Raw genomic sequence first — 144179 nt, 5'->3', positions numbered from 1 at the left:
CGTTTAAAACTTTCAGTCTACACTCACGAAGGGTCAACATGAGTACTATCTTCTGTCCAAGTAAGAAGTACTTCAGTGTGCTAATGTTGAGAAGTTAATCAAGAAGAATCAATCACCAAATGAACCTAAACTCTACTTCGTCACAATAGAAGATACCTTCGACATTATTAAAATCGTGAACATTGACACTGCACATGGTGGTCGCAACAGAATGATACATGATCTGCAAAGCAAATATGCCAACATCTTGAGACACTGTAGAACTGCTCAAATCTTTATTGCACAGCTCCAAAGCATGCGAAAACGACCCATGACGTAGTGAAGCCTATCTTGACTGGTGAGTTCATTTCTCGGGGACAAGTCGATCTCATTTCCATGCAGTCCATCTTCAGACAGAACAGACCTCCAGTGAGTTTTGGCCCATAATGAGGTAAGGTGAAATGGGGTTTAACGTCGCGTCCAAGATTATTGCACTTATATAGCGACGTGCATGCGCGCGCGCGTGCGCGCGTGTGTGTGTGGCTGCTTGTACTAGTCGGACTGATGCCGATTTATAGTGCTAGCTCACTGAGATACCATGCCGCAGTTTAACATGAATACCCCACTCAGACACAGTATACTGACTCCGAGCCGACCAGTCCTTGTTTTAGCCCCTTAATGCCGAGCGACAGACAGGGTAACAACAAGTACCATCTTTTAACGTCTTTTGGTATGACGCAGCCGGGGATCGAACCCCGGGACTTCGGCTCTCCGGGCGGACGCTCTACCACTAGACCACGGAGGCGGTCGACCCATAATGAAACACCAGAGCAAGCACCTTCATCTGAAACAACTGATTCATCTGTTTCTGTGACAACTGAGCTTGACCAGAGACAAAAAGTGTGTGCTCCGGTGCCAGAGCTTCTAAGGTGTTGCAAGCAGAACGCATAGTGATGAGAAGTCGCATTATATAATTGCAGGTGAAACAGGGGACATTGTTGCTGTACATATACAAGAGGTCGATCGTGGCAGAGGGTAACCTAGAAATACCCTTGGTGTTAGGAAAGTAAATGATCACTACACTGTTGCAACAAAAAGCGGTATCCTGAATGGCACCTACTCAAGAAATCAATTTGACATTTGTCCTCAGAAGCTCCTCACTGACACTGACATCAACAGAACAACACTTGTCTCACTCAGAGAAGCAGTGCGACATATTCATCCATTTGTGGTGGAGAAGGCTCTGTCAAGTGTGTAACTGCAGTTGGCCTCAGAAGTGTCGAACAAGCAGATGCAAGTGTTACAAAGCAAACCTGAAATGCAACAGCCGCTGTCACCATAACTAATTGATAACTCTGTGATCACCATTGCTTGAATTGCTCCAATAAAAGATGTGGAACTTACTTATCTTCGTATTTTTTCACATATTAGATCTAGATAACAGTTTCATCATTTCGTCAAATGTCTGCTTTTAATTTTCAGTCATTTCATGAAACGACTGAAAGGTTCACAATCTGGCTGAAACATGTACATAGATAATATATTTTATGAATGCTTCACTTGTTATCATGATTGTTTACAGAACGGGGAAGGAAGCAAGGGAAGCAGGAGGGAAGCAGTTAGTTGCTTCCATTTCAACTGATCCTGTTGTTTTTGTTTGTAACATTTTGTAACAACTTATCTATACTCTTCAAACAAAATAAACGCAATACGGATATTTTTGGCTATAAAAGCAAAATTAGCGGACCAAGAGGTGAAAAATGAAGAGGTTTAATGTGTTGTAGTGTCAGTGACACATTGTCCGGATCAAAATTATCACAAGGACATGCAAACCATTAGTCGGGAATCACGAGTGATCCTGGGACAGTCAGGCTGGTTAGGTCTCATCCTCAGCTCAGGGCCCTTGCCCCCTCTACACGCAGCCCAGACAGCGAATGGGACTTCTCCCAGGAAGCGCTGCCTAGCCAAACCCACCCAGAACTTTTCGGAGAATGTGAAGACTCATCAACGCTGCAGCCTTCTGCATTACCCAGATTGTCAGAAGGGCAGTATTCCCGGCAGCAAACCCGGGTACTCCCCCGATGGCAGTCAACAGATTGGGAGGTACCAAACCTAAGGCACCGAGAACAATGGGGAGTCGGACAGCTTGGTACCTGGGATGCAAGTGTGACATTCTGAAAGCGAGGTCTGCATATTTGCCATGTTTTTTTTTCTCAATCTTGTCAATCACACTACTCTAAAAATTGACAGAAAATTCAATGATATAAATGATTTCATTGGATTTATCAAAAAGGACAAGATCAGGTTCGTTGGCCTGGATATGTCTGAGGCTGTATTCGGGCCTATTTCAAAGGATTTTGTATTTATCATTTTCCATGACGCCCTATACATATTCCGGGTCGAACCATAGGTGGACCTTTGTGTCAAAATCACAAGCATGGCGAAGACGGTAATAAAATGATCGAGCTACACCATCATGTCGCTTAAGATACTGTGTTTGTGCCTAAGCTGGGCATCCACTGACAATGTGTTGGACAGTCTCATTACATTCATTACATAATCTCTATTTCATATTTACATTTTGATGCAAAATCTTACATTGACGGTTTCGAGTGGGAAGTGACTGGTCCTGAGCAGCAAACAGAAAGCCTTCAGTTTCACTTTTCAGGCCAGACAACTTCATCCAAGCGAAGGACTCTGCAGGATTGCTGATCTTCTCAACGCACTGCACATGAACTGAATATAATGATAAAGTTCCCACATTTACAGCATCTGTACCCGCTTTGTTGGCTACTGGGTTCAGATGGCTATAACAAGCTGTGATATTGTGAATGGATATTTTATTAGATACAGCGATCGCAATGGCAAATATACAAATCACCATAAAATATGTTATTTAAAGTTATTGAATAAATATCGTAATTGTTTTTAAGAACGATATTCACAGAACATTGTCTAAGATTAATCATAATGTCTTAAAATGATAATTCTGCAATGAAGAAAAACTCGGTGATTGACGGAAAAGACTAAATGAAGTGCCTGAAAATACCCCCTCTTTCGTGTAAAAAAATGTTCTCGACTGACTGAAATACCTGTGAATCAAGTATAGAGTTCTAAAATATTAAGCTTGAATCAACATCACTATTCGCTCTTTACTCCAGTAAATAATGCGATTTTAGTGTTAAAGAACGCATGACTTTTGTCAGCATGTTCATTATTCGTTTCGTTGCATGGAAATCATGTAGCAATGTTCCGCTTCCGGAGTTCCTTGAACTAGATAACCTAAGGAGCCCGGCAAAGTAAAGTATAGACTGAAAACCCCCCGTCAAGAAATGGTTATTGGATGGTGATGTTTTTTGTTTGTTGTTTAAGGCCGCACTCAGCAATATTCCAGCTATAGTATATGTTTTGGACCTCGAGTTTGAAGTTAGTTCAGCCAGGAAACGTTTTGATAACGTTTGTGATACTTTGCTTTGATTCAAAGTTTCAAGTGTGTACTTTCATATGCCCGACAGTTTATTTTTTTCTGAATACAGTCCACCGTAAAAAGAACATTGGGGCTTGTAACGCACTTATTAGCAGCTACAAACTGTGTGGTCACTATCTGTGTCATAGTCTTTCTTTAATGCAGTATGGTGACACTCGTAGTGTCAATACATCTTATGGTCCTTCGCTTGGATTTAGTCGTCTGGTTTGAAGAGCGAAACAGAAGGCGTTCCGTGTGCTGCTCAGGACCAGTCCCTTTACACTCGAAACCGTCAATGTGTTATTTGCATCAGGATCACCCAAACCCTCTTTGCTGCATTTTTATAAATTTAAATCTGTATATGCTACCACTACTACTACTACTACTACTACTACTACTATTACTACTACTACTACTACTACTACTACTACTACTACTACTACTACTACTACTACTACTGAGCAATTAGAATTAGAGTTAGAGGAAGGGAGTAATTGTGTTTCTTCCTTTTGATTTTGTACATGTACAGTAAAGTGTTGGAAAAAAATCCATAAACTATGTAATTAAAACTTCAGATGATCAATATTCAAGTAAGTGTATCTCTTCCATTAAATTCTGCGCATTGCTCTAAACTCCAATTACATAAGAAGAGACAGCAAATTAAGTTCATTTTGTTATGATATGTCGACAGGTAGGTATATCAATAGTTAACGCACATACACATAAATCATCAAAAATAAATTTGCTAATGTCAGAAACAGAAAACGCCCCCGTGTTAACAGGCAGAACACTCTTCTTCAGAAAACATAAAAACACTTCTGGATACATTTGTTGGTCTGTCGGGAACATGGATTACCTCCTCTTGAAGTAGTTGAACAGGGGCATCTCATTGAATAAGAGTGTATCACCGTCAAGAAGGGAAACGCTTAATGAGAGACACTTCCAGGTGTAAATAGGTACTGCCATGCATACACTTCAGAATGGTCAGATATCAAAAGTAATAATAACCCGTGAATACTGAACAAATTATAAAAAAAACAAACATGAAACCTGACGAAAGGAAATGCATCCAGCTGTGTCAATATCATATATAGCAGCACCTGTAGCCTACGTAACTGAACGTCAACTCACCCTCTGAACCGGGGACGTGATACCTGACAAGACAGTGGGAACAGTACATGAAAACACCAAAGTCGTTCAAAGTAGGTAACTACAATTACTCCTGAATGATATACATGTTCCGATATTTCATGCTCATCTATATTTGATAACCTAAGACGATAAGATTCTAGTGTAGACAATAGGTATTACTGTATTTATATCATAGTATTATACTTTCACGTAACTATCAACATAAAATAATATACTCTATTATTTATACTATAAGGCAATCAATCTTAGAATAAGTACCCAGCACACCATCGTCATGCGAAGAAGAGGCTGAATGGGATCGAATGGACGAGCTCTGTGCCTCTTCCGACTGCCTGTCCTCGTGCCCCATTGTCATGATGCTCTGTCACTTGTTTGAATAGGCCAAATTCGATAATTCGTGAACGGGATATTGCTGGAATAGTACTGACGTTACACAACATGCTCTCATGCACACACCACTACACATCATATGACCTTAACAGTAAAGTAGTGAAATATCAATGATACATTCACCAGAGGTGAACATAAAGAAGCAAATGAATCTAGCCATCAATGTCAGACCTTGAGCTATGCATGGAAAAGCAAGCGAGTGGACCAAAGGGGTAAGGATTTATGGCAATACGAGATGACCGTTTCTTTATTCAATTCTTTATTTTCATCATAACGTTACATTATCGAGGTACTTGAGAACAAGTTCGTGTTGTGCTGACGTAAGCAAACGTCACTTGGTACTGGTAAGAAAGTATGTGATCAAGACTGCAGCATTATGAGACTAATAAAAAGGTTCCATTTTTATATGGTGATCACTTTAAGGCAATTGCAATCTGTATTATGAAACATGTGATGGTGTGCGTCATAACCTACTTCGACCACTGGAAGAAGCATTCTCTTTTGAAATATATTAGTATTGCTCGTCTTGGGGACATTCTAAGGAATATTATAGGAACATGTGGGGTTGTCTACTTTTCAATCTCAGGTTGCACTCATTCGTACCTGAATGATTCGAAAGAAAGTTGGTCGTTCTCAGCACTGCCACCTGACAGTTTACACGTATTGAAATTACCGCCATCGTGATATCAGTTGAGATAATATAATCTTTTCTAATCCATGGGTGAAATGGATCGTGGCCTTTACCTTCACTCACGTTAGCTGCTATCGGTAGGGCAAGGCATTCTAACCTGTTTTGCGATCACCCAGTGTTTGGAGTATAGGTTCTTGCAATGGGGCTTTAGGAATGTCCTTCGTTAAGGAATGACTGTTGGTATACATGTATAATTTAATGCACAATGTAAGACAAGATCCAATTCGAAGAACGTTATGTAAGATGTGAAAAACGGTAGAATAAACTATCTTAATCAGCTGAGGTTTTTCTCTTATATCATAATGTGTTTAGTTAACAGACCTATTAGATACAGGTATCTCCCCATTTGTAATGTAAAATATACTTTTCCTCTCTAAAGGCGACTTTGTTTGAAGATTCTTAGGCCTCACATGTATTTTCCAGACTGCGTATGCTTTTTCAGCCAAGTGCACATGAAACCGTCAGAGATGGCACACAGTTATTATGCTTGCATTGTTTTCTCGAATCGTCGCATTCAAATGGACAAAACGTTAGAATGAACATTGATTGAACATTATAAGTTTTATGTATATATGTTAGTGTGACTGAGTTGGGTTTGACGCCGCTTTGAACATTATTCCAGTTTAATGACGGCGTGTCAGGTTAATTGGGAGGAACACACCACTTTGGTGAAGCCCACGCGGAGGTGTGTGGTGCAGATAAACCTAGAAACGTAATCGGGGCGAACCGGGATTCGAATCCACAAACATAGCGTTCAGGCGGGTCCAAGGTTAAGCAACTCTGCAGTTGTGTGGGTCCGTGCGTGCGTGCGTGCGTGCGTGCGTGCGTGCGTGTGTATGTGCATGAGGGCGTATGTGTGCAATAAAGTTATTCTCAACATGGCTGAAAGTAAGCGGGTTAATAACATTCATACAATGCACATACAAATCACTTCTTGTACATGACAGCATTTTTTACATAATTTAGACAAGGGGTAATTTTGGTCATCGGTTTCTGCGTACTTTAGGGTAAATAATTTTTCTCAAAACATTTCCTGGCGTCACCCTACCCTCCACCCATAATTCCAAACTTTCGACCCCTTATTGACACCACACTATATTATTGTTGTTGAAGTCATGATCGAAAAGAATAAAATATATCTATAAAATGTTTTTAAAAAAATCAAAATAAAACATAACAGCATTAGAACTACATCGAGCCTTCATCAGCTTCTTTGGTTTCCTGGGAAATTTCAAGACGAAAATAACTTTGGTGTCAGTTGGTTTCCATGCGTGAAACCAGACAACTTGTTTCGTGTAGGGTTAGGGATACATATGGTCTAATTGGTTTCTGGTGTAACTGAGACATGAATGACATATGGAAGCTTCCATCACTGAATACAGACAGGAAGTCTATATAATAAAATTACCAATGGGTTTCTGACAAGCTAGGAACCAATCCTTATCATCTGTGGAACATTTTTGTGACAGCCTTTGGTGTTTACATTTCACAACTTTTGAGATACAATCGAGCATGCTCTTTCTACCAAGATTTCAAAGAGCGCCATACGAGAAGTTGTTTGATGAAGGTTACAACATTCAAGGCCTCAGTAAAGCTTCCAAAGGGTTTTATGGCAGACATGTGGAGGGCATTTCACAATTTGTCGCATCAGTGACAAGAATGATGTCTGGTGCAATTCCCTATTTTGACTTGTACCATATGTTTACGTGAACAATTGATTTTAGAACAGTTGACTTGCCTTTGCATGTGGTTGTAACGGTTGCCACCGGTAGGGAAGAATACGCGCACCTTTTCGCGAACACCTGGTATCATCACTATTTGATAGGGATTCATATAACACATGCTCATGATACAGTCGGAATCGCACAATCGACTCTGCTTAGTGCGGAGATTACTATTGGATATGGAAAGGGTTTTGTCGCTTTATATACAGCATTGAAAACATTCCAACGCATTCCCATCATCATGAATGCGACTCTGAACAAATAATTTCAAGAATAAGTACTTTTCCAGCACTAATTAAATTTTCAATGTGTATAAAACCAATATCACTTGTCATTTGTTTAAAATATCTGAAATAATGCTTAGTTGAAGATACACTGATATACATACAATGATTTAGAGAATTCCCACTTTACAAACGAACAAACACTCACACATGTTATCTATGATGTGTTTGTACAACCGCCGAAGAAGCTTCATGTTAATCTAGCTATCTTGACAGCAAATAACTTTTTATCCGCACGTTTTATCCAAAAGTTGTGTTGACATGGATAACTGTAATCGTATGCAAACTGTTAATGCCTTAAAAAAAACATCATCATGGATACACGTCATCCACCGTGTAGGGTTAAAATAATGTAATAACGCCACAGAGATGCTCATCATTTTAGTCAAAGATGTTTCATAACGTATTTTGTGTGTGCATGTTTGCAGCATGAATAAGATAGCGCTTCATCAATGTCCAGTTAAAACTGAAAGGTTTGGCATCACTGTTAAGACATTCATTTAATATCATGGTAGGAGGCTCATTCGCCTTTATGAATGTCGTAATTTAAACCATTTCTACTCGGAAATACGCGTAATGTTCGTGCAAGTTAGTGCCACATTCCGCACCTAATTTACGTACGCACACAAATAATACATTACTCCAACGTTATCGTTGCCAATCATTATTGTAATATTTTGGCCACTTTTAGTAGCCGATTAAATGTGTTAAAATGGACGTATGCCTTCAACCTTTATCTCTGCAAGAGAAGGCATGGGGGCATTAGACAAAAACGAAAATGTCGAAAATAGTACATTTAGGTATTAATTTGAAGATATGTTTGATACATATGCCAACAATGCAATTGAATTATGTGTAATTGTCTTTGCGGGGAGTACCTGTCACAAATAATAATGAACAATCACAATAGTTTTCATCACCATTACACATTGTGATATAGTATGTTTACATATTGCTCTTGTGTACTGACTATTTAGAATTACAGGAATGACTGCTTTTTGTTATGAGTTACTGATCACGACAGCTGGTCCTCTCTGACATGTACTTCGGATAACGAGTTTCAGCCAAGAATGACTTTCCAATTCCTTTGCAAAAACATTTATTTGCTTTCCAAGGAATATGAACACCTACCTAAATAATATTATAATTTCAAGCACCAAGATTAACAGCCACATTACGCAATCTCTGTGTGTAATGTACTGAAAGGCATTTGTCAGTTTGTTTTTGTGTATTCGAAACGTATATATCTTTATTTATCTTATTTTAGATTGAATAATACACCTCTAATCAAAATGCCGTGTTGCAAAACTTGAAAGTGAGATATCTTTTCCTCAGTAATTACAACCAAAAAGTGATGACTGGTTTGTTTTTAAAAGAACCAACACATTCTGTGTGGGTTAATGCACAACGTGACTTGTGTGGGCGTGAGTAAGCCCGCAAAGCCATATATCATAGAATAAACATGGTTTAGAAGAGGAAGAGAGAGGTGCTTTGATATGTTACACAGTGACAATCTGACCCAGGTTGGTGTTCATTGTAGCCACACTGTTCATGTCATGAACATATCAGAGGGGGATGTGCTTATTCAAAAATAGAAATCTGAACGGAACGAAAGGAGGATTTCACGTCATAGGCATACACGTGTAGATTGAACATAACATCTAAAAATGTTTAATTCCTAAACCTGTAAAACTTTGAGATACAATTGTAATAAATCAAAGTTTACTTTTATCCTTTGATTAGAATAACAGGTTTTGGTGTTTTCGCATACTTTGATTGCTGTAACAGGTGTCGCAGTGATGTCTTTATTGGGCTAAATAACACAATGCATCTGTGTATACTGATTGCAACAAAATACTTTATGCTTAACCACACTGGGATTAGTATGGATATCCAAGAAGATGGAAATGGCCAGCATTGATATGATTTTGTTATCATACGACTATGCAATTAATATTACAAAAGGAAGACGTTAATACAATGATATTCATTATTTGAATGCACCTAAGCCATATCATGCATATACAACACAATGACTTGCAGGTGCCATGGAGAAATGGATCTGTGTTGGAAACTTACAGGTGTCGTTTAATTAAATGTCATGTAATCTTTCATTACTATAACCACTAGGCTACCCGACCGCCCCTTGTCATACCATGAACATGTGGCTGAAATGTATAGGCTCCCTGATTATATGCATTGTGTAGATACTGCGGAACATAGGAAAGATTGGGCTTGAACACAGCGTTTTATGACAGTAGTGCAACAGATGAATCCATTCCATTGAACAGAGGACAATGGTGGAGTGTAGATACTGCAAATTCATTATTTAATAACCTCATCTTTAATTCCTTGATCTAAACCTGCTAGATACGCCTGGTTTGTGTACAAGATTTAGCGAAATTAGTTCCCCGATACTTGTTGTAAGAGGCGACGCATGGGACCGGGTGGTCAGGCTTCCCGACGCGGATGATGCATCGAAGTTCGATGCATCAAAGTTCATGATGTCAATCACAGAACTGTGTGGTCAATACTCGATTGTGTTTACAAACCGCCGTCAAATAACTACACTCTTGCTGGGTGCGGCGTTAAACAACAAACAAGCATTATGAACAGATTCTCATCGTCATTCGCAATACAAAACGTATGATATGCTACCCGAACTGCGGTTGATAACTGTTTAACACTATGTTCAACAAACAATCACGTGTTCAGTCTTTAATCAGAGGATAAGAAAAACTACAATGAATTCTCAATTTTGTTTGAGGTTGAAATGAATAAGACACCTACATAGCATTTAAATAACACAACACATGACATCTTTATCTCTATAACATAACTAATGCAAACTTGGACAAGCATGAGAAGCATTAAGCAAATTTTAAGGTATTGTGAATTCAAAGAAACAAAACGTAAATTGACTCTTCCAGTAATGATATTTTGAATTAACAAAATGTGTTACATTTAGAAGAGATCACGATCAATAAACTCAAAACTATATGTGTGCGCATTGAATGTGATAATTTTAGGTTCTCGGAGATTTTTTGTTAAAATAAATACCGTCTCGAAAGAAAAATGACGTCTTCAAAACGCGAAGAACAATGTATGCGACACTAACCCTGGGAGGAACACCACCGTGGTAATGCAAATTGTTTTCGTTGCTAGGCCTCTGCTGTTCTACAATGAACATAACCAAGGCACCAAGTCCTTTGCTTGCCGCAGACCAACACAACATCTACCCTCCCCGGACGGGACACAACCCCCAAAAGCACGAAAATTTGTGCTTTACTAAGAAAGTGTTTTCCAAATATAACATGAGTCATAATCATATTTAGTCCTTGAGAACCACATTTTTTGTCTTTTAATTTTACTTGTGTCGAATTAATTTATAAAAAATCGTCAATTAGATTAATAGGGGAAGAGTTTATTGGTGTTTCTAAAATTTCCTTTTGATTTTGTATAGTAACGTTTTGGACGAAAAACCCATAAACCATGTATTTAAAAAGTTCTAACGTTCAATATTTAAGCGAGTGTATCTCTTCCTCTAAATTCTGTGCACTGCTCTGAACTCCACTTACACAAGAGATAACACTTAAGTTCATTTTGCTTTGGTATGTCGACAGGTAGGTGAATGATTGGTTAACGCACATACACATAAACAATAAAATATATTTTCCTTATGACAGAAACGGAATACGTCTACATGTTACCAGTCTGATAACTCTTCTTCAGAAAGGATAAAAACTTCTTGATACATTTGTTGCTCTGTCGGGAACATGGATTACCTCCCCTTCACGTAGTTGAAAAGCGGCATCTTGTTATGATAATTGAATAAGATCGTATGACCTTTGAGGTACAAGCAGGGAGACACTTAACCATAACTTCAAAAGTGAAAATAAATACTGCCATGAATACATGTCATGTCGGTCAAATATTAACTTCGATGCTTATTAATCCGTGTTTATTGAACAAATAATAACAAATATGGAAGGAAATGCATCTAGCTGTGTGAATATGATATATATTAGCACCTTTAGACTTCGTAATTGAATATCAACTCGGGAAAAAAACACACGGGCACATATTGTCACATATGGAACATATTTAACACAGTACTCAGTCACTGGTTTGCCTGGTCGTGATTCGATTATTTACGAAGGTAATATTGCTTGAATATTACTGACGTTAAACAACATTACTCATGCACACGCTACTAAATATCACATATCGACATAGATGACGTTAACAGTAAAGCAGCGAAATAGCAATGATACATTTACCAGAAGTGGACATAAAGACACAAATGAACCTAGCTCGTCGTCGATGTCAGACCTTGATCTATGCATGGAAAAGAAGAAAGTGAACAATAGGGATAAAGATTTATGAGAATACAAGATGACTGTCTCTTTCAATTAGTTATTTTCATCTTGACGTCAAGCATACTCTGTGTCCTAGCATTTATTGTGCATTACATTATCGAGGTACTTGAGAACAAATTCGGTTAATGCTGACGAAAGGAAACGTCTCATGGTGCTGGTTAAATCAGTAGTTTATCAATACTTCAACATTATGGGACTAATAAAAAGGTTCCAAATCCTTTATGGTGAACACTTTAAGACAATTGCAATCTGCACATCCAACTATGAAAAATGTGATGGTGTGCGTCATAACCTGCTTCTACCTTTCGAAGAAGCAGCTCTTTCAAATAGAGTGACATTAAAGGAATATTTATTGAAACATGTGGGTTTATCTACAATTACGTCCCATGCTCATTCGTACCTAAAGCATTCCAAAGTAAGTTGGTGGTTCTGAGCACAGACACCTTACAGTTTACACTTACTGACATTGCCGCCATCGTGATATCAACTGAGATAATATAATCTTTGGGTGAAGTGTATCGTGGCCTTTACCTTCACCTTCACGTCAGGTGCTATCAGTAGGGGAAGGCACTCTAACCGGATTCGGGATCACCCAGTGTTTTTGACAACACTTTGCGAGCGTACGTTCTTGCAATGGGATTTTAGGAATGACCCCGCTTAAGAATGATTGTTAGTATACATATGTAAAATAGTAGGCCTGCAGAGCAAATCAATTCTTTCGAATCATTTTCCGGCATCTCTCAATCCCGTCAGCCAGAATTCCAAACCTTCAGCCTCTTGATAGTGACACCACAGTATATCATTGTTGTTGACGACATGAGGATACTAAGAGTCTCTCATTACTGTGCTAGTTTTATTTGCTGAAGAGACTGTTTCTTCTCTCGAACTATCGCCCGCTCGGCACCCGTTTCGTAAAATCAGTTTGAGACGAACACTGCAAAATAGGTTAGTTTTGATTTCTTCATGAGGTACTTTCTGATGGGTGAAGTCAGTGTTAAAAATACAACGTCGGAAAGGATAAAATAAAACTATAAAATGTTCAAAATGTGATCAAAATAAAACATAACAACGTTAGAACTACATCAAATCTTAATCAGCTTCTTTGGTTCCCTGCAAGATTTCACGAAAGACAAAATGTTGGTTTCAGTTGGTTTCCATGCTTGACACAAGACTAGTAGTTTCGTGTAAGTTTAGGAATACATACTGTATAATCTTTATCATCAAATCGCCATTAGGTTTCAGACAAAGTGGGAACCAATCCTTTTCCTCTGTGGATCATGCACCTTGCTGTGAGATACAAGAATACCAACATCCCGACACATTCTCAACATTATCAATGGCATCTGAACAAATAATTGCATAAACACGAGCTTTTCAAGTAATAATTAATTGTTTATAAAACCAATACAATTTGTCATTTGCTTGAATACACACTGGTATACCCACATTGACTTCAAGATTCCCACTTTTCAAACGTACACACACTCGCAGACATCTTGGAAATGTTATCCATAATGTGTTTGCACAGCAGTTGGAAAGGCTTCATTTTAAGTTAGCTATCTTGACAGGCAATAAATATATCGCACGTTTTATCAAAAGGTTTTGTTGACTTTGGTAGCTGTATTCGTATGCAAACCGTTGATGCCTGCAAAAACCCTGATCATGCATGATCGTCATCATCCACGGTGTAGGGTTAAAATAACGCCACAGAGATGTTCCATTATTTTATTTAGTGTTTGTTTGTTTGTGTGTGTGTGTGTGTGTGTGTGTGTGTGTGCGCGCGTGCGGCATGATATATATAGCGTTTATCAATACCGAGTTAAAACTGTAAGGTTTGGCATCGCTGTTAAGACATTCATTTTATAACATGGTAGGAGGCTCAGTCGTAATATCGTAATCCAAACCATTTCGTACTCGGAAATCTGCGTAATTTTCGTGCAAGTTAGTGCCACTTTTCGCACCTAATTTACGTACGCACACAAATAATACATTAATCAAACGTTATCGTTGCCAATCATTGTAATCATACTTGGGCTACTTTTAGAAGACCGATTCAATCAGTAAATATAGACGTATGCCTTCAGTGTTTATCTCTACAATGTTTATCTCTTATCATTATACAAAAACGATAATGTCGAAATTTGTGCATTTAGTTATTAACATATGCCAACTATGTAACTGAATTATGTGTGATTTTCTTTCCGTGGAGTACCTGTCACAAAGAATAAATGAATATCAGTCTCATAGTTAACAATAGTTTCGTATCATATATTTTCATGATCATTACTCTTTTAAATGATGCAGAGATATACTATATTTACATCTTGCTGTTGTATGCTGACTACTTAGAATTACAGGAATAACCGCCTTTTGTTGTGAGCTACTGATCAGGAAAGCCCGTCTTCGCTGATATAAATATCGTTTTATCAATTTCCACCAAGAATGACTTTCCAATGTCCTTGCAAAATACATTTATTGCTTTCTAAAGAATATAAACACCTACGTAAATAACATTATAATTTCAAGCACTTCGGTTAGCAGCCAATGTACACATTCTGTATTCTGTATTGTACGAGATTATATTTGCCAGTCTTCCAATAAGATTTAAATAGTGACAATACGACCTAGATTGGTGTTCATTGTAGAATGGACACACTCGTCTTGTCAAGAACATATCAGAGAGGATATGAAGTCAACTATAGAAATATTAGTCTGATTTGAAGACGTATGTAATGGTATAAAAGATATTCAAGACATGTTTGGCCTTGTCTAAATACTAAACGGAACAAAACTTTAGCGTGGGGGTATGACATCACTTCATAACCATCTCCAAAATGTGTTGATTCTTAACATGTTTCGATTATGAATACCTTTTTGTGTTTTGTACCTTTTTGTGTTTTGTACAGTATGCTATTACTTTGTAATTGTATCTTGACACGTTTAATCCTGTCAGTAGACAGAATGATATGTTGGCGTATAAGTTTGCTGGTGCGAGAAGTTATATTTAATTATTGTGTTTTGTGAAAGGTTTGAAATATGCGAAAATTCAGCAATATGACAACGGTTTGTTAATAATCGAATCTGAATAAGACAATTCAGTGACATCATGACAATCGACCTACACAATCAAGTCAGTTAGTCTCACCACTTGATCCCGCTTGTCGCCTCTTAAGACAAACATTTGTTGCTGAAGACAAATGTTAATCCTTATCTTCACGTGGTACTTGGAATGGTGCCGTGACTGCAGAAAGAATATTGTGTGAACTTGAGGCGGAGACAAAAAAAAATTCAATAATTCAATTTTGTTTATACTGAGTGCAACAAAATACGTTATATTTAACCACACCAGAATAAGTCTGCATACCCATAAAGACACACATCATCAGCAATGATATGACTCTGTCATCATAAGTGAGGCATAAGAACATATGAGAGTCGAGTCTCTCGTCATACCCGCAATACCACCAAAATGATCTAAATCTAAACACGTTTAGTTCTTTAACTTCAATTGGCCCTCTTTATATGGTCTTTATATTGTCAATATATGCGTGTTCGGATCAGAGATCAGTAACAAATATGTTTGTGTGCATACAATGTCTAGTGTCTAGGATTTGATGTATACCGTGTAGTTATAATACTATGAGTGATTGAGTGAGTGAGTGAGTGAGTTTGATTTTACGACGCTTTTAGCAATATTCCAGCAATATCATGGCGGGGGACACCAGAAATAGGCTTCACACGTTGTACCCATGTCGGTATTCGAACCCGGGTCTTCGGCGTGACGAGCGAACGCTTTAACCACTAGGCTACCCGACCGCCCCTATAATACTTTGAACATATGGCTGCAGTGTAGAGCTCCCGGATTTCATGCACAATGCAGATACCTCAGATCATAAGATTGGACACAGCGTTGTATGACAGTAGCGAAACAGAAGAATCCATTCCCTTGAACAGGGGACAACGGTGGAGTGTTACATCATTGCTGCTCCACGTGTATTGAAGAACGTCGATCCACCGATGAAGATCCACGGTTGTATTTGTTCTGGTCGTCAAGTTTCTTTTGTTTTTTAGCAGTAGATTAGGGATATTTATACCCGTATCTCTGTTACGTATATGGAATAAGCTATACATTCAAAGCAACTCAATTATAAACTATTTTCAACAAACAATGACGTGTTCAGTCTTCTCAAAGAATAAGAAAAGCTACATAAAAGTTTTCAATGATGTCAATCACCTGCTTGTTTGGCCTAGCTTCGATTATTTACAGACCGTCGCCAAATAGCCAGACTATTGCTGAGTGTGATGTTTAACAACAAACAAACCAACACAAACAAGCAATATCTTCATGTTGGTGTTATTGTAAGTCGACAGTGTTGAAAAGAACACATTCTAATTCTTATGCATATGGACATGTATGAATACTTACGTAATGATTTCTGATACTGTGCACAACAAAATGATTCATGATCATATTTACAACATTTTTTTTATCTTTTGTTTACTTGTGTCGTATGTAACTTAATTCCGTTGTAAAACATTTATGAACTAGAGTAACAGGGGAAGGGAGTTATTGGTGTTTCTAAAATTTCTTTTTGGCTTATTACAGTAATGTTTTGGAAGAAAAATCCATAAAGTATGTATTTAAAAAATTCTAACGTTAAATATTGAGAGTGTATACTTTGCAGATCAAAATCGGTCTTGATCATACTTCGTCCTTTTGAATAACTTGTTTTGTCTTTTAATTTTGCTTGTGTCGAATGTAACTTAATTCCGTTGTAAATAGATTAATAGGGGAAGGGAGTTTAATGGTGTTTCTAATATGTCCTTTTGATTTTGTACAGTTACGTTTTGGAAGAAAATCCATAAACTATGTAATTAAGAAGTTCTAACGTTCAATGTTCACATGAGTGTATTTCTTCCTCTCAATTCTGCTCACTGCTCTAAACTCCACTAACACTAGAGACAACACTTGAGTTCATTTTGTGTGGTATGTCGACATGTAGGTAAATCAATGGTTAACGTACATACACACAAAACGTAAAATACATTTGCTAATGACAGAAACGGAAAACGCATCAATGTTACCACGTAGAACACTCTTCTTCAGAAAGGATAAAAAACTTCTGGATACATTTGTTGCTCTGACGGGAACATGGATTACCTCCTCTACAAGTAATTGAACAGCGGCATCTTGTTATGATAATTGAATAAGATTGTAGGACCCTTGAGGTACAAGCAGGGAGACACTTAACCATAACTTCGAAAGTGAAAATAAATACTGGCATGAATTCATGTCATGTCGGTCAAATATTTGTTGTGAAGCTTATTAACCCGTGTCTTTTTAACAAATAATAAGAAGTATGAGAGGAAATGCACCCAGCCTTGTAAATGTTATATATAGTAGCAGACTACGTAACTGAATATATACTCCACAATGGAACCTGGAACGTGATACCTGACAAGACAGTAGGAACATGACATAACGTTACGAACATAACTTCAAAGTCGTTCAAAGTGGGAAACTACAATTACTCCTGAATGACACACAGATCGTTATGTTGCGGTGTTTCACATACACATATAGTTGATAACTGAGATGATAGAATGAATGTGTTGATAATAGGTATCACTATATTTATATAGAAAATCTCAAGAATCTCACTCGTTGATATATTTGAAGGAAACACTCGGCAAGCCTCGGAGTTTTTCCACTGTTTTCCACAACTCGTGTTCATATATTTGATATCAAAATACACGAGGGTGAGATTTTATGTATCATTCTTCCAACCTTTTCAGTTTGTAGACAGAAATAAGCAGTGTCTGAAGTGTAAAACGTACTGCTAACAGTGATGTCATTTCATTGTGACGTCATGGTAACAATGTCGTCACAATGGTTTGCAAAGCATTGTGATGCAATTTCATTGCAGCGATATCTACAATGTAGATATCGCTTGATCTCACCCACGTGATATCTCCTGAGGGAGCGCCAGTTTTGGATGATAAATAGAGGTTATCACGCGAGTGTGTTTGGGGATGGTAAATGTCCTGCATTAGGGGTGAACATTGTATTTAGCGAGCCTTGGCGAGCTAAATACATAGTGTTTATTCCTAATAATGAAAAGCGTATCCTGCCCCACCCGTTGTTGAAAGTCGGCCTGTCCTGTCATAACGTTACGAAGTGCAGTCAGATGTACACACCGCGACAAAACGAAACAAGGTAACAATTCAAACATATTTCGGCCAAATACAACTATTTTAATTTGTGGAAAAGGTTCCACGCGGCAGAGGTCCACAAACACAGATGTGGCTACTGATTCCGCTTGGCTAGGACTAGTGCCCTCGCAAAATTGTTTCGCATTTTATGTCTCCAGAGTTGCCCAAACTTGAAAAATGTCTTAGCTACGTCACAGTTAGACACTGGTTTTCAGTATTTTAAACTATTCTTTTAATAATGATATCAATTATCCCAGTAGTTTCTCCAGACTCCCGATGGTTAATTCTGACTCTATCGCCGAATGACAAGGGCGACGCCATGTTTGTTTGTAAACACTGAAAGTAGTCCTTACTTGACCTTTGATATTTGCATCTCTATCCGCATATGACCCCAAAGGATATCGTTTTCATCCGTTGGTTTTATTCTGCAGAGAAACCTACCTATTATATGATAAATCATAATATTATTCTTTAATGGTATCGTCAACATATAAACATATACTCTATTATCAATACTATAAGGCAATCAATCTTAGAAGAGGTCCAGTCTTAGAATAGCGCACAATTGTCAGACGATTAGGAGGCTGATAGGGTGGAAGGTACAAGCTCTGTGCCCTTTCCCACTGCCTGTCATTGTCGGGAGTTGTTGGCAATGCTCTGTCACTGGTTTACCTGGTCCAGATTCGATTATTGTTTTGGATTGGTTGTCAATAAATAAGAGCGACATTACCGTTTCCATATCCATAAGAAATATCTGTCAATAAACAGAGTGGAGTGTACGATTCCGAGTATACAATGAGCATGCGCTTATGAATCTTGATCAAATAGTGGTCATAACAGATGCTCGCGAAAAGGTGAGCGTATCCTGCCCCACCTGTGACAAACACATGCAGTCAAGTGTTAATCTGAAAAGAAACACGGGAATATATGTCACGTATGGAACATATGGAATGCATTGCTAAATGTCACATATAATCATAGTTAACAGTAAAGCAGAGACATATCAATGATACATTCTCCAGAACACAAAGAAACCAAAGATTCTTGCTAATTAGATCAGTATTTGGTTAGATCAGTATTTGATCAAGACTGCAACATTGTGGGACTAATAAAAAGGTTCCAAATCTTTTACGGTGAACACTTTAAGACAATTGCAATCTGCACATGTGGGACTGACCCGTGAAGATCCGGGGTAGAATAAGTCTTCAGCAACCCATGCTTGCTGTAAAAAGCGACTTTGCTTGTTGTAAGAGGCGACCTACGGGTTCGGGTGGTCAGGCTCGCTGACTTTGTTGATGCATGTCTTCGTAGTATCCCAATTTCGTGGACCGATGCTTATGACGTCAATCCCTGGATCGTCTTGTCAAGAGTCGATTATTTACTGACCGCCGTCATATAGCTGGAATATTGCTATATATTGTTAAACAAGAAACAAACATTGTGGGACTAATAAATAACTTCCAAATCATTTATAGTGAACACAATTACAGTCTGCACATTCAACAATGGAAAACGTGATATTGTGCGTCATAATCTACTTATACATTTCGAAGAAGACTTCTTTTCAAATATATTAGTATGAGCGACATTTCAAATGAATATTAATGGAAACATATGGGTTTATCTACATTTAAATCACATGCTGAACTCATTCGTACCTAAAGTATTCCTAAGAAAGTTGGAGGTTCTGAGCACTGACACATTTGCAGTTTACACTTATTGACATTGCCGCCATCGTGATAGTAATTGACCCACTACGATCCATGGGTGAAGTGTATCGTGATGTTTACATTCACTCACGTTTGGTGCTGTCACCTACGTCTACCCCTAAGAAGCGTTCTCTTTCAGTTGCGATAATATTCTCTTTTCGAATCCATGGGTGAAGTGTATCGTGGCCTTTACCTTCACTCACGTTAGGTGCTATCAGTTGGGCAAGGCATTCTAACCAGTTTCCCGATCACCTTGTGTTTTTGACAGCACGCATCCCAAACAATGGGACTTTATGAATGTCCTCCGTTTAGGAATCATTGTAAGTATACACGTAAAAAATAATATGAACTGCACAATTTAAGACACGATTCAATTAAAAGAAGGTTATGTAGGATGAAAAACCGTAGAATAGGTAGAGTTAGATTCAACACCGCTCTGAACAGTATTCCAGTTATATGACGGCCTGTCGGCCTTATGTGGGAAGAAAGCACGAAGTTGTGCAGGACTCAGGCGTTTACCACTTTGGTGAGACCAATGAGAACCCACCGTTTCCCGTTTATACTACATGTAGAGGAAAATCAATTTTCTCAAAACATTTCCCGGCATCCCTCAATCCCGTCACCCAGAATTCAAAACGGTCGCACTCATTGTTGTTGACGACATGAGGATACTAAGAGTCTCTCATTACTGTGCTAGTGTTTTTCTGAAGAGACTGTTTCTCCCTCGAACTATCGGCCGCTCGAGAAATACTCGACACCCGTTTCGTAAAATCAGTTTGAGACGTACACTGAAATAGACCGATCCAGTCTGTCAATCAAACCAAGCGCATGCGTGAGTTTGATCCAATCAGAAGGTCGGGCGCGCTTTGCGGATTTGTCAGGCTTACTTCCGGGGTCAAACGATGCCCGAGAAGGGACGTGCCTCCGGTTTGTGCTATTTTCACTCGCGATATCCATAACGTATCGCTGGGATTAGATGCATACCTTACCCAAACCCACAGGGTCGGTAGAAAAATCTTTGAGGCTGATCAACGTGTGCGGTTGGCCTCACCATCAGTTAAATGTCGCCACCATTTTCCACGGGACCTACGTCTGTTCGAAGGTGAGAATTTCCACGAAGTTCCGCACTTTTGCACATATGCATACTCAGCAACACGTAGCAAGTTAAGATTTTACGCATGTTAGAAACACGGATACTGCTTGTAACTACAAAATTAATTTTGAATGATGTATTTTGGCAACATCGGTCATTGAGTCAGCAGGTCGTATTGCTGAAATGAGACACGCGAAACGGCCGTGACACACTGTAAACAAATATGACAGTGGTCTGATTTCGGTTACTGCAGACCGAAATCTACCATTATTTACATTGAAGTACAATCTGGTGGAAATTCTTGTCCTCTCTCTTAGATATTATTTATTTTGTTACAGATTTTTAGATATAATTTTAGTTAAATCACAAAAATCGCAATAAGTCAATATCCATTAATATTGCTAAATACTCGAGTATAATAATTCCTCTTTAGTAATAATTCTTTAAACATAGAACTATCATCATTGTCAGTGGTTTTCGTTCCCGCAAAATCTTGCAATTCAATTCCCATTAAATCATGCTTAGAATATTTCAGCACTTCTATGAAGAGACAGGACCCATGCAGTAATGAATTACCTGATCCTATTCTTGTGAAATGGAATCATCCCTTCAAGGTTAGAAAGAAGAGGAAAATTTCGTGAGAAGGAAGTGAAATACTGAAATATTTTGAATAAATTGATTGAAAAAATCTCAGTTAATATAAGAAACTTATTGGTTTAGAATTGTTTACAACATAAGTTATTCATTGATAGTGGAAGCTTATTGGCATATATTTTAGTGAAATATTACAACTGTTAAAAACGATTATAAGTCATTTAAATTAATTTACTGGAAATGATAGCATGGTCAAGTAACGATACAAATTACAATCTTATCAAGTAATTCATAAATATTCCAATCAATTATTTAATTTATGCCTTATCAAAGTCAGATTAATATGATTTAATTGCATAACTAACAAACTGTAAATCATTCGTGGTACAACATGCACCTAGTATAAATTTAGCTTCTTGGCTCTTTCAAAATGTTATTATATATATTTATTCCTAAATGATATATATTTTAAAGAGAGAGTGTTGAAGGTGATTGCCAATATCATAATGCATAAAACTTATTTCAAGATACAAGGAATTTGTAAAAACAAAGGCAGTATCTCTTTGTCACACCCTGATAAGGCGTTATCCAGAATGCCTGATCAAATCAGCTACAGAATGAATTATATAATTCTTGATACATTTTATATATAACTGTGATGAATATTAAAATGTATTTAATCCATAAAGTAATTCATCACCATGATTTGAGGAGATTGTCAACATTTGATAAATGTTCAAGAGTTTGTGTTTATTGATCATTTACATATTGTTCAAGATCTGGTTATAATTATGTTGAAAATGAGCTTCATATTTCCTTTACAGTGATTTTGTTGGCTTCAGGACATTTTCATCTGTTTTAAAAAAAAATTCGATAGGACTTTCCAAATTTTAGAACAACTTTATGACATTATGGATGACAATCTGTGAGTATCCGAGAAAAGGAACTGGCCTGAATCACTGTTTGAGTGTATTTTTATTATTTAAAGAAAAGTCACTAGTATTTGTGAAGCATACTTGGGATGTTTGTTTAAATATCTAATGAATTCAAGTGTCCAGCTACCTGATACTTGCATTTAAATGGAAGTTGTGTCATACAAATGTGATACTTATCACTTCACATGTGATTTGTAAAATGAAATGTATATTATTTAGTGTTATGTCCTATAGGCATGTGGTTTCTGGTGCAATGAATGTTGTTTTCTTCTTTATCAGTAAGAGTCATGATGTCAACAGGTACTTTTGTTGATTAAAGATTTGATGAGATATTAAATTTTAAGTCTTTGATTGGTACATGAATGGAGTGATACGCATAAGGAAGAGAATAGATTGATATCAACGTCTTTATTATGAGGAACACAATTAGTTAACATCCATAAATTCTCTTCCTTGTAAGATAATTGTTTTACTTAATTTACATGTTCAGTTGTAAACAGTAATAATTCTTGGATTCATGACAATTCTTTTGAATAAAAGATCATATATTAATTTTAATTTGTGTTGGATATTTTATCAATGCAAGTTAATTGATGGGAAGTACTGCAGACCCTCTCTTCAGATAATTCTGCCACTACAGGTTATGGAATAAGGATCCGATTGATTAGCTATAACCATGGCAATTACAGGTGCTCATTTCATCTTGGATCCTCTCAATGTTTTCCACTGTTGTCACATACATGTACCTGAATACTGGCAGTTCATTAAGTCCAATATTCTGGAAAACTGACAAGGGATATGTATCTAAATTTAGAATTCCAAATTAAATGACCTTGGAAAATAGATTGAGAAAAAAATATATCTTGTAATTTCCATAAATTCTGCGTTATTTTAGGCATAGCTATGTCAAAACTATTGAAGAGGGGTAGTTTACTGACGTCTGATGCAGATTTGGGGCTGAATATCAGCCTCTGAGCAGGTCTAGATTCTCCCTGGTGACATGCCCAACCCAAGGTTCCAGATGCCCAAATAAAATATATGTTATGATTTATTTATTATATAATATAAAACAATGTAGCTATGAGGGGAAATAATGTACTGCTTTGATTTTATCAACTATTTTTTTTATTCATTAAAATGACCCACTAACTACATGCCTTTCAAGTTATATTTGTTTTACTTGGAGCACCAGATATGAAACGGGCAATGTAACTGTTGACAATCTATTTATAGATGTCCACATGATTTGCAACTTGTGCTTATGTTTACGGTTTCCAATACCTTCCATACAATCACGATGGAGAGTAAAAACAAAATTTATTTACCCTGCCCTTAGATGGATAATATATTCTTGGCATGCTGTGTATTGACAATATAATATACTCTGCCTGATATGAGTGCTTCCGAAGTAGTGCACGCTTCTAACTTTGAGCCATGGTGACTTCCTCATTGACCGATATATCAGTATATCGGACATATGATTCATTTTCACTCCCCATATAAAATTTTACAACTAAGATATAACCCCAAACAGTTTATATATAACCCTCCTCTTTAGATATTTTTGACACGACTGGTAGCAAAATATTCTGATCCAAATTCATCGCCCGCGCATTCAAGTTTCGCCGGCTGTGACGCTATAGGGAATAGCCAGTGGTTGCCCCCCCCTAACGCCTAAAACGAGGACGGCAGATTGTAGGCAGGGCTTATCGATCGGGACTAAATCGGCGTATTTATTCATACAGTACTTTCAGATGAGTGAAGTCAGTGTTAGAAAAAATAAAATATAACTGTAAAATGTTCAAAAAGTGATAAAAATAAAACACAACAACGTTAGAACTACATCTTTATGAATGTCGTAATCCAAACCGTTTCGTACTCCGAAATCTGCGTAATTAAGTATGTAAGCACACAAATGATATATTAATCAAAAGTTGTTGTTGCCAGTCATTGTAATCATACTTGGGCTACTTTTAGTAGACCGTTTATTCAGCAAATATCGACGTATGCCTTCAACGTTTATCTCTACAACAGAAGGCATTGGGCATATACAAAAACGATAATGTCAAAATATAGTACATATGGTTAATAACTGGAAGACTGTTTGATACATATGCCAATTGTGCAATTGAATTATGTGTAATTGTCTTTGCGGGGAGTACCTGTCACAAATAACACTGAATTTCAGTCTCAAATTGACCCCAATCACAATAGTTTTCAATCCCATTAACCGTTGAGATATACTGTGTTTACATATTCTGACTATATAGAATTACAGGAACGACTGCTTTTGTTGTGAGTTACTGATCAGGACAGCTAATCTTCGCTGGCATGTACATCGTATGATGAGTTTCAGCTAAAAATAACTTTCCAATCCCCTTGCAAAATACATTTATTTGCTTTCCAAATAATATGAACACCAACGTAAATAATATTATAATTTCAAGCACCAAGGTTAACAGCCACTCTACGCATTCTGTATTTTGTACCTAATAGCATTTGCCAGTTTGTTTTTGCGTATTCGAAAAGTAACATAGCCAAATCTTGAAATGGAGATCACGTATCCCCAGTAATCACAAGCAAAAAGTGATGACTGGTTTGTTATTAAAAAAACCAACACATTCTGCGTGGGAGAATGCAAAACGAGGTCTGTGTGGGCGTGAGTAAGCTCGCGGCAGTCACTTATCATGGAATAAGGTGTTTTGATATGTTACACAGTGATAATGTGACATAGATTGGTGTTCATTGTTGCCACACTGTTCATGCCATTAACATTTCCGAGAAGGTGTGCTTATTCAAACGTAGTAATATGGGTGAATCTGAACTGAGCAAATGTTAAGCGTGGGGGGAGGATCTCATGTCATTTATCATTTCCATAATTTGTTGGCTCTAAACACGTCGAGATTATGAACATAACATCTAATAATGTTTCATTCCTAAACCTGTAACATTTCGACGAAGCGCTTTTCATATTGATAAGAAATCTCTTCCAAAACAGAGACAAGTGTACGATCACGTTTTGTAAGATGTGTTATGATTGCATGTATTTGTGACGAGTGCCTCCTGTTGGGGAGAATATGCTTCACGTCACACATTACTCCAGCCTACTGAAGGCGGTCTGCAAATACTCGAATCAGGACCAGACAATTCAGTGACATCATGAGCATCGATCTACGCAACCAACTCAGCGAACCTGACCACTCGATCCTGTCGTGATTGTAGATACAATATTGTTTGAACTTGAGGCGGAGACAAATCATTTTGAATAATTCAAACCCTGCTTGAACAGCTGTTTAGAATTCAGTTGTAGAACATTCAGTCCAAGCCTTAGAAGTATTCGTGCATGAGTTTCTTCCAAACTAAATGAGACGAAATTTAATTAAAGCGACAAACGCTTTGAAACCTTCAATCGTGATCATGTAAATTTACCATTTTGGTACAAGGTGAGCACGAAATAGGCGTGTGTATGTATGTGTGTTTGTGAGCGTGTTTGTATGTGTGTTTGTGAGTGTGTTTGTGTTTGTATGTGTGTGTGTTTGTGAGTGTGTTTGTATGTGTGTTTGTGTTGTGTTTGTAAGTGTGTTTGTGTTTGTATTCGGTGGGTAAATATAGCCATGTAGAGTGCACAAATACGCAGGACCACACGTACACTGTATTGACTCCGTGATCATGTAACAATGTAACTGTTCCTATCCCCCATGTCGACAGAGGAAGAGGTGATCCACGTAACATAATTGGTGTAGTTATTGAGTGTAGTGACAATGACATGTTCACAATTGCAGTCAAGGGTGGTGTGCTAAATGGGAAATATTCCCGTAACCAGTTTGATGTATGTGTCACCAAACTGTATAATGCTGACGATTTCAATACCGATCGAACTCTTTGCGTCAAGCGGTTCAACTTGACCCAGTCTGTGGTGGTCAAGGCTTTGTAAGGTGTAATTGTGTTGGAACTAAACGGTGTTAGACCAATCGCTGCAAATGTTTTAAGGCCCAAGATGCAATGTAATTCTAGATGTCATTCAAGTCTTTCATGTGCAAACAAACATTCCTGAATGTCCATCTGACTGCTATTTGTCATACCATTCATGTCATACCATTCACGTCATACCATTTTATGAAATAAAAGATTGAACTGTTTAAGCTTATTTCTGTGATTTTTGAGTAAGGTATCTGGTTACAGGAGGTTGTATTTACTTTGATAGCTAATCTAATTTCAAAACTAGCACACATTATAAAAACAAGGCAGGGATATGCTTTCAGTAAACAAGTATAAAATCCCTTGGTTCATTTTAGTGATAATGTCTAATTACTGAAGATTTCAGTAATTAGACATAACCACCGAGTGAATCAGTTTTTAGACATAATCACTGAAATTTTCAGTCATTAGACTTAATCACTGATTATACTTGTTTCCTGTAACATATATATGGCACTCACATGGATAATACGTTTATTGAACCATATTCACACACATATGCACTTTTACATGCGTCTGTTATAAAGCTTATAAAGGTAAATTGATGCATGAACCAAGCACAGTACACTTTCAAACACAAAAACACAAATACATGTGTACACTAAGCCCTTATCACAACAACACTGGCCTACGTGCAATCTTTGATGACAACAGCCTGCTCTGTCTGTATATGTGATTAAGAACTGGACAAGTTTACTTTCGACCTTTGATTATATCAACACGTGTTGGTGTTTATACTTTGATTGCTTTGACAGGTGTCCCAGTGATGACAGTAACATACATGTCTATGTTAAGCTAATAATACGTTGTATCTGTGTGTATACTGTTGCAACAAAATACAATTTTTAACCATAGTGGTATTAGTACGGATAGTCATGACGATAAAAATAGCCAGCAGTGATATGAGTTTGTCATCATACGACTATGCAATCAAGATTACAAAAGGCAGACGTTAATACAGAGTTCAATCTTAATACAATGTTCTTTGAATGCAGCTGAGTCATGGCTGAGTGATGATATAGATATACAACACGATCATTTGCAGGTGCCATGGAGAAATGGATCTGTGATGGAAACTTAGAGGTGTTGTTTAACTAAATGCCATGTAACCTTTCATTACTATGGTGATTTTATTTTTATATTTATTGTTCACTATTGTGGGAGATCCAGATTTCCAAATCGTATCAGCTCAGAATCGTTAATGTGGAGATAAGCAATGTCTTAATGCTTATTTTGGAGTATCGGATTATTTATCATGGAGCTAAATGGATACAATGTAATGAATTTGACCAAAGATCCGAACTATCACCAAAATGATATCATTCATAAATGGGTAAATCCTAAACATGTTTGGCTTTCAAACACAATTATGTACATGATTGTCATATGACATGCTTTTTCAACAGTATCGTGTTCGCATATAATGAACTAACTTGATCACTATAGTAAGATGTTCAGTTTAGGTGATATATTTGGGATTTCATTTTGGACGCTTTTAAATTTACATATCATATCCATGAACAACATGATGGCAGGTGTGGCAGTTTGTCTAGGATTTGATGTGTACCATGTAGTTATAATATGATGAACATGTGGCTGAAGTGTATAAGCTCCCGGATTATATGCATTATGTAGATACTGCGGAACATAAGAAAGATTGGGCTTGAACACAGCGTTTTATGACAGTAGTGCAACAGAAGAAACATTCCCTTGAACAGGGGACAATGGTGGAGTGTGACTCATTAGTGCTCAAGGTGTATTCGTTACACGACACGAGGGGGCACGGGTGGCCCAGTCGTCTAAGGCGCCGTGATTCGCTGTGCAGAGTTGCGTCCCTTGGGAACGCCAGAAACCTATGACTGTGGGTTCGAATCCCGGTTCGCCCCGATTATGTTTCTAGGTTTGTCAGCACCATACCCGTGCTCGTGGGTTTCACCGAAGTAGTAAACGTAGGAGACCTGCATAACTTCGGGCTTTCCTCCTCACATGAAGCTGACACGCCGTAATATGATTTGAATACTGTTAAAAGCGGCGTTAAACCAAACTCACTCACTCACTACACGACACGACGGATGGGCTATGCAGATCTACGGGATCTTTTGGTTAGATCGTCATGTTTCTCTTTTTACTCTATCAGTAGATTAGGGATATTCATACACAAGTCTCTGTCTCGCGTTGAAACAAAATTAGAGCTACAAAGTCATAGAATCTCACGAATGTCGATGATGTTGTGGCCCGTATTTAAGCTTAATTAACAGGAAAACCTTGGTATCAGTTCTGAAAGAGACAAAAGCACCAGGATTATCAACTACAAGTTTTGTATAACCTTATCTTTAATTCCTTGGTTTAAACACCAATCACATTCGTAATATGCCTGGTCTGTATACTTGATTTAGAGAAAGCAGTCACCCGATTCTTGTCGTAAGAGGCGACGCATGGGATCGGGTGGTCTGGCTTTTGAATGATTTGCAACATTTGTTTGATCAGGGTTACATCATTCAAGGCCTAAGTTAAGCTTTTATGGAAGATATGTGGCGGATATTTCATTCAAAATTTGATCGACAAGTGACAAAATGATGTCCGATGTCACTAGTGGGTAAGTGGTACATATATTTTCATTGTCTTCTACTGCTGAGAAAATCAGATTGGTTTAAAGGTCTCTTCACTCTTATATCATCCTTTTGGACAACCTGTAACTGTACATCTTCTTTTTGGACCCGTGGACATCCCGGTTAGAATTGATCTTCAGCCAATGCTTGTCATATGAGGTGACTCACGGGATTAGGTGGTCAGCCTCGGTCTCTTGGTTGATGCATGTCTTCGTATCCCGTTTATCGATGCTATTGATGTCAATAACAAGATTTTTTGGTCCAGATTTACAGACCGTTGAGATATAGCTAGATTGTTCCTGAGTGAGACGTCAAACAGACAAACCAACGCAAACAATATCTTCATTTTAGTGTTGCAGTTAGTAAAGTGTTGAAGTGTTGAAAAGAACATATTCTAATTCTTATGCATATAGACACGTATGAATACTTTCATAATGATTTCTTATGTTTTGCAGATCAAAATAGGTCTGATCATACTTCGTCCTTTTGAATAACTTGTTTTGTCTTTTAATTTTGCTTGTGTCGAATGTAACAACTAAATTCCGTTGTAATTAGATTAATAGGGGAAGGGAGCTTAAAAGTGTTTCTTATATGTCCTTTTGATTTTGTACAGTTACGTTTTGGAAGAAAATCCATAAACTATGTAATTAAGAAGTTCTAACGTTCAATGTTCACCTGCATGTATTTCTTCCTCTCAATTCTGTGCACAGCTCTAAACTCCACTTATATAACAAGAGACATTTTGTTATGGTATGTCGACATGTAGGTAAATCAATAGTTAAAGCACATACACATAAAACATAAAATACATTTACTAATGACAGAAACAGAAAACGCCTCCATGTTACCAGGCAGAACAACACTCTTCTTCAGCAAGGATAAATCTTTTGGATAAATTTGTTGCTCTGTCGGGAACATGGATTATTTCCTCTTCAAGAACAGGAGGACCAGGACTTCCAAAGTGAAAATTGACCTTAGATTATTGTAAAGATAATAATTGTTATTATATTTACATCAAAATATTATACTTTCACGTTACAGTCAACATATAGTAACACACTCTATTATTTATACTCTAAGGCAGTCAATCCTAGAATTGATCCCAAAAGTAGCATTGTCAGGCGAAGATGCTAAATGGTATCGAAAAGACGAGCTCTGTGCCCTTTCCGATTGAATGTCATCGTGTCCCTTTGTCAGAAATTGTTGGCAATGCCCTTTCTCTGACTTGACTAGTCCAGATTTGATTATTTTTTGGATTCGTTGCCGATACATAAAAGTGACAAAACCCCTGGTGATCGCGGAATGGTTTCAATAAAAGCGACAATACCCTCTCCATTGTCATAAGAAATATCTGCCAAAAACAAAGAGGAGTGTACGATTACGACTATATCATGAGCATTTCTTTATGAATCTTTATCAAATAGTGAACAGCGAAAAGGTGAGCGTATCCTGCCGCACCGGGGCGCTACCCGTCACAAACACATGCAAGTTCAAGTATTCACCTGAAAATAAAAACACAGGAACATATGGTCACATATGGAGTGAGTGAGTATGGTTTTACGCCGCTTTTAGGAATAGTCCAGCAATATCTCGGCGGTGGACAGCTGAAATGGGCTTCACACATTGTACCCATGTCGGGAATCGAACCCGGGTCGACGAGCGAACGCTTTAACCACCCGACCGCCCCATCACATATGGAACATAAAAACACAAATGAACCCAGCTCGTCAATGTCAGATCTTGATCTATGCATGGAAAAATATGAAAGTGAACAATAGGGATAAAGAGTTATGCCAATACGAGATGACTGTCTCTTTCAATTAGTTATTTTCATATTCACGTCAAGCATACCCTCACATTAAATTTTCGAGCTACTTGAGAACAAATACGTTTTATGCTGACGTAAGCAAACGTCACATGGTGCGTATTAGAAACGTATTTGATTAAACTTGCAACATTCTGGGACTTATAAAAAGGCACCAAAACATTTATGGTGAACACTTTAAGGCAATTTCAACTATGAAAAATGTGACGGTGTGCGTCATAACCTACTTTGACCTCGGGGAGAGGCGTTTTCTTCCAAATATATTAGTCTGAGGGACGTTTCAAAGGAATTGTTATATAAATGTGGGGTTATCTACTACTAAATCCCATGCTACACTCATTCGTTCCAAAAGTATTCTTACGTATGTTGGTTGTTCTGAACACTGACACTTTACAGTTTACACTTATTGACATTGCCGCCATCGTGATAGTAACTGACACACTACAATCCGTGGGTGAAGTGTATCGTGACCTTTACTTTCACTCACGTTTGGTGCTGTTACCTACGTCTACCCCTAAGAAGCGTTCTCTTTCAAACATGTCTCGTTTGAGGAACATTTCAAAGGCATATTATAGAAACATGTGGGGTTTCTACAATTAAATCCTATCCTGCACTTATTCGAGCCTGAAGTGTTCCTAAGTAAGTTGGTGGTTCTGAGCAAATGACACGCTACTGTTTACATTTTATTGACATTGTCGCTATCGTTTAGGCAAGGCATTCTAACCAGTTGTTACCCAGTGTTTTTGACAACACTTTCCGAGCCTACGTTCTTGCAATGAGACCTTAGGAAAGCCCTCCGCTTAGGTATGCCTGTTAGTATACATATATACAATAGTAGGACCTGCTAAATTTAAGACAAGATCAAATTAGAACAATGTTATGTAAGATGTGAAGAGCGGTAGACTAAACGGTCTTAATTATATTACAGGTATCCCTTTGAAGTGATGGTCTAACGCTTCTTATTTCTTATTATCTTGTTATTATCTAATATCCTGATATTATAATACATTCTATTAACAGAACTGTTAGAACCTTAACGCACACTGCAATATCTTAATATTGATTAAATTCATACAATTATTTTTGAAAAGTGAAATAAGTGAGTGAGTGAGTGAGTGAGTTTGGTTTTACGCCGCTTTCAGCAATATTCTAGCAATATCACGGCGGGGGACACCAGAAATGGGCTTCACACATTGTACCCATGTCGGGAATCGAACCCGGGTCTTCGGCGTGACGAGCCAACGCTTTAACCACTAGGCTTCCCGACCGCCCCGAAAAGTGAAATAAGTGTTACAATACAACACAACGAGGTAAAGAATAACATGAAACTGTTAAATGTTGAAAAAATGATAAAATGTAAAATAACAACACTAGATCTACATCGAGTCTTAATCAGTTTATTTGGTTCCCGGCACAAAAGACAAAATGTTTCATTTGTTTTCCATGCTTGAAACCAGATCAGTAGCTTTGTGTAGGTTTAGGGATACATAGTGTTTAATTGGTTTCTGGTGTAACTGAGACATAGATGCCATATGGAAGCTTCCATCAATAAATACAATCAGGAAACCCATATCATCAAATTGCTAACAGGTTTCTGCCAAACTGGAAACCAATCATTTTCCTTTGTCGACCATTTTTGTGACATACAGCATCAAAAACATTCCAAAGCATTCTGAACAATATCAATGTGACTCTGAACAAATAATTGCATGAATAAGTACTTTTCCAGCACCAATTAAAATCTCCACAAGAGCAACGTCGGGTCGATCATGCAGATCCACGTTTTCTTGTCCAGGTCGTCAAGTTTCTTTTGTTTTTCTTATTCATAATCGTATCTCTGTCACGTATATGAAATAAGCTACACCTTAACAGCAACTAAAGTATAAACTATTTTCAACAAACAACACGTGTGCAGTCTTTAATCAGAGGATAAGAACAGCTGCAATGAATAATAATTTCAATTTTGTTTAAGGTTGAAATGAATACGACACCTATGCATGATTTAAATAAGACAACGCATGACATTTTACTTCTATCACGTCACTAATGTAAACTTGGACAATCACGAGAAGCATTAAGCAAATTTTAAGGCTTTGCGAATTCAAAGAAACAAAATGTAAATTGACTATTCCCGGCCGACCATTGTCATACCATGAGTGAGTGAGTGAATATGGTTTTACGCCGCTTTTAGCAATATTCCAACAATATCATGGCGGCGGACACCAGAGACCCGTGAAGATTCCGGGATAGAATAGGTCTTCAACAACCCATGCTTGCCGTAAAAGGCGACTATGCTTGTCGTAAAAGGCGACTAACGGGATCGGGGGGTCAGGCTCTCTGACTTGGTTGATGCATGTCATTGTTCCCAATTGCGTGGATCGATGCTCATAATCACTGGATTATCTGGTCCAGACTCGATTATTTAGACCGCCGTCATATAGCTGGAATATTGCTGAGTGCGGCGTTAAACAACAAACCAACCAACCAGAAATGGGCTTCACACATTGGACCCATGTCGGGAATCGAACCCGGTTCTTCGGCGTGACGAGTGAACGCTTTTACCACTAGGCTACCCGACCGCCCCTCATCATACTTTGAACATGTGGCTGAAATGTATAGGCTACCGGATTATATGCACTATGTAGATACTGCAAGTTCATTTTTATATAACCTCATCTTTAATTCCTTGATTTAAGGGGCGGTCGGGTAGCCCAGTGGTTAAAGCGTTCGCTCGTCACGCCGAAGACACGAGTTCGATTCCCGACATGGGTACAATTTGTGAAGCCCATTTCTGGTGTCCCTCGCCTTGATATTGCTCGAATATTGCTAAAAGCGGCGTAAAGACCTACTCACTCCTTGATTTAAACATCAGGCACTTTCTCGATACGCCTGGTTTGTATACAAGATTTAGCGAAATTAGTTACCCGAAGCGGTTGATGCATGTCTCTAATCAGAGTATAAGAAAAGCTACAATGAATTATGTTTTCAATTTTGTTTAAGGTTGAAATGAATGAGACACCTACATATCATTTAAATAAAACACATCACATTTTAAACTCTATCACATAACTAATGCAAACTTGGACAAGCATGAGAAGCATGAAGCAAATTTTAAGGTTTTGCGAATTCAAAGAAACAAAACGTAAATTGACTCTTCCCGTAATGACATTTTGAATTCACAAAATGTGTTACATTTGGAAGAGATCACGATCAAATAACTCCAAACTATATTTGTGCATATTTAATGTAATAATTTCAAGTAGCCAGTGTTTTCAGAAAGACAGCCCGTGAAAAGAACAGCGCCGTCTTCAAAACGCGAAAAACAATGTATGCGACACTAACCCTGGGAGGAACACCTCCATGGTAATACAAATTGTTTTCGTTGCGAGGCCTCTGCTGTTCTACAATGAATATAACCAAGGCACCAAGTCCTTTGCTTGCCTTAGACCAACACAACATCTACTTTCCAACGATCAATATAAAAAACAGTACTGTTGTATCTTGCGTGATTTAAGTGGTGGAATGAGGACAGTTTGGACAAATAGACCGTCAGTGGTGCTATAACCTTTACAGAAACCCCGCTTGTGACATCTAAGAATATCATGCGTATCAAGAACAGAAAGCAACACGCAAATTTATAACCAACGGTGTTCCCGCAGTTTCATTAAACAAGTTGTTTTATTTCAGTTACATGTTCTCTACTGTCAGTTGCATCATCTCCAACGTCCCCAAGAATACATTTTAGTAGGTTAGCATTGACATTGTCTGGAATGTGTTTATGTACCGATCGCACGGCTTCCCCATCACCCCGACTTTGCTTTGAGATACAATGGTAGTGTATGAGTAAACAGTGCAGACATGCAACCACGGGGGTATCAAGGGTATCAGTATGCTTGTCATATGCGGTGACTATCGGGATTGGGTGGTCAGCCTAGCTGACTTGGTTGATGCATGTCATCATATCTCGATGCTAACGATATTAATCACTGCATTGTTCGGTCTAGATTCGATTATTTCGAATTCCAGACCGTCGTCATATAGCTAAACTATTGCAAAGTGAGACGTTAAACAACAAAACAAACAAACAAACACAAACAAACAATACCTTCACGTGTTGTAATTACATGTAGAAAGTGATCAAGTGTTGAAAAGAACTAATTCCAAATCTCATACATATGGACACGTGTGAATACTTTAGCAATGAGTTCTTATGCGGTGTAGATCATAGTTATTCCCTTGGAATAACATTGCTTGGTCATTAATTTTGCTTGTGCTGAATTCCGGATAGGGAAGGGGTAAGGGGAGGGGAAGGGGAAAGAGAGTTTATTATTGTTTCTTTAATATCCTTTTGAATTGAACAGTAACGTTTTGGAAGAAACCCCGATAAAGTATATAATTAAAACGTTCAAACGCTCCGTGTTCAAGGGAGTATATCTCATCCTCTAAATCCCGCACACTGCTCAAAACTCCACTTCCACATCAAGAGACAACACTTAAGTTAATTTTGTTATGGCATGTCGACAGGTAGGTAAATCAATAGTTACGTTTTGGAAGAAAATCCATAAACTATGTAATTAAGAAGTTCTAACGCTCAATGTTCACATGAATGTATTTCTTCCTCTCAGTTCTGTGCACTGCTCTAAACTCCACTTACACAACAAGAGACATTTTGTTATGGTATGTCGACAGGTAGGTAAATCAATAGTTAACGCACATACACATAAATCATAAAAATACATTTACTAATGATTGAAACAGAAAACGTATCCATGTTGACAGGCAGAAAACTCTCCTTGAGAAAGGATAAAAAACGTCTTGATATATTTGTTGCTCTGTCGGGAACATGGATTCCCCCCCCCTCCCCCCCCCCTCCCCCCCTTCACGTAGTTGAACAGCGGCATCTCGTTATGAGCAGGGAGACACTTAACCATAACTTCCGAATTAAAAACTAAAAACTGCCATGCATACACCTCATACACATATTAACCCGTAAATACTGAACGAATAATAATAAATATGAAAATAAAGCGACAACACCCTTTCCATAGCCAATAGAGTCCTTTGTGCAATTCCGGCCATATTATTAGCATGAGTTTATGAATCACTATCAAATAGTAATGATACCAGGTGTTCGCAAAAGGATGAGCGTATCCTGCCCCACCGGTTCAGTGGAAGGGAAATGGCTATTTGATTATTATTGAACGATATCAGGTGATCGATATACCTGAAGCATAAGTTAAACTTCTTGTCTCCTTCCTGCCTAAATGTCTTACGCCCAAATGTTACGTAGGTGTTATCAATGAGGAAGTCCAGGATTTCACATTTTTTTCTCAATAAACTTATGGTATTTGCTATCATTTTTCAAAATTTGTCCTGAATGTCTGAATATAGATATACAACTGTATCTGTGTATACCATGTTTTGTAACAAACGCCCCATGGATCAAGGAATGAAGTTTTTCCTTAAGTTTGTCATGTGGGATAGTGGTGTACAAAGTTGAAAAATCAAATGTTTTAACAGAATGGAACTTGGTTCTTTTCTGAGATTGCAAAAAGTCAAGAAAATCTTTTGAGTTTTTTAGAATCCACATGGTATTAATTCCACTTATACCTTCACGTTATACCTTCATATAGTCTGTTATTTATACTATAAGGCAATCAATCTTAGAATAGGTGAGGTGGTTGATAGGGGTGGAATGGACAAGCTCTGTGTCCTTTCCGACTGCCTGTCATCGTGCACCATTGTCAGGCGATGAGGAGGTTGATAGGGTTGGAATGGACAAGCTCTGTGCCCTTTCCGACTGCCTGTCATCGTGCACCATTGTCAGGCGATGAGGAGGTTGATAGGGGTGGAATGGACAAGCCAAGCTCTGTGCCCTTTCCGACTGCCTGTCATCGTGCCCCATTGTCAGGCGATGAGGAGGTTGATAGGGGTGAAATGGACAAGCTCTGTGCCCTTTCCGACTGCCTGTCATCGTGCACCATTGTCAGGCGATGAGGAGGTTGATAGGGGTGGAATGGACAAGCTCTGTGCCCTTTCCGACTGCCTGTCATCGTGCACCATTGTCAGGCGATGAGGAGGTTGATAGGGGTGGAATGGACAAGCTCTGTGCCCTTTCCGACTGCATGTCATCGTGCCCCATTGTCAGGATTTGTTGACAATGCTCTCTGCTTTCCCTAGTCCATATTCGGTTATTGTTTCGATTGGATGTCAATAAATAAAAGCGACATTACCGTTTCCATATTCATAAGACATATCTGCCAAAAACAGAGTTGAGTGTTCAATTCCGACTATATCACGAGCATGCGTTTATGAATCTTTATCAAACAGTGATGACAGCAGGTGTTAGCGAAAAGGTGAGCGTATCCTACCCCACCGCCTTAGGTTTGGGACCCGTGAAGATCCGGGGTAGAATAGCTCTTCAGCAACCCATGCTTGCCGTAAAATGCGATTAATTCAAGTGTAACATGAAAAAACAGCAACACGGGATCATATGGTGACGTATGGAACATATTTAACACACTACTCTGTCACTGCTTTTCCTGGCCCAGAATCGATTTATTTACAAAAGTAATATTGCTTGAATATTACTGATGTGCAACAATATGCACTCATGCACACAGTACTAAATATCACATACCAAAATAGGTGACAATAAATTAGCGAAATAGGAATGATTTATTCACCAGAAGTGAACATAAAGACACAAATGAACCTAGCTCATCAATGTCAGACCTTGATCTATGCATGGGTAAAGAAGAAAGTGGGATAAACAATAGGAATAAAGATTTATGACTGTCTCTTTCAATTCGTTTTTTCGCTTCACGTCAAGCATACCCTATATCCTAGCATTAGTTGTGCATTAAATTATAGAGGTACTTGAGAACTAATTCGTTTAATGTTGTCGTAAGCAAACGTCGCATGGTGCTGGTTAGATCAGTATTTGATCAAGACTGCAACACCGTGGGAATAATAAAAAAGGTTACAAATCTTTTATGGTGAACACTTTACAGCAACTGCAATCTGCACATTCAACTATGACAGATGCGACGATGTGCGTCATCACCTACGTCTATCCCTGGAAAAAGCGTTCTCTTTCAAATATGTCTCGTTTGAGGGACATTTCAATGGAGTGTTTATAGAAACATGTGGGGTTATCTACGATTAAATTCTATCCTGCACTCATTCATGACTGAAGTGTTCCTAAGTAAGTCGGTGGTTCTGAGCAATTGGCACTTTACATTTTACATTTATTGGCATTACCGCTATCGGTTGGGCAAGGCATTCTAACCAATTTCGCGATTTCCCAGTGTTTTTGACGAGTATATACGTTCTTGCAATGGGACTTTGAGAAAGTCCTCCGTTTAGGAATGACTGCTGGTATACATATATAAAATAGTAGGACTCCCACAATGTAAGACAAGATCCAATTAGAACAACGTTATGTAAGGTGTGAAAAACAGTACACTAAACTGTCTTGATTATATTACAGGTATCCCTTTTAAGTAATGGTCTAACGCTTCTTATTTCGTTTCGTCTTGTCATCAGTTGAGGTTTTTTTCCAGATATTATAATACGTTCTATTAACAGACCTGTTAGAACCTTAAGATACAAGTATCTACGCATTTGTAATGTAAACTGTACTTGTTACTCTCTGAAGGCGACTTTGTTTAAAAATTCTTGAGCCTCACGTGTAATATCCAGACTGCGAATGCTTTTTCAGCCAAGTGCACATGAAACTGTCAAAGGTAGCACATAGTTATTATGCGTGCGGTGTTTACTCAAATCGGAACATTCAAATGTACAAAACGTTAGAATGTACATTTATTGAAGATTAATAGTTTCATGTATGAATGTACGTTGGATTTTTACGCCGCTTTAAACAGTATTCCAGTTATATGACAGCGTGGCAGGTTAATAATGTTGGAAAAAAAGCCGAAGTGATGCGGGACCCAGACTTTGACCCAGACTTTGACCACTTTGGTGAAAGTCACCTGGACGGGTATGGTGCAGATAAACCTAGAAACATATTCGGAGCGAACCAGTATTCGAACCCACAGTCATAGCTTTCTGGCGTGCCCAAGGTGGCGATCCACCTGATCCTGCGCGTCGCCTCTTACGACAAACATTGGATGGTGAAAACCAATTCTCATTCGGATCTTCACGGGATATTTGGAATGGTGCCGTGATTGTAGATACAATATTGTTTGAAGTTGAGGCGGAGACAAATCATCTTGAATAATTCAAACACTGCCCGAACAGCTGATTAGAAATCAGTTGTAGAACATTATGTCCAAGCCTTAGACGTATTCGTGCTTGAATATCTTCCAAACTAAGTGAGGCAAAATTTAAATGAGACAAAGGCTTAAAACCTTCAGTCATGATCATGTAAATTTACCATGATGGCCTGTGGTGTGGTTGTGGTGTGTGTGTGTGCGCGTGCGCGCACGCGTGTTAGTGTTCGTATGCGTGTGTGTTAGTGTGTTTGTACGCGTGTGTGTGCACGCGTGTGTGTTTGTGTGCCTGTGTTAGTGTGTATGTGTATTCGTTCGGTTAATATCGCCATCCCCCTCAGAGTACACAAATACGCCAGACCACACGTACACTGTTATAATTAACCCCGTATTCATGTATATACGGCACTCACAAGGATAATACGTTTATTTAACCATATTCACACACATATGCACTTTTACATGGATCTGTTATATAGCTGATATGGGTAAATTGATGCATAAACCAAACATATACGTGCTCACTTTAAAACACAAGAACACGACCCCATGTGAATACTCAGCCTTTATCACAATAACACTGGCCTACGTGCATTCTTTGATGACAATAGCATGTCCTGTCTGTATATCTGATTTACTACTGGACAAGTTTACTTTCATCCTTTGATTACAATAACACACGTTGGTGTTTATACGTATACTTTGATCGCTGTAACATGTGTCCCAGTGATGTCAATAGCATACATTGTAGATGTTAGGCTCAATACTACAATGTTTCTGTGAATACTGATTGCAACGAAATACTTTATGTTTAACCACGGTGGGATTAGTATGGATATTCATGAAGATAAATATACCAGCATTTATATGACTTTGTTTGTCTGATTGATGATATACGCACAGGGAGTGATGATATACGCACAAGGAATTACAGTTGGCATGGAAAAATATATCTATGATGGAAACTTGGTGTCGTTTGATTAGATGCCATATACCTTTCATTTATGTAAAGCTTGTGTTATTTATTGTTCGATATCAATTGATGAAGTGGGAGTTCAGATCTGTAAACAGTATCAGCTGAGAAAGTTATATGTGGAGATATATACGACAACATCGCCTACATATGACCTCAGGAAGCAATGTCTTAATGTTTATTTTGATGCATAGAATTTATTTATAGAGCTAAATGGTTATAAATACAATGTCATATATTAACAACACAATGTTATGTAACCACAGACGCTGACGACTGGTGACTATTTCCCCGATGGCTGCAGACTGGAAGTGCTTGGTTAGAATGATGGGTTTTATTACATCGACATTATTCAGATGTTGGGTCAAACTGTATCTCATTAATCAACTTCTTTCTTTTTTTCCCACGTTCTAAAAGAACACATATTTTTCCTGCCTTTTTAGGTGGAGAGGTGAAATAGGGTTTAACGTCGCGTCCAAGATTATTGCACTTATATAGTGACGTACATGCACGTGTATGTGGCTGTTTGTACTAGTCCGGACTGATGCCGATTTATAGTGCTAGCACACTGAGATACCATGCCGCTGTTTAGCATGAATACCTCACTAAGACACAGTATACTGACTCCGAGCCGACCAGTCCTTGTTTTAGCCCTTTAATGCCGAGTGTCAGACAGGGTAACAACAAGTACCATCTTTTAACGTCTTTTGGTATGACGCGGCTTGGGATCGAACCCCGGACTTTCCGCTCTCCTGGCGGACGCTCTACCATTAGACCACGGAGGCAGTCTCCTGCCTTTTTAAAAATCACGTGTATGATATGAAAATAAGAGGGGCTGGGATCTGGAAGCATCCCTACAAATATTTGATTCCAATCACGTTTAGATTCCACGAATGTTTAAATCCTTAACATGTTTGGCTTTCAAACGCAATTATGTACACTTTGATGACATAACATGCATATCAACAGTTTTATTTGACGTCATAAACTGAATGTTGTTTTCAGATACTTGTGAGTATGTTAATATTTAATCAACATGTTACGTGACTTTATGTCAACCATTTTGAGTGGCATTTGTAAATATCAGATTAGAGATCAGTAACAGATCTTTTTGTGCATGCAATGATTTATGTTTGAAAAAAACAAACAAACTTAGTTATGTGCTGCTAAACTGTCCTAACTTGTGTTACTAGTTCCGACAGCATTTGGGATTTCATTTTGGACGCTTTTCAATTTATATATCATGTTCATGAACAAAATGACGGGTGGGCCAGTCTGTCTATGATTTGATACATACCGTGCAGTTGTAATACTATGAACATGTGGCTGAAGTGTACAGGCTCCCGGATTACATGGACTATGTAGATACTGTGGAACATAAGAAAGATTGAACAGCGTTGTATGACAGCAGTGCATCAGAAGAATCCATTCCCGTGAACAACGGTGGAGTGGGACAAGTTTAGGGCTCTAAGTGTATTCGTAACTGGGTTATGCAGATCCAAGGGCTATTTTGGTTATGTCGTCATGTTTCTTGTGTTTTCTTTAGCAGTAGATTAAAGATATTCATACACGTGTCTCTGTCACAGTTTCGAGATATTGCCATTTGAACAATGTCATATCGATATCTAGTTTATTACTTATATTTTGCTATTGATTATAAAAAGAACTATTGTCTGGTTGTAAAAAGTAACTTATAATATGTTTAATTTTCAGTGATAACTAATAAAATATCAGAAAAAGCCGATTTTTGTTTTGACATGGAACAATTTGAGTCAAGAAAAAAGTGAAATTGTCATAATCATATTGTTCCATCTCAATGTGACTTCTATTATCAGGTATCAATTATGACAGAGAAAAATCATTATCAACTACAAGTTCATTTTTTAATAACATCATCTTTAATTCCTTGGTTTGAATATCAGGCTCTTTCTAAATATGCCTGGTTTGTAGATAGAGAATCTCAGCCTAGTGTCGTTTGATATCAAATATATCAAACTCGAGTTGATAAAAGTGGAAAAACTCCGGGGCTTGTCGAGGCAAAACTGATCATCAAGGTTGAAATTAAAGTGTCAAATGTTCTTAAAGTAAAACACAACACTAGTCTCTGGCATCACAAGTCAGTATCTCGTGTGTCCGCCATGTGCATTGATGACTGCCGTACAACGTCGATACATGGAATGGATGAAGCGGTTGATGAAGGCCATAGGCACTTGAGCCCACACTCTGAGGAACGCCTGACGCAGTTGTCGGCCTTTGTCGGATGTCGCTCAGCCGTCTTTGAATCTCGTCCCACAGATACTCAGTGGGACTTAAATCGGGACTGAGGGCAGGCCACTGCATGGTTCTGATGCCATTCTGCTGGAGGAAGTCTCTTGTTGCTCTCGCAGTGTGGGCATGGGCGTTACCATGCTGAAATTCGTGGTTGCGGCGACGTGCCAAATGAGGTATGGCGTGTGGTTTCAAGACTTGATCAATGTACCGAGCTGCTGTGACACCATTGCCTCTCACTGGACCGATGTTCTGGAAGACCACAGGGCCGACCCTCTGTGCAAGACCAATTCCACCCCACACCATGATGCTCGGACCACCCCAGGAGTCTATCTCAACAACATAAGCATCCAAATAACGTTCCCCACGGCGTCTCCAGACTCTCTGTCATCTGCTGTTAAGATAAGTAACGGCTCTCGTCTGAGAAGAGGACTCTTCTCCACTGCTGATGGCGCAAATGCTGGTGCTGTATTGCCCACTGAAGACGGTCCCGGCGATGACGTGCTGTCAGAATGGGTCCTCGGTGTGGCCTGTGACAGTGGAGGTGTCTGCTCGTCAATTGTCGACGCACGGTGTCCGCACAAATGTGTCGCTGCTGTGTTCCAATTATCTGTCGAGCAGTTTCCGCAGCAGTCACAAAGCGATCTTGAAGATACTGTCGCACAATCTGACGATACTGACGTCGGGTGGTGACCCTTGGTCTTCCACTATGTGGTCGGTCATCTGTAGTGTTGGTGGTACCGTTGCTGAAGCCTGTATATGGTCCTTACGTGGACTTGAAATGCAGTGGCTACTTGCCGGGCGGTTTGTCCAGCTTGCAATCGTTGAAGGACTTGGCGTCGCTGATTTCTGGTCAATCTTGGCATGTGGTAGCAATTCAATAACGAATGAATGTTATCCGATTTGGGTGTATTTTTATAGGGCAAGAAATGGGGAAAGCATGTTCATTTCAATTTGCACAGAACTCACGTGCATCGGGTAACCATGGCCGTTGCCGTGATGCGGTTTTATTGTGATCTGCTTTGTTTTTTATCATCAAATTTCATTTTTCCGGACAAGGAATTTTAAGAAACTTTGACAAAAATTACCCAGATATTTCAATGACAACTTTTCAAGCAATGTTACTTGGGGTGACGTTTATTTTGCGGCTCAGTATATTTGAGACACGAGGGTGAGATTTTATTTCTCATCCAACCTCATTCGACCAACCTTTTCAGTTTGTAGACAGTAATAAGCAGTGTATTAAGTGTAAAGGGTACTGCTAACAGCTTCAGTAGCAGAGCCATTAATGATGTCATTTGATTGTGACGTCATGGTTACCAATGATGTCACAATGGTCGTCATAGCATTGTGGTGCAATTTTATTGCAGCGATATCTACAATGTAGATATCGCTTGATCACACTCAAGCGATATCTCCTGTGGGAGCCAGTCTTGGATGATAAACATGATTAAGAGAATGTCGTTACCCGGTGCTTGTCGTAAGACGCGACGCATGGGATCGGTTTGTCAGACTCGCTGACTTGGTTATATACACATCATTGTCTCTCAAATGCGTAGACCGATGTTTATGATTTCAATCACAGATTGTGTGGTCAATACTCGATTGTTTACAGACCGTCGTCAAATAACTGGAATATTGTTGAGTGTGGCGTAAATCAACAAACAAGCATTGTGAACAGATTCACCCAACACACAACGTATAATATGCTGCCAATCTACGGTAGATAACTATGTTCAACAAACAGTGACGCGTTTAGTCTCTAATCAAAGGATAAGAACAGCTACAGTGAATTATGTTTTCAGTTTTGTTTAAGGCTGAAATGAATAAGACACCTACACATCATTAAGATAAGGCAACACGTGTCATACCTCTATAACATCACTAATGCAAACGTGGACAAGCATGAGAGGAATGAGTAAATTTTAAGGTTTTTCGAATTTAAAGAATCAAAAAGTAAATTGACTATGCCCGTAAGGACATATTGAAATGACAAAATGTGTTACATTTGGAACAGATCATGATCAAATAACTCCAAACTATATTTGTGCACATTGATTGTGTTAATTTAAAGTCGCCACTGAATTCAAAAAGTGTGTTTAAAAAACAATGGTCCATGGTAATACGATTGTATTCCTTGCCTGGCCTCTGTTGTTCTACAATAAATATAACCGAGGAACCAATTCCTTCGCTTGCCTCAGACCAATACAACATCTACTTTCCCAAGATCGATAAAAAACAGTACAGTTTTATCTTGCGTGATTTAAGTAGTTGAATAAGGACAGTTAAGACAAATAGACAGTCAGTGGTGCTATAACCTTTACAGAAACCCCGCTTGTGACATGTAAGAATATCGTGCGTATCAAGAACAGAAAGCAACACGTGAATTTATAACCAACGGTTTTCCCGCAGTTTCACAAAACAAGTTATTTATTTTAGTTACCTGTTCATTACTGTCAGTTACATCATCTTCAACGTCCTTTAGAATCTCTTTAAGTACGTTAGCATTGACATTGTCTGGAAAGTGTTTATGTTCCGATCGCACGGACTCCCCATCACTTGGCTTTGCCTCGAGATACAATGGTAGTGTATGAGTAGACAGTGTAGGCATGCAACCACGGGGGTATCAAGGGTATCGGGAACTCACACAAAACGCTCAACATCCGCGTGAAGATGCTCCAATGAGATACAATCTCAAGGGGTTCCTATCATATGAAATTGCAGATACAATCTCAGGTTTAACCTGAACATCTAATTAGTTATAATTCATTTTACAAACTTCTTGTGTAGAAAGAGAGTAGTCTTTTTCTTAATTTATGTCATCATTAGAATGTGTTTTTTTAAAATAAAAGCGATAAACCCTTTCCATAACCATACATATAAAACGTCATCGCCAGAGAATGACTGAAACAGATTCCATTGGGTGTAAATTCGCCAAAAAGTAAATTTTGTTGCCTGACGCTGAAAGCTAGATTAAATCTTTTCTGTGATTCAGAGTGGATCATAGGGTTATGTTAATAAATGTCTATGAAATAGTGATGATACCAGGAGTTTGCAAAAAAGTGAGCGTATACTTCCCCAAATGTGGCACCCATCACAAACACATGCCAAGGCAAGTAAAATGTTTACCTGAAATGCATATGTAAAATAGGGAATTCATCGGACATAATTTTTTGTCTCTGATCCGTCAAATGTGGAAATATCCTTCACACGTCTACCATACATGTCTACCATACATATCTACCATAAAAATTTAACCCTCATGAAACATATCATATGAACACAGGCTCCAGATGTGTTTATCAGTATATGATTCTTACCTTATCTTTTGGAAAGATACTAATGAATGGATTGTAAAAAACACTGCATGACTGTGAGGTTTACCGTTTGTTTTTCTTTTCCGTCTGATGTAAGTATTATACTATCATCCATTGTCCAAACATGTATCTATCTTATCAACTATTGTATCTGTTAGTACGATGTACAATTAGGTCCCTCATAAGTCAGTGAAACACTAAAAAAACACACGCTCAAAACGTGAACGCCAGAGATAAAAACTCGATTATCCGTCTCTACAATCTCCAATGGGCGCACAGGTTGGTTGGTTGGTTGGTTGTTTTACGCCGCACTCCGCAATATTCCAGCTACGTATATGACGGCGGTATGTAAATAATCAAGTCTGGACCAGAAAATCCAGTGATTGATATCATGAGCATCGGTCCTCGCAATGTGGGATCGATGACATGCATCAACCAAGTCAGCGAGCCTGACCACTCGATCCCGTCAGTCGCCTTTTACGACAAGCATACTCGCCTTTTACGGCAAGCATAGGTTGCTGAAGACCTATTCTACCCCGGATCTTCACGTAACTGGGCACAAAGGCAAACGTAGTGAAAATGATGATGTCATGATCAATCTGTGAGCACATTTTCATGATAGCATGTTTGAAAAGGATGGGCAGTTCTACAAGGTATATAGCACAAGACGCGTGACGGAAAGGGATGACACCTTGTGACCCATCTGAGGTGTCTTCCTGTTCTTTAGTATTGCATATATCAAATACAGTGAAATAAGTAACATTTTTGTTTCTAAAAGCTGGCATATGTCAGGGCAAAACAGCCAAGACGTTAATCCGACAGTTTATGACGTCAAGTTGTTGTTTAATACTTAAATCTGATTTCGGTTTGTGACCGAGGAACGGCTACAGAAATAATATTCTACATATCTGCAACGTGACCCTGTGATTAGCGCACAGACCACAAAGTAGGTGAACTTACGCAGAGTTGGTTACGGAGAGGAGATGGGTGGTCGTGATAGGCAGCCTGACTTTTGATAGTTTCAAGGGCTTTAGCCCTGCCCCACACTGAAGCACATGTACCACATCTGGTGTCAGGTGACTTTGTTTTACTATTCCTCTGTTCACTCAACAGTGAATGGGTACCTGGTAGGATGAGATGGTAATGTTACTGTTGACCTATTTACTCTATGTCGTATGCTCCTTAGGGAGCTGAGAATGAAAGGCGACTGCACAATCATCCATTGACCGTGGTAGTGATAACACAGTCCATGAACATTCACGTAGTGAATGGAATCTGCTGCAATATTAATTATAATTATTACTTTTTTTAATTCTGTTTTGCGTCCGGTTATGTCCGAAAGTGCTGTTTCCTTCTTACCCTAGCAACATGCACGCTAACTTACATGGCAGCATGAGAGTTGTTCTCTATGCGAGTTTGGTTACATGCTGGCTGACCGCCTCTGATACTGTTCTGGGAAGCCAGTTAATACCACCTTGCTCCCCAAACATCTTGGCTACCCATTAAATAATTTCACCAGGTGCCCATTCTTGTGAAGGTAACACACGCTGGAATGAGGATCAATCACATGCCCCGGGGATGACGTCACGTCTTTCTTAGCCATATCGATGGTCTTCCTTTTATCTTCCTGAGTGTTGCTAATGAAATCTGCACTCTTTTCAAGCTCATCAACACGTGTGATAGCCATTTGCAGATTCTTCCTACGTGCGCGAATGTTACCTAAGCTGTGGTTAATCGTCAATCGTTTTCCTCCAACGTTAGGACACGATCACCTAGAGCTGACGTCACAATCGACAGTGTCAGTTTGCCCAGGTAGGTAGAACATTATGGCTGTGCAGACTGAGTGAGTGAGTGAATGAGTGAGTGTGAACTAGTTTAGCAGATGTTGGGTAAGGTGTCATTGCACCATTAAGACTGCATTAAAATGTCATGTTCTGGCCAGTGAATGAACTGAGCACAATTGAAATCTTCGTTTGCGAAGCCACTGGCGCCGTTTGTTGTGGTGCCGTTCTTGTACGTGTTTTTTATTGGTTACTTCGGGGATTGTCTCCGGTTCCTTTGAAATATTAGTTCTGTTAGTTTGTTAGATTCCTTGGACATTTCCGCCGGTGTAGATCCTCGTCAATGAACCTGTTGTACGCCGCCGATCAAAGGACCCTCAGATCTACGCATCTGCAGGTGGCGGTCTCTCACGGTTCTCTCTGTTCCCCGAACATGCCCCGTTACCTCGGCATGTCACTCTCAGCATTATCGTGCTGGGTCTCATCAGTAGCTTGTGACATGCTCAAACCTCGATGTAACAGTCTCACGCATTATGCTAATACCTCGATGTAACAGGGGGTGTCATACAGTTTCACGCATCATGCTAAGTCCTCGATGAAACAGTCTTACGCATTATGCTAATACCTCGATGTAACAGTCTCACGCATTATGCTAAGACCTCGATGAAACAGTCTCACGCATTATGCTAAAACCTCGATGTTACAGTCTCACGCATTATGCTCAGACATGGATGTAACATGAGGTGTCTTACAGTTTCACGAATCATGCTCAGACCTCGCTGTAACAGTCTCACGCATCATGTTAAGACCTCGATGTTACAGTCTCACGCATTATGCTCAGACATGGATGTAACAGGAGGTGTCTTACAGTTTCATGCATCATGCTAAGACCTCGATGTAACAGTCTCACGCATTATGCTAAGACCTCGATGAAACAGTCACACGCATTATGCTAAGGCCTCGATCTAACAGTCTCACGCATTATGCTCAGACCTCGATGTAACAGTCTCACGTATTGTGCTAATACCTCGATGTAACAGGAGGTGTCTTACAGTTTCACGCATCATACTAAGACCTCGATGAAACAGTTTCACGCATCATGCTAAGACCTCGATGAAACAGAATCATGCATTATTCTAAGACCTCGTTGTAACAGGATCACGCAATATTCTCAGACTTCGATGTAACAGAATCACGCATTATTCTCAGACCTCGTTGTAACAGAATCACGCAATATTCTCAGATCTCGAAGTATCAGTCTCACGCATTATTCTCAGACCTCGTTTTAACAGTTTCCCACATCATGTTAAGCCCTCGATGTAACAGGATCACACACCATGCTTAGGTCTCAGCGTAAGTAACCATTTGTGTAACAAACCCCTGATGCCCAAAACTTCATTTAACGCCAGTCCGTGTTGTAATAAGTCTCTGACACCTTCGCAGCATGCCCAGTTTAGCAGATAACGAGTGTCGTTATTTTGCAAAAAAAAGAAACGTTTACAAAACCTGATCCTAACACTGCTTGCAGTATGAAAACGTTCAGATATCATTAATGCGCTAAATGCAGTGCGCAGTGTGTAGAGGTTCCTTGTCAATGGCACGTGTAATACATTTCCAGTGGAATATGCTTAATGTGGTGCAAAGTGATTTTAACTCAATAAATATCTTTCTACAACGTGTAGTGTGAAGAAATCTAACACTAATGATAGGCTTAATTCGGTGTGAAGTGTTAAAAACACTGGTGTATGCGGTTAGATATAATGAGTTAACCCTTTCGCTTCAATCCTTGTAACTTAAACATTTCATGGTGAGAGTTTTCATATTTCTCATGAGCAGAATATTGTTAAAGTGATTGGAAATCCATATGACACCAGTTGTCTTATTACAGTGCTTTGCGGCGATTCGAAGCTGACATAACTGAAGTTTGATAACTTTGTAACGAACTGTGTAGAATGGTGCATATATTACAATATGGCTTACAATAGTCATGTGAAAATGTTCCGCTTCAATCCATGGGATGCACGGATAGCGGAAGGGACACATTTCAAATGTTAACTTTACAGCTTGTAGAAGACCACTATTACCTTTTCATGACACAATGAAGAGTAAATAGGCCCACATGATTATACGCCGTTCGGTGACAGAGAACCAAATCGCTTGATAGTGTGCAAACTAACAGCACGTAATTCACTGTGCAGTTGGAGGAGACCCACATATTACCTTTTCATAGAGCAATATGAAGAGTAAATAGGCCCTACATCATAATACGCTGTTCAATGTCACAGGGCCAGATCGCTTGATAGTGTGCAGGATTAAAAGCACGTAATGCAGTGTTCACTTGTGGAAGTCACGTCGTGCTATGCACTGGTAACAACTCGGAGAATCGCGTGCTGGAGGGCAGTCAGGGTTGGCCACTATGCGTGTCTGACTTTCAACGGCCGCTGCCGCCACCAGCACTGGCCGTGGTTAACAGTGCATCAATTGATTACGCACCTGGGCGAATTCTCTCACTCGATGGCGCATTGGCATCTACAGGTTTGATTTCATTACTATTTGCGGGCTGCCACCACGCAGGACGGCCAGACCCCGCGCGCCTTGCATCTCAAGAGAATTCCAAAGTTCCGACGCCAAATTATTGAATCTATGGTCCTGCATTGTGTGGTTCCTTGACCTTTGTACGCGCTTCAGTGACACGCCAGGACTCCCCATTGTCTAGTCAAGAAGGAATGACACTACTCACAATACATCGCCAGTGTGTAGTATATCTCGGACTCTGTCTCATAGGTGAGTTAATTTTTTTCATGACATGATCATTTTCTTAAAAAAGGGTAAATGAAACCACAATGGACGTATCGGATGAATAAGCTATAAAACCCATGTGTTCGCATGGTACTTTACGGTAAACACGATACAAAGTCGGACACACACGTATACAAACAATATACACCACATGTGGATATATCCATGTAATATTACACTGGTAAATAAGTGGTACAACTATACATTGTACATATACACAAGGGTTATACATAATAGTATACAGGATGAAAGTATCGGGGCTAAAATTTGAAACGAAGTAATTGAAGAAGTATTCATACATAAAACATTTACAAATATATAACAAACAAGGAATCTTCACAAATATTTCTTCAGATTATATAAACACATGAAATTGTACACAATATTAATGTATGTTGAATACACATGTACATACAAATTTAATAACAAATATTATCTAGATCACTAACATGTATATATATATATATATATATTATATATATATATATATATATATATACAGAGAGAGAGAGAGAGAGAGAGAGAGAGAGAGAGAGAGAGAGAGAGAGAGAGAGAGAGAGAAAGAGAGAGAGAGATTTAACCTGCACATTTTTTTCTTGGTCATAATTCACTTTTCAGCCAACTTGTATGGAACAAAAGAAGTTCTTTCCTTTAATTATGCCATAGTTATAATGTGTTCTTCAATAGAAGTGACAAAAGAAATTCAATAGTTATTAGATATCTCTGCTACAAGCACGTCTATTGTATGACTCCGACTATAGCATGAGCTTGAAACAGGTATGATACAAGATGTTTGCGAAAAGATGCTCGTATCCTGCTGCACTGTTTGCAACCGTTACAAACACAAGCAGAGACATGTCAATTGTTCACCTGAAAATAAAAATATTGGAACGTATGGGAAGTCAAAATGGGAATTGCAATGGACATAATTTCTGTCATTGATGCGTCAAGTTTGGAAATGTTCTCCACATGTCTACCATAACACTTTTGGAACCTTTACTGAAGCCTTGAATGTTGTAACCCTGATCAAACAACTTTTGCGCAAGACGCTTTTTTAAAATCGTGTCGATTGCATATCAAATATTGTGAAATGTAGACACCAAAGGCTTTACAATTGGGATAATGCAGGAATAATGCTCGATAATAAGGGGAAGTTGACTATTGGAAAGTTGAAGTTACCCCTCTTCTCACACAGTCTTCTTTTGTCACTCTGATTCTTTCTCCATAGACGGCTCGCATCGGTCTCTTTCATTTCTAGAGGAAGGCATTTGAATGTTTGACCATTATCGAACGATATCAGATCACCGATATACCTGAATCTTAAGTTGAAACGTCTTGCCTAGAGCCCTTGAGTTTGAGCCCTTGGAGAAATTCCGATTCATATGCATAAAGAAACAGATCAGCAAGAAGGGGAACACAAAATTGGTGCCCATTGGGATGCCTACGTCTCACTAGAAAAATTTATCCCCCAATTTCACATGGATGTCATCAAAGAGGAAGTCCAACATTTGGCATATTTTCTCAGTAAACTTCAAATGAACTTTGCTTACATTTATTTGCAAATTGTCCTGAACCTCTGACGATGGTCACCTCGTTTAGTGACAAATGACCCATGGATCAAGTTTTTCCTTTCGTATGTCGTTAGAATGATAGCGTAAAAAGTTGAAAATCCAATGTTTGACTTAGCGCATTTCTGAGATTGTAAAATACAATTCAAGCCAATCCATTTTTGAGAATCCACATGATATTATTCCACTTGTCTCAATTACCTTCTGTGAATATAGAGAAAGTCCTTTTTGATTGTATTCAGCATTATGGTTAATCTTTGAGACATTAATGTTGGTTTCAACAAACGTCATTTCATGTTGCTTAGAACATGCTTTGACCAAGAACACAAGCCACCGGAATGATTCTAAGGCTCTTTTGTTAACAACCTGACATAATCAGCAGATCAGAAGGTCTGTGACAAGTGGGATGTGGACGTCATAGCCTGCTGGACATATGGAACAGGTGTTTCTTTGACATGCACAATTTAAAAAAAGAAGTAAATGATAATATAGCAGTTGAAATGTTTTGTCTAAGGGACACCTTCTGTACATCATACCTTTATGCCCTGAGCCTGTGCTGAACGAGAGTCGAGGAGAGTGAGTCAGTTTGCGATTAAAATTATCATGAGACGACCCCACTTATGCTGTCATTCCCTGTACCGTTGTTTAGCGCTGTTCCTCCAACCGTTGTGTCCCCCCTTCGTTCGAGATATCAACTTATACACATAACAACATGCTAGAGCCGTAAACGTAAAAAAAGCAACAACAGATATTGTTTGGGTGCAGTGTATACATTGCTGTGTACCGTATTGACATTTAATAGACTGTTCCCGATTTTGAGTTATTTTGCTATTCATCGTTCTCATTTGGAGAGAAAGCAAGTTGGGTAAAATTGAGCAATATTGTAGTTTGGGGTTTGCCCATCAATTATTGTTTGATTGAGAGTTGTATTACCGCAACAATGACAGCATGTCATCATCATATTGCATTTAACAATTTACCATCGTACTCACATCAATATGTATTGAAAAGAAACTGATTCTTTGACAGAAGAGAGATTCACAATGAAATATGACATGTTTGTCATAGTCCTCAACGTGTCTGTGAAACAAGTTACACTTTGTAGACTGTTCGAGTCGTGGGGAGATTTCCACATACAGTTGAAATTTTGATCGATTTTGGGATATTCAACTGCCAGAAGCCAGTACACCTAGAAGGTTAGTCTTGTATGAATATCTTTCAGCGGGATAAGCCTAAATTAACTGACACCTTGTGATCCCATTGCACTTCTTAGTAGCTAAAGACTGCTGTGTTGACTGTACTCCATGTTGCTTTGTTTGGAAACACTCCACAAGTAGGATATTAACAGGAGTATTTAGTTAGATTATATTTACCGCTTCCGTGGTCTAGTGGAGAGTGGAAGGTAGGGGGTTCGATCCTCGGCTGCGTCATATCAAAAGACGTCAAAAGATTGTTCTTGTTGTTGCCCTGCCTGGGTCTCGGTATTAAGGGGCTAAACAAGGAGTGGTCGGCTCGGAGTCAGTATACTGTGTCTGAGTGGGTGTTAAAACTATGTTAAAAACTGCAGCATGGTCTCTCTCTCTCTCTCTCTCTCTCTCTCTCTCTCTCTCTCTCTCTCTCTCTCTCTCTCTCTCTGCTGTTTGTGTACAAAAGATGAGAAACTGAAGTTGGCATTTATGAATATAACCCCATCATAATTAATCGAAGAGTTTGATGAGACAATGTCTTTTCCTCTGCTAGCTTTAGAACCATTCCGTGCCATATTTTGACAGAACTAGCAGGGTGGAGGTCTTAGTGATTTACTCCTAGTGGTCCTAGAGAATTGATAGTCTAGCTTTACCTTTTAACTTTTATTAATTTATGGTTACACACTTCAATGGAGATAAAGTACACCGATACCCGATATCTGATTATTACACAGTATACTGACTCCGAGCCGACCAGTCCTTGTTTGAGCCCCTTAATGCCGATCGCCAGACCGGGTAACAACAAGTACCATCATTTAACGTCTTTTGGTATGACGCGGCCGGGGATCGAACCCCGGACCGTCCGCTCTCCAGGCGGACGCTCTACCACAAGACCACGGAGGCGGTTTGTGAAATTTAGACTCCAAGCGCTGGAGCTGCACTGCAGGAATATTACTCGACATAAAGGGAAAGTTGGCTTTTGGAAATTTGAAGTTATCCCTCTTGTCATACAGTCTTGTGGAGATTGTTTTGTCACTCTGAATCTTTATGCAACGATCTAAATATGAAACAGAAAAAGCAGTCTCACTGGTCTCCTTTATTTCTTGTTCTGGTGGGTAAATCAGGGCATTTTGACGGTTATTGAACGATATTTAGTGAAGCTTAATGTCAAGCATTCTAGTAGAAATTGGCAAATATTCTATTATAGTCTCTAAAAGATTTCGTCTGTAATAAAACGTATGTCTGTGCATATCAACAAGTGGAAAATAAAGCAAGCATCTGCTAAAGTATTCTTTACTTGAAGAATACTTGATTATGAAAACAAATGGTTTGCCTTTTTAATAAGTGACATCTAGATAACAAAGAAGGGTCATGATTAACCTCTCTTTACGAAATGATATCTAGATAATAATGCAAGTCCATGTTTGGCCTTTTTACCTAGTGATATCAGATAATAAACAAGACCATGCTTAGCCCTTTTACTTCCTGACATCGATATAATAATTGAAGACCACGTTTAACCTTTTTACTTAGTGACATCGATAAAATAATGTAAGGTCATGATAAGCCTCTCTGGACTTAGTGACATCTTGATAAGTTAAGCAAGATCATGGATAACTTTTTACAAACTGGTATCCAGATAATAACACAATACCATGGTTAGTCTTTTTATTTTGTTACTTCAAGATAATAATGCAAGAGCATGCTTACCGGTTTCACATAGTGATATCTCGATAATAATGCAAGACATTTTTTAACTATTATTCTTAGCCACATCAAGATAATAATGCAAGACCATGCTGAGACTGTTTACCTAGTGATCTAGATAATAATACAAGACCGTGCCACCTTAACATTGACCTACGATAGTCGCAGCGCTGAGACCGCTTTGTAGGAAGGACCAGACTAACTTGTGGTGGAAGTGTGAACGATTAACTACAGAGTTAACTGTTACGTGTCGATTCCCAAATTGAAACAATATGTTAACCCAGAAATCTGTAAGTAGATTGAAACCAACAAACAACCAACAAGCGGTAGAAAATCAATAATTGTAGTCAGAAAACTTAACTAGGTTAACAAATCAACACAAATTACTGCACAGCAATTACAATGGCAGTACACAATGGAGTGGTAGTACAATATTCATCGGCAATATATAATACGAGGGACGCAACTCTGCACAGCGAATTGAGGCGCCTTTTTAAACAATAAAATGCACTGCCATATAACACTCTCTCCTTATCTTTAAACACAATTCAATTCAATTGAATCTGGTTATCAGGGAGCTGAACAAAGAGTAGAGAATTCCAAACCGGCATCTACATTATACGATCGTTTTCCAAGTACAGTTGAGGTTAGATGTACCGATTCAAAACAGTGGTTAGATAATTTCAACAGTGGAACGTATTACAAAATTAATAGTTCCTTGCTCCCTCATTTATTTACTCTGTAAAGGTTCACACTCCATAGAACTCACACAAAATGAGTGTCAATTCTAAAATCATCAGTAAAACGCACATCATCAAGCTGCCTTGTGTCTAGTATCCAACGTGTAATCTAGGATCTTCGTCAACTATTCAATGGCATATTCAATCCCATATCCTTTGGATGTGCTTGCATTGCACTGAATGTACTTGAGTGCACAGTTGATGGGACTCCGCCGAAAAAAATAATCCGGCTTAAGAGAGACGAAAAAATCCATTTGGCTCTCCTTTTTGATAGAATACCAAATTGCCATATGTTAGCCAAGATTATTAATGCATTACGGATGCGAATGAATTTATTCGCTCCATATGACATATATTGCGTGTATCTAATAAATTATAAAATGGATGTAAAATACTGGGATAAATTTATTTTTTGGGATTCTGTATGTAAGTCATTAGATACACGTAGAGCTATCGCAATCAAGGCACGTATACGCCTTAAACTGTCATGGGAGGAGGCGGTATAGAAAGGCGTTACTCTGCATACATTGCACATCTTCTTTTGGCATGTTATCACGTGATCTGCAAATTCATTAAAACTACCTTATAACAGTGAGTTGGGCTTTATGCCATTTTGAAAATAATTTCAGTTCTTTATATTACCCTGCTAATTGACCAAACCCCAACGAAACGCGGGTCCTAGACGTTTATCAAATTGGTGAAACACACGAAATCGGGTATCGGTGAGAATCTGGTATTCGAACACACAATCAGCTGATCATGTACGGCTAAGAGACTTAGTCACCCGGACCATATCGTGTTTTGTAAACTGCCAGTATACACTTGAAAATTACATATGACAACAAACATTCAAACATTATCAAAATGTTACTATGCTAAAAGCAGTCGCGGAAACACTGGAACCTTTAGGTCAAAAACACAACTATGGTATACGTATGAAATCCATCACCATCGAATAACCATTTCATGTTTGTTTCATTTATAGCTACCTTCAAACATGGGTGTATTCTTTTTTCTGGCCCGGTAGATTATATTAAAGTTATGACTTCGACAAATGTCATTAACCATAACAAAGAGGACATAAGTTCACATCATGTCAAAAATGATAAACAATCACTATTTGCAACCAGTACAGATTCCAGTAACTTAACGGGGCCTCAGTGGGGAGCAGTATAGTCACATACATGTATATACACACATAGTCATTTTGCTGTGGAAGTATTACGTAGTTTCACACACCAATATATTTTTCAAAGCACGATAGGTTTTCAACATAGTAAAAGAAGTGCAATATGGTGTTTAAATGCTTTATACGAATATACGAATTTATTATCACCATGGATGAATGAAAAATATCAATATAATCATTTTTCAAATAATAATTTTTGTAATATTCACGGAAAAAAGCAAAATGAAATATGTTTAAGCGACATGTATGGTGTGGATGGCGTGTTTCGCCCTGGCTAGCTAAAGTCACATGGGAAATCAATATGTCCCGACGAATCGGACATGTTTGCCATCCCTGGAGTGACCACCATCCACTACACAAAGATGATGCTCAGGCACACTATATTACTAATAGATATATTTATTAAAAAAATCAGCATGGTGTATACGCTAGTTATTATATGGTATTGAGTGTTTATAATGAGGTGTAAATGATTCATATTCAGTATTGTCATTGTGTGTATCTGACTTATTGTCAGCAAGTTTATTCAGTAGCGAGATCGTGTGTACATGAGTTCACTGTGTATATTCAGGAGTATTATGGTGTGTTGATTCAATTGGACCATGAACAAACCAACAGAGAGAACCGCGTCCCTACAGTACATTATTTATTTCCTGATCAATACATGGTTTTAGTGGACTATATGGGCGATTATCTATCAATGAAAGGCGTCCGTTTTATGCAAATATACAATGGTTAAGGTCACGCTAGAGACTGCTACAAAAGTGTTCGCACGGTAATGAGAAATATACGGCTAAGCTCTCAGCAAACATCCGCGTATTCGTCTCAAGCATCACGGTTTTGTTTCTGTGTTTGTTTTTCTATTTAATCTGGTCAGGCATAACGGCTGTCAGTCCTTAGAGATATCTCCAACAGCCTGCTATGTTAACGCTGAAGAGCCCTGGCTCTGCAATCCATATTGGCCGTGCGGAGAAGGAGATTAGATATGACAATTTCCCCCGCTGTTGAATACATTTACACTTTCATCTGCTATCTCTCCTTCTTTCTCTCCTATATTCCTACAAAACATTCGCATCTATACTTGGTGATGCGCGTTTTCAACGGCCCGTATTGAATTGTGTAGTCATTTTAAACTGATTTTAAATACATATGGAGCTACTTATTTTGGGCGTATCAGACCTCAGGGATTACAATGGTGAGGGATGGGTGAGGAAATTGGGAGTGAGGGATGTGTAAAAAAATGGAAAAGAGAAAGTGTAGAAGTAAAATGCTTTAAAGAAGAATCAACTAGCTGAGAAAGAGAGATGTTTAAATGTCAAAAAAAAAAAGTATGACAAGGGGTGAAAAAAGGCAGAGGGGTATGATGGACGGAAAGAGTAACAGTAATAAATAGAGAAAGAAAAAAAGATTGTAAGAGACAGACACAGAGAAAGACAGAGATAGAACGAGAGAAAGAGAGAAAAGAGACAATAGAGAGAGGATTGGGGAGGGGGAAGGGGTGTTGGGGGTGTGGCTGGGGATGGGGATGGGGTAGGGGGTGATGTTGGGGGTGGTGTCATTATGTCATTAGATGCTCTGAAAGGGTAAGAGGAGGCTTCAACATTATTTCATCTGTTGAAAATGGATCGACAGACAAGCCATTACTGGCTTAGTAAGTGCCTCTCCGGAGTACAGTTTCAAATATCAAAAAGCTTCTCAAGTTACATGAATGTGTTAAAAATGATTAATCCAAAAGTGGAAATGTTACAGATAGCAATCGAGATTTGTGAACACACTCCATGGTCATGTTTGTTCCTTCCTTACCATAGTGTTTCTACAAAACAGGTTTCCGAGGTTGTAATGTATTAATCACTGAGTGAGTATGTTTTTGCGCGGCTGTTTGCATCATTCCAGCAATTGCCAGATTGATTGTATGTAAATCACTACAACTTGATACGACACATGGATTATATAACAAGTTGTAGGTTAAGAATTTAAGCAATATTTTGTAGTTATTTCATTATTAACCATCATGATAACGATTTGAACACTATCGGCGTTTTCGCGAACACTTGGTGTCATCATTGCTTTTCAGTGATCCAATCTCATCATTTTCACTGCTATTTTACTATTTACCCCCAATGGAATCTGTTTCTCGGTTAAACGAAACTGGTTATTCTCTTGCGTTCACGTTTTATATTTGTGTAATTCGGTAAACCGTTACACATATTAATGTTGTTAGGAAAGAAGGATTTCGAATAAGAATGTGATGTACACATGGAGGTTCGAAATAGATCGAGATAGTTTGGAAGAATCATTGAGATGTCCTGGCTAGAATAGAGCCGTGACACACTGTTGCCTGTCGTAATAGGCGACTTAATATGATCAGGTGGTCAAGCTGGGTGATATATGGTTGCTGGCGCGTCATCGTGCACAGGCGGCATGAAACGTTTCTCTTTATATCAACCACGGCTTGTCTGTCTAAGACTCGATTATTTACAGGTTGAGTTATGTACAGGTGGCCGTAATATAGCTGACGTGCTGTTGAGAAGACATTGTATAAAACAAAATACTAATTTGTGAACTAATCTTCTTTTGAAGAACTGTTTCTGTTCTGTTTCCTTTTCTGTATCTTTATAGCGTACAAAAACAACACATTTATTTGTGAACTTCTCTCTCTTCTTTGTAAAACTGTTTCCGTTCTGTTTCCTCTTCTGGATGTTTATAGCGTATGACGAGTGCCTCTTACATCGCCACAAATTGTATGTATGGGATTTGCAAGTATGTTTTCAAAAAGAAGTTGCTTTTTCCTGGCCGTAATTTTCCCAAATATCACAAAAATAGTCAAATAATGGCAATATGATTTATGCGTGGTTGTTATTTTGGTCATTTTTAAGTTCATATTTAAAAAGTCAGCAGTAAATCCTGGGACTATCTTTTCAACACTGCATCAATATGGGCGTGCCAGAAGCAATGTTGTTTAGATCTAAAGGGTTATGGTTCTGGACTTGAATGGCATCAGTTTCATTCATCTTCAAAGGAGGCGCCAAACCAGTGCAGGTTTTACGGGATTTCTGTTTTATTTGGATTTAACTTTCCTTGCCAAGTAACTGCCCATATTCAAATTCATTCACAGGCGGAATTATGAAGTATCGCATATGGAACATCAGTAACACCAAACATCAAAGTGACATTTAAGAAAAGACGGATATTACTCTCAAAACTATCTACAAAACTATCTACAATAGATATATATAAGAAATGAAAGTGATCCCAAAGTAGAGGCTCATGAGATGACTGATAGGTATGAGTGACTGAGTAAGTGAGTGAGTGCATGTGTATGTGTATGTGTGTGCGCGTGTGGGTGTGTATGTGTGTGCATGTGGGTTGGTGTTTAGCTGAGTGAGTGAGTGAATAAGATGGCTGGACATGCACACAAGAAACAGGGGAAGGGAAGAAAGGGGAAGATTCACGGAGGGACGGGGAGTAGGAGAAGGAGCTTGTGGTGAGCATGGATGAGAGAGAGTAAGAGGTGATATGGAGTTTAACTTCACGTCCAAGATTATTTCACCCAAACATTTATGTGAATGCTTGTACTAGTCCGGTGCTATCCCACTGGGATACCATGCCACAGTTTAACATAGATACCGTACTCAGGCACAGTGTACTAACAGCGGCCAGTCCTTGCTTTATCCCCGTAATGTCAAGCACCAGGCAGGGTAACAAAAACACGTCTCTAAACGTCTATTGGTATGACGCGGCCAGGGGAGAGAGAGTAATTAAGATGCTTGGAGATATTAGAAGATGATGAGAGTAAGACATGGGCACCTACTGCGGGTAAGAGATGGAGTTAATGTATGGAAAGAAATGCGGAGAGGGGAACATGTCTTGGGAGAATGGTGGCAAATGCGCGATAGTGCAAGAGAGATTGTTATATAATAGCAGTAAAGCTGTTTATAAGAGCAATAGGTACTTACGTGTGGATAGAGAAATGTTTAGAAGATGGGGAGAGGGAGACGTTTAAGAAAGAAGAGCTAAGAGGGAGGGAAAGTCAGAATGCTGCACTACCGAAAGCATGTGATAAAGAATGATCGTAGGATGGGTGGGGCAATAGGAAAGCATATGGATAATAGATAACGTGATTGAGAGAAAGATTTAGGGAGGTAAAAACACAAACTATAAATACGACACTGTTTTAGCCATTGCGATATTAACCGTTTCTGAGTTGGCTTGCAACCAAGGTTGTATGAAAAAACTATAGTGAAAATTTGGAGGTATGTGACTCCCTACTGAGCAGTTAACTGCAGTAAGTGAGTAAAGTAGTCGCCCATCCTAAGTGCCCGAATACTTCGATTGTACCTTGTCCCTACACGCTATTCATATATGCTAAGAACTGCCAATGTTTGAAGAGATGCAGCATTTTAAGTAATTTACAACGATAATTTCATATATCTCTACTTCGCTGCTAACATCAAGCGAAAACACATTTGTACGTGTGCAATCAGAGTAGGAAAGTTATACATGCAATGCAAAATCAAGCTGTTTGATCAATCTACTACACCAACATGTAAGCACTTCCAACATATTCAAACTCATGTGCATTACCACTTTATGAGACGGCATGGCGTGCGAGATATAGAGATGGTGATGAGGTCCCTGTTGGCGTGAGTCATGCGCCAGTCGCCGATGCTACTTGGGCATGCTCAATCCCTTGTATGACAGACAATATCAATGTAGATGAAGTGCAGTGAATCTAAACCCTCTCTCTAGAGAGAAAGAGGGGTGGGGTGGGAGGTGGGGGGAGAAAGATATATTTATATATATATATATAGAGGGGAGGAGGGAATCGGTAAAACGATTATCACCATCAACTGAAAATGAAGCACATTTCATTGGTCATTGACGTCTGATGTGAGGGTGTGATTGCATAGACTACAGAACGATTAAGTTATTATAGATCATTGATGCTGGAGGATGTACATGCGATAACGGGTGCCATCTCGACAATACAGGTGTTATGGTAAAGTTGTCACTATATGAGGTTGTGAGAAAAAAGGCACCTCACAGATAACTTATATCAAAGTAAGCTCTCGAGGCTTGGAGGATACGAATATACTGAAATCCAACACAGAACAAGTGCACCGATATCATTGTAGCTTGCCATGAGTGTCCTTTGGTTGAAAAAAGTAAAGTGTGTGCAACTAAGAACGCCGATACTATAATTCACCAATGACGTTTGGAGGGTGTAAGTTATCAGGTGCACAGGACAATAGATCACACATATACAGATATTATATTAAAACATATACGTATATGATACTGACACTTACAGATATTATATACATTATACATATGTCATACTGACACCTACAGATATCTTATAAAACATTAGACATATATAATACTAACACGTACATATATCTTCTAAAACATTATACGTATATAATACTGACACGTACAGATATCTTTTAAAACATTATGGGACACGGGTGGCCCAGTCTGTGCAGAGTTGCGTCCCGTGGGCTCGCCAGAAACCTATGATTGTGGGTTCGAATCACGGTTCGCCCCGATTATGTTTCTAGGTTTGTCAGCACCATACCCGTGCTCGTGGGTTTCACCGAAGTGGTAAATGTCCGAGACCTGCATCACTTCTGGCTTTCCTCCAACATTAAGCTGACACGCCGTGATATGACTGGAATGCTGTTAAAAGCGACGTTAAACCCAACTCACTCACTATAAAACATTATACATATATAATGCTGACACGTACAGATATCATATAAAACATTATAATATATAATGCTGACACGTACAGATATCTTTTAAAACATTATACATATATACTCGTGTATCGTGATTTTTTCACTAACAAACCTTTATGTTTCTTGGGGGTTTGAATCAGTGAAAACGTTTTTGAAAAAGATCGTAGAAACGCAACCAACCAAATTTCGCTGGTATTCCAGCATGCGTTTTCCTAGAAATAACGAATATTCAGGAGAAATTACTCCAATGTTCTAAAAAGCCAGATATCATCATTGCCACTCTAAGCAATCTTCGGAAGTGCAGAGTCCTAAAAAACATCACTTTTGATCGTTTTGATTAGATTTCACCATGACACGCATAAGTGAAAATGACAGATGGCGACCACAGGAGTGCTTGAAACCGGTGCTTAGCAGCGTGACGTCGCACTTCAATTCAATATGGCAGGTATGGCTATCAGCAAGACAACCACGTTGGAGACCGTCGACGTCCCTATAGCGAACGCCCACCTGCGACAACCCCTCGGCAAGACATATGGACTCGAACCACGTATCTTGGACGACGTCGACGCATCTACGGCATCTATTGCAAGGCGCCCAGCCGAAACAAGAACGTCGAGGCCTCCAGTACTGACGACAACATTTACGGTGGGCAGCTCGTCAGTGGAGAAGAGTCACTGAAGACTCACGTTTCCTTTCTCACTGACCTGATGCCACGACATGTATCCACAGGCACAGGTGAACGTTACGTCACGCCATGTGTTTTTATGTACCGTTTATTGGCTTCAATAGGATGATGTCAGGATGCAAAATATACACACTAGCCACTGACTGTGTGAACTTGACTCCAAAGAGGCACGACTCATTTACATTTGTCAGGAGAGCTCCTCATGAGGACACTTGCTCGTTACCATATCTTCAGACACTGTTTTCTAATGTTATGCAATTTCATCCAAGGCAGTAAATTATTTTGACCCATTGTCTTTGTGTTTGGTATGTCACAATACCTTTTGCCTATGAAGATGTTACACAAGCTCTCATCCAGATATTAAACTAAAACATACATGTACAGAGATATTATACCGATACATATACAAATATAATACTAACAGATATTATACCGACACACGAATGAAACGGTATCCGTTGGGTCACATACAGTTAAAGATGCAAATATGAAAGGTTAGGTAGGTACTACTTTCAGTGTTTACACACAAACATGGCGTCTCCCATGTCAATCGACGGGTGAGTCAGAATTAACCATCGGGAATCTGGAGAAATTACTGGGATAATAGTTATTATCAAACAAAGATCTAAGATGCTGAAAATGAGGCTTTTCACAAATTTTGGCCACTTTTGAGATATAAATGGCGAAACAATTTAGCGAGGACACTAGCGTGATCAGTTTCCGTATCTGTGCTTGTAGACGTCTGAGACTAAGGATCATTTCGAGAATTTAAAACATTTTGATTTGGACGAAATATGTCCGAATTGTTTCCTTGTTTCATTTTGTCGCCGTGTGCACATCTAACTGTTTTCGTAACTTTATGACAGGACAGGCAGACTCTATACAAAAGTGACGTCTCATAGACTAGAGTAGTTTTCTTTTAATAAAGGGCAATTGCTCCTGCTGGCGGAGCGATGCATTGTAGGGAAAGGCAAGTAGAAACAATATTGTGAGCAATTATTAGTTTTCCTATATGTAGTTATTAAAATATGTTTCAGTTCAAACTATATTGACTGTTGTAGCTGTCCGACTGACTAATCACAGACCTAATGCCGTAATGTATTTTAATGCGCCTACTCTAGGAAAACTAGCAATTTGGGGTACCGTTTGTAAGAGATGACAACAGGTTCTTTTGGATAACAGAATTTAAGAATGACATTATATGATTAAAAGATTGGCAGGTTTCTGTGGTACATATACTGTATTAGGAATAAGCAGTATATTAAGCGAGCCTTGGCGATAACCTCTACAACACATACAAACATCATGCTGTCACACATACATACACAATTACAGATATCCTTCAAATACGTGCAATATATATTGACACATATATATCTAGAGATATTACACAGACAAATATAGATATATATTTACCATTATCACATAGAGGACTTGAGTAAACAGGAAGCCATTAGAGAACATACAGCTATTGCTGTGTTGTGTTAGAATTCCTCAATGTAATTCATTAGAGTTTCCACTCCGGTGGTCAGTTTTTAACCAATCGAACTTCAAAGACGGTGTTGTAATTGCAACCATGATGTGACTTAGATGTGTACTGACCCGTATGTTTTTTAAACCAGATTTTTCTAATTACTCAAACTTTTTCCATCCGTTCTTATAGTTGTATCGAACGGACAAGCCGAATGATCATTCATGTAGAGATTTCGTAATGAATATCCTAGAGTCATATAAGATCCTTCCCCTCCAAGTCAAACAAAAGGATATCAAACTGGGGACGAATGTCCCAGAGAGCACAGAAAAGATGAAACTAAGTTATTTGAGCAGTATAATGAGTGATGAGTTGAAGAATAAGGAACAAACCTGGTGATATTAATGTATGTACCATTGTTTTAAGATGTCTTTTTAGTAGCTATATTCAAATGTCACACATAACAAAGTAATGATAATAGTTTATTTCTGAAGAAAGGTCATTGGCCCCTGGAGAAGTTCGTCATTTATAAATACATTATGACAGAGTCACCTTAGAGTTTTTATTGATGAAGAGTTATAATAGTGCACATGTTATTTATATCCTGACTGGTGCTTTATAAGGGGAAGGAAGACAACCTAGCTTGTACAAAGTACAAACCTTTACCCTGTACCAGATCACAGAAACAGTTTTGAAGGAAAATATATCAATTCAAAGACATGGACTCAAATTCGTTAGCGTTTCATGGGTAATGGTAAAATAAAACACGCAGGTAAGCCATTCCAAAAAAAGTATTTGCAGTATGCACATCATTTGAAATAGACTGCTTGGAACATACCCACCATTCTAAAAATGATATTTGGATCATGCACATCATTCCAAACAAACTACTTACAGCATTCTTTCGACAAGAACGCAGTGACAAATAAAATCATTATCAGAGTAAATGTACCACTAATGTTGAACGGATTACATTCATTAGTACAGTATCTAACCGCTCTGAGTTTTAATCACATCACACATTCATTAATCAAAGGAGTCTGTCCTGGAGAAAGCAATCATAACGTCTTTAGAATCATGTTTTCTGTTGGTTGCTGTCCATCAGTACCAGTTGTTACCTCTGATGCGGATTGATATGACGGAGGGATCTCGACCTCTAAAATGATGTTTCGGGGCTGCAGTCGTAACGAGAAATGGGTTTGTCTTGTTTTCTCGTGTGCTGTCCAACTTGACGCGTTAGTGTTCTGTTATTGTTAATAACTCGACACGCGATATGGCAGCAGCACCATGCAGACCTGATCGATCCGCGTGTGGGGCCCGCGTGTCCGTGTGGCGGCACAACTGTGCCCACTTACATTTCTGATAAGTGACAACTGTCATTCCGACTCTCAATAAAGGAGAATTCGGTTTTCAGCTATTTCTCATTCGATTTGCTGCTTTGTAAAACAAGGAAGCACCTTCATGAAAACCCATATGTGTTAACTAATATTATAAAACGTGCATGCAAAACAGTTCGTCACCACTCTTAGAATAGGATGGAAAGTCTTTATTTTCAGCTTCCGCCAACTCCGTTTTCTGTTTTTGTGATCCTCTGCATTAGCTGGTGATGACAGTGTAGTGATCTCAGCTTAAGAGTCAACTACAGTCTGTCCAGACTGCAGTGTCATCTCAGCATGAGGGCTTACCATATTCGAGCCTTCTGGTGCCCGCCAGCCTTTGTTAACGAAGCTTAACTAGTGACTCACTTTAATAATATTATCGAGATGAGATCATAACTTAAATTTCTCCTATTGCTGTCCATTGCACTGTCGATTGTAAATCATTACATTCACGTTATTGGTATCGTGTTTTAAATATTTTATAATTTTATCAATGTTATTGGCTTCACAGCTTTTGTAGTAAATCATTGTTGTCAACATATTGGTATCTTGGTGAAAGTATCTACTGGCTCCAGTTATCATATTGATGTCGCAGCTTCGGTAGTAACTCATTGTAGTCTAGTCTGTGTCCTCGTAGGTTAAATATTTACTGTTTCGCCCATAACGTTGTTTATGTTTATGACACATGGAAATCATGATATCGTTCGCGAAAGTTACATTCTCTCATTCTATTGATTTTGTCCCATCAGATAAAATCCATTTCTTCAAACAATAATTTGTCGCATGTGTTGTAGCTTTGGTATCCAATACTTCTCACTAGATTGTTTTTCTTCATCGTGTGTAAGAATATATTCAGTAAAACACAACACATATTTAGATCCTGGTATTCGGGAATAAGGGGAATAGTTACTTTTGATGAACTGGTATTAAACGCAATGAATTGTATTCTTATAGAAACCCTTAGCATGACCATCAAGAAGCGCACCCAATGAACGAGTTGAAGTGAGACAGTTGCATGTCAGCTCGCTATACAGTCTCTCGTGGCGTCTAAATAGGCTTGCCAATGTCTTTCAATGACCTCAACGACATTGTCCGCTAACCTTATGGGAATGCCGCTCAACTATTCCAGAATGTCTTCCCCGAAACTGCTGGAGAGTCAGCGGCTGAAGATTCAGTAGTCACAGGTTCATCTCATTGGGTTTTATGGGAAACATGAATGTTGAGTTGGGTAAGGAGTAATATGTGTACACGAACAACGTATAGACCTTTTTAGTTGGATGTATTGTAAAATAAAAACGACAAGCCCCTTTCCATATTCGAAAGAAATCATTGCCAAAGCAGAGTAGATTGTACGATTGCGACCATGACATCAGCGTCATTGCACCTTCATACGCATGTTTGACTACCATGCAGGATATGAAGGCTGGTGTTATATCCATACAAGGAGGGGATAGAGGTGGTAAAGGATTTCGTTCGTCACAACAAAGCCCAGTGTTTGATTCCACACATGGGTACAATGTGTGAAGCCCATGTCTGGTGTCCCCCGCCTGATATTGCAGGAAGTGGAATACTGCTAAAACCAAACTCACTCGCTAACTTTGCTGGAAATATACTCCGTCCCGTACTCCACCAGTCAATCCTGACCCACCGCCATCGTAACACATATCGGTAAAGTTATTCTAATAGTTTTATCATCCAGGCACATCCTTCCACAACACTCAAACCGAATCTTGATTTTTCACTGAAAGATTCCATCGGGATCAACATCTTGTCCAACAGATGTGCTGAAGTCACTGTATCAAACATTCCTGACTTTGACAGTCTGTACAAATGGGTCGCTTCCTGGGCCTTGTTTCTGACTGTCATAACAGTTGCATTGAATAGTGTGTTAAGTTACCCTATGGTTGAGGATCGGGTATGAAGATCCTGAGCTGCGGTGAATTACCAATATCCCATTCCATGGCAGTAATCCAACCATACCTTATCGGGTTCTCGAGTTTGCGGAAACTGTTGCGGTTCATATTCTTAGTCTACCATCCCATGACGGTGATCAAACGATATCTTATCGGAGTCTATGAATAGTCTCTCTTGTTACAAAACAAAATTCTGGCTACTTGAATCACGGGTCTCGAGCGTACCAACAACCCAATCACTTTGATTACGGGATGAGTATGCCATGGTGGGAACATTTATCTTCTTGCTGATAAGTGTTAGAGTTATGCAGGTGTGGATCATCGACACAGGATTTTGTGTTGCCTTCACTATAAGACATGCAATCTTGATACATGACATTCATATCGAATGCCTGTTATGGCGGGTCGCTAGTTAGTATACAATAAAGTTGATAGCAAACCCTGTAGAAATAAATGTTCATTTTTATGTATTTACGGCTTTGTCGAGTTATTATACCACCGTAATTTGCTATTGAAAAACTATTATATTCAGTCCGCAAGTGATTAAATGTCCTATAACTATCACACCATGTCATGCAGATATCGTATGTCTATCAGGGGTTTTGCTTTCGAGAATGTCACGCATTGATTCCATGTCTCTCAGTGATGTGGTATTGCGTGGAAATATCACAATATTCCCTATCCATTGGTGTGGCATTAAAATGGCATGTCACACACAATGTGACGCCAATTATATTGATGGAACCTATGGTTCGCAAGTATGATGCATTGAGCGATTATGCTATAATATCCTTGTTACCTCGAGGCAGAATATTGTAACATGACCCTTTATCAGTAGCATAGCACCATGGGTTTGTCACAATCTGCTACAATAACAGCAGTGTTATATTGCGCAAGTATGTCATGCTGCAACTATGCCACTATGGCTCGCAATACAAGTCTGTACAACACTCCCTAAATTGTTACTAAAAATAATTGTGAATGCAAGAGAATAACCAGCCTAGATTTTCAACAGAAAGAGATTCCACTTGGCGTAAAGGGCAAATAGCTGTGGAAATTATATGAATGGACCACTGAAAATCAGTGATGACACCAGGTGCTACATTTTTCAGAATGTTGTTTTTCGCGAGGATGTGGAATATAACCCTAAATATAACAGCAATATTAATTTACGATTGTACTACATATCCATACATCTGTTAGTTATGTTTGGCGAGTAGGTAACACTATACCCTTGTACATATTCCATTGCACTTTAATTAGAGCCGTATTGCCCCCATGCCTTATACTGGAGTTAGTGCGAAGATGTCTTAATGTGCCTCTATGAGTCCCTCCACTAACGCTTCAAAGGTTGTCCAAATATTTGATCAACCACGTGGTCCCGAGGGAAACAAACTCAGGCCTTACCGTACCCGTAGAAACAGATTTACATCCATTCAACAAGACATCTGACTCCCATCTTTTAGTGACCGGAGTTATATGTAGGTTCAGTACGTTGGTCTTGGCGGTAAGGCCCTAGTGTATACATAGCCAGGGTAGTCAATCAGAGTATTTCCTTGCCCAGTCTAGCGAACGGGTCGCTATTGAATTCCACCTGGTTCATGTCGCTTGTTACATGCATTATCAATAATTCTACTCAACCACTACCGCGACTCCTTGAAAAGAACGTGTGTTGCTTCTTTGTAGAAAGACAGCGTTCGTGTCGTCATCTCCTGTGCCTCTTCCTCTGCAAGTGAGAGCGTGATCAATTCCAGAGACAAAGTCAGAAAGAAAAAGCATCCATCATGACGCTGACGTTAATAGAGGAATCAATACCAGCCCTTCATCGTAACAGCCGCTATTTATATTTACGGGGTTTCACGTCGACCTTACAAAATGGGGTCTCATACAGGCGTCCCAACATGCATTGTCCTTGCCTTCATAAGAACACTCCCGGGCCCAATAGATGAAATGATGGGCAATATTGCAGTGATGAGTAAAGATATAGCAGCTTTTGCCTCTAGTAAACGACAGATTACTTTACGGAAATTGACATTTAAAGTGATAAAGTGAGTTGCAGAGCACCAAAAAAAAATTAGTTTCTTATTACTCGGTAATTGTTTTAATGGGCTCAAATCAATGTGTTTGCTATGTTCTATACACACAGTGACAGAGGGCATGCTGTCACATCGATCATGTTCTAGCTAAATTGCTTTGCGACCATCGAGAATTAGGATCGCAAATGTCTACTGTCCTGGTTTGATATGGATTAAATTGTACGCCGCCTCCTTGCAACCATTGGCTGTCGGTGGCAATCACCAAATGGAGGAAGACTATTTCAAATCCATTGCCATTTACTCGAAGGTAATTCGCTAAGTTGTTCGCTTTTGAATGGCAAATTACCTTACCGAAGCGTTGTAAAGTGGGTGTGTTCTCGTGTCGCTTGAGCGAAGCGAAGGTCCATAGCGATAACTGCCAACCTCAATGGCAAGATATGAATATGGAGCGATCACAGCTTCATGAATGCTTGTGTAAACAAGACATGGATTGTTCTTTGGTGCAGTAACTTGCTATATAACGTAATCTACAAGAACTACTTTTTGAGAGCCACGGATATATTGGGGCCTGTGTAGGTATCACGGATACATACAAAGCGTCACAATGTGGATATACGACAGTCGCCACCAACACATTATAAATAGCGATGGTTTCTTTTGAAGATACGAAGTTTCAAGAGTTTGATTGACTAACCTTTAAATGGGAATTACTATCTATCATTCTGGTGGCTTTTGAGTGTATAAAGCCATGGACATATAGAAAGTACACCTTTGTATGAAAGGGCACAGTCTGGAACGCTTGACATCACTCTATGAAGCATCTGCAGAGGCACATAGGGAATATGGCGGCATGCAAGTCCCATATGTAGGAGCTTGTGTCTGCAATCTACCTCCTGGAGCTGGATATTGAAAAAGCATTACGTGGAGCGGTTACATATACCTTCTTACTGTAAGTAGAAAGCATAATTGTAGGATCACAAGGATTTAGTTGCCCAGATAGCCATGTAATTGTTGATGCAACAACGTCGTAAATGTAAACAAAATTTTATAGATATTAATGCCATTTTAAATATAATTTCAAGATCAAGGGTATAATATACATAGATACAATGAAATTATTGTTCTGAAAATATGTATTTATCACTGAAATGTCGATCTGGTAAAATGGTCTTCCTTTGAAAATATAAGTTCTGTTCCGGGGACACATATTCAAGTCGTCTTGGTAACACATATTGCTGAAGGTAGAACTCTTCCAAACGTTGCCAATAGCATAAAGAAAACAAGCTTCACTGAGTAGCTCAGCAGTTCGGTATACTTTGGTTGTGGGTATTGTTGTCTCCAACTCAAAACTATAGCATTACACCATATGAAAATTCTGTCATACCCAGTACCCCGCCAACCGGTAATCGCTGTGTTACACAAGGGTGTGCATTGTCATACGCGGTACCCACCAACGTGGCGCTGGTTGTTTGACAGCGGTTGCCTGTATTTTCATTACTGAGCACCTGAGAAATTGTACTGATTGTATTAAGTTGTATTTTAGGAGTAATGTGCTCCATTAAACAGCGAATTATCAGCAGTGAATGGGAGCAACCGTTATAATTGGGTAGCTTTCTATTTAGAGTAAATTTGTCATTGCGAATATCATCAATTATTGCAATGTCATTAATTTTCTCTCAGTTTTGTTGGCAGTGACAGAAAGGCTTCTAATTTACGGTCGACAAAGCAATAACATAAACTAAGAAATAAAATAACAAAGCCGCACTATCAATATGAATTATGCCATATCATATAAGGAAATCGATAGGAGTGCCGAAGAACACTTGCCATTACTAAAAGTACAAAAAATTATAGGAGTACAAATGAAACGTTTACAACATTGGAGGTGAAGCAATTTCCTGGAGGTGCACAGTATTTGTATTAGAGAGAAAACATTAGAGCTTCAGAGGACTGAAAATGCATCAGCCGTTTTCTGCAGGAATAAAAGTAGATCAAATTCATTTACAGGGATGAAATGATATCTATACTTTTAAGGATTGCAAATACATCTAACATAAAACCAGTAAGTTAGAGGCAACATATACTGATTATTTTAATTCTGCCATTTTGAAATGAATGGAAGACTGCTTTAGTCGGGCCTTGTGCACAAGATGATAACAGAACTGATTTATACAGAAAAAGTAGAAATATACTTTAAAGCATCGGATTATATTTTTTGTATTCTCAGCATTTCATCAGATCCTTGGGATCTGTTTAAGGAACATGATTGAACGAAAGGGGAGTAATGAGAAGTGTAGATGCAATCTGTGGCAGTTCCTGTCTGTCTGTTGAACACGTGAATAGGTGTCTGTATAACATCTAAAACTATTCTACTCTCCCTTCCTGACCGATCTCTGTATAACGTATCCCTATATCACTCTACTTTCCATATAGCCTGATATAAGGTATAGCAATATCCCGGTGTGTGATGTCCTGATATCTATATAACGTATAATACGTATATCGCTCTCCCTGTGTGATGTCATGATCTTTGTTTAACGTATAATAGCTATATCACTCTCTGTGTGATGTCCCAATGTCAGTATACAGTATAATACCTATATCACTCTGTGATGTCATAATCTCTGTATAACGTACAATACCTATATCACTCTGTTGGATGTCTCTGTATAACGTATAATACCTTTATCACTCTGTGTGTGATGTCCTGATCTCTATATAACGTATAATACCTATATCACTCTGTGATGTCATAATCTCTGTATAACGTACAATACCTATATCACTCTGTTTGATGTCCTGATCTCTGTATAACGTATAATACCTATATCATTCTCTCCATGATGCCCTGATCTATGTTTAACGCATACTACCTGTATCACTCTGTGTGTGATGTCCTGATATCTGTTTAACGTATAACATCTGAATCACTCTCTCTGTCATATCCTGATTGGGGCGGTCGGGTAGCCTAGTGGTTAGAGCGTTCGCTCGTCACGCCGAAGACCCGGGTTCGATTATCCCGACATAGGTACAATGTGTGAAGCCCATTTCTGGTGTCCCCCGCCGTGATATTGCTAGAATATTGCTAAAAGCGGCGTAAAACCATACTCACTCACTCACTCACTCACTCACTCATACCATGATCTCTGTAGAACGTATAATACCTATATCACTTTATGTTTGATGTCCTGATCTTTGTAACGAATAATACGTATATCACTCGCTGTGTGATGTCCTGACCTCCATATAACGTATTATATCTATATCACTCTCTGTGTAATGTCCTGATCTCTGTATAACGTATAATGCCTATATCACTCTCTCTGTGATGTCCTGATGTCTGTTGTACGTATAATACCTATATCACTCTCTGTGTAATGTCCTGATCGCTATATAACGTATACTACATATATCACTTTCTGTGCTATGTCCTGATCTCTGTATAACGTATAATACCTATATCACTCTCTCTGTGATGTCCTGATGTCTGTTGTACGTATAATACCTATATCACTCGCTGAGTGATGTCCTTTTCTCTGTTTCCCTATTCCTATGTCACACGCACTTGCCAAATACCACGCCATTACTGACCGCCTCCGTGAGTCAAATGGTAGAGCGTCCGCCTGGAGAGCGGAATGTCCGGGGTTCGATCCCCGACCGCGTCATACCAAATGACGTTAAAAGATGGTACTTGTTGTTACCCTGTCTGGCGCTCGGCATTAAGGGGCTAAAACAAGGACTGGTCGGCTCGGATTTAGTATAATGAGTCTGAGTGGGGTATTCATGTTAAACTGCGGCATTGTATCTCAGTGAGCTAGCACTATAAATCGGCATCAGTCAGGACTAGTACAAGCAGCCACACACACACATACACGTGCATGCACGTCGCTGTATTCGAAGTGCAATAATCTTGGGCGCGACGTTAAACCCCATTTCACTTCACTTCATCTCACCACGCCATTACTGGAGACAAATTTGGGACACACTTTCACCGTGTAAACAGTTTTTCATAACAATATATTTCCTAGTATTTAAGTTTTCAAAGTATGTTAACCGCATATGGATAAAACATTATTTATAAGAAAACATTATAACATCAATCAAATCGAAAAAAACCGCGCTCATTTACGTATTCCCCTCATTTTCTAAAGTGCAGCGATAACGTTCACTGGATTTAGTCACGCCGTACACCATGACGTTGTGCACCGAGGTTACAAAGCAGTGAAGTTTAATTTAAAGATCCCCTTTCCATTCCGTAAATGGTATGCCACATGTCGTAAAATGTGAATGTATCCCCTTTGTTGTGGAAATATAACGCCGTTTCTTTAACGTTTGGCTTTTAAGCTAAGTTTCTCTGTTTCACTGTTTCAGTTGGGCGATAAATTGACTTGCATTATGTAACTACAATACACGACATTTCCAGTATCGCAGTGATCACACAAACTCATACTGGAGAAACACGTGGAAGTTCCGTCGTATTCGTTTTATTGACGGGTACAATGTGTAAAGCCCATTTCTGATGTTCCCCTGTTGTGATATTGCGTGAAAAGTGGCGTAAAGTGGCGTTAAATCAAACTCCCTCCCTCAGTCACTCGTTTTATTGAAGTAGTTAACTGCTTTTTACACGTGTAAAACGGCCCCAGACATGTATAACAGTTATCTTTCAGGCTAGTGTAAACGCTTTGATGGTTGATATGGGAGATAATTGGTTTGAAATCGGCCCTCTTCTAATAAGAGCTTCTTGATTGAAAATGTAAACATTATATCAGATTTCATCTTCGCATTCCTGAGTATTAAAGCAGTATGTGGGCAGGTAATACAGGCTGTGCGGATATGGAATGATCGTCAAAGACGCCTGAATTCGATGTAAATACACTGTTTGAATTCCAATGGGGCGGTGAGGTAGCCTTGTGGTTATAACGTTCGCTCGTCTAGCCGAAAGCCGGAGTTCGATTCCCAGTGTGTGAAGCCCTAGTTTGGTGCCCCCCTTAGTGATAGTGCTGGAATATTGGTATAAACATGACCATTATAATAGCGTATTTTTCTTTCCGTAATGATGTGTGTATGGTGACTTTGAACAGAAGTAACACTTGTAAAGCCATTGAAATCATTTGTATCGCAAGTGTACTTTTAGGCCGGAAGTGACACTGTGATACTGAATAAAAACCTGAAACGTGCAACCATTTTGGCCAAAGTGGTAAACGTCTCCGACCTGTATCAAGTTGGATTATCACTCTACATTGAACTGACACGCCTTCATACGATTGAAATACTGTTAAAAGTGGCATACAACGCAATTACCCACTATCTCAGGATACACAATGCCAGCTCGTTGTTACTGTTTAGGAAACATACATCCGTTAAAATAAAAACGTCAATCAACGTTAGCCCACAACACGTCATCAGGTTTAACTGGCGAAAACAGGAGGGAAAATATCTGATTGCCCGTCGGGGCCAATTCATACCTTAAAAAGACCAGGTAATGTTTCAGAAATGAGGTAAATACCTCCAGGAGTGATTTCAACATACAAATAAAAGGGCGAGAATCTCCCAAACAGCTGACCTTCAAAAGCAAACTGCTGCCTATGCATGGGTGAGGAAATCCTCCAGACTGATTTCACATCAGTCAGTCATTGTGCGAAGGACATACATGATTCAGTAACGTGTATGCTCACGGTTCGCGTGAATGGCAGCGTGTATACCTCGTGCCATTGCCCAGATCACGTCACTGCATGGAAATTCTGCTACCGTTCACCTGCTCAAGGATACAAACACGTCTCTGTAAGATGTCAGAAGATGGTCAATATGATTTAGGTCAGGATGTCTCGAAGGCCATTCCAACTGAAAGTTAAAATGTTAGCTCTGGCGACAACATTCGCGACTCGATGTGGACAGGCGTACACGTTGTCATGCATGAAGATAAAGCGAGGATCACCATGTTGAGCGGGAGGAACGATAACATTTGTAAAGATCTCATGTCATGGCACCAAGTCTGATGATAACAAGATCGGTTTGACGGCTCAGCTGAATGTCGCCCAACATCACCAAGCTTCCACCTCCAAATGATGCGCAATGGCACAGATGGCGTTCTGTTCAAGTCTAGACAGTCTCTGGGCTCGTCTGAGAAGGACATTTCACCATCGGTTAACACGCCATTTTTCCTTTAATCGTGCACATACATTTAAATGCGTTGTGTTGGCCTTCGGAACCAGAACCCTTCTGTTTGTAGTATTCCCAAATTGTTTATGTAGGAAAATCATTCTGGTGAGATCTGGCCGTGAAGATCTCGTTTTTTCAGGGCGAGTGGAACCTTGTAACGGTCCTTCCTGGGATTATTAACCCTGACAGTCTTGTGAGCAGGCACGTTTTGTCACGCTGTGACTTGTTATGGTAGTTTAGGTCATCTTCCTGCACCTTTCTTATTGGCCTAGCCACCTCAATGTCTTGTGCCAGTGACATCAACTACCTTCTCTGGCTGGTATTGACACTTCTCGTCGTAGATTTCAAAGGAAGCAGAGTGTATGTGTTCCTCGCCTTCATTGTACGCTGAAGGTTTCTGTACAGTCAAGTTAACCCTCCGTTGATAAACGCGACATTGGCGATAATGATGCTTACTTTTGTGTGAATATTGCACATATGAATATGATCCATTGTCCAGCAACACCCCGTTTAAATATCCCCGGTGAATACTGTTATGTGCTGCAACCTCGCCTCACTAGCATGTTACGACAGGCTAAAACAATACCGAGGAAGACGCCATAATGGTTTGCTCTTCCGAAGTGTCACATATTAAATTTTGGTATAGATTTTCTGATCATAACCATGTTTAGGTACCAAAGTACGTACTTTGCCAAAATATGCATGTCAGATAGATGCAATGGTCATTATCCTCTATTTGATAAGCTTTTGCAGAAAAGGATAACTGAAATAGTATAGGCTCATAAGCCAATGATCACAATCTTTTTTTATGCTTTCTTCTTGCGTGTATTTGGATTTATTGGCAAATTGTCTGTGATACTGATGTAAACGTCGATGTTGAAATGCAATCCTTCACTTGTTGGAATATTTACTGATTACGTTATCCTAAACTACACTTTCTTCATTATGTTTCTTTGTAAGACAGCTGCGATATTCCTAATTTCGGCAGAGATATATGTAGCTCAATGTAATTTGATCGTTTTTATATTCATTCTTACACTAAAACAATACATCTCTAATTTTTGAATTGTCTAAGTGATCACATGTTAAATATTCATTCTATAGTTTACGTATAGAGTACATGGACATCTGTGTCGGTTTAGTTGCCTGTTCGCTGTGTTTAAATCGATTGCAACCTATAAAAGATGCAGCAAGTGCGTGTTGTTATCACTGACCTTAAACAAATAATTCTGTTCCTTTACTTTTTTTAATCGCACACATCTTGTCTCAAACACGGAAAGTGTGTCTTCCAAATGAAGTACAAACATATTTTCAGACTAGGTAATTCATAAGCATTTGCATTTGAAACAAAATTGTATTAGGCATATTCTTTGAAATGTATAAGCGCGTATTCGAATTGATTCTGTATAGGCCTGAGCTATTGTTTTAATGTGTTTTAATAAATTGAGTTAGGAACATCAATTATTCATGAAAATGTTAAATGATCTCTCTCACATAATGCCTCGAAATAAATTCTCTACCATTCCGGTAGCGTGTTTTACGAAATTCTTAGAAATATATAACTCGTTAAAAATGTAAGGTAAAATAAATTAAATTCGAATTAGAATTGCATGTTATCACCTTTTTAGGTCACATTGGGATTTCTGTTTTGATGAAATTGTGTCTCCTCTGTGATTGCAAACAATGCCTGGATGGTAGCAACAGTTGCTATGGAAGGGCGGGGCTGAGTTGGAATGTTAATCTATAAATCAACATTGAAAACACATTGAGTGTCGGCTGGAGGGCCATGCGATGGATGTTATTTCCACAAAACTATATTTCAACGAGGAGAATCTTTGTAAGCTGTAATTATATCTTCGTTACATGTGTCATTAGCGGACTACAAGACTTAATGTGTTCACTTCTCACCTGACTAGAATATTCAACTCTTTCTCTCCCCTGCTCCCCGCTTATGTCAAATGCAATTCATTGTGTTGTATGTCTGTAATATGACTCAGATAAGGTTAAGGTGAAATCAAAGAATGAACATTGTATTAACGGCTGTCTTTTGTAATTTTAATTACGTAAACGTATGCAAACTAAGTCATATCATTGCTGGCTATTTTTATCTTTGTAGATATGCAGGTTAATCCAAGTGCTGTTAAACATAAAGTATTTTCTTGCAATCAGTACACACAGATACATTGTGTTATTTAGACTGACATAGACATATATGCTACTGTCATCACTGGATCAGGTGTTATAGCAATCAAAGTATAAACACCAACACGTGTTATTGTAATCAAAGGATGAAAGTAAACTTGTCCAGTTGTAAATCAGATATAGAGACAGAGCATGCTATTGTCATCAAAGAATGCACGTAAGCCAGTGTTGTTGTGATGAAAGCTGAGTATACACATGGGGTCGTGTTCCTGTGCTTCAACGTGTACACATTGTGCTTGGTTTATGCATCAATTTACCAATGCTACCTTTATAACAGATGCATTTAAAAGTGCTTATGTGTGTGAATATGGTTTAACAAACGTATTATCCATGTGAGTGCCATATAGACATGAATACGGTGTTAATTATAACAGTGTACGTGTGGTCTGGCGTATTTGTGTACTCTGAGGGGGATGGCGATATTAACCGAACGAATACACAAACACACACGCAACCACACACACACACGCACACGCACACACACACACACACACACACACACACACACACACACACACACACACAAAACACACACACACACACAAACAAACACACACACACACACACACACACACACACACACACACACACACACACACACACACACAAACACACACACAAACACCCACACCCACACACCCTTTAACAGCTAGTTTTCTTCTCAGATGGTTTATCATTATTAACAAAGTGGCTCTTTACACGTTATTTAACATTGTACCCGTGGTCGACTTAAATGAGGGGACAACGATTTGGGTAAGATGGCCAGAGTGGCCTGCCTTGATGCATTAGTGCACATATGCACACGTGATGTCGAACACCTGGTATCATAACTATTTGATAGTGATTCATAAACACATGCTCATGATATAGTCGGAATCGTACAACCGACACTTCTTTATGCAGAGATTTCTGCGCAAAGGGTTTTGTCGCTTCATTGGCTGAACACAGTCGCCAAAAAAGTGCAATGTCCAAAGCACTTCTATGATGTGGTATAAAATACATCACCAACAAATAACGACTTCTTGTTTGTTTCACTTTTAGCCACCACCAAACATGGATGTACACTTTTTGCCTGGCAGTTTATTGTCCGTTGTACCGCACTATATCTCATGATTCAAATATTGCTGTCTCTGATTTGAAGTCAAAAGTTGAATGACTGTATTTGATGCCGGTTAATGATAGATCCCTTGCGTGTGGTGTGGGTAATATGTGACTACTGGTTAATACATTAACTTCACAAATAATATCAAACGTTTCAATGTCCATATAGAAATTGTCTTTCCATTGCTGATCGGTAGAACGCTCAATAACAATGTTCCTCTGGCATGTCTGCTAGTTAATTGATTCATTACCTGTCATCTCAAACAATGCGCGTAAACACAGCTGCATGTTTTAATCGATTATGATATATGTCAGCAGGTACTTAATTAAAATCAATACTCAGGAATCAATTCAATGAATTTAATGGCAAAAGATAGTTACGAATTTAGATTTAATTTAGTTAAAAGTAAAACTGTATGTTGAAATGACTATATGGCCCGGGACATTGTATCTTGTCTGCTCTATGTTGGTAGGGAAACAGTATCTTATATGTTCTGTGTTGGCAGGGAAACATTATCTTGTTTGCACTGAGTTGGCAGGCAACAGCACCTTGTCTGCTCCATGTTGGCAGGAAACAGCACCTCGCCTGCTCCATGTTGGCAGGGAACAGTACCTTGTCTGCTCTATGTTGGCAGGAAACAGTACCTTGCCTGCTCTATTTTGGCAGGAAACAGTACCTTGCCTGCTCTATGTTGGCAGGAAACAGTACCTTGCCTGCTCTATGTTGGCAGGAAACAGTACCTTGCCTGCTCTATGTTGGCAGGAAACAGTACCTTGTCTGCTGTATAGTAGCAGGGAAACGACAACCTTGTCCATGATATTTTACTGGGTTACGTTACCTTGTATGTCCCATGTTGGCAGAGTCGTATTAAATTTTCTGAGAAAGGTAATTCAAAACTGTTTTTGTCGGTGCCAGAGTGGCAAAATATAGTGTCCAATTCAGATTGTAGTGTTACAACATTCTGTTGAAATGACTATATGGCATGGACATTGTATCTTGCCTGCTCCATGTTGGCAGGGAAAAAGTATCTTGTTTGCACTGAGCTGCCGAAGGATCTGTTGCCTGATGGTTCTTCGTTTCGTTGTTCTGTCAGATACTTTGACTAATTTGAACAATAGTAATGAAGCTGGTTCATTTTGGAATGGCATTGTACATATACATGCGATGCGTTACTCATATATATACCAGTACTGGGTACTGGGTTGGGGGTGTTAATGCGTGCCCTGGGGAGCAATTCAGATATACGTTACGTCAATCTATGAAACATAACTAAAGAGAACGTTTGCCACAGACGTTCTTTGCGTCTAATGTTGAGATTACTGGTGGGCTGACACTGCACCCAGAGGTATCAGGCGGCACGGGAACCTCCTCCACTCGGAGGAGATACGCTGACAGGTCACATGACATTGGCAGTATACCAAGGCCCAAGTTTACGACCGATGTAACTGGATGTACCGATGTGTACAGAATGAAAAGTAGTCAGATACCGAAAGTCATTAGCTAAATCAAAGTGGAGATAAGAGCTGACAGGTGCATCTCCAAACCGTACTTGACTTATGTGTGACTTGGACCTGATGACACCCTGGCCTGCACATACACAGTACTATAAACATACATATACACAGTACTATGTACATACACATACACAGTGCTATATACACAGTACTATATTCATACACATACACAGTACTATATACATACACATACACAGTACTATATACATACATATACACAGTACTATGTACATACACATACACAGTACTATATACATATACACAGTACTATGTACATACACATACACAGTACTATATACATACATATACACAGTACTATGTACATACACATACACAGTACTATGAACATACACATACACAGTACTATGTACATACTTATACACAGTACTATGTACATACATATACACAGTACTATAAACATACATATACACAGTACTATAAACATACATATACACAGTACTATGTACATACACATACACAGTACTATATACATACATGTACACAGTACTATGTACATACACATACACAGTACTATATACATACATATACACAGTACTATGTACATACACATACACAGTACTATATACATACATCTACACAGTACTACATACATACATATACACAGTACTATATACATACATATACACAGTACTGTATACATACATATACACAGTACTATATACAAGCATGTACACAGTACTATATACATACATTTCCACAGTACGATATACATACATATACACAGTACTTTATACAAACACAGTACTATATACATGCATTTACACAGTTATATATATATATATATATATATATATATATATACATGTACACAGTACTATATACACACATATACACAGTACTATATACATACACATACACAGTACTATATACATACATATACACAGTACTATATACATAAACATACACAGTACTATATACATACATGCACACAGTTCTACAGTCAAATATATACACAGTACTATATACATATATATACACAGTACTATATACATACATATACACAGTATTATATACATACATATACACAGTACTATGTACATACACATACACAGTACTATATACATACATATACACAGTACTATGTACATACACATACACAGTACTATATACATATACACAGTACTATGTACATACTTATACACAGTACTATGTACATACATATACACAGTACTATAAACATACATATACACAGTACTATAAACATACATATACACAGTACTATGTACATACACATACACAGTACTATATACATACATGTACACAGTACTATGTACATACACATACACAGTACTATATACATACATCTACACAGTACTACATACATACATATACACAGTACTATATACATACATATACACAGTACTGTATACATACATATACACAGTACTATATACAAGCATGTACACAGTACTATATACATACATTTCCACAGTACGATATACATACATATACACAGTACTTTATACAAACACAGTACTATATACATGCATTTACACAGTTATATATATATATATATATATATATATATATATATATATATACATGTACACAGTACTATATACACACATATACACAGTACTATATACATACACATACACAGTACTATATACATACATATACACAGTACTATATACATAAACATACACAGTACTATATACATACATGCACACAGTTCTACAGTCAAATATATACACAGTACTATATACATATATATACACAGTACTATATACATACATATACACAGTATTATATACATACATATACACAGTACTATGTACATACACATACACAGTACTATATACATATACACAGTACTATGTACATACTTATACACAGTACTATGTACATACATATACACAGTACTATAAACATACATATACACAGTACTATAAACATACATATACACAGTACTATGTACATACACATACACAGTACTATATACATACATGTACACAGTACTATGTACATACACATACACAGTACTATATACATACATCTACACAGTACTACATACATACATATACACAGTACTATATACATACATATACACAGTACTGTATACATACATATACACAGTACTATATACATAAACATACACAGTACTATATACATACATGCACACAGTTCTACAGTCAAATATATACACAGTTCTACAGTCAAATATATACACAGTACTATATACATATATATACACAGTACTATATACAAACATATACACAGTATTATATACATACTTATACACAGTACTATGTACATACATATACACAGTACTATGTACATACACATACACAGTACTATGCACATACACATACACAGTACTATGTACATACTTATACACAGTACTATGTACATACATATACACAGTACTATAAACATACATATACACAGTACTATAAACATACATATACACAGTACTATGTACATACACATACACAGTACTATATACATACATGTACACAGTACTATGTACATACACATACACAGTACTATATACATAAATCTACACAGTACTACATACATACATATACACAGTACTATATACATACATATACACAGTACTGTATACATACATATACACAGTACCATATACAAGCATGTACACAGTACTATATACATACATTTCCACAGTACGATATACATACATATACACAGTACTTTATACATACACAGTACTATATACATGCATTTACACAGTTCTATATATATATATATATATATATATATATATATATATATATATATATATATATATATATATACATGTACACAGTACTATATACACACATATACACAGTACTATATACATACACATACACAGTACTATATACATACATATACACAGTACTATATACATATACATACACAGTACTATATACATACATGTACACAGTACTACATTAAAAAATGTACACAATACTATAAACATACATATACACAGTACTTTGTACATACACATGCACAGTACTATATACATACATATACATAGTACTACAAACATACATATACACAGTACTATATACATAAATATACACAGTACTACATATATATACACAGCACTACATACATACATATACACAGTACTATATACATATACACAGTACTATATACATACATGTACACAGTACTACATTCACAAATATACACAGTGATAAATACATACTGCCACCATGGGTCAATTTTACACTTGTCATGGTCCAGTGCCGCCATGTTCCCCGGCAGAGCTCGGTAATCTCCGGCGGTCGCTATCTCACAGAGTGAGATCATTTTACTGTTTGAGATTTAGTAGCCCAATTATTTTTCTCTCTTGTAATCTAATGACACACTCAAACCATGTAATAAGTTGATGTATGTTGTCTCCCAAATGCTCGCTACACTATTCCTGTATTGAAAATGTTTTTGTATTATGATTTGCAAACATTAGAGGAATTTCTGTCTACATTCAGATATTTCTCACATATTTATTTAAATGTTTGCTTCATCAATAAAAACTATACATAGCTTGTTGTGAATCTTTAATGGTACCGTTGGGTAGCTTATGTTCAGCGCTTTATGTTGATACTAACATCTCTAGTGTAGATATATAGTAGTTAGTTTGCTATTGGTGTTTTCCCCTCGTTTAGAAACACACGTTGGCTTGTCGCCTCAGTCCGTTGTGTTCCCCGGCGTTCCAGCAGAGGATATCTCCTCCATCGTTTGCGTGCGCTGTATATAAACTTTGTAAAATCCTTATCTTCAACCTCCAGGCTCCGTTAAATCGTTCACGATTATCTCGCTACTGGAGTGGTCGTGTTCGAAACTCAGGTTTCTTCAGTAAGTAGGTTCGGGGCTCAGTCTGGGTGCACTGAACTAAACGTAGTTACTAGTAGTTTTGTAATGCTGAGTTTTGCCAGTAACCCGATGATAACCAACTTTTCCGTGACTTCTAATACTCAGTTTTTCTAGCAATACGTGGATAACTAACCTTCCCGTGTTTGACTAGGTGGTCAGTGACTAGTGCTTCCAAAACTCTGTTTTTTCTAGTAATCCGTAGATAACCAACCTTCCCTTGATTAACTGACTATTTGGGAACGCACGCACGCACGCAAGCACGCAAGCACGCAAGCACTCACGCACGCACGCACGCACGCACGCACTCACACACGGAGTGTTATGCAGACATATATGGAGAGTAATACCTCGACATTCTTCCCCACGTTGATATTTATATACACGAATATACACAGTAATAAATAGACATACCTACATACACATTGGACTAATGTAAGCAGATAACACACAGCATACTCATACCCACACATCCATACCCAGTGACACACGAAGGGGAACAAACTTGATATTTTATAACAACCACCAAATACCCATATAACGTCTTTAGGAAATTTTGCACTCGAACTGGTAGAAACTAGAACTCAATGTAATGTAATCCTTGAATTTCAGGAACATTGTCTCTGTCTCCATGTAGTCCGCAACATTCGCACGACATTTTCCAATCAACTATTACATTGTGTGCACTCGATAAAACAACGATTTTAAGTCAGTCCAATCGATTCAGCACAAACAGAAGTATTCAAATTATCAAGATGTTAATGTATACAACACTGCGAATGTGTAACGCCACCAAATGATACAACATATAGTGATAGAAAAGTTTAAAACAGAGGTGCTGTCCAGTGGAATTGCGGGGTATCCCTAAACAACCTTTGACACTTGTATTGACATACTGAAATACCGGGTTTCCTTCACAGAGTAATTGTATTTGACTTTTTGTCAGTGACTTCAGTATGACATGATAACGAATGAGCGAGACCAAGTGAAGCTGTGTTTTGTATTGGTAATCAGAATACAAGTGAAGCTGTGTATTGTATTGGTAATCAGAATACAAGTGAAGCTGTGTATTGTATTGGTAATCAGAATACAAGTGAAGCTGTGTATTGTATTGGTAATCAGAATACAAGTGATGCTGTGTATTGTATTGGTAATCAGAATACAAGTGAAGCTGTGTATTGTATTGGTAATCAGAATACAAGTGAAGCTGTGTATTGCATTGGTAACCAGAATACAAGTGATGCTGTGTATTGTATTGGTAATCAGAATACAAGTGAAGCTGTGTGTTGTATTGGTAATCAGAATACAAGTGAAGCTGTGTATTGTATTGGTAATCAGAATACAAATGAAGCTGTGTTTTGTATTGGCAATCAGAATACAAGTGAAGCTGTCTATTGTATTGGCAATCAGAATACAAGTGAAGCTGTGTATTGTATTGGTAATCAGAATACAAGTGAAGCTGTGTATTGTATTGGTAATCAGAATACAAGTGAAGCTGTGTATTGTATTGGTAATCAGAATACAAGTGATGCTTTGTATTGTATTGGTAATCAGAATACAAGTGATGCTGTGTATTGTATTGGTAATCAGAATGCAAGGGTTGATTGATAAGCCCTTAGCCTCACTTAGAAGGAACAGCGAAACAGTGAAATAGGTTGTTGTTGATTCACTTGAGCAAATTATTTATTATACCCCTCGAGATCGGTTGACAACATATAATGCAGATATTTATTTCGAGTGATTTCTCTCTTACTTAGACAGTGTAGCATGTGGCGAAGGGGAAAAAGTAGATACTGTTCGGATGTCTTAAAAACGTTGGATGACAAAATGTCAATGGAGAGGACTTCAGAGTGTCTATAATATTGTTTGATCCGCTTTGTCTCACACAATTTAGAAATAAGTGATCATTCAGCAGATTCACTCCCACGGAGTAACAGAGGTAGGTTTTTGTACACAACTGGAGAGAATCTTACTACTTGTAGTATAGTTGGAATGCATAAACCAACAGTGTCTCTTAGTGTACATTAGGTGCGACATATGCAAAACTGTGTTTCCTGCCGTAACATTTCCTGAAAGTGAAGGCCTCAAAGACATAATCTCAGGCAAACTGCAATATTCTAAGTTAACATAAAAAGCTCGCACCCGATAATGAGGCTTTTGGTGATGATGAAATACTACACAGATGTGTGTATAGGATGGGTCGGTTATGTACAGGATGCATGTTTGATCTCAAACTCAACTAGAGTGAGTGAGTTGGGATTAACGACGTTTGGACGATATTTCAATTTTTATTCAGCTTGTGTGAGAAAAGACGAAAGTTATATTAGTTTACCACTTAACCTCATAAGTGCGAACTCTCAGCTAAGAAGTCTTGTCAAAATTACACATCCAACAGTGCGCACCTGATCATTGCAAGCACGTGTGGTCATTGCAAGCACATGTGGTCGTTTCAATGACAGGAGGAAAAGATGTACGAATAGAAAAAGACGTAGATGTTGACTTTGTTGAAACACTGACCGAGGCAACCCAAGCACTGTGTAACCTGTGACATTCTTTATTTGTCTCCTTTTAATTGAAGGATGCTTATGGTCTTGTAGATCAAATGACAGATTCGTGAACCACTCGCACTTCAGTTAACTGGTAAAAGAAGTTACATATGATGTTGTTATATTGACGCAGACCACATACGTGTGTAGAGATAGCAATGAAATTATGACAGCACGTCACTGAACTATTGACTTGTAAAAGAACAAAAAAATATACATAAATGGTAATGTTCAATTGCCCTGGGTACGATATTGCAAAAGAGCGTCTGCATGACATATTTGCCTACGGGGTAAAACCATTTTCTTCACCTCATGGGATGAGGCAAATTGCCATCGAGGGGTAGGTTAACCCCAGTGATAAATGCATTTACTTGACAAAATGTACCCACGGGGGAACCTTTGCGCCATAGGGTAAGGTAATACCCGGAAGTAAACATGTACATTAAACGAGGCTTTCTCTTTGGGGACAGTCATATGCATAAACCATATATAAACGTAGACAAAAACAAACATGGATATACGATATATTATTAAAATTGAGTATGTGTGTGTACATGTACATGTACAAAGAGATACACACATTACTATTCATAGAGTGATCTACGAGGTATAATTTAATTGTATACACATTGGAAATGGTGTTCGATGCATATTAATATGTTGTGTGACATACACATAGTGAGTGACATGCACAAATTGAGAGATGACATTAGATACGTAGTAACATTCAGTGTGACATACACAAACTGACATGCACAAATTGAGAGATGACATTAGATACGTAGTAACATTCAGTGTGACATACACAAACTGACATGCACAAATTGAGCGTGAGTGACCATCATCACCTCTGGGCATTGTCTGTCGCCTTCATGTGTGTCAATGGCATTTACTGCCTCTTACTGGTTTTAGCAACTACTTAGGCTCTGAGGCTCACCTACTGATTTAATTCTAAGTCTTGCTACACTTTCAAAATTTCGTCATCCTCAATTTACTGAGTGAAAACTGTTTTAGACTCTTGGATGGTCGATGAAATTGTGTCGCTCATCGAACCTAAACTGTCGATGTCACACATCAGCATATCTCCTTTGAACACAGCCACATACAGACATAACACACACAGACGCTGACACGCAGAAGAAACAACACACACACACACAAACGTCAGAGTCACATGTACAAACTCTACACACTTTTATAGGCAAACAGCAAATATGTGCCGAGCGCCAGGTATGATAACAAAAATTACTATATTTTAAGGTATTTCATGGAATATATAGTCTAAATAAATGTATCGCTATGAGGCAGGCAACATACAAACACTTATTTTTTTATGCAAACAGGGTTAGTGGCGGATGCTACCGGCACGGCAGGACATGATTACCTCTTTGGCGTATGCCTGGTGTCATCACTGATTTTGTCACCGCTATTTTGCCTTTTACACTCAGTGGAATCTGTTTCGTCAGATAACCGAGACTGGTTATTCTCTGGCGTTGACGTTTTACACAACAATCCATACAATAGATAATATACATGAATTGAATCACATGCAATATATATTACAAATACATGATATTACATATATATACTCGACCCCGGGCAGCTGCACAGCTGATCTGATTCCGTGCATTGAAATTTTATCTGCCAATTTTACAGATTATGTAATACTACTTATGTGTATCTATTGAACATATATAAATGGGTTAACACAAAGTTTATATTCAATAGATACACATAAGTAGTATTACACAATGTGTGAAATTGGCAGATAAAATTTCAATGCACGGAATCAGATCAGCTGTGCAGCTGCCCTGGGTCGTGTTATCCTACTGTGCCTTATCCCATGTACAGCGTTACAGGCGGTCCACCTGTCGGATAATGTGTGCAGAAATCAACATACCTAAAGCTAATCAAGTGAAACAGAAGCCAATTCGCTTCGTTAACTCACTTTTTATCTTGCATATGCGTAGCTAATTTGACAGAGCCATCACAGATACGCGCGTGATATGAATGGGGCGACGCTTTTAGCCTACAGTTGCTCATTATAGCGCATAATCACCGAACCTTTTCCCGCGGAACACAGCGGGTATATGTACTTGTAGTGAACGACAAACCATGTCATCCTCAAGTATAACCTACACTATACTACGGGTATACTCAGGCGGTACATTACCCACGTGTAAAACACACATATAAGACGCGCATGTAAAACACAAGCTGTTTCCTGCACACGGTTATATATTTGAACATGAACAGTGCCACGTGTCAAAACACACATATATACTTGACTGTACACACATATATACTTGACTGTACACACATATATACTTGATTGTACACACATATATACTTGATTGTACACACATATATACTTGATTGTACGCACATAAATACTTGATTGTATGCACATATATACTTGATTGTATGCACAGATACCTTTGATTGTACACACAGATACCATTGATTGTACATACATATATACTTGATTGTACACACATATATACTTGATTGTACACACATATATACTTGATTATACACACATATATACTTGATTGTACGCACATATATACTTGATTGTACACACAAATACCTTTGATTGTACATGCACATTTACTTGATTGTATACACATATATACTTGATTGTACACAAATGCATATGTGATTGTACCGGCATATATAATTGATTGTATACACATATAAACTTGATTGTTTAAACATATATACTTGATTGTACACACATATATACTTGATTGTACACAAATGCATATGTGATTGTACGCGCATATATACTTGATTGTATATACATATATACTTGATTGTATACACATATATACTTGATTGTATACACATATATACTTGATTGTACACACATATATACTTGATTGTACACACATATATACTTGATTATACACACATATATACTTGATTCTACACATATACATAATTAATTGTACTCACACACATATACGTGATTGTACCCACACATATACTTGATTGTATGCACATGTATTCTTGATTGTATACATATTTATACTTGATTGTATACACATATATACTTGATTGTATGCACTTGTATTCTTGATTGTACACACATGTAGAAACACAAGCTGTTTCCTGCACACGGTTATATATTTGAACATGTCAGGGAGCACACTAAGCAGTGACACATGTCAAAACACACTATATACGTGATTGTACACACATATATACTTGATTGTACACATATATATACTTGATTGTACACATATAAACTTCATTGTAAGCATATATATATACTTGATTGTACACACAGATATACTTGAATGTACACAGATATATACTTGATTGTACACACATACATACTTCATTGTACACACATATACTTGATTGTACGCAGATGTATACTTGATTGTACACACATATAAACTTCATTGTAAGCATATGTATATACTTGATTGTACACACAGATACCTTTGAATGTACACAGATATATACTTGATTGTACGCACATGTATACTTGATTGTATGCACATACATGTATATACTTGTTTGTACACACAGATACCTTTAATTGTACACATAGATACCTTTGATTGTATACACATATATACTTGATTGTATGCACATATATACTTGATTGTATGCACATATATACTTGATTGTACACACATAGACCTTTGATTGTACACACAGATACCTTTGATTGTACGCACATGTATTCCTGATTGTATACACATATATACTTGATTGTACGCACATGTACATGTATTCTTGATTGTACATACATATGTACTTGATTGTACGCACATGTATACTTGATTGTGAGAGAGAGAGAGAGCCTGTAACAACATGATAATCCGCACTGCCGTATAACAGTACAGTTTAAAACTGTCCATTCACAGAATTATCACCGCTCTGTTTCCTTCTACCCCCAATGGAATTGGATTCGGCGGATAATCGAAACAGGTCGTTTCTCTGGCGTTGACGTTTTGTATTTACATCAACAGGCATGTAATGAACAATAACTACATAATTGCATAATCAAACGTTGATGACGATATACGGTACATGTATAATTTTGAATAATTTTCAAATGCATTTAAACATGTTCAGTTCGGGTGTTCTTTTACACCAGTCCTATATAAATCACAATTCAATCGCACATGTACCTACGTTTTGCATGTAAATATTATATTTCCTTATTGGACACGTAAAGTACGTGGGACAGCGCTGTATATTATTCCTTTGTACATACATATTAAGGACATATCTCACATGAACTTTCGTCTGCCCTGGGTGTGCTGATCTACACTTATTTTACGAGGGCATAAACCTGATCTGGTACGGAAGCAGATGACCTATTCTATGTTTTACGTTATGTATACTCACGAAGTTATAGGTAAGAGTTGTACCGAATTACGTATCAGATCAGTTGTAGATCCTGTTTTATTGTTTCTACAAAGGTCAGTCTCAAAATTCGTCGACATATACGTTCTTGTACCGATTTTTCATAAATATTTAATCAAAATGCTTTTAAATTGGATAAAGGGGTATTTCATGCGTGTGTTACGCACGGGTTTGTTTTGATTGGAATCTCACTCAGGGTATGATCACTTCAGGAAAGGTCATTCTTTTCACTCATAAAGATTCGCAAAATTGTCGAAATTTACACATTTCTATGAGAAGTATCTTGTCACATCGTTCCTTAAACTCAGTGAAAGTGAATAAACTACAACCTGCATCCCAGTTCTATATGCTTAAACTCACAAGTAAATGTGATAATGAACTTTATTGATCTCTAAAAATTAATCACACTTATTATGGTATGGACTTTATGCATATGTTATTACATATTGATCAATCGTCTTACTGCTTAAATAACAGGCCAGTTACAGCATGATACAGTGTAGCTTGATGCCGTCTAAATTCACCGTTGGTAGGCAAAGAAAACGTGGCACCGTTAATGTTGTTTCTCTTTCCAACCGCTGAACATTGGCAATGAAAATAACCAGACACATCACCATGGCGTGACTACAAAAAAAAGCTTGCCGAATTTGAATTTGTTTAAATTTCAGGATGAAAAAAACATAGAATGTTAGTAAACAATACATCTGCAAAGCTGAAAAAGATTATGCTTTAAGTATGTGCTTCTGAAAAACCAAATTGGATAAATAACACAGTTACATCTATTTTGAAGAAGGTTAACATATATCACTGGCATGGTAACATCCAGTTGCATATAGACCCAGTGTAATAATTATGCGCATGTAAATCAACCTATTGTTAAAAATTCTCGAAATGCAGTGACAGGATTATATTCCTGGATCTTCAGCCTCCGACTCCTTTTAAAGCAGTTGCAAATTGAATGAGTCACTCAAAAGCACGATAGGTCACTCGGCCAACACAATCAGGAAACACTGAAATAGTGAGCCTGACGCGGAGACTTCAGCGTTTGGTAACATAACGCCCGAAATACGAATAATAATAGTACATTTCAGTCTGTAATGAACACCGCAGTTTGTGCAACAAGATTATCTGGTCCTTTTCTCAAGGTGCCCTTGCCCTTCCTTTGAAGTCGTCGATGACATAATCAAGCTCTTGATTTACACTACGTCATTATAGAGCGGTACAATAAACACTAAACTTCTTTAGTGATCGCTCTGATTTCTCTTTTTCAAAACGTTAGAGACAAGAAAAAAGCTCTGCTCATGCATCCTGGAAACCGAACAGTATTGATTCGTTGGTGGCGATACTTGTGGGTGAGTGTGACCGACTGAAGGACCGAGATTCAAACGGCGCTGTTTGACATTTCAAAGGGCACTGAGATTGTTGAGAGTATAAACAGCTAAGAACGTTAATATTCAGTTGTTAAACAATTCCCAAATTAAAGATCATAAAACGCTCACACAAATAGAAACACTGAATCAATGAGTATGCCTTTGAATATTAACCACTACTACTTTTCACGTGGAAGCCATTATGCAAACGGTTTCTGTTTTGTTTATTAACGCGAGCAAATATAATGTTTTTTTTCATATGGAGATGTACATATTTTACAGAGCAGTAAATGAAATCATAGCAAACCTGTTTTCACTAATTACCATATTTAAGAATTCTATAGTATCTAACGGAAACAGAGGGTGTCATTTAAAGAAAGACGAGCGTCAGGGATTTTCAAGTGATCGGTTGACTTGCCTTTGCATGTGTGTGTGACAAGTGAATACGCTCCCCTTTTTGCGAACACCTGGTACCATCACGATTTGAAAGTTATTTAGAAACACATGCTTATGATATAGTCGGAATGGTATATTGGACTCTGATATCTTAAGATTATGGAAATGTTTCTGTCGCTTTTATTTATAACGCACCTCCACACTTACATGTGAATCCACATGTTTTGATTTGTATTGTCCGACACCAGTTGTCCTCCATTTAAGGAGTGAAAAAATCCTGATCCATGTGAACATGGGGCAAATGACGGCTAATGAACGACGTCGCAAACATAGGCCAGGGTTCACCTCCCATGTAAAATACAAAGGAAGGTTGCAGTTTCATGCTGACAAACATGAATGTTCACTATATCTTAGGTAATAACAGTAGCGTGTTCAAACAGTCAATAAAATGTCTAGACATGGGGAAACTGAATGTCCATATCGTGCAATATGAGCAATATGTGTATCGATTTTTCTAACTCCTAAGATTTCTAACAAATATAGTATTCACGTGTTCGTGTTTTAACTTATGTGGACTTGTGGTCTGAGATGTTTCATAGTGGTTCTCGGATCCGCTGTTTGTGTGTTCGAATCTTACATTGGAACATTGGTTTCTTAGGACTATATCAGTTTTAGGCATACGTTCAGTGTTTGAACCCCCAAAGTCGTGTGCACGGACGCTTTGTTCTTCTGAGTGGTTATTTCCAGGTCTGGCGTTCCTTTGTTGTCTGTTTTCATAATGTCGTTGCCTCCCAACTTGTCTACAGTATCTTAGTAGGTGCCATGATGTCACGTCATCTTGGCGTGGTCCATGATGTCACGGTATATCTGAAGCAACTTGGCCTTAAAGGAAGTTCGATGTTGTTGTTTTACTGGGGATACAACCACATGACTCTGATTGTTCCCGAGATGCTTTGTTCAGCAGCATGACCATGACCACGACATGATGTAACTTGAGATATTACATAATGTTTAGGTGTAGCCATTAGCACAGTTTCTCAATTGAGACTTAGGATGTGCTCATACATGCCCGGACGACACGGGCTGCATGGAATCAAACACGCCGCTATTCGCTGCATGGAGTTGCGCCTCTCAACTGTGCTAGGGTTTGCTGGTTCCAGAATGTTGAATAGTATAAATATATTTGTGTAAAGATGTACATTAACAAAACATATGCCCTAAAACTATGAACTTTATACTATGAAAAGCCAGATCGTACACCTTGTTTATAAGTTACCAACTGAAGCTAACTATTGCGATCTTAACTCCTATTTTAACATATGTTTCAGAATTTGGGGACTTTAAAAACTTAACAATGATTGAAAATGTTTACCTGACTTTCATTAGAAAATTGCCTCAAGCAAAGAAAAGCACACCCCTATATATGCTGTTTGGTGAAAGTGAAAGAAAACCCTTATGTATGGAAAAACAACAAAACTTTCTCGTCTCATGTACACAATTCTACTTATTTAATTTGTGCAAAATTTTAACGGTAAACCAGAAAATAAGAGGCTGAATTTTATTTTTCCAGACAGGTAATAAATACATTTGGACTTCTCGTGAAATAGTAAAAACAAAATAAATGACCTGAAATTGAAAATAAAAAAAGATATCGGGAAGACGTATATATCTAAAAAATGGAGATCTGACATGGATTCCTCATGAAAGGGCAAATTCTATTAGATAGTCAAGGATACTAGTGAAAATGACCAATCATGGTAAAAATTGGTAAAATCCGACCAATGAATGTATTTTACTGTAACACAATGTGACTTTCCAACCACCTATTTTCAGTAATCCTGAGCCTGGTCGGTGGCATCATATGCCTCTGATAGAGAAAAACAAATAAGAAAGAAGTCGAAACATTTCTTATGCGTGAATACTTTGTAGGTGTAAGAAAGAAATTGTTGCCATTATACTGCCTGAAGAGGCCTTCTATGTTCAATGTTTTAAAATTATTTAAAATTAGAAATACTATTATGTTAAACAAACTTTGTAGATTTATGCTGTCATATAATAGATAAATTTCAGTAATATGTAATTTGTCAAATGAGTGCTATGCTATGTAACCTTGATTGAAAATAGTTCTGTTCTGTTGTGAACTGTCAGCGCCACACCTAAACTCTTACGAGAACGTCATAGGTCACCAACCACACTAGAAGGTTAACAGTCACCGGGTACCTACCGGGTACCCATTCACTACTGGGTGAACAGAGGCACACACCGAACAAAGACACTTGGAGGCACCACATGTGCTACATGTGCTTCAATGCAGGCTGGCAGGCTGACGAACAGGTCACCCGACCAACGTACAAGCAAATAATAGCCACACATATATGTCGGGTGAAAACACAATGACAGAAACAGTTTTGGAATTTGCCAACCAGTTCGCGAAATAATGCAGCCCGTGTTAAGCCACATAAAGCTGACACGACGTCATCACGCACCATCTATGCGCATCATAGAACGACATGAGGTCACTTTAAAACTGTGACGTTGTTAAAAGCGAAATCACTGGCGGGTTTCAGTCGAATTCATAAGTACATGTCGACATTTCCTCGTGACTCACGATGTTCCATATATGTTTCATGACCCGAAACATTAACTTGATACCAAACAAAAACATTTGCATCGTTATTTATGCCATAGAATGCTATTGGATAGTAATTAAAATCTTAAATTTATCAAAACTCGTCAATAAAAATATAAACAACTTCGACAAACCTTGAGGTGTTGCTGCTTTAATAGACTCGTGCTGATAATAATATCAAGCGAGACTTTGGTCACAGTATTTACTTATCTGTTGGATGATATTCATTGCATGTTGCATAAACGTGATTAATGTACAGATAGTCTTAGATTAGCAAGAAAGATAAATCTAGATGATCTCTATCGCCTGTTGAAAACAATTTATGTTTCGTTAAAACGTGATTTAATTAACAAACAATAACCTTTTCACACCACCTTCTTTGACTGTGAAGAGAGAAATGAAACGTCAGTGTTCTGTTTGTCTGCGAGCTCCGAGAACGCCTTGCACTAGCTATCATCTCTATCACCAGGCGTACAATGCAGGTCACCTGGACCCTCTGAGAATGTCATAGATACCATCATCAACCCTGAAGGATGCCTGGCATATCAGATCGATTGTTCCTTGATAAAAATATAAATTGGGTGATAATACACCAGAGCACGTCTGGTTGCTATGTAGATGTTTATACACTTCTGGGCGAAGACAATGTGTTGTATAAAATGTGTTTTCGTATTTTGCTTTCAGGAAAATCCATCCGGCGAAGAAGCGTTTGTCTTGTTGGATAGTGCAAATTAGTGTGATTTGTAAAAAATAATTTATGCAGTTGTTTTACAGGTGATCGCACAAGTCTTTTAATCCCATGAATAAACAGATAAAAAATCAATAAAATAATTAATATATCATAACGTTCTTTGAGATTTAGTTTAGTCTGTGTAATTAAACACCAACTTAAAGATCGTGAATATCTTCAATCTGTTTAATTAGACACCAACATGAAGATCGTGAATATCTTTACTCTGTTTAATTAGACACCAACAGACAATCCTCTGACGATGCTTCTCACTGACGTCTAATTGTTCCCGACCCTCGTGTCTCTCATCGTTTCTCTCTTGTCCCCTGCACAGTTTCTGGTCAGTCAGCAACACAGTGAAGATGACGTCACAATGTATCGCCTTCTTCAACGCTGTCCTTCTCACGGCAATCCTGTACTTCTCTAACGGCGAGGCTACAAGTGAGTTCTCAAGTCTCTCACCATAACAGAAACATTTATCAAACTGATTGTGCCATAAAATATTCAGGCTGGTACTCATTGATTATGTTCCATCTGGAGGTGATATATTACATTAATAAATATACTGATACATCACGTTCATACTGATAAAGATATATTACATTCCGGCTGGTAAAGGTATATCACGTTCAAACTGGAACTGATATATCAATGGTTAAGCCATAAGACATTGAAACTGGTTCTGATATGATAAGCATCAACCACCACTTTACATGACCAATGAGGAACTTCTGGGGGTAACCAGCCACAAACACCATGGGTTAACATTTCAGACTAAATACTGAATTAATACTTAAAAAGGTAAACCCAATTGAAAATTGCCTTAAGTTTAAAATGTAGATTGAGTAGAAAATATCAGTAGACATATTGTACTGATGTTTCCTTTCAAGCTGATTATTCTGACGTAATATCGCACAGATGTTGGAAACTCTAGAGCTCGATTGACTGAGAACAATATGTTGCCCGGTTAAACGTGCAGTTACCTATTTGAATAATGAAACTGGCTTCGACATCTCTCCCAGACCAGTATCACAGCTTCATCCGTAGGCTGTAGAAGGCCCGGATAGATCATCTGTTCTCTTTTGTACCCGAATGTACATTAGTTCAAATTATTCTAAGGTTTACTTTAATCAAGGCTTTTCAACTTACGGTATAAATGACAAATCAATTGAGAAACTGTTAGTTCTTTTCGTCAAATTCTACAGAACACAACGAGGTAAATGATTAAATAGGACTGTAGTTGTTACATATACCGGGGCCAACTCGCGTCTAGCTCCACGGGAAGTATAACGGTAAACATCAGCTTTTGTTTCTAAAAGGTTTGTGTGTGTGAAGTTATGTGTTATTTAAGGGAAGAGTGGCACCACCGCTATTTGATAGTAATTAACAGCTATTTGAAAGCTATTTGATATTACCATCACCAATGTTATCATCACACCTGGTGTCATCACTATTTGATAGTGATTCATAAACACATGCTCATGATATAGTCGGAATCGCGCAATCGAATCTGATTTTAGCAGAGATATGATATGAATAAGAACAGGATTTTGTCTCTTATAAGTAGACAGGTATTTAGTTATTTGTTCACCTATCCCTTGCATGTAATTCATATTTCCTGAATAAAAGTTTGTTTAATCATATGTTACATTCATACCACTGAAATATTACATTCAAGCTGGTACTCATATATCAAATTCAAACTTGTAATAAAATACTGCATTTATGCTGGTACCGATATGTCATGTGTCTATAGGTAAGGATACTAGTATATCTTGCTTATACTGGAAGAGATATATTATATTTTTACTGGTAAAGATGAATTTGTGACACGTCCATATTGGATATATTACATTGGGCATGTTAAGGATACATTACATTCAGTCGGGGAAGAAATGTTACATTCAGCATTTTAAAGATATATTACATTCAGGCAAGTAAGGAAACATAACATTAAGCATGTAAAGGATACATTACATTCAGGCGGGTAAGGATACATTACATTCAGGCAGGTAAGGATACATTACATTCAGGCGGGTAAGGGTACATTATATTCAGGCAGGTAAGGATACATTACATTCAGGCAGGTAAGGATACATTACATTCAGGCGGGTAAGGATACATTACATTCAGGCAGATAAAGATACATTACATTCAGGCAGGTAAGGATACATTACATTCAGGCGGGTAAGGGTACATTACATTCAGGCAGATAAAGATACATTACATTCAGGCGGGTAAGGATGCATTACATTCAGGCGGGTAAGGGTACATTACATTCAGGCAGATAAAGATATATTACATTCAGGCGGGTAAGGATGCATTACATTCAGGCGGGTAAGGGTACATTACATTCAGGCAGATAAAAATACATTACATTCAGGCGGGTAAGGATACATTACATTCAGAATGTTAAGGATACATTAAATTCAGAACGTTAAGAATACATTACATTCAGGATGTTAAGGATACATAACATTCAGGCGGGTAATGATATATTACATTCAGGCGAGTAAGGATACATAACATTCAGCATGTTAAGGATACATTATACATTCAGCATGTTAAGGATATATTACATTCAGGCGGGTAAAGATACATATTACTTTCAGCATGTTAAGGATGCATTCCATTCAGCATGTTAAGGATACATAACAATCAGCATGTTAAGGACATATAACATTCAGCAGGTTAAGGACATATTACATTCAGCATGTTAAGGATATATTACACTCAGGCGGGTAAGGAAACATTACATTTAGCATATTAAGGATATATTATATTCAGGCGGGTAGGGATACATAACATTCGGCATGTTAAAGATGAATTACATTCAGCATGTTAAGGATACATTACATTCAGCATGTTAAAGATGAATTACATTCAGCATGTTAAGGATATATTACATTCAGGCGGGTAAGGATATATTAAATTCAGCATGTTCAGGATACATTACATTCAGGCGGGTAAGGATATATTACATTCAGGCGGGTAAGGATATATTACATTCCGCATGTTAAGGATACATCACATTCAACATGTTAAGGACACATCACATTCAGCATGTGAAGGATATATTACATTCAGGTGGGTAAGGATATATTCCTTTCAGCATGTTAGGGATACATTACATTCAGGCGGGTAAGGATATATTACATTCAGGCGGGTAAGGATATATTACATTCAGCATGTTAAGGATACATCACATTCAACATGTTAAGGATACATCACATTCAGCATGTTAAGGATATATTACATTCAGGCGGGTAAAGATATATTAGATTCAGGTGGGTAAGGATATATTACATTCAGCATGTTAAGGATACATCACATTCAGCATGTGAAGGATATATTACATTCAGCATGTGAAAGATATATTACATTCAGGTGGGTAAGGATATATTCCTTTCAGCATGTGAAGGATACATTACATTCAGCATGTTCAGAATGTATTACATTCAGGCGGGTAAGGATATATTACATTCAGCATGTTAAGGATACATAACATCCATGCGGGTAAGGATGCATTACATTCAGCATGTTAAGGATATATTACATTCGGGCGGCGTAAAGATACATAACATTCAGCATGTTAAGGATACATTACATTCAGCATGTTAAGGATATATTACACTCAGGCAGGTAAGGATACATAACATTCAGCATGTTAAGGATACATTACATTCAGCGTGTTAAGGATAAATTACATTCAGGCGGGTAAAGATACATAACATACAGCATGTTAAGGATGTATTCCAATCAGGCGGGTAAAGATACATAACATTCTGCATGTTAAGGATACATTACATTCAGACGAGTAAGGATACATTACATTCAGGCGGGTAAGGATATATAACGTTCTGCCAGGTAAGGATACATTATACATTCAGTATGTTAAGGGCATATTACATTCAGGCTGGTAAGGATATTTTACATTCAGCATGTTAGGGACATATAAAATTCAGCATGTTAAGGATATATTACACTCAGGCGGGTAAAGAAACACTACATTTAGCATATTAAGGATATATTATATTCAGGCGGGTAGGGATACATAACATTCGGCATGTTAAAGATGAATTACATTCCGCATGTTAAGGATACATTACATTCAGCATGTTAAAGATGAACTACATTCAGCATGTTAAGGATATATTACATTCAGGCGGGTAAGGATATATTAAATTCAGCATGTTCAGGATACATTACATTCAGGCGGGTAAGGATATATTACATTCAGGCGGGTAGGGATATATTACATTCAGCATGTTAAGGATACATCACATTCAGCATGTGAAGGATATATTACATTCAGGCGGGTAAGGATATATTAGATTCAGGTGGGTAAGGATATATTACATTCAGCATGTTAAGGATACATCACATTCAGCATGTGAAGGATATATTACATTCAGCATGTGAAAGATATATTACATTCAGGTGGGTAAGGATATATTCCTTTCAGCATGTGAAGGATACATTACATTCAGCATGTTAAGAATATATTACATTCAGGCGGGTAAGGATATATTCCCTTCAGCATGTTAAGGATATATTACATTCAGGCGGGTAAGGATGCATTACATTCAGCATGTTAAGGATATATTACATTCAGGCGGCGTAAAGATACATAACATTCAGCATGTTAAGGATACATTATATTCAGCATGTTAAGGATATATTACACTCAGGCAGGTAAGGATACTCAACATTCAGCATGTTAAGGATACATTACATTCAGCATGTTAAGGATAAATTACTTTCAGGCAGGTAAAGATACATAACATACAGCATGTTAAGGATACATTACATTCAGCGTGTTAAGGATAAATTACATTCAGGCGGGTAAGGATACATTACATTCAGACGAGTAAGGATACATTACATTCAGGCGGGTAAGGATATATTACATTCAGGCGGGTAAGGATCTATTATTTTCAGCATGTTAAGGATATATTACACTCAGGCAGGTAAGGATATATTACATTCAGCATGTTAAGAATGTATTCCAATCAGGCGGGTAAGGATATGTTCCATTGAGAATGACAAGGATACATTACATTCAGGCAGGTAAGGATATATAACTTTCAGCCAGGTAAGGATACATTATACATTCAGCATGTTAAGGATATATTCCAATCAAGCGGGTAAGGATCTATTACATTCAGGATGTTAAGGATATATTACACTCAGGCAGGTAAGGATACATTACATTCAGCATGTTAAGAATGTATTCCAATCAGGCGGGTAAAGATACATAACATTCTGCATGTTAAGGATACATTACATTCAGACGAGTAAGGATACATTACATTCAGGCCGGTAAGGATATATAACGTTCTGCCAGGTAAGGATACATTATACATTCAGTATGTTGAGGGCATATTATATTCAGGCCGGTAAGGGTCTATTATTTTCAGCATGTTAAGGATATATTACACTCAGTCAGGTAAGGATATATTACATTCAGCATGTTAAGAATGTATCCCAATCAGGCGGGTAAGAATATGTTCCATTGAGAATGACAAGGATACATTACATTCAGGCGGGTAAGGATATATAACTTTCAGCCAGGTAAGGATACATTAGACAGCATGTTAAGAATATATTACACTCAGGCAGGCAAGGATACATTACATTCAGCATGTTAAGAATGTATTCCAATCAGGCGGGTAAGGATGCATTACATTCAGGCGGGTAAAGAAACATAACATTCTGTATGTTAAGGATACATTACATTCAGGCGGGTAAGGATATATAACGTTCTGCCAGGTAAGGATACATTATACATTCAGCATGTTAAGGACATATTACATTATGGCGGGTAAGGATATATAAATTCAGCATGTTAAGGATATATTACATTCAGGCCGGTAAGGATCTATTACATTCAGGATGTTGAGGAAATATTACATTTAGGCGGGTAAGGATCTATTATTTTCAGCATGTTAAGGATATATTACACTCAGGCAGGTAAGGATATATTACATTCAGCATGTTAAGGATATATTACATTCAGGCGAGTAGGGATATATTACATTTAGCATGTTAAGGATATATTACACTCAGGCAGGTAAAGATATATTGCATTCAGCATGTTAAGTATGTATTACAATCAGGCGAGTAAGGAAACAGTACATTTACCATGTTGTGCATACATTACATTCAGGCGGGTAAGGATATATTACTTTCAGGATGTTAAGGGTATATTACACTTAGGCATGTGAAAGATATATTACATTCGGCATGTTAAGGATATATTCCAATCAGCCGGGTAAGGACACATTACATTCAATATGTTAAGGATACATTACATTCAGGCGGGTAAGGAGTCCATAACATTGAGCATGTTAAGGATGTATTATATTTATGCGGGTAAGGATATCTTACATTCAAATGTAAATGATGTATTACATTCAGGCAGGTAAGGATATATTATTTTTAGCATGTTTAGGATATATCACCTGAGATGGGCTTCACACATTGTACCCATGTCGGGAATCGAACCCGGGTTTTCGGCGTGACGAGCCAACGCTGTAACCACTAGGCTACCCGACCGCCCCTCAGCATGTTAAGGATACATAACATTCAGCATGTTAAGGATACATAACATTCAGCATGTGAAGGATACATTACATTCAGCATGTTAAAGATATATTACATTCAGGCGAGTAGGGATATATTACATTCAGCATGTTATGGATACATTATATTCAGGCGGGTAAGGATACATTACATTCAGCATGTTACGGATACATAACATTCAGCATGTTAAGGATATATTATATTCAGGATGTTAAGGGTTTATTACATTCAGGAGGGTAAGGATATATTTCTTTGAGTATGTTAAGGATATTACTTTCATCATGTTCAGGATACATTTCATCCAGGTGGGTAATGGTATATTATTTTCATGCATGTTAAGGATAGATAATTACACTTAGGCAGGTAAGGATATATTACATTCAGCATGTTAAGGATGTATTACAATCAGGCGGGTAAGGAATCATTACATTCACCATGTTAAGCATACATTACATTCAGGCGGGTAAGGATATATTATTTTCAGCATGTTAAGGATATATTACATTCGGACAGGTAGGGATATATTACATTCAAACTGGTAAGTATATATTACCTTCAGCATGTTCAGGATACATTACATCCAGGTGGGTAATGATATATTATTTTCAGCATTTTAAGGATATATTACACTCAGGTAGGAAAAGATATATTACATTCAGCATGTTAAGGATACATTACATTCATGCGGGTAAGGATATATTACATTCAGCATGTTTATGATATATTACATTCAGAATGTTGAGAATACATTTGATTCAGGTCGGTAAGAATATATTACAATCAGCATGTTAAGGACATATTACATTCCAACTGGTAGGGATATTTTACATTTAAACTGGTAAGGATATATTACCTCCAGTATGCTAAGGATATATTGCATTCTGACTGGTAAGGATATATTACATTCAGCATATTAAGGATAAGTTACATTCATGCTTGTGCCGAGATATTACATTCAGATTGGAGTTAATACTATAAATCATGAAACGATAAAAGGATGAATTCTGTCAAAAAACACCGAGTGAGTAACGCTCGCAATTATAAAGTGTATCTGGACAAACGGGTGTGCAGTATCAGGATACTGCACATGTCAGGAACAATGGCATTGATCACATACCAAAGATACCAGTAAACAATGTACTTTATTACCTTGTGCTTTCCATTGGTTATCGAGTCACACTGTCTATTTAGGACAGTCGCCGACCGCATATGACGGTGTATTTGTTCTTCGCAATCTTTTCAATTCATCTTATAATTAAAGGGAAAACACTGCACATCCTAGTAGTGGAAATATCCGGAAGAGCAAATCGGCGATGCTCAATGAATACGTCACATTGGTTATTTATGTTCTAAAGATCAATGACATGCTAACTCGTGCAATAATCGAAACCATTACAATCTTTGTCGGTTCACCGGACCTATCTCATGTGATTATCATTCATTTGTCATTTTCTGTCATTGTTTTCCTGGCTGTGGGATCATCTGTCAAGCGGGAGAAGTGAAGTTTGTGAAAAAAAGTAAACGCTATTATTCAATTGAATTGTTAATACCCCTCACCATTATCATAGTATTCAACATTTTATTACCGATTAATGAGATTGTGTTTTTAGAATTCAAAGGTAGGACTGATCGCACCAATGTCATGACGCATTGTAGGCAAGGTGTCGGCGCGCATATTGATTCACGATTTACAATATGTTACATTCAGATTGCTGCAGATGTATAACCAAAGACCATTATTTGAACATATTTACACAATTTCCAGGAAACTGGATCGGTTGACAATCCAACCATGCTGAAGCTACACCTTCTGCATAACAAAACAAATCTACAGTTACATGCAGACACATTCATACTCATTATGAAATGATACTACTAATAATATGAACTACACAATGCAAAACAGGCAGCTAATGATGTGTGGATGGTTAACTGGTTGGTATGTCTATCTAACCTTTGTGTCATTGTATGCTATTCAGATTTGTGGCGATATATTCCATTTAGCCTAATGTCGATATATTCCATTCAGCCTGATGCCGATATACTATATTCAGACTGATGCCGATATATTATATGCAGACTGATGCGGATATATTACATTCAGATCGATGTCGACATATTACATTGACACTGATGCCAATTTATTACATTCAATTTATTACTTTCAGCTTCATGCCAATATATTACGTTCAGACTGATGCCAATATATTACGTTCAGACAGGTCCAGGTGTATAAATCTGAGAATCACCCTTAACCCCAGAATAAGGAACGACTATGGTATTTGTTTTATTCAGCAGCCCTTGTCTACTGTACAACTACATAAAGTCTTGTTAATTATTAAACGACTGATATCATATTGTGTGATGATGGTGACGCATAATATCTTTGATGATATAGTCAAGTTATATGCTAAATAAGAAAACATACTCGTTGGTAGTCATGGAAATGTAAATCTAGACAGACCAGATCCAAAACGCAAAGAACCATATTCAATATTCCCCTAACCATATTCAATATTCCCCTCATAGGTACCATGTGAGAAGACCATTTTGGTATTGTGCTGTGATATTGCTAAAATATTGCTAAACGTATCGTTAAACACTACTCAATCAATCCTAGAAAAAGGAAAAATGCTTGGTTTTTCCACATCATGAAAAGGCATGAGGTAAAGTTCAGGTATATTGTATACAGGCAATGATCACGATGCTCAAGTATGTCCTCACTCATCATTTGACCAAAAAAGGTGATGCAGGAACCTTAAATTTGGTCAATCTCTACCTTTTCCAACAGTGTACGCTGGAGGGTGTATTCCATGTCGTAATGGCAACAACGTCGTTTGATGTTCTTGATCCAGGTTGTATTACCCTTTGTCAAACTTGCATCGCTAACCATTCGTGCATGTTTTGTTTTGTTTTGTTTGTTTGTTGTACAACGCCACACTCAGCAATACTCCAGCTATATGAAGGCGGTCTGTAAATAATCGAGTCTGAACCAGACAATCCAGTGGTTGATATAATGAGCATCGATCCACGCCTTTGGGATACGATGACATGCATCAACCAAGTTAGCGATCCTGACCACCCGACCCCGTTAGTCGCCTCTTACGACAATCATGGGTTGCTGAAGGCCTATTCTACCCCGTATCTTCACGGGTCACCCGCACAGAATATTAGTCCAATAACAATTTTAGTGTGCACGGTTGAGTCTATGTATTGTGCCTCGAAAATTACAAAACCCGACCTTGAGTCTGAAATGATATGCATTTTAGGACTTCATTTTTTTCGAAGAACATGGTTGGGGTGTCTGTTGTAAACCACAGACCTCCTCCTCGTCTGACCACCAGAAGATGAATGCACCAATATGGTGCACTCATTGTCACCGAGTGCCATGTCAGCAACCGAACATCTGCCGAGCGAGACATTGACACATATGGACTTGACTCTCACAAGACATCATGCCATAGTTCATGCTTGAGACATCCTGCTTCCTATCGTGTAATACAAAGATCTGTATTACCAGCCACGCTCTAAGACATCTTTGATATTTTATTGGAAGGATGGCACTTGATTGTCCGGGCCGCCTTTCTGAAGCTGGTGGAGAGCTGTCTATCTGTCAGGCGAGCACGAGAAAGAGCCACAACATGCCTTTGATAAAGACCACATTTACATAATCAACCTTTATTGTTCATTGAGTTCTATGTGTAGGATCATTGCAACACATTATTTCGTCCGGGAAGTCGGACAAATAGGATCTCTTATTAAATTATACCAAACTGACTACGACACTGTTAGTTTATAGTGGATATAGGTTGGTCCATTCAATAACATAGGGACTTTGGGCAATAACTTTACCCAGTCAAAAACTCAATCATCTATCAACCGAACCTATCAATCTTCCTATCTCGTATCACCACCTATCGACTTTTCCAACACTTTTATACTCAAACTCGCCCCATCTTCGAAAACACATGCATTCGACCACCCGTCTCCATCCACATACAATCATTCACCCGAACCACGCCACATTGCCAGCCCACACACCCTTCCCCACCATCACCCCGTACCCTACCCCTATGTGTTCATCCCAAACAAACCACATCAACCACCAACTCCATCCATCCTAACAGCCGCCAATACACATCCGCCCTGACCGGTTAATCCCTATTTTCTCAAGCAAACTATTTGAAACCTAGGGATCTGCTCTATTACCATTTTGTGCAAACGCGTAGTAGAAAAAATCAGTAGTTATTCCTGTTGTACCCGTGCAGGGCATCACGGGGTTAATTGAGTTGAAGCACGGTTGCCGCTGCTCTCCCTGAAGAGCAGGCCTGTTTTGGGAACTGGCATCGCCGCCAGTCAGAACCGATCATTCTTTCACTATCATATTGAAATAATTCCGCTTACATCAAACCGGTGGTAATTTTCCGAACGATTGCTTGCTCATTTTTCCCCTCACAACCATGAATTGTAATTGCCCATGGTAATGTTTAATCATGCAAAGGCCAGGATGATAAAATCATCAACACACAGAGTGTCTCGTGTGTGTTCAATGTGGGCCCCTGACATATGTGAAAAGGCAGCTACGTCACATAAACTAACCCTTGTACTTATCAACAGATCCTGTCGGATAAAGTTCCATATAAATCATCATTAATTTACAACTCTGTGCGAAGCCGACAACTATCTTTCTGCTTATATCATAATATGTTGGGTTACCATCACACCACTGTGTACTTTGCACATAAACATGAACTTATAACACATGAAACGTGCTCATTATCGCCCTCAGGTTAACATTAAAAATTGCAAGCATATTGAGTGCTGATCCTTGCTGTTGACGCGATTATCAACTATGAATATAAAAGCATTGCATGATAATTACAGACCTCTTTCAGTGATCAAGGCTGTGCCATGGGTCCTCGCGGCTATTATCTCCACTATCCGTGGATATGATAATATAATGATTAAGTATTCCTCAGGACAAGTAGAAAGAATAATGATTATGTTTCGAAGTTCCCCTATATATATATATATCAGCATAAGGTTTCTATCCATGCTAGGCATAAAATATCTTGTGATATCTGAATAATTACACAATTGTCTTGATCGTATTAACAGAGCTAGCTTGCTTCTAATGTAGTGTTTTATGCTGTTATGTGCTCTATCATCAGGAAGTTGTTCCGAAAAGACGGCATTTGTCCTGAAGCTGAACATGTCTGATGTTTTCACCAGACCTGTTTGTGAGCAATATTTACGCTAGTTCAATAAAGCAGACAGGTTTATGACCTTGACAGCTTGGTGGGTGTTCTGCTGTGATCCCAACAAATCAGAAGGTGTAGTGTCAAATGGAAGGACGATGAGTGTACTTTAAGCTCCTCATACACCACAGACAGCTAAACAGTTGCACGTTTACTACAAAAGTATATAATCACGATCGAGATTTAGGACATTCACACAAAGCTCCCTGTCACCCAACCGCGGATAGCCTAACAAATGAATGTAATGTCTCAATACACTAGCTACAAGCAGACGCTCATGTCTACGGATATCACAGCGGTTGATCCGCTTGTTCCTGAATTTGAGATTTACAAGGGGATTGAAAATTAACAAAAATAATATTCGCAGACAGACGTCACTTTCGCTGTATCTCCCCAATATTTCAGGAACCACCAACAGTTGTATTTTCCTACAGTAACACCGTTCCACCTAAGTTGTTCAATCATGGAAACGTGATGCAAAATGTGGGCTTGACACCTCATGATGTAAATAAAACCGACAAAACCATTTCCTTAACCACGAGCTCATTGTAAGCCTTCGACCATATCATGGTGGTGTGTATAAATCATTATCAAATAGTGACTCAACAACTTGTGGCCGTCAATACTAGTACTCATCATAATGCCACCAGCCTGTTGGTCATATAATCCCAGATGACATGTCGATTGTTAAAAAATGACAGCAGTTTCTTACATTCGTTATCTGGTTGTTACATTTCTTTTTATAACATATTTACACATTTATGATAATATATTCTTACATAGAATATTGTTAATCTTTCTAAAGGATGATTCTACATAATGATATTTGGGTATCAATTGGTCCCTGCTATTTTAACAAAATGAAAATTATACTCAGTTTCCATTTCTGAAAAAGTTACATTTGGTACATACAGTAAGTGATTGATCAATAGTTATATTAAACTGCATGTTTTGTAGATTCAGGTTATGAGTGTGACAGCGAAATGGACACATAGTTTTACGGAAACCATTTTCACGTAGTAAAAAGACAACTTGCATAACCATTATATGTAAGCGTCGCTAGAATAATTGTTTAATCAAAGAACTTGGTATGAATGATATATATAAAAACTGACATATACAATGACAGTATGTAGACTGATGAAATCTGCACAAGTCACGAATCAGTCCCAACAACCCTTGGCTTGACTCTGAAAGCAGAAACCATGTACATTCCTCTTTTGTACTGCATTCTAAAGCTCCATAAAATTATATATTTACAGGACGTATTTAAGACAAATGGGACCGCCTCCGTGGTCTAGTGGTAGAGCGTCCGCCCGGGGAGCGGAAGGTCCAGGTTTCGATCCCCGGCCGCGTCATACCAAAAGACGTTAAAAGATGGTATTTGTTGTTACCCTGTCTGGCGCTCGGCATTAAGGGGCTAAAACAAGGACTGGTCGGCTCGGAGTCAGTATACTGTGTCTGCTTGGGGTATTCATGTTAAACTGCGGCATGGTATCTAAGTGAGCTAGCACTATAAATCGGCATCAGTCCGGACTAGTACAAGCACACAGACACACAAACGTACATGCACGTCGCTAAATAAGTGCAATAATCTTTGGCGCGACCTTAAACCCCATTTCACCTCACCAAAGACAAATGGACTTTATACCATGTGGATTATCAAAAACTCATAAGATTTGCTTGAAAAAAAGGACCAATACCAATGTCGGCAATCGTTTGGTTTTTCAACTTTGCACACCACTATCCCACACGACAAGCTTAAGAAAATCTTCATTCATTGATCCATGCAGCGTTTGTCATAACACGTAGTGACCATACATACAATTAGATCTTTATCTTCAGAGGTTGGGAAACTTTTGACAAGAAGGAAAGAAAAATTTGATCGGAAATTTACAAAGAAAAAATATATGTGGAATGCTAGACTTCTTTATAAAATACATATATATGAATGTTAGGTGATAAGACATTTATGCAAAAAGTAGACATCCCCAGGGCCAACAAGTTATTAACAAAATTTTATCACAAAAGGCATAGCTCCAACTTTCAACTAGCAAACTTTCCCTTTATGTCGAGCAATATTACATCAGCTGCAGCCTTTGGTGTTTGCATTTCACAACTTTTGAGGTACAATGCTCTTTCTACGAAGATGTCTAAGAGCGCCATACGCCGCATGCTCCAAAAGGATTTCTATCAGGGTTATAACATTCAAGGCCTTTGTAAAGCTTTAGAAAAGTATAAGGTTTTGATTTTTGTTGGTTTGTTGTTTAACACCGCACTCAGCAATATTCAGCTATATGACGGTATAAGGTAGGCGTATAGAGAACATTTCCAACTTTGACGCATCATATATTTGATGTACCACCTTACTACCCTTTTAAAGTACTTGCAACGCTATAGATAGAGACCCGTCATTCTGTTGTCATAGATGTCGCTTTAGATGAGCCGTAAACTCTTGTAGTGATTTGTTCGCAATGCAGATTGCTGGCCGTATGTACAAGACAAAGATGTAAGACGTGCATTTATGTCTTGATATATCACAGATCTGCACTTCAGGAACATCCCCCATGAGAGAACCGTAGGCACAAATGGACAGTTAATCGATAGAATGCCCCCATGGTATGCCAAAGGATGAGTTTCAAGACTATGACACACAACGTCCCTCGTGTGGATTGAGGGTCAGAGTTGGACCCGGGAAACCTATGTTTGTCGCCAGAGACGGTTTGTTTGATCGTATCGGATGGTCAGACTCGGTAATCTGGTTGATCGGGTCCTATCGTACCCTGACAGCGTGGGACGTTGTTCATATATCAATCACTGATTTGTGTAGTTCACACACACACACACACACACACACACACACACACACACACACACACACACACACACACACACACACACACACACACACACACACACACACACACACACACACACACACACACACACACACACATTTTAAAGCTATGCTCCTTCTTAGAATTAAATTTTTTACGCCACACACAAACACACACATACATTCGCGCGCACACACACACCTTTTAATGCTGTGCCCCTTCTTAGAATGAAATCGATTACTCTTGATGCACACACAGACACACAGATAGACACTGACAGAGATGGGGACACATTACACACACAATCCCCAGCGTGATAAACGTCAACGACATGAGTCACTCCTGTCTCTCCTTCCACATTAAGCTGACAGTCTCATAGCCCGCTGCCCGGCTCGTCTCCCACTGACATCCTCTCTCACAGTTAGCAGACCGTCTGTACAACTCACATCCTCTGTAACATCAAAACATCACACAATTCACAGATGAAGATTTCGAAGGCTGCGGATCTTTAAACACAGCACATATAGCACCCGCGTGTACTACCCCGGTAATCTAACGTTAGCTTTCGGGTATGGGTAACCATTCCTAACCCTTTAGTACAATATAATGCCATCTCGAATATGAGGTCATCTTATGCATGTAGTCAGTTTAGCGTGTATTACCCACGGATACTCTTATGAATAAGCGTTGAGACTCACTTATCAGTGAGCCCTGCTAGACTTATTGATTTTGCTGAGAATGAAATCATTTAGGCTATTGGCATAATGGCTTAATGTGTCGTTCCCATTTTAAGGCGTTTCTAAAGCACCCTCAAGTGTTTCTTTCATTGTCTTCGTGGGAAATACACATCCAGTTTTAAATGTAATATTGACATAGGAATAACAGATAATGACTGAGGCAGTTGGGAAGTCATTGCGCCATGTGGCGTGGGCTCTCCTTCTGCCATACTGCTCTGAGTCTGGTCCTCAAGCGATCCTTTTCTTGTGCGTAATCAGTGAGAAAAATGAGTCCATGAGTTTGAATATGTTTCTGTTACAAGCCAACACTATATATGTAAATGTACAAGCGTAGTAGGTATAGATAAGAAGAACACTTTAATTATCGTATGTCTGCGAATGCATTGGCTAAAACAGTTTATACTGTGATTGTATGTATGGTAATACTCTCCTTTACACATATATAAGCTTCCGTGCTAGAGAACAATATGTTAATTGTATAATTAAATGCACGTATTCCGTTCTATTTCTGTAAGCTGTGGCTAATTAACCAATCGAGGGGGGACGTCATCTTTCCAGTCATCAACTTTCCTTTTATTTTGTGTAATATTCCAGAAGCTCCAGCCTTTTGTGTTCAACTTTACATTTCACAACTTTTGAGTTACAATAGAGCTTGCTCTTTTTATAAAGATTTCAAACAGTCATACGACTCTTTCTCAGAAGTTGTTTGATTGGTGTTACAACATTTAAGGCCAAACCACAGCTTTCAAAATGTTTTGTGGTAGACACATAGACGACATTTCCAAATATGACACCAGTGACAAAATGATGTCCTATGCAATGCCCTATTTGACTTGTAGCACATGTTCCCGTGTTTATTCAGGTGAACCACTGACTTGCCTTCGCTTGTGTTTGTGCAGCATTCGCTTGCCTTTTCACTACCCCCTGGTGCCATAACTATTTAATAGTGATTCATAAACACATGCTCATAATACTGTCGGAATCGTACGATTCACACACTTTAAGTGGAGATTTCCTATTAGTACGGAAAGGGTTTCGTTGCTATTATCTTTTAAGGCAAAGATCACATTCGAAATTGTGAGAAAAGACAGAAGACTTAACACTGAATCTTTCATATGTACATACACAAGTCAAGACATTACATTGAAAACATGTATCATTGTTATGGCAGAAAAGGGGGCACGGGTGGCCCAGTCGTCTGAGTCGCCGCGATTCGCTGTGCAGCGTTGCATCCCCTCGACACGCCAGAAACCTATGATTGTGGGTTCGAATCCCGGTTCACCCCGATTATGTTTCTAGGTTTGTCAGCACCGTACCCGTGCTCGTGGGTTTCACCGAAGTGGTAAACGTCTGAGACCTGCATCACTTCGGGCTTTCCTCCCACATTACGCTGACACACCGTTATATAACTGGAATACTGTTAAAAGCGGCGTTAAACCCAACTCACTCACTCACTATGGCAGAAACGCTTGAGTGAAGATGGACGTGTGATTTGAACATAGGGATCGGCTTACATGGCTGATAGACTATATCCTGTATCCTAATATGTTTTCTTAATCGAAACCAGACACCAGACCTCCATTTACCAAGAGAAAGAGTTTGGCTCAGGAAATTAGTGAGTTACTACGCGCTGCTTACAATGAACCTGCACTAAACGAACGAGTGGTTGGTAGCATGTGCAACGTCCATGTAAGAAGTAAGGTGAAAGTGGGGTGTATATGAGTGACAGGTGAATGTGTACACTGTAGTTATAATGTTATTGTTGATCAGTGGACTGCGAACTACGTTAATGTGGTAAAACGGTTATTAAGGCCTTTTCGGATCCAATTTGACTTGCTTCAAAACCCAGTTCGACACAATTTTGATTCCTGGTCTGTCGAGACTATACCCTTGCTGTCCGTCTCCGTGCTCTAGTGGATTGAGCGTCTGCCTTGAGAGAGGAAGGTCGGTGTTTTAATCTCCGCAGCGTCATACTGAAATACTTAAAAACCCTACCTGGCGCCCGGCATTAAGGGGATAAAGTAATAACTGGTTGGCTCGGAGTCAGTATACTGTCGTACTGATCAATGTTAATGGAACAAGCTCTAGTCACAGTACGTGGACCCGTGAAGATCCGGGTTAGAATATGTCTTCAGCAATCCACGCTTGTCGAAACAATCGAATATGCTTGTCGAGAAAGGCGACTAAAGGAATCGGGTGATCAAGTTTCCTGACTTTGTTAATGCATGTCATCGTATTCCAATTGCGTGGATCGATGCTCATGATGTCAATTACTGGACTGTCTGGTCCAGACCCGATTATTTACAGACCGTCGTCATATTGATGGAGTATTGCTGAGTGCGGCGTTTAACAACAACAACAACAACAAAAAACAAGAAGAAAGAAACACTGTACATGTTATACATACTATATGCATGGAGCTGGTACTTGAAATGACAAGTCCCTCATCACTAAGATAGATGGGTAGAATACGTTTTCAGCAACCCAAGCGTACCGTAAAAGGCGACTCTGCTTGTCGTAAGAGGCGACTCACGGGATCAGGTGGTTAGGCTCGCTGATTTGGTTGATGCTTGCCATCGATTCCAATTGTGTGGATCGATGCTCATGATATTAATCACTGGATTTCCTGGTTCAGACTCGATTATTTACAGACCGCCATCATATAGCTGGAATATTGCTGAGTGCGGCAACCAACCAAACAACCATCATGACTACATACGAGGTGGACACTGCATGGTACAGGAATAGTTTACATCAAAGGTTACATGACAATACGGTCGGAACCAAATTATGTTCTATGTGGTAAATTGAGGGTGTTAAAACAGGCTATATATCACAGCGCAGGTGACAACAGTACCCAGGGAAAATGAATAGACCATGCCCTATACTGAGTATCCATTTGAACAATTAACCTATGGTAATAGCACAAAGAGTGTTACTTTAATTCTCACGTGGTTTTGAACAGAGAGTGATTCCGAATAAACACATTAGATGTCAATATGAGACAAGAGGTATTTTTTGGATTGAGATAACGTGACAATTTTTTGTGAAATATGTAGTGATGTTCTTCTCCCCCGTGTCAACTATGAATGTCAGAAGTGGAAACCTGTGAAAAATGACTCACAGCTTGCTTCAATCCATTATTACCAGGCAGATGTTACTCCACTGATTGTCGTGTCAAACACCAACTTCGAGTGTGGATGAAAAACAACAAGGACGTATTCACATTATTTTCGACAGAAACAATATATCTGTAATTGTGTATCCCAAGCAAAAAACACGCAGTTCCCATTTGGTTAGAAAAGTGTTTTCGACGTCGGTTGATCATGCGATCCTTCTTTCTGGTTGTATCGATTTAGATGACAAAGCGGAAGAAGCGTCTCACAAATATCGGTAAACCTAGATATATATTTTTTCTTCTTCCCATCAGTGATATTGCGTACATGTCCCCCTCACATGATCACTTGATGTTTCGTGTCAGACATGTACGATGTGTGTGGGATGGGATTATTGCATGTCTTTCTTTACGGTTTAGAGGGATGTCAAGGAACTGATGGAAATGTACATGTGTGCATGATGCTGCAGCAGCAGGAGATGGAGACTGGTGTTTACCTGAACAAACTAGTCAGAGTCCCTTCCAGCTGTGTGTATATATTATATCATTGTAAAGGCACCAACAGAATACGTAATAGTGGTCTGTAGGTGAGCATACACTAGTTCAAACTGAGTCACCTTTTTTTTGTATCATACTACAGACTCAAAATTAATTCGCCCCCGTGCCTGCCCTGAGAGCAGAATATAAAAACCGGCATTGGACATGTATTTTTCACACATTCCCCAACAATCTCCTTCACGGCTACATGTTTCTGAAAGAAAAGGGTTAATCTCCGCTGGGATTCCCCGTCATCATAAGCGTGTTCATTTCTTGTTCATAAACAAGTGGTACCGTGTGTACTGTAAAACTGTATGTGTTTGGGGATCTGCTTTTTCATATCATGTAGTCAGTATCAGACCGTAACACTTCAGCTTGTCCGCTGAAGAGCGACACAAAGTCATTATTTTCATTGACTTTGCGAAGAGTTCTTGTTTATGGTGGGGCGTTTGGGGTAGCACAGCTGTAAAAGTGTTCGCTTGTCACGCCAAAATCCCGGGTTCAATTCCACACATGGGTACAATGTCTGAAGCCACTTTCTGGTGTTTCCTGTGGTGATATTGCTGGAACATATATTGTTGCTAAAAGAGGCATAAAACTTTTCTCAATCAGTCTTGTTTATAAAATGCTTTAAAAAATGCAGTACGCTCACCTCGGATGTTATAAAAAGTGTCCGTGGTTGACATTGTTAGATTACTTGACACAATGGTCTCATCGTCAGCTGGTCGGTTAAGTGCTACGTTTATACAGTCTTGTCCTCATTGTATGAATATTTATACTGCAGGAACTGACACAACAAAGCGAAAGTCAATTCTAAAATGATTTATTGCATATCTAGTTATTCATACACGTATTGTGATTGAACACAATCAGTAAATATGCACATTTATACACATTTGTTTTTTAAATGTCGGTTTTTTCTGAATCCTCTTTAAAAGACATTTCCATGGCAAGGACACGATTGGCGCCTTGGTCATATTTGATGTTTTTATGCCATTGGTATACCATCAATACATATACAGATACATCTCACCCATGAGCTGATGTGATCATTGTGTCAAATACATACTGAGCTGATGTTGACTAATTGAAGTAATTTAAGCCCAGGTTTTCAAATCTCGGTTACTTTACGTACTCGGGGCAAGGGCGTTTACTAAATATAAAAGTCCAGTTTATACCCTTGCCAAACTAGGATGGAATTATGGAGTTATATTTTGGCTGGACTAACGAGTCTATTAGTCTAATCAAAATCGTGTAAGGAAATCGACATCCGTCCGTAAACTACCTGCAGATTTCGGTTGATTTCAGGATTTGCAAAGTATGTGTACCGTCAACTTTGTGTCAACTGATATTTTCCAGATCTGTTTTAAATCAAGGTGATCGCGTGATTTGATGCACTTCGAGGAGTAAGACCCGTTGTATCGTCTTGACTGGACGCCGCCATTTTGTTTGAAGCAAATGCAAGTGATATGAAAGCAAATGCAGGTGGAATCTGATTGCCAATAGGAGAAACATAGAAGGGACATAACCCAGAAGTCCCAGCCTATTACGGCAAGGGTGGAAACAAGGACTTTTACAGTCAGTTAACTCCCTTGCCTCGGGAAGATGGTTACGTTATTGCCAATGTTACCCCCAAACAATCGTTAAATACTCAACGACGCGTCAATTAAGGTTAGCAGAGCCTAACATGTTGTTAAATTTAATCTCACAGTTAACACTTCATTCAAGGGAAGTAACTCTACTTTGCTTTGGATGTTGTGATGCTCTTCGGCAGTGTTCGTCCCTTAGTATATGCGTCAGTGTCTTGGATCCTGTGATCTATGGTGTACGTTTCCCAGACTGACACCCACCATCAATTAATAACTGACTTCCGTCTGACCAATATTCGCTTCGTCATTACGTCAGGTCCCATTGAGCCCTGACACTGAACGATTAATCTGCCAGACTTGATTATCAGACAACCAACGTCTGGCCATTATCCCATTCAACCTGATATGAAACACGTCTGACTCGCTGGCTGGACGTATAAATCATAAATCACGAGAGAAGTTGTCAACGATGTAAACCCTGCTGACGTTCCATACATATAATGGATGGCTCGGAAAATGATCACTTATTGAAAATGATCACAACATGCTTACCTCTATCAAACAACTGCAGAAAAGGTCATGGAACTCATTTCATGACGTGTCTAGAAATAACTATGAAGGTGAAAGCTGCACAACATGGAATTAAATCACCACAATCAGGACTGCTGCTCCAGTTATATGTCGGTGCCTAACTCTAACAAAGAGTATTCCTGTACATGTGACAATATATGACTTATTAATTCAAAATACACAGATATCAATATCCGAGAAATGTCTATTTGTATGATCGAATCACATACCTTGTCTCAATATATCAGTATTTCTGTCTCTCAACATTGTCGGTTTTGAGATTTGGGCCAAGATTGGCTCTGCGGTGTGGGGCACCGCAATTGGCTGTGCATATTTGAGTTCCTCAGACGAGCAGGGATGTCCCCCGCTCCCTTGCTTCGACCTGCAAAGGCAGATTTGCACTATTTCAGTGTTTGATTTGTCAGTAACATACTAGGTTTAATCAATGTGGAAATGGTCTTCGATCCACTTCCCTTGGCCTTCCATTTACATTGGCGAGTGAGTGAGTGAGGCTGGTTTAACGTCGCTTTGAACAGTATTCAGTTCTATCAAGGCGTGTCAGCTTGATATTGGATGAAAGCCTTTTAAGTTTCAAACGTTTACCACTTATGGTGCCAGAAAACTAAGAAGCATAAACAAATCAAATATTGGATTCGAACCCACGATCACAGGTTTCTGACCTGTGATATTCATATTTATTTTACAATGTACGGTGTAATACAAACTGATAAACACAGCTACTTGTTACTTTTATACTTAATATATATATATACTATTGTAACATGCTAATAACTGAAAACAATTTCGAATGAATGAAATTATACAGTATGCGTTGATCTTCTATTTACTAAATGATAGCCTTTGTTTTCCTACAGGTCGAGCCGACCTATCGGACGAGAAACTGTTGATACGGACGCTGCTGGAGGACTATGCTAAGCTTGGTAAGATGGGGCGACCGGTGAAGCAGCAAAACGACACATTGCCCATCTACTACGGTCTCAGCCTCATACAGATCCTCGATCTGGATGAACGCAACCAGATCCTCAGCACGAACGTGTGGGCGTCGTATGTGAGTCCCATCCTGGCACATAACGTGTGGTTTTACCATTCATTGTTTGGTTTGTTTGTTTGTTGTTTGGTTGGCTGGCTGGTTGGTTTACTCACTAACTGACTGACTGACTGATAACTTGTTCATTTGTAAGTTTGTTTCTTTGTAAGTTTGTTTGTTTGTTCATTTATTCATTAATAACATGCATGTCGTGTGAACCAACATGAGTACAACACGTTGAGATGGCAACAAGGATTAGCAGTGTACATGTATTTAGATACTTAAACATGGATACAACATGTTACTGAAATGATCCCCATGGATATAATATTTGTGTACACATTACGGACATAAAACGGATAGTACGGACAGTAAAACATGTTATAGCATGTTTTATGGAGACATAAATATAGATATAACATGTTTTGTACGGAAGTTAAACATGCTATAGCATGTTTTATAGAGACAGCAATTTAGATATAACATGTTTATACGGACAGTTAAACATGTTATAGCATGGATTTAGACATAAATCTGGATATATAACATGATTTGTACGGACAGTTAAACATGTTATAGCATGTTTTATAGAAACAGCAATATAGATATAACATGTTTGTAGAGAACGCCACGGACATTTCATTTAACATAGAAAACAACATGAATAAAACACGCATGATATAACACTGTTCACATCAGCAACATTAATATAACACTTTGTCTGCAGAAAATATGGACATAAATTATTTTGTATTTACAACAAGATAGATATAATCTCATCGAGTGACCTGGTAAAGTTGTTTTTTTCATAAAAGTGTGTCACAAACTTTGTCACAAGATAAGATCAAGGTGTTGTTTGACAACAAAATTTTCGATATGTTCAATATTTTATATATTGTCCTGCTGTTCTTTGCGATCTTTTCACTCGGAAAGTAATAGTGCCATTGGGGCAACATTGAAGTAGTGTTCACAATGTGTTATTTCACTCAAGTGAGATATTTTCTTTTCTGCTAAAACAATATGTCATTACTAAATACATAATAACATATACATGTATAACTCATTGTTCTTTTTCAGCAATGGACGGATATATACCTGAAATGGAACGTTAGTGACTATAACATCACCAATGTGCGTGTACCTACCGATTCAATATGGATGCCAGATATCAAATTGTATAACTAGTAAGTTCGACTGATGACGTGCTCTCAAGCAACACTTCAGCTTTATAATGAAAACATAAACGTTCTGATTAGAAGACGATTTCCGTTTTTCGCCCAAGGCGTGGAATATATGTTTAAATGTTTGGTTTATTGTTATGACGTATGCATCTAGGATCAAGGCCCGTATTGAGCACCGTGGCTTATGATGCACTGAGGGCCAAGAAGCACATTGCGCATCATGGCTTATCATGCATCGAGGACAACGTCCCACATTGAGCAAAATGGCTTAGTGTGCATATGGGACCAAGTCCGACTTTGAACACCATGACTTTTCATGCACCGAGGGCCATGTAGCACAATGAGCATCATGGCTTATCATGCATCGAGGATCTAGACAAATATGCTGAGCAAGGAACAGTTGGGCAGCAACCGGTACCCCGGCCGATACCCCTTGTCTGAAACAGTGCTCATCTCCGTCCTTTGTACGACTCTTTGCACACGAGAAATAACACGATGATTAGATAGCCCAATGTAATTGGCTTTTTGAGCCCATAGAAATAAATAAGGTCAATAATTTTCAAAGCATTTCCATCAGTAATTTCGAAAAAAACTTCATATGTCTGTCCAAGCATGAAAATATTCAATTTATTGCGATGATGCTTGTTTAACATGCATCCTTATCGATTTGGCTTCTACAGAGACACCCCATCATATGCCCCTTATCTGTATCACCCTCCCCTCCCTTTCCCCCTGCACCAGAATACGGAGATTGATATCATACATGCACAAGTACCATGCCAATGGCCTGCGGGCAGTTGTGACACGTCACATGTCCTCAATGATGTAAACGTATTTGATAATCTTCTAAAAGCTACAGCAAAGTAACTGTTTACTGAAATGTTTTCATCCAAGTGATCTAGTAATATTTGCTTTCTGGATGTTCAGGGCTGTATGAGACCAAAATAAACACTCTGCTGAGACAAATCAATCTAAAATCAATAGTAACTAATCACTGATCTTTCAAAAGGCGATGAGATATTGATATCTGTTTTGGAAAACAATATTATTTTTACAAAACAGTCTTTTCAGCCTATCATCATTGTAAAAATAACATAATTCAAATGATGTATTTTAAGATTGTTACCAGTGTATATAACCAAATAACTATGCCATAAATTATTTTATTATGTATATCGTCTCGAATAGTTTAATGTCACAAGCCCAGTTTTGCTGTACGACACCAATCAGGGTACACTGTTCCCTTCAACTGAACCAATCACCAATCACGTATACTTACACCCAACCTATCGAATACCACGTTCCCTGGAATCACACCTATCAGGGCATCACTGACCCCTAAACTGATCAGGGCACCACGTTCACTTGAACGTAACTGATCAAAGTACCATGTTCACTTGACCTTAACTTATTAGAGCGCCATGTTCACTTGAACTTAACTGATCAGGGTACCATGTTCTCTTGAACTTAACTGATCAGGGTGCCATGTTCTCTTGGACTTAACTGATCAGGGGACCATGTTCACTTGAACTTAACTGATCAGAGCAACATGTTCATTTGAACTTAACTGCTCAGGGGACCATGTTCACTTGAACTCCATGCACTCAACCAATTAGGGTACTTACTTTTCTGGCACTAGATCAATCGAATGCAGGTTTGTTACTTTGTTAAAGCAGACCTATTTTCTTTACATTTCATGGCATTAAAATATCAAAACGATTTGGGGTCGTTTTCTTCTAATTATGTTCTTGTATTGTATGTAGAAAAATGAATCAACACAATCTTACTCTAAAACAGTTATCTTACATTGACCTCTTGAATTTTTATAAACATCTGACTCTATCAGTTATCTTACACTAACCCGTTGAATGTTTATAAACATCAGTATGGTTTAAAACAACTACAACGCAAGCGTCAACATATTTCAACATTCCACACAGGCTCCTGTTTATTTGAGGCATCGCGATTTGTTCCAGATGGCGTGCTTTTTAGGCTGATACATTTCCACATTATTTGTTGAGCAAAGAGAAAATTGGGCAATTTTCTCCTTGACTGGATTAAATAATACCCGAGAAAACGGGTGAATGTGCACAAAACATGACATTCCCAGCTTCCTGGGGATTATAAAATCTAGAATAGAAGGCGCTGAAAGGTTTTGCATTGCCATATCATGTAACCGGGTACTCACTCACTGCTGGGTTAACAGAGGTATAATTCAAATATATTTGCTTCACCTGAGACATGACCTGTGCAATATATCATGGTGATTTATGTAATAAACTTTCTCACATTGTCCGGTACCACAAAGAGACATCGCCTGAACCAAAGAATTGCCCTGACGATGTAGGATATAATAACTACATGTGGCGTCATGAATAATGTTTTTGAGGTAAACACCTGAGGGAAAATTATATTGTTCAGCCCCTCACTCCCCTGAATATCAAACCAGCTGTTCCTCATGATGCTATATGGTATCATTAAACAGAAGTAAAACAGTACCTAAATATATTCATTGGTTTTAATGTTTTTGTAAAGTGTTCAAAATGTTATAAGAGCTAGTTTTATTTCTCGCCACCTTTCTTACAGCGCCGACACTCGACTGGAAGAAAAGAGGGATGCTTTGGCTGTCATCTCTCATGATGGAGGCGTTGTATGGATCCCACAAGCTGTTTTTAAGAGTTCTTGCTCTATCGATATTCGGCATTTCCCCTTCGATGTTCAGACATGCGTTCTGAAGTTTGGTTCTTGGACATATGATGGATCTAAGTTGGACCTGGAATTCTTATACACAGTGAAAGGTTTTGAAATGACTGACTATATTCCCAGCAACGAATGGGACATTCTAGATTCTTCAGCTAAGAAGAATGTGAAATATTACCCGTGTTGTCCAGAACCGTATGTTGACCTGACTTTCACGCTGAAGATCAGCAGGAAGGTGGCGTTCTACAACTACATCCTCATCCTGCCCTGTGTCCTCCTCTCTTCACTCACCCTCGTCCTCTTTTGGCTCCCCCCAGAGTCCCCAGCCAAAATGCAGCTAGGTTAGTATTACTGTTAACTAACGGTACACACGTAATGAATCAGCTGTTAATCGTGTACTAATGGAACAGAAAGACCGTTACTTTGTACGTATGGGTCATATAGTTATACATAAAGCATATTGAAAACCAGGGGATCATATAGACCGCTTGTTGTATATTTTATAGAACATTCATATCATTATATTCTACTAAGGGGGTTTAATAATCAGTTATTATTATCATTTCATACCGCTAAGTGTGGCATTAAAACAACAAACAAACTTGTCTGACTAGTATTCTGTCTTATCACTCGCTATCCGAAATGAACCATCAACGTAGGATATATGTTCACCCCGAAATCAATGTTACACACATTTAATCAGTCTACTAGCCACAAAATTTAATGCGTACTGAAATTAATGCGAATGGGCCTACCATTAAAATTGCCAATCAGCAAATCACTAATCAGCACATGACAATACTGGAAACTCAGATATAGCTTAAGGTGATAACAGTTCGCATAAAAATGCGAGCCAAGGACACACATTAATTTCATCCTCGCATTAATTTATTGATGTACTATGCATTTGTTATACATTCTTCTCTCACTTTTCAGGAAATGACTACATATATACTGCTTTTGACTTTTTCAGGAATGAATATATTCGTTGCTTTCTTTGTGTTGCTTCTTCTGCTTGCTGAATCAACCCCGCCAGCAGCATCCTCCATCCCCCTGATCGGTAAGTACCATCACTTGTCGATGTTCATGTATACACGAAGAGCGAGAATCTGTAGAGGAAACTGATTTCCTACCCATGTGTATAGCACAAGCGTAGGTGACTTTGATTCCATGTCTTTGATTGATGAGTGAACGCATACGTAACTTACGGGCTGTGTAAGAAAGGGTAATTCTATGTTCTTCATCTACCAGAGAAAGCCTGTTAATGAGGTAACCCCAGAACTGCACAGGAGAGCTCGCCGACTGATCAGTGAAAGCGCAGCACCTTCGGCTTATAGAGGAAGAGTTGGTTTTCTGTCGGTGAATGATAAGTGAAAATTTGGATAACCTTGGGGTTACGATAGGAATCTATTTTTCTTGTCAGTGATCGATGTGTTGAGGATCTAACTGTATGATGGGTTCAGGGGTTCGGCCGAGTGCCCGTGCACCGTGCACAGGGCATGTATTGCAGTAATGATACACTCAACTACTGGTTCATTCAACATAATCTCAATGATGGAGTCGATATGTACACGGGGTGGTAGTATGTCATGGTTTGGCATGTCATTTACTATGTTAAGAAAGGTTAAGTTTCTTGGGCAATGGCGCATCAATTTCAAAACCACGCATCGAAATCTTTAAATATCTGTATAAAAGTATGTTTCGTGTTCCAAAACATATCTTCAGTGTTACTGTCAGCCCTCAATACAAGTGTATCTTGATAATATGCTGCAAGCAATTGGTGATTCACTCACTACCAAATTAAAAATTAAATATTTTTTTACCGAGAAGTATAAATTTCTTTTGACGCCTCATTACTTTTGTTGTCAATAAAAACGGGATAAGGTCAAAAGGCCCCCTCTCTCATCAAATAAACAAACATGCCGAGAGCTATTTAATTATTTTTAGTAAGAATAATATTGACGCTTCTCAGTGAACTGAAAAATCGACATCGCAGCTGTTTTATCTATATATAAAATGTCTTGATGTCATATTTCCACTTCGCGCAGATATTCATGCGTCACGCCCCGCATTTCAACGAAAGAGGTCGATTTTGGTCAGCAGGGCCTCGTAATGAAATCCATGAAAACATATTGTAATTACGGTCAAATGCGGTTCCTATGAGGGAACAATTTGCAACGTTATCATATATGTAAAGAAAGGGAAGTTCCGAGTTTGACACTTTCTAGCCTGTATTAGCGGCTCCTTTGATCGTGTGTCCCACCCATTAAAGGGCGGCCAATGCATTCAGATGAAAGAAAATGTATCCTGAACATAACCCCTAGCTGTACGAATAGCTGATACCTAAATTGAAATGTTACGTGATGCTCTGGTTTTATATTCCTAGTTGTTGCCGTAAGTAAATTAGTCTATTTATTGAAATAAAAGTTGAATCAAAGAATTTGATTTTATGAACTGTTAGTGATTTCGTTGAAGCACATTGCCAGTCAATCTTTTTCTTTAAAGATGAAAGTGTCCTGGTGTATAAATGATGGATCCAATATGCTTTCTAAAGATGCTTTTAAAAAATGAAATGAAACCTAATTCTTGGATTCAAATTCAAAATATGCTTAGCATGCGGTCTCTACACAAGGTACGATAAAATGGCTGGCTATATCATTCCTAATTAGACTGTGCAGATATTCATGTCACTTTCTTTTGATACAAATAGATTCTCATTGAAATGGCAAGAACCGTCCCCGTGAAGATTAGAGTTGGAATGTTCTTGTATAACCCATGCTTGTCGTAAGAGGCGACTAACGGGATGGGATTGGGTGTCATCGCTTTCCACTTGCGCACATCGATACTCATGATGTATATATATAATTCAACAGATCAGCTATGTTATGACAGATGTTTTGTTGCAGGTGCATACTACTGTCTCAACATGATATTAATCACGCTGTCAACACTACTGTCAGTCATTGTGGTCAACCTGTATTTCCGTGGATCAAGAACAACTGTTCCACGTCTTTTGAAGAAGGTCAGTTGGTGCTGTCACAGTACAACTAATTGTACAACCTCATGACAATCCCCTTCACGAGACTTATTTGACAGCGAAACCTAGTAAACTCGAAATCCGGAATGCAACACCGATTTCTAAAAACAGAACACACCGGTCGTCTTGAAATTCGGACAATTCAACATATTACCCATAGGGATAGAAAAATGGCGTGTAATTACTTTTAGATATTGACACGTGTACGTTTCAACGATTCTCAATGCTGATTGGTCAATTGTAGCGACATGACGTCGCTTTACTATATGTTTTAGAACAATACCACATGACGTCACAAATTGATAACATGACGTCTTGTGAACAAAACATTGAATTCAATGACGTTTTTCTTTTGGGATGACTTGACATACTTGTTTTTTGATATGGTGTATTACAATGACTATTTACCGCTCGGAATAGAATATAATCTGTCCTTCAGGGCTTAAATCATTCCTTTATCAGTACAGAAGTCTATAATTTCCTCGTCGCTTGTTGGTAATTATTGGTAATTTATCCCTTATACTGTTTATCTCTACAGATCCGTACTATTCTTGCCGACCGAATTCAGCCCATGCATGGCTTCCTATTGGCCACTAACCCTCATTTAACGAGCTTAACAGTTTGTGCAGGCGGATTGGCGTCACGACTTTTCGTTTTGTGTTAAGATAACGTCTTTTTGAATAACGACATTATGTAAGGACGTCCTGTTTCAATGTGCACATTGCATCTTACCTTTATCCTGACACAGTATGTGTTGCAGTACATATTGAGTGGTAACTGTCTGAGAATATATGGTCAAATTGTTTCATGTTTTTCAATTTGTACCATTTTGAAATAATTCTAATGTTTTCTTTTTCTTTGTTCTCGTGTTGCAGACAGTGCATGTTGTATAGTTCCATTGAAAATATTCTTACTTTTAAATATCATGAAAAATATTTGAATTAAGAGATAAAAATGTGATCATTCACTAAATGTTTTATCTTGTCAAGTACCTGCCGTCGATTATTATCTGACAAGGCACCGGCCTTCAATCAGGATCCCTGGAACTGACCTGTCAAGATACTGAAAAAAAAAAAAAAATATCTACCTGTATTTGATAGTCCCCGAGTGAATAATATTCATTTGTAATGTAATCAAATATAACGCATTGTCTAACATTTTGTTTTGCACTTAAACGTTAATGTTCTTCTTCTGCAGATTATGTTGGACGGGTTTGCGCGTATCTTCTGTATGCGGAACCAACTGGTAGACAAAGGCGAAGAGGACCAGATCGCGGCGGCCGCCGCAGCCAACTACGTCAAGAACAACCGAGAGAAGAAACACAGTGACTTCAAGTATGACCGAGTGGGTTGTTACGAGCTTCAGACAGAAGAGAGCTGGCGTGGTATTTCTAACGGCAACAGCATGCATACTCCATCAGGGGAGGCGGATGCATCTTTTGGACATCAGTTTTCTGCTCTTGAAGCGGAGGTGCGAGAAATACGGCGACATATGAAACTGATGTGGGATAAATCCTCACACAGAGAAGAAAAGGAGAGACTTGCTCGGGAGTGGAAGGTCATGGCGCTTGTGCTCGATCGTCTCTTTTTCTTTCTGTATCTGATAGCCATATTTGCTTCAGCGTTCACAATATTTGAAACGACGATGGACAAGCCAACGAAATAAAAAGATCTGAGACATCAATTATCTGTTAGAACGAGTGACATGACCTAAACGTTGAGTTCTTGGAACGACATATTGAATTGTTGTTTCATGTTCGCCTTGGAACTGGGACAGCAATTTACCTGTAATGTGAAGCAGTTACTTGCATAGTAATGACAAGATGTTTTTCATGTGGTCTTTTGCACTACAAACATAAAGGTCTTGAATAACTACCACTGTGTTTCAGACCTTTGCCTCACCTTCAGTGTGGCGTACGTGTAGTATATGAATGTTGACTGCTGGGCGTTCTCGAAAACTATAGTTGCATCATCCCAGCCAACAGAATTACATGATCGCAACGTTGCGGGGACCTTCAGCCTTCCTTTAACTTTTAATGCAACGTTGAATCTACCTTCACGTGGACATGATATACTTCAATATACATTTTAGTATACGTGGACATTCAAATGTGCAAATGGACATTTACAATATCCAATGACTTGATCTTAATGTTTAGCAAGCATGCATTCTTTATAAATGTGTTGACGAGACTTTGTACGCGTTGAAAATAGTACATGCGACCAGTGTACAGTCGTGATGCTATGACAATAAGTTGAGTACACTTCAAACCAGGATTTGTGCGAATCTCCGATTCACCCTGATTAGAATCCTTGGTCCTCAGTGCTCGCATTTTTCACAAAAGTTGTAAAAGTCTATACCATCTTCATTACCGCAGTGTTCCTACCGCATTACACTGACACTCCGCCATATAACCGAACTCAATCACTACATCAGTTTTGTTTACATTGCATGTTTACATTGTATTTCATGCATGTATATTGCAAGCGTGGGGATACTGTATGGACGAAAAAGATTATCATTTAATTCATGTTAGACCTAAGAATGTAATGTACATGTATACACGTGTGATATTTTTTGTAGAAGTGGTTGGCACTAGACGTGTATTTATCAGTGTTACAAGTCGTCAACATTACTGCGTGTGCCTACATAGTGGTTAGGAACATAGGCCACGTGGGTTCAAGCCTTGTGATGGCAGAACCTTTTCTGAACCAGCATTATTATACGTCCGTTCATCAGCACTATAGGTATGATCTCTGAACAAATACGCATATACCAAGGCAAGTATTGTGATATCGGAAGAGCTACACGCATTACATGGTATGCGATTTCGGAAGAGCTACATGCATTACATGGTATGCAATTTCGGAACAGCTACACGCATTACATGGTATGCGATTTCGGAAGAGCTACATGCACTACATGGTATGCGATTTCGGAACACCTACACGCATTACATGGTATGCGATTTCGGAAGAGCTACATGCATTTCATGGTATGCGATTTCGGAACAGCTACACGCATTACATGGTATGCGATTTCGGAAGAGCTACATGCATTACATGGTATGCGATTTCGGAACAGCTACAAGCATTACATGGTATGTGATTTCGGAAGAGCTACATGCATTTCATGGTATGCAATTTCGGTAACGTATAAGGAAAGGAAATTTGAATAACAAGTAAAGAGGTTATGGAACGATGAGATGTCAGTTACCAACAAACAACTGTGTGTATTACAGATACAGTGATTGGGGAACGGCGCGATGCAACTCAAGAGATGAAGGAAAGAAGTCAGCTGGTGAAGCAATTGTAATCATTAGGCTCTGTGATTGCTTGCTGGTACTGTGTTCGCCGCCAACGGCATCGTTCTTTATGACGCTAAGTCTTGTGCTAAGATAATCGTTTTAGGAAAGACAATAAGAAAATTCAAAACGTCCACTCCAGAGAATAATCAGTATCGATTATCTGCCGAACAGCTTCAGTAAGCCGTAAAAGGGATGAACGTGATGACACCGGGTGCTCGCGAAAAGGGGAAGCATGACCTAATCTTCCAGAGGCAACAACAGATATCATCTGAGTGTGGTGCAGAGAAGGAATTAAATGCATGGACCAATCCAGACCAGGAAGGTACATCACTTTGATGTGGCACAGTCGTGATGTTTATATTGTTTCATGTCGATGATACTATATGGGATTGCTACTGCTGCTATTTATCAACTTTCGATGTGAACAACTACCTATGCCATACTATGGCGACCTATGTATCAGATCGGCAACAGATTGAACTGGTGTCATCATCAGGAACAGAGTGAAGCTGCTACCGACAGAGAACTGATATTATGTCCAGATTCATTCACTCACTTCATCATTCAATTTGACATCATCTAATCCTATGTCACGGACGTAACTCCTCACCTATCGCTGAGACTTGAAGAATGCCTTATCTCTTCACTTCTAACGGATGCTACATGGATGCACTGACTTACTCCTATAATTATGGAACCCTGATTTCATTTCACCCTGATGGTTGCACATCACATCACTGAAGATGGGTGCGCATCACTGAAGGTAACTGAACATCATGAAGGATGGTTGTATATCACCAAAGGTGGTTGCACCTTATCAAGATGTTGCACATAGCACAAACGTATTGTACATCTTTCTGATCGTTGCAGCTCACAAATACCACTCAAATGGCATGGCGTAAACCCAACTTGCAACCAGTCTCTTTTAGCAGATGTTTTGATGTGAATGTCTGAAACACCTAGTCATAAACAAATTACGTTTTATGATATTTGGACTTGAATTACGTCGTGCGTCAGAGTTCTTTCTTTTTAAATCAAATCAATACATTCATTTCCTACCTTGTGGACTGGCATGTCTGGTAAAACTGTTTTCAAGTCCAGCCTGGTATTCCTGGTCATGAAGCATAAGCCATTTTTGACAAAATATGTTTGGATGATACAATTAAGTTTCCGACGATGTGTCTTACGGTTTGGTATGCCATCATAAATACACTTGATGTGTCTTTTGACATCTCATACATTTTCTAAGAATGTCTAGGAACACAAAATATGTGTAATATAAAATACCCCAAGTGGAATGACATAGTGTATGAAGTAAAATGAAATATTGTACGTCTTGACATTCAACAACATAATGGAACACATTGAAAATAAGTCTCAATAGACGCGAAAGGAATACATGAACTTCTTAATGAAATATTTTCCTAAATATATTTATAAATTTACTAATTTTGAATGTTCGTCTTCATTGCATTTTATGATTCGTAAAGTGTATTAGTGATTTGTTTTTATGTATATAGACATATCTTTCAATAAAAGTGTTGATCACGTTGAACTTGCATGTTCAGTATTATTTTGACAAAGCAGTACATTAGGGTGTTTGCCTGGTCAGTCTTTGCTGTTTACGTTTAACAAGTGTTGTCAAAACCTGAACTCATGAGCGCATATGCAAAAACCCGACAAAACCCTTTAAATATTCATTGCACGATCCCCACTATGTCATGAGCAAAACGACTGACTGTTCAGATATTCAGTCTGCAATAGTTCCAGTATTTATTTGGTACATACATTCAGCCTAAACATATGTACCTAAATAATTCAACTATCACTTCTTATATAAGGTTAAAATAAAGGTTAAAAAACCCAATCAATATGGCTACATGCTTTTGCATATTCTGTGCATGCGTCATTCCTCTCCTCAATGCCCCTAGGGAGTCTAAACCTCTTAACTCTTAACACTATGATTGCAATCTGAGACGTCAGCTCTGGTTTACTGGCGTCGAAGGCACAGGGTAATTTGTATAATTTTTCTCCCATTAGGAAAATACAGTTTAGGCAGGTAATCTAGATTGTGTCTGACTTGCGCCCTGCGTATCCATGCACCAAATCCCGGTTATAAGTTCATGAGCGTTTGCCATACATTGGCACTTGCACTGCCCTGCTCTCTTTGACTTTCACCCAGGGACGTCCTGCTGCGCCTTGTCGAACTGGATTTTGCTTTAATTGAAAGATAAACATTATCTGTTTTCAGATTGGCAGGTGTTGTTGAGTATTCCATTTGGAACTGCTGCGTTAGCTGGAGGTTTCAAATTTTAAAATTGAGCAAATCATTAGCATTAGCAAATCTGAAAACAGTTCATGTTTATCGACAGTATGAAATACAAACATTATGAGTAATGTTTCCTCGTATACGTTGTTTCTTCGTGAACACTCACAGCGGTGAGCCATACATGGAAAACATGACGTCACTATACCTTAGATGAAGTCATATAATATATAACCCGCTAAACAGAAGTTGTACTGAATAGCACGTTTTTTTTCAAGACACTGTTTCAAGAAAACTATTCATACCTAGTGCAAACTTCGAAACATTTCCTAGATCTAATTCCCTTCACGGCCGAGCTGCCATCAGACTACAGCACACACTCGTATTCATTTCACAAGTATCAATTTCTCTGGTTGTTCCGTTCAATCAGCTACATTGTTTTCACAGTTAAGAACAAGCTTAACTGAAAGTAAGTCAACACTCTGTCTACCACTGACGTATGTTCAGTAGTAATATGCCTGCACTTGATCACGTTACATCTTCCATGTTTTTCACCCTTCACTTTTAATAACATAAACAGGCAGATAAAAAGTCGGATTGATAAAAAAATGAAATAAATAAGAAACTGATTAAATAATATAAGCATGCTTCTTTTTGTGTCTAAACCGCAATGCTCTTAAATACACTTCTGGTTTTCAATATTATTGTTTGTTAATCAATATTTTGCTTTGCTGTTTTTGTTTCCATATGAAATAGATAAGTTGGTTAAACTATATTCGGAGCCAGGGGTAGCAGTTAGATGAACGTATACATGCGCCAATGTACTTTATTGAAAAGGTAAACGCCAGAGAATGGTCTCGCATATCTTCCGAAATAAATTTCATAGGACGTAAAAGGCAAAGAAGTGATAAACATTTTCTGAATGAAGCACTGAAACAGAATTGTGACACCCGGTGTTCTCGAAAAGTGTAAGCATACCTTGCTCTATCTGTAGCACCGCCATTCTCACAATGTTCATTATTAAAGTAACTAGCGGCTAGTAGTTGGTCTGAAAACTCCATGTAAAGATCACAAAGGTATTGGATAGCATCATGTTTACGAATGACGTATGATATTTAGTAACACCCTCTGAATATCTACCATTACATGTCTGAAATCACTTAAGGTCTTCGATGGGTTATCAAACACAAACCCACAGGCCCAGGCACTGTTAAACCTCTGTTCAATTATTACTCATTAATAATTACTGTGCCATTCTATGTCTCAGGATCGGAAAATTAGCAAGCTCCATCCTTCAATTCGTGCACTGCCCCCGGCACCTGGACAGCTTCAGCAACTTTAAGATGTCATCGTCTCCAAACCTGACTGAGTGAAATGTAGGCTAACAAAGCGACCCCAGCGCAAATACACTCACAATTCCCATTTAACATACAAGATTTACGATAGTCGGAGATCGCTTTGTTGAATGATGATCACATAACATTTTCCACGCCCGTCCCCAGACAGGAATTGTTCATATCTTCGTACTGAAATCTAAAACATAAAGACTGATAAAAGACCATTAAGTGGCATGTGTGGGGAAAAGTAGACAATTGACCCTCTGCTCTCCTCGTTGCCTGAATCCTGCATAGATTGGCAGGATCGTTTGGCGCACGCTTTAACAGATATATGGGTTTCATATTTACATGTTTCCTCCATCATTCCATACCTTTTCTAATAAAAGTAACAACGAAAAGTGCATTTTACGGAGATCTGTTTAATGACGTCTACACCTTTTACAGATTCCCTGTCAGTGATGGTTGTAAGATATTCATTTGAATAGGGCATATTTAGCCTCAGTGATGCTCTATCCGAGAACATAGAGAATGTATGATCTATGAATCTATAGAATGAATCTGTGGTGTTTGCTGCAGAAGTACAGTACCTTCGCTGGTATTCTCCCTCTCAACGTGTGACCAGAATCGTGAATATAGTGATATTCTACCTCAGTGAAACAAATCAAATTAAAACAACAGCGTTTAATATATTCCACCTTAACGTCAATGGATGAAGCATGCCTTTAAATCAATCTTTGTTGAACTACACCCAAGGCAATTTTGCAAGCCATAATTGTTTTTGCATAATTCCCAAAGTCCCCTCGTTTAAACGGCACCAGCCCATCATAAGCTGTACAATCCTTTCATCATATCCACCTTGGTGTCTGAATGCGAAAACCACAAAGAAAGAACACCCACAAAGACAATGTACTGTAATATTCACGACAATTTGTTCACTGTTCACAGTCTATGTCCTGGTGAATAATGAATAATACGTATTACCTTGACGAGATTATATTACTACAACGCAAATGCTTTATCTGCGTGATTATACGAATAATCTGTCTTATATACTCCTCTGCTGCACTGATGGTGTCCAAGAGCACGGCTTGCCCTAGGTTGTAAGCTCAGTCAAACGATAGAAGAAAAGCCTCAGTAGGGAAGTTTAAGACGACAGCAGCAGCAGCTAGGTTTATTGTTGGAGGTTGAAGAAGGTAGAAATGGTACAAGTAATGGTGATCACTTGACAGAATAATCAGGCCCCAGGGGCCCACAGTTCCCGTCGCGGAGACTAGCTCTGTCACTTATACACAAACAGGAAGTCGGGCGGTGATTCTTCATCGCCGCATATTCTGTCCGCTTCTGTGAGTCATCCTGGCAAGTCTCTTTATTTGATCATGTCGGTTAGGTTTTGTAGGAAGGGTTATTACATGACGTGGTGCCAGGTCAGTGATCAGGTTCTCTCCCACACGAGCCATTTGCCACACTCTACTATTTTGCCAGTTGTCACACAGGTCATCAATTAAGAGAACACCTACTGTTAGAATGGGACAGTCCAACTTGCTGAACATGTCTGGTCTGCAGGAGATAACATGCTGAGCGAGCTTAAGTCACAGATTTGATAACTAATTGATATTGGAAAACACACTCTAAAGTAAACTAAAACCAAAATAAAAATATCTTTAAAAATAGCGTTCTCCACACAAGGTCAGTTGCACCTGCTTCAGACAGATCCCTGAGTACAGGTCTGGCACTAGTTCCCCTGGACCAGATCCAAGGATGGACCTACTCTTGCCCTGATGCTCAACGTGCCAAGGCCTCAACGACTCGGGTCGACAGTGAAGCCAAGTTTCCACTTCACTTATGGAACCATCACCAGACAAATGGCCGAAGGCACAAACAACAAGCTTGAAAGATTTCACACCAGACTGAACAGACTCTTGCCACATCATCGTTCCACCGTCTCCCCACTCGTTAGGACCATGAAAAAGATAGAGGCTCCAGACAAGGCGACACTGGCAAAGCTCGACTCGCATCGGACCTTAAAGACGCCATGCTCATGATATAGTCGGAATCGTACTCTCTGTTGGATTTCTGTTAGATATGGAAGAGTTTTGCCGCTTTATTTCAAGACCAGCTCCAACGGGGAAGAAAGCCATTGGTCACCTACTCAAACTTGCTCGAGCCGCAATAATGTGTAATGTCATTGTATATTAATCATAAAGATAATGTAACGTAACATAATGCTGAATAGAGGTGAATTAGTAAACATAAAAATGCTCTTAACAATCTGGTTTTGTGTTGTACCAGCATCATTCTATTCTATCAGTCAGGAAGAAGAAAAAGAAGAAACTATTTAATTAAGGTGTCGCATGATATACATACATAAGGACAAACAGTTAAAAACAGTTGTTGTATATCATCCGGCCGATATGGCCTATGGGACACCAAATATCTCATAAGTACAAATAAAAGCACATAGTGTGCTAAAAACACAAATGTTACCAAAAAATACATTTAAAATAAACGATGTAAAACGTGTAAGAGGCACGGGCGCGCGACATGTATCCCGCATTAAGTAAATGATTGGATAGATATAGGTAAATAAAATAGATGGATAGATACAACTACATGTGCAATAGTCATAGCAATGCGAGACAGACGGTGTAAGGTAAGAGGAAGGGAGTAGCCGTGCAGTCAACCAAGCTTGTCCTATGTTGTGTAACAAAGGGTACCGTAAGATTCGGCGGCGTGAGGGGCTGTCCATCGGGGAGCTTATGATTAGATGGCATATCCAACATATTGAAAAGACAAAGGAAATAGAATTTTAGTGCACTTTGGCAAGATTGAAAAAAATAGATATTTTGGATAATTAAAGTTTTAAAGAAACCCATTGAACTTCTTGCCACTCTGATAGTACTGCTCAGTGTTTGAATGGCTTGAATGGAAGATCCACGGCCAAGGTAGATTTTACGTGTGAATCGAACAGTTGATGAAACATACATTGGGTTGTTTAAGATTCAAATGCCTCGGCTTTGAATACGCGATCGCTTTCCAATCTTATGTCAGCAAAACGTCATATCAGAATTAAATATTTGAGGATCACCATATTTTAAAGATTATCAGGACTATGAACCGAACGATGCGTTACATGCGATACGGATGTAAGGGATTAACACGAGTTCAGCCGTGGCTCTCGCGGAAAACCAACTTGAGAAATTCAGCGACACTTGTTACTCATACGGTCTCAAACTACCGTCCGTTTGTAAGTTTATAGAATGGTGTTTGCTTGATATTTTGAAATTATTTGGGATGCTTTACAATCATGTTACAGTATATTCAAGTGGTAAGGTTTACTTATTAATCTCAATGAAAGGATTTTATTGGACAGTTTAACACAGTTGCCACGATTCCATTGCATATATAAAGAATTCTACATTCATTTCGCTTTCGCTTGGTAAGATACCATAGAACGTCCACTCGTTTCGTACAAAATTGTATCTAACGGAATGAGCGTGGTATTTTATTTAATACCCACGTTAAATATATATTTAAGTGTAAATACATAACAACTGTTGATCGTTGACAGACCAAACTGAAACCGGTTGCAAAATCTGGTTGAGCATGATTATTGATATATGCCCAAATATGGGCATTGTTGACATTTCTTTGCATACGCATTGACAACATGCGCCTGCAGTTGTGTTTGCAAACATAACAGCACCGACGCTCAAGATCCTTTTGGAAGAATTTCTTCAACTTTTGGTTATTCAAACGCCTTGTTGTTAATACACAGAACAACTATAAGAAAATTTGAAAAGTCACATTAGCGCCGCGCTTTGAATATCGGACCACCAGTCGGTCAGTCACATTGCCGGGGTTCCGGCTGTGCAATCAAAATGGTTCGGTTTTCGTGATCTATCATCCGAATTTATACCCTGTCCGTACCAGTTTGGAAGAGGGAAATCATATCGTCGACAAAGACATTCGTGATAACTGAACGACCCGATACTGAAGACGTTAAACTCAACAAATGATTTGTATCGGAACTGTTCACTTTGAGTGATCTGGTCGTGCAGTCGTGTATGTTCATTCATGAACAAACACCTCCCGAAACATTGTCACAAAATACGCTTCGATGGCACAACCGGATCATCCAAAGTAAGTCTAGATATCTGTCCAGATGGTTTAAACTGACTTCATTTCACCACCTTATCCTTTTACGTTAAATCAAATTGAAAGTTGCGAAAGTGGTCGGGTGCCTCACGCTCATGGGGACCCTCGATCTATTGATCGGAAGTCCTATATTGTAAATCTATATAGCTCGATAATATAATTCTGTAGAAGCTATATACAAAACTTATATAGAATGAAAACCAAATTTGATGCGTGTGGCTATCTGATTTGGTTTAATAAAGTGTTAGTAAATATCTGTCGCTGTCTTGGGATTGCTTTAGTTGTGCCTTGTTGTTGCAAGCAAAATGAATGACGTCTAGCGATTTTTTTATGAATGAAAAAAAGTAGTGCCGGTGTGACAGAGGTCACGGTTATCCTATCAAAACGAATAAAACAACGTTAACCTTGTACAACACACGTGTGACGTACGGATTTAGAATCTTACCACCTGTATCTTCACCACGTGGTTAAGAATATAAGATAAATTGCAAAGAGGCATTTGATTGGCTAACCAAGCAATCATTTGAGGCCACGTATATCATATGACGTCATAGTGTAAGTTCATATGACGCCATAGTGTATCCTATGACGTCTTCATGTTACCTATGATGTCATAGTGTTTGCTATGACGTCATCCAAAACCCGGGGCAAAGAATAATTTAGCGTCATGAGCCTTCACTTGGTAGATGGATTCTTACGCATAGTAAACGGATGATGATGATTATTATTATTAATCAAATGGCACGTACTATCGTGTGTAGATCTATAGACACGCTTCTGAATAGTCAGTTGCGAAAGCGTCAGTTTGCATGTAGCCCGCAGCCCACTGAGTACAATGAGGTTACACTCATCCTTGTCTGGATGTTCGTGTGATATGACGTCTACTAGCGCAAACAGACAGTTTATCGTGCTACTATGAGCCAGAAGGCAATTAACACAATCAAGATCATGTTCATGTAACATGGTGATCATCTCTAAGCATAAAACGTCGTAACGGGGTGATGTATAAACATTGTCATTTCAGAACTAGGAATAGCTGCGGCTGACGTTGTTACTGATTTTAGGTCGTTATGCAACTTATATATATATCCATTTTTGGTTATATGCATGCTTTGAATGTTTTTTGTAATAACGACCACGTCGTGGAATACACAGCTTTGATTTAGCCACTACAATTTGAAAACAAAGAAATATTTGATTGGTTGTTGTTAAACGCCACACTTATCAATATTCCAGCTATATGACAGAGGGCTGTAAATAATCTGGACTGGGCTAGACAACCCAGTGATAGACATCACGAGCATCGATCTACGCAATTTGGTTACGAAATCAAAGAACCAACCGAAATTTATTCGCCTGTTTTATCTTCCAAATATTTGTTCTTGGAAAGCGGTCTACCCTTCACATTTCACAAACATTCAGCTAGTGGGTGACTTTATTTTTACGCCGCTTTTAACAATTTTCTAGCAATATCCCAACTTGTTGCTACCTACTCCACCACCCTCAGGTGTTTCTTTTATATTGACCTTTAATGTCGCCAATCAAGAGTATAACATAACGGGGTTAACGTTTGTCTGGTACAGCCTTCAGTATTAGATTCATTTTTCTGTTTAAATTAATTCAATGTCAACAATGTTGTCTTGGAAACAGAAGGACCTAGGCTACTCTCTTCACTTCACTCCCACATTGACCATCATTGGGAGCAAGCCATATTGGAACTGGAGTCACTAGTTTTACCAGTGCAAGCATGTTCCTCAGGCAAGACAGTTAACTGACTATAGGTTTCCACCCTTGCCGAACTAGGCTGCAAGTATTGAGTTACATTTTGGCTGAACTAGCGAGTCTATGCATAGTCCAATCAACATGGCGTAACGAAACACAGGTTCATAAACAGCATGGCGACTGCCCTGCATATTTCGGTCGATTGTAGGAATTGCAGAGCATGTGTACCGTCAACTGGGCGTCGACACATATTTTACAAATCTGTTCATGTTTTTAATCAAGTGTTCAAGTGAATTGATTCACTTCGCGAGGTAAGACCCTTTCTATTATAATAAATATGTTGAATTTAGATCAGATCGTCTTGACTGGACGCCGCCATTTTGTTTGATGCAAATGCATTTACTATGAGAGGTGGAATCTGATTGGTCAAGAGTGACATAGAAGGGGCATAACTCGTAATAACCACTGGTGTCGCTACGATCGAGGCACAAAATTCCAGCCTAGTTCGGCAAGCGTGGAAACTTAGACTTTTACAGTCGGTTAACTCCCTTGCCTCGGGAAGATGCAGTGAACGTGCGGAACCCAGCCCGGAGGCTGTTGTGTCCTTTTGTGAGTTTTATACAATATCAAATTGTATTCCTGATATCTATTAATCAAAGAAATGTTGTTTTCTTAAAATCGGCCGTCAAAGTGTCCGAACGGTATGCGGTTAACATTGAAATCACTGTAGCTACTCCGTTGTTGTAGGTTACGGTTATGCCTCTTCGGACACTATATTCACATCGATCAGATCACACGTATACACAGAGTCAGTGTGTTCATATTCTTCAGTGATTCGTGTACATGCAGGCTGTTTATTTTGCTCTTCAAACAGGTTAAGTTGAAAAAGATGTCAATACGAAAACTAACAGGACATTAACTTTTTTATTTATGCATGGAATATACAAGAAGCTAATTGAAACGGTATTTACGATTTCAGTTAACAAATTTGGGAGGTTTTTCATTTCAAGTTATTCTAAAATTCAATTTTCCAACTTGCGGTGAAGAAGTACCCTTTGTCCTAAATTAGTAATGGCTATCACAATATAATGATAATACAAAGTTGATATTGACCTGGTATATCACTGGCGGTTCGTGCGCTAGGTTCAATTGTGGTGAGGTTGAAACTTAATGTGCTTCCATATTCATTTGCATAACATTTCCTGACTGAATGTTAACGTTTATTTGTGAGATCGTTGGTTGTTGGACTTATTAACGAGGCGAATTGAAGGTTACAGGTCTCGTTGTGCGGATATGGTCTTAACGTGATGGAGTGAAAGCTATTGACGTCTTATTGTGGGGATATGGCGTTATCGTGATGGCGTGAGGGTTACTGACGTTTCATTGTGCGGATATGCTATTGACATGATGGACTGAAGGTTATTGATGTCTCATTTTGGGGATATGGTGTAAACGTGATGGAGTGAAGGTTATTGCCGTCTTATTGTGGGGATATAGTGTTAACGTGAAGGTCATTATGGGGATATGGTGTTAACATGATGGCGGGAAGGTTACTTATGTCGCATTGTGGGGATATGGTGTTAACGTGTAGCGTGAAGGTGATTGACGTCTCATTGTGGGGATATGGTGTTAACGTGTAGCGTGTAACGTGTGAAGGTTATTGACGTCTCATCGTGGGGATATAGTGTTAACGTGTAGCGTGAAGGTTATTGACGTCTCATCGTGGGGACCACATTGTTTTGCGAAAGCCTGCACGCGTGTTGGCAGGAAGGTTATTGATGTATCATTGTGGGGATATGGTGTTAACGTGTAGCGTGAAGGTTATTGATGTATCATTGTGGGGATATGGTGTTAACGTGATGGTGGGAAGGTTACTAATGTCTCATTGTGGGGGTATGGTGTTAACGTGTAGCGTAAAGGTGATTTATCATATAATGGGTAGGTTTCTCGGCAGGATAAAGCCAACGGAAAAAAACGATATCCGTTGGGGTCATATGCGGAAAGGATCGCTAAATACAACGTTTATTCCTAATGCAGGATATTTACCATCCCCAAACACACTCGCGTGATAACCTCGATGTCGCATTATGGGCATATGATGAAAAAGTGTTGGAGTGAAGGTTATTGACGTCTCATTGTGGGGATATGGTGTTAACGTGATGGCATGAAGGTTATTGACGTCTCATTATGGGGATATGGTGTTAACGTGATGGCATGAAGGTTATTGACGTCTCATTGTGGGGATATGGTGTTAACGTGATGGCATGAAGGTTATTGACGTCTCATTGTGGGGATATGGTGTTAACGTGATGGCATGAAGGTTATTGACGTCTCATTGTGGTATCACGACTTTGACGAGGAACTAGGTCCGGGTCAATTTGCAGTTTTACCGAGTATCACTCTAATACTTGAAACAGAATTTTTGTCTGTTACCCAGGTTTGATGGTGCGGATCATTTTGAAATTAATGATTACTCTAACTGCAACCACAGAAACAAAATGACGGTACTTGTTATACGGTCTAGATCTGGGAATGCATATATTGACAAGGCGGTTTGATTCATACCAGGGAAGACAGAATGTCACGTCTCAAATTTTCGTTCACATTCCAAATGAGAATTGTGGCCACATATTTAAAAAAAACCTGCAGAGTAAATGTTGTTCAAGGATTTTTAAAAGATGAAAAGCAAAACAATGTAAGCTACATATTGTTAATCTTCAGCATAATTAAACACATGCACACTTTTAATTGTTGAAGAAAAGTAATTTGCTAAAACTGACAGTATGGTGAAACAGAAAATGATGACAGCTACAGCAGCATTGGATACCATTCTGTGATAGCATGTGGTATTCGTAGCCATTTCTTGTGTTATTATACTAACCGTAACCGGCTTCAAGTGAGTAGTTGTGATTAGAGTCAATGCTGGCGTATCATTACATTTTGTTTACAAAGCACAATATTCCTGGAACAAGCTCAGCGATATTTGCTGATTTCCAATATATTTGCCAACATTGATATGCCTCTGTTTAATGAATTTGTTTACCCCGGTACACTGAACAGTGGCACGTAACTACTAGTTTGTGTAGTATGGGAACATACCAAATTACAACCAAGGGTTGTGGGGTAGCCTATTGCTAAATGCGTTCGTTTACTCGTCACGCCGAAAACCAGGGTTGAATTAGCACATGGGTACAATTTGCAATGTCTCGAATATCCATCGGATTCCATTGGGTGTAAAACAATTCCATGTTTATGCGCCTTGTTAGAAGGCGTACGTAAAATCTTTCTGTGGCGCTTGAACGAGGGACAAGATGGAAGCTAAACTTGTCTCCCTTCCACTGCAATCAGCACTGCTTTTTAAACTTCTGGCAGACCGCCCTTCTGCGATGCATCACATGGTAAGAGCATGCACATGGTGTCAAAGTACATGCGCTCTGTCAGCTCCAGGCTTAAATCAAAACAAACAAAGGGTTAAAATATCTTCCTGGCATTACAAACAGATGATCTAGCAACAACAAGCTTCAGCAGAAAACAAACAACGCCAGAGGCTAATCGCAGTATCGGGCTATACACATCCCAGCTACGTAAAGTGTTACTAGGACGCCAGTATAGGGTACCGCCATGGTATAGGAATATACACATCCCGCCTGCATTAAGTGTCAATAGGACGCCAGTATAGGGTACCGCCATGGTATAGGAATATACACATCCCACCTGCATTAAGTGTCATTAGGACGCCAGTATAGGGTGCTACCATGGTATAGGAATATATACATCCCACCTGCATTAAGTGTCATTAGGACGCCAGTATAGGGCGCCACCATGGTATAGGAATATGCACATCCCACCTGCATTAAGTGTCATTAGGACGCCAGTATAGGGCGCCACCATGGTATAGGAATATACACATCCCACCTGCATTAAGTGTCATTAGGACGCCAGGATAGGGCGCCACCATGGTATAGGAATATACACATCCCACCTGCATTAAGTGTCATTAGGACGCCAGTATAGGGCGCCACCAGTGTAGAGGAATATACACATCCCACCTGCATTAAGTGTCATTAGGACGCCAGTATAGGGCGCTACCATGGTATAGTAATATGCACACCCCAGCTGCATTAAGTGTCATTAGGACGCCAGTATAGAGCGCCACCATGGTATAGGAATATGCACACCCCAGCTGCATCATGATATAGTGATTTGTTTTGTTAAACTGTTAACTAACGATTACGCTTCGTGGGTATGCTGCAAACAGGAATGGTGTAAATGAAGTTGCTAGACATTTTAAAGTTCATCAAAACACAATATCATCTCTTTTGAGACGTTTTCTAAAGCAGGGCAACTCTCCCACGGGCCGGTCGTCCACGTGTAACGTCAGGTCAAGACATCCATATGCGGTTGGTGCATCAACGGAATCGAAACCAAATTGCAACATCAACAGCTCGGACAAGTCCGGGGTTGAGACATTATCATTGGCAGACCCGTACACAACCAATTGAGGGAGCACAACGTCAGACCTCGACGTCCAGCGATACGACCAGTTTGGCGTCCACGTCACCGCCAATCATGCCAAACTTGATGTGGAATATTTCTGAGGTTCAGAGGAAAAAACTGGGAGAGTATACTGTTTAAAGATTGTTCCAGGTTTCATTTGGACAGCTCTGATGGTCATGCATCAGCCTACAGGAGTCCAGAAGAACGTTTAAGAGACACTTGCGTTGCGTTAGTTTTAGGGCGGAAGTGTAATAGTATGGGGTGGCATCACAACTCATGGGAGAACACAACTCATCATTGGTAAATGCAATTTGAATGATAACGCTACCGAGAAGACATCGTTCGAATGTAGGGACGTAACGTCACGTTGCAGCAGGTTAATGCCCGCCCACAGTGTTGTAACTGACGTTTTGAGGCAGCTTACCACTGTTGTACTGCAGTGGCCGCCTCTCCCTTACAGAACAAGTCTGGAAAGAGATGGACGCCTACGACAAGACCAGAACCAGCCCAAACTCAGTTTGACTAATCTTTGGTTGACATTTGGAACAACATCCCCAATGCTGTTTTCAATTTCTAGAGTCTTCAATGCGCCACCGATGCCTCGCCTATATTTACCCAAATGGTGATCACACCAATATTGACATTGTAAATTGAGTTGTTACATCCCCCCTCTTTTAATGCGTGCTCCCCTGCCTCTTGTTACCAGATATGGGGTGTCTTATGAATTTGTTATGTTACAACATCATACAACTAACTTATATGTTTCCACCACTTTGAAGCACAGTTACTTTCCCCCGTTACCATACACGACC

General features: G+C 38.6%; 1 protein-coding gene across 5 annotated transcripts; it reads left to right on the top strand.

Annotated features, from left to right (window-relative positions):
- The first annotated feature begins 47580 nt into the window (after positions 1-47580).
- LOC139468513 (neuronal acetylcholine receptor subunit alpha-7-like) lies at positions 47581-130828 on the top strand. 5 transcript variants are annotated; one of them, XM_071250512.1, is made up of 8 exons: positions 50301-50378; positions 97224-97330; positions 118993-119186; positions 120243-120349; positions 122933-123387; positions 124020-124106; positions 125953-126068; positions 127281-130828. In XM_071250512.1, the coding sequence occupies exons 2-8, from the start codon at positions 97252-97254 to the stop codon at positions 127746-127748; spliced, it is 1506 nt and encodes a 501-aa protein (XP_071106613.1). In that variant the 5' UTR covers positions 50301-50378; positions 97224-97251; the 3' UTR covers positions 127749-130828. The 5 variants fall into 5 exon arrangements, with proteins under 5 accessions (XP_071106616.1, XP_071106614.1, XP_071106613.1 ...); XM_071250511.1 differs by lacking the exon at positions 50301-50378 and adding an exon at positions 70445-70958; XM_071250515.1 differs by lacking the exons at positions 50301-50378; positions 97224-97330 and adding an exon at positions 47581-47625.
- Positions 130829-144179: the final 13351 nt, after the last annotated feature.

This window comes from Haliotis cracherodii, unplaced genomic scaffold, assembly GCF_022045235.1.
Source record: "Haliotis cracherodii isolate W230 unplaced genomic scaffold, xgHalCrac1.p SCAF_2, whole genome shotgun sequence".
Lineage (NCBI taxonomy): Eukaryota > Metazoa > Mollusca > Gastropoda > Lepetellida > Haliotidae > Haliotis > Haliotis cracherodii.
The sequence above is the reverse complement of the archived record's forward strand: the minus strand, read 5'-3'. Positions and strand labels throughout refer to the sequence as shown.

What these genes read in the sequence shown, in the direction of transcription:
- LOC139468513 (XM_071250512.1), top strand. Translation starts at nt 97,252, where the DNA reads ATGACGTCACAATGTATCGCCTTCTTCAACGCTGTCCTTCTCACGGCA. An exon ending in GATATCAAATTGTATAACTA is followed by an intron (nt 120,350 to 122,932) that starts GTAAGTTCGACT and finishes CCTTTCTTACAG; the next exon opens with CGCCGACACTCGACTGGAAG. An exon ending in CCCAGCCAAAATGCAGCTAG is followed by an intron (nt 123,388 to 124,019) that starts GTTAGTATTACT and finishes TGACTTTTTCAG; the next exon opens with GAATGAATATATTCGTTGCT.